Source organism: Crinia signifera, chromosome 11 (genome assembly GCF_055691185.1).
Source record: "Crinia signifera chromosome 11, ASM5569118v1, whole genome shotgun sequence".
In the NCBI taxonomy this organism is placed as follows: domain Eukaryota; kingdom Metazoa; phylum Chordata; class Amphibia; order Anura; family Myobatrachidae; genus Crinia; species Crinia signifera.
In genome coordinates, this window is record NC_139227.1 from 99,912,743 (window position 1) to 100,056,921 (window position 144,179).

General features: G+C 48.2%; 2 protein-coding genes and 1 long non-coding RNA gene across 3 annotated transcripts in view; 2 read left to right on the top strand and 1 right to left on the bottom strand.

The window, feature by feature from the left end:
• The first annotated feature begins 26,409 nt into the window (after positions 1-26,409).
• Positions 26,410-86,090, top strand: SLC67A1 (solute carrier family 67 member 1). Its single transcript, XM_083163922.1, has 10 exons — positions 26,410-26,647; positions 33,714-33,811; positions 38,583-38,728; positions 44,915-45,047; positions 60,575-60,690; positions 60,809-60,919; positions 61,043-61,143; positions 78,356-78,457; positions 83,082-83,202; positions 84,077-86,090. Exons 1-10 carry the CDS (start codon positions 26,411-26,413, stop codon positions 84,262-84,264), a joined length of 1,353 nt encoding a protein of 450 aa, XP_083020048.1. The 5' UTR covers position 26,410; the 3' UTR covers positions 84,265-86,090.
• A 5,864-nt stretch (positions 86,091-91,954) lies between these two features.
• On the bottom strand, positions 91,955-94,263 carry PHLDA2 (pleckstrin homology like domain family A member 2). The gene is made up of 2 exons (XM_083165217.1): positions 93,556-94,263; positions 91,955-92,332 (listed from the first exon to the last, which is right to left on the bottom strand). The coding sequence occupies exon 1, from the start codon at positions 93,957-93,959 to the stop codon at positions 93,579-93,581; it is 381 nt and encodes a 126-aa protein (XP_083021343.1). The 5' UTR covers positions 93,960-94,263; the 3' UTR covers positions 91,955-92,332; positions 93,556-93,578.
• Positions 94,264-143,047: 48,784 nt separating this feature from the next.
• Positions 143,048-144,179, top strand: part of LOC146045772 (uncharacterized) — a 6,994-nt gene continuing 5,862 nt past the window's right edge. Inside the window, exon 1 of the long non-coding RNA XR_014465595.1 lies at positions 143,048-143,137. This is a non-coding gene — a long non-coding RNA (uncharacterized LOC146045772). The remainder of the gene's footprint in view (positions 143,138-144,179) is intronic.

The following is a 144,179-nucleotide window of genomic DNA, read 5'->3' on the forward strand; positions in this document are numbered from 1 at the left end:
AAATAGCATCAAATGCCACTGGCAACAGGTCAGAGTATAAGTACCTATGCCTATACGGCCCTGTGGCACTAAGTACAAACACCGAGTGTAGTGGGTCTGGTGTGGTTGGTTTAGGCATTGGTGTGTGCATGGATTGGGCATAATGCCGGGCTTGGAGGTACATAAAAAATTCCTTGTGAGGCAGTGAGTATATTTCCTTCATGCCATTGGTGGCCACTGGGACAGTGGGAAGGGGGCGGAGCCATGGCGACAGGCACCAAGTAGCTAACACTTTAGTGGTGCAGCCCAGGCCCCTCCTTCCCCACACTCCATCCTAGGTCAGTTTTTTTCTTGGTGCCTAGGAGCACAGGCACATTTTTAAGTAGCTGCTGCAGTTTTCTGCAGCGTTTTTTAAAGAACATTTTTACAGATGACCCTGATGACCCTGACGAGGAGGCTACATCCCAGGACGAGGTTATGACTCAATCCAGGGTAGATGCGCTGGTGATGGCGGTCCGCTCTTGCTTAAACATACAAGAGCCAGACCAGCCCCCTGCGGAGGAGGCACCCTCTTTTAAGCGCAAGAAGAGGGATCCGGCTGTTTTCCCATCTTCGACGCAGCTGGAGGGAGACCTGGCAAAGGCCTGGTCTTCTCCTAATAAGAAATTTACGATTTCTAAAAGGATGGTTTCTTCTTATCCCTTTTCTCGGACGGGCGCACGAAATGGGAACGCCCGCCTCAGGTGGATTCCCACATAGCCCGGCTGGTAAAGGCTACTACCTTGCCTATTCCCACTGTGGCGGCTCTAAAGGACCCCACTGATAGAAAGATGGAACATGTCTTTAAGTCTATCTTTACTCATGCGGGTACGCTTACTAGGCCAGCTTTGGCCTCGGCCTGGGTGGCTAGGGCGGTAGGCAAATGGGCAGATATGCTGACGGAGAACATTACGTCAGGCATACGCAGGTCGGAGCTGCTTTCTCTGGTGGACCATATCAGAGAAGCCTCCATGTATTTGGGCGAGGCGGCCCTGGACACGGCTACGTTAGCCTCTAGGATCTCGGCGTCTTCGGTTGCAGCCAGAAGAGCCTTGTGGCTCCGCACTTGGAATGCGGATGCAGAGTCCAAAAAGGCCCTTCCTTTTGTGGGCGATATGCTTTTCGGTCCGGAGCTGGACAAGATTGTGACTACGGTAGCCACTTCCAAGACAGCCTTCCTCCCGTCGGCACCCTCTAAGCCGAAGCAGTCCTTTCGTTCCTTTCGGCCGCAGGGAAAGCCGAGGGGACAATCTTCAACAAGAAGCCGTCCTCCCAGGAGGGAGTCGTTTGGTAAGAACAGACAGTCCCAGTCTGGCAAACGTCAGCCTCCTAAGGCCCCTGAGAAGGCCTCCCAATGACTTGGGGACCCCTCAGGTCGACTCCCTGCCGGTAGGGGCTCGCCTCCTCCATTTTGCCAACAGGTGGAGGGAGACGACATCGGACAATTGGATTTTAAGTATAGTGTCGGAAGGATACTATCTCTCCTTCGACAGGCGTCCGCCGACCCGATTCTTTATCACGCCCCGTGATAAAGAATCGCCATGAGCAGGAGATCGGCATACCAGGCCCTGCATGGCCAGTTTGGGGCCACCAGGATTACCCTTACCCGTTCCCACTTGAGTCTTCTTAGGAACCGAGGAAGAAGAGCCACAGGCGGGAAGGCGTACGCCAGATCGAACGACCAAGGTGCCGACAGAGCGTCGACCAGAAATGCGCCTGGATCCCGAGTCCTGGACCCGTAGCAAGGCAACTTGTGATTCCACCGGGATGCCAGGAGGTCTATCTGAGGCCTTCCCCAACGAAGGGTTAGAGAGTGAAACACCTCCGGATGAAGAGACCATTCTCCGGAGTGGATCTCTTGGCGGCTCAGAAAGTCTGCTTCCCAGTTTTCGACGCCGGGAATGTACACTGCCGACAATGCCAAGAGGTGACGTTCTGCCCATCGAAGAATTGGCTGTACCTCCAGAAAGGCTGCTCTGCTCCGAGTTCCCCCCTGGTGATTGATGTACGCCACCGCCGTGGCGTTGTCTGTCTGTACCTTGACTGCACGAGAGCAAATCAGGGGGGCCGCCTGGAGAAGGGCTAAGTAGATCGCCCTGAGCTCTAGAATATTGATCGGCAACCGCGACTCCTGGTGGGACCAAACTCCCTGGTAGGATCGGTCCTCCACCACCGCTCCCCAGCCCCTGAGGCTGGCATCTGTCGTCAAGAGTACCCAGTCGGAGACTAGGAAGGGCCGTCCCATGGACAGGTGACATGGCTTGAGCCACCAGAGCAACGATAGTCGAACCTCTTGAGAGAGTACTACCTCCTGCCTCTTCAGAGCCTGTGGTGAACGGTTCCAATACTTGAGGATCTGGTGCTGCAACGGTCGAGAGTGAAATTGGGCAAATTCCACCATCTCGAAGCACGAGACCATCTTGCCCAAAATCTTCATACACAGATGAAGAGAGACTCTCCTGTGCTTGAGAAACCCTCGTAAGAGGGCCTGCAAAGCCAGCCGCTTCTTGTCTGGAAGATAGACCCTCTGGGCCTGGGAATCCAGACGCGCTCCCAGATGTATCATCTCCTGGGAGGGTTCCAGGCTGGACTTGCGCCAGTTCACTAGCCAACCGTGAGCCTGGAGCAGGTCCAGCGTAAGGCCTAGGTGTTGCAGCAGTAGTTCCCTGGACTGTCCCAGAATCAGAAGGTCGTCCAGATAAGGCAGAATCCGCACTCCTTGGAGGCGAAGGAAGGCTGCCATAACTCCCATCACCTTCGTAAAGACTCTTGGTGCTGTAGAGATTCCGAAGGGTAGAGCCCGAAATTGGACATGGAGATCCTTGGTTGCAAACCGGAGGTACTTGCGGTGATCCGGATGTATCGGAACATGCAGGTATGCATCTCTGATGTCCAGAGATACCATGAAATCCCCCGGCTCCATTGCTTGTAGAATGGACCGGAGGGACTCCATGCGAAACCGCGGAATGTTCAAGTAACCATTGAGGTCCTTGAGATTCAGGATTGGTCGGAATGAACCATCCGGCTTCCCGATCAGGAATAAATTGGAGTAATAGCCGCGGCCCCTCTGCTGAGGAGGAACCACTTCTATCACCTGAGACTGGAGAAGAGTCTGAACAGAGGCGCTGAGAGCCTCCGCCTTCAGAGGACAGGCTGGGCGCCCCGCCCAGCCTGTCCTCTGAAGGCGGAGGCTCTCAGCGCCTCTGTTCAGACTCTTCTCCAGTCTCAGGTGATAGAAGTGGTTCCTCCTCAGCAGAGGGGCCGCGGCTATTACTCCAATTTATTCCTGATCGGGAAGCCGGATGGTTCATTCCGACCAATCCTGAATCTCAAGGACCTCAATGGTTACTTGAACATTCCGCGGTTTCGCATGGAGTCCCTCCGGTCCATTCTACAAGCAATGGAGCCGGGGGATTTCATGGTATCTCTGGACATCAGAGATGCATACCTGCATGTTCCGATACATCCGGATCACCGCAAGTACCTCCGGTTTGCAACCAAGGATCTCCATGTCCAATTTCGGGCTCTACCCTTCGGAATCTCTACAGCACCAAGAGTCTTTACGAAGGTGATGGGAGTTATGGCAGCCTTCCTTCGCCTCCAAGGAGTGCGGATTCTGCCTTATCTGGACGACCTTCTGATTCTGGGACAGTCCAGGGAACTACTGCTGCAACACCTAGGCCTTACGCTGGACCTGCTCCAGGCTCACGGTTGGCTAGTGAACTGGCGCAAGTCCAGCCTGGAACCCTCCCAGGAGATGATACATCTGGGAGCGCGTCTGGATTCCCAGGCCCAGAGGGTCTATCTTCCAGACAAGAAGCGGCTGGCTTTGCAGGCCCTCTTACGAGGGTTTCTCAAGCACAGGAGAGTCTCTCTTCATCTGTGTATGAAGATTTTGGGCAAGATGGTCTCGTGCTTCGAGATGGTGGAATTTGCCCAATTTCACTCTCGACCGTTGCAGCACCAGATCCTCAAGTATTGGAACCGTTCACCACAGGCTCTGAAGAGGCAGGAGGTAGTACTCTCTCAAGAGGTTCGACTATCGTTGCTCTGGTGGCTCAAGCCATGTCACCTGTCCATGGGACGGCCCTTCCTAGTCTCCGACTGGGTACTCTTGACGACAGATGCCAGCCTCAGGGGCTGGGGAGCGGTGGTGGAGGACCGATCCTACCAGGGAGTTTGGTCCCACCAGGAGTCGCGGTTGCCGATCAATATTCTAGAGCTCAGGGCGATCTACTTAGCCCTTCTCCAGGCGGCCCCCCTGATTTGCTCTCGTGCAGTCAAGGTACAGACAGACAACGCCACGGCGGTGGCGTACATCAATCACCAGGGGGGAACTCGGAGCAGAGCAGCCTTTCTGGAGGTACAGCCAATTCTTCGATGGGCAGAACGTCACCTCTTGGCATTGTCGGCAGTGTACATTCCCGGCGTCGAAAACTGGGAAGCAGACTTTCTGAGCCGCCAAGAGATCCACTCCGGAGAATGGTCTCTTCATCCGGAGGTGTTTCACTCTCTAACCCTTCGTTGGGGAAGGCCTCAGATAGACCTCCTGGCATCCCGGTGGAATCACAAGTTGCCTTGCTACGGGTCCAGGACTCGGGATCCAGGCGCATTTCTGGTCGACGCTCTGTCGGCACCTTGGTCGTTCGATCTGGCGTACGCCTTCCCGCCTGTGGCTCTTCTTCCTCGGTTCCTAAGAAGACTCAAGTGGGAACGGGTAAGGGTAATCCTGGTGGCCCCAAACTGGCCATGCAGGGCCTGGTATGCCGATCTCCTGCTCATGGCGGAGGAACCTCAGTGGCGGTTACCTCTCCGGCCAGACCTTCTGTCTCAGGGACCCTGTCAACATCCCAACCTAGCTCGTCTCGGTTTGACGGCTTGGCTCTTGAGAGGGAGCTCTTAAGAGACAGGGGGTTCTCAGATTCTGTGATAAGAACCATGATAGCGGCCAGGAAGCCGTCTTCAGCAAGAGTCTACTACAGGATCTGGAGTTCTTTCTTTCGCTGGTGTGAAGAGCACGAGAAGAATCCAAGGAGGTTCTCGTTGCCCAAGGTTTTGGCCTTCTTGCAGTCGGGAGTGGATTTGGGCCTTCAACATTCCACTTTGAAGGTTCAGGTCTCGGCGCTCTCGGTTCTGTTTCAGAGGCGCATTGCGACAAGACCGGAGGTTCGCACTTTCCTCCAGGGGGTCATGCACGTGACACCTCCCTTTCGGAGTCCCTTAGTTCCGTGGGATCTACCTTTGGTTCTGAAAGCTCTTCAGGTGGCTCCGTTTGAGCCTCTGGAGTCAGTGGAGTTGCGTTGGCTTTCATGGAAGGTGTGTTTCCTTCTGGCAATTGCGTCAGCTAGGCGGGTCTCTGATTTGACCGCTCTATCTTGTAAGCCACCGTTTTTGGTTTTCCACCAAGATCGGGCAGTTCTCCGTACCAGGTTGGGTTACCTGCCAAAGGTGGTATCCAGGTTTCACGTAAACCAGGAAATCGTGGTTCCTTCTTTCCAGGATTCAAGAGGTGGAGAGGCTCTTGATGTGGTTCGGGCCCTTCGCATCTATGTGGATAGGACCAGGGAGATTAGAAGAACAGAAGCTTTGTTTGTTCTTTATGATCATCAGAAGCGGGGTTGGCCCGCATCCAAACAGTCCATTGCCAGGTGGTTGCGGCTTACGGTTCAGCAGGCATACCTCCTGGCGAATAGGCCGGCGCCAGCAAGGCTCACGGCCCATTCCACTCGCTCGGTAGGATCATTGTGGGCTGCGGCTTCCGGAGTCTCCGCAGAGCAGCTGTGCCGCGCAGCCACATGGTCTTCCATGCACACTTTTATACGCCACTACAGGTTTGATACTTTCACCGAGGTCGACTCTGCGTTCGGCCGTGGCGTTCTTTCTGCAGCTCGGGAGCGTTCCCTCCCGTGAGGGGACAGCGGTGGGACGTCCCACTGTCCCAGTGGCCACCAATGGCATGAAGGAAATAAGGGGATTTTTGTCCTTACCTGGAAAATCCTTATTTCTGAATCCTTTGGTGGACACTGGGCGCCCGCCCAGACGCCCCTGATCGGGTGATGGGTTGGTTTTAGGGAAAGCTCTTGTTCATGGTAATACAATATCTCTCTTTTTCTTTTCTTTCATTCTCTCCTTTCCTGTGCTCCTAAGTCCGGTGGTAGTCTAAACTGACCTAGGATGGAGTGTGGGGAAGGAGGGGCCTGGGCTGCACCACTAAAGTGTTAGCTACTTGGTGCCTGTCGCCATGGCTCCGCCCCCTTCCCACTGTCCCAGTGTCCACCAAAGGATTCAGAAATAAGGATTTTCCAGGTAAGGACAAAAATCCCCTTTTCTCTTTCCTCCACTAGGTGACACTGGAGAGTTACAGTGAGGAATAGAAGGCGACCACAGGGAGCTTGGGCACTTTAGAATAAATTAACAGTGACTAACTCCTCCCCTTCTACTTCCTCTCCTAGGCAGTCTTAGCATGTGCCCTGCGGGAGCTGGGTGCGTTCAAGGTTCACTCCTGAGCTTTATAGATTTTTAATGTAAATTGATGCTACAATCAGCAAGAGGACAGGCAGGTAGCTCCCTGTCCCTACCTGCCTGCGACGAGGGCGCTGTCGGCGGGTCCGGTCGCAGCTGCATGCAGCTTGCCTCAGGTACCCGGCTGCAGGATCCACAGATCCTAAAGTCCCGTCGCCGCTGCTTGCAGCACGCCTCGAGGACCAGTCAGCACGCCGCACCCGACAGCCAAGGCAGGGGTAAGTATAGCACTGATCCCCCGCTAGCGGGGGATTCAGTGTAAAAAGCCGCGGCAGCGCACTTTTTAAATACAGCGCCATTCTGAGGAGCGAGAGCGCGGCATGCTGGGCACTTCCGCTTCCTCCTTCTTTGTAGGAGCGGCAGCCATTGAAGCAGCAGCGTGATCCGCGGCTCCCTCGAGGCGTCTGTGAAGTGCCGGTGACCCTGGTTCAGTGAGTCACAGCGGGACATAGGAGGTCAGGGCGGCTTGGACTGTGTCCAAAAAGGTCCCTTAGCCGGCGCAAGTTATATTTATATACAGTGCACGTATCGGGCTTGTGGCAGACTCTACCTTTTTTCTATACCTCCTGTCCTGTCCAGTATTTCCATCTCTCTCTACCTTCTGTGTAAGATTGCTGAGTGTATGATGGCTGGTAAAAAGATTGCGTGCAAGAAGTGCAGCAATAAATTCGCGCCACAGACGGAGGGCGCCATTTTATGTCCCTCATGTGCTGCATCCCCAGCCCCCACTCCATCAACGTCGGGGCAGGATGTGCCTGTATGGGCTTCCCAGTTGTCTACAGTGATTTCTCAGCTAGCTTCTGAGTTATCTTCGGCCAGACAAGATAGGGATGCGGCCAGGGATCAGCAGGCAGAGTTAACCTCTGCTGTGGAGAGTCTGTCTAGAGCATTGCATGCAGACACCTCTACACCCCCTCCCCCTAGACTGGCTTCTGCTAATAGGATGTTTCCTCAGGTCCTTCTGTTAGATGATACAGATGATGACATGCCAGCTCTAGAGGAGGGTGAATTTCATGACCCTGATGCTCAGCCTAAGGATGAGCCTGATGCTCCGCTTATACAGGACACTGATGTCCCCTCTCAGGGTTTAGAGGACTTAATACAGGCAGTCAGGTTAACCCTCAATGTCACAGAGGAGGTGAGACCTGCTGCGCGTCCCTCAGTGTTTGCTAAAAAGCAGAAACAGTCTGCATATTTCCCAGCCTCAGAGGAGCTGGATGATCACTTGCAAAAGGCCTGGTTACATCCAGACAAAAAGTTTCAGGTGTCTCAGAGATTTTTCACTGCCTATCCTTTTTCTAAGGATGCTAGGAAGTCCTGTGAGACGCCACCTGCTGTTGATTCCTCGGTATCACGCTTGTCCAAAAAGACAGTGTTGCCCATCCCAGGAGCCTCTACCCTTAAGGATGTGTCTGATAGGCGGTTAGAGAGTACGCTGAAGAATATTTATTCAGCCGCTGGTCTTTTACAACGTCCAGCACAAGTGGGATGTTGGGTCAATAGGGCCATGGAGGTATGGGCATCCCAGGTGGCCTCCTCGCTAGACCCAGGGGCAAGTGATATGTTGCTCTTAGTGGAACACATACGGGAGGCTGCAGGTTATTTGGTAGAAGCCTCTTCAGATGTTTGTATGCTTGCGGCCCGTATCTCTGCCCTCTCAGTTTCTGCTCGCCGTACTCTTTGGTTGAGACAGTGGAATGCAGACGCCGACTCCAAGAAGGCGGTGGAAGCATTACCCTTTGCTGGTGAGGCCCTCTTTGGTCCAGAGCTGGACAAAATGATTTCACAGGTCACAGGGGGTAAGTCTCAGTTCCTGCCCACTGCAGCCCCTCCCCCACGTAGGTCATTTCCTACTACTGGAGGGCAGTCCTTTCGGTCATTTAGACCCACCCCCAGATTCAGGGGCAGGTCTAGGGGAGCGGCTACTAGCTCCAGAGGCTTCCGAGGAAGAGGCAGAGGTTCAGCCAGCGCTCCAATCCTGGATGCAAAGGTTACCTCAAAGCCCTCGGCATGACTCCCCCAGCCCCTGTCCAGAACACAGGGTGGGAGGCCGGCTGCTATTTTACCATCAGGTATGGGCCGGTTCATGCCAGGACGCATGGGTAAAGGACCTGGTAGCAGTAGGCTACAAGATAGATTTCTTGTTGCCTCCTCCTCAACGTTTTTTTCCCACAGGTTTGCCAGCTTCACGGGAAAAAGGCAGGGCCTTGCAGGCCGCCATTCAAAAACTCAGGGACCTAGGGGTGGTTATACCGGTCCCGGAACCGGAAAAGGCAAAGGGATTCTATTCCAGCCTTTTTCTGGTTCCCAAGCCGGACGGCTCAGTAAGACCCATCTTGAACTTGAAGCAGCTCAACCCCTTCTTGCGGTTTACTCGCTTCAAGATGGAGTCACTGCAGTCTGTCATTGCAGGCCTGGAACCAGGGGAGTTTCTTGTATCCATCGATATGATGCCTGCATATCCCCATCTGGCCTCCTCACCAGGCATACCTGCGGTTTGCTGTCCAGAACTGTCACCTGCAGTTCCGAGCCCTCCCGTTCGGCTTCTCCTCTGCGCCCCGGGTGTTTACCAAAGTGATGGCTGTCATGATGGAGATACTCAGGGGTCAAGGAGTTACAATTGTCCCTTACTTGGACGACCTTCTGTTGAAGGCTCCGTCCAGGGAGGTCCTTTTGCACAACATCCACCTGACGCGTCGGACTCTGGAGTCCCATGGCTGGATGCTCAACATCCAGAAGTCACAGCTGACCCCATCGCAGAGGATCCTGTTCCTAGGGATGATTCTGGACACGGTCCAGAGAAGGGTGTTCCTTCCCATGGACAAGATCTTGTCCCTCCAGGAAGCGGTTCGACTGGTGCTGCAGCATCGAACGGTCACAGTTCTCCTTTGCACAAGGCTGCTGGGAAGGATGGTGGCCACGTTCGAGGCGGTGCAGTACGGGCGGTTTCGATCGCGCCCCTTCCATCTGTGTCTGCTCCGCCAGTGGACAGGTTCACACCTGTTTCTACAGCAGCGGATCTCTCTCTCCCATCAGGCTCGGGCTTCACTGGCGTGGTGGCTCAACTCCAGCAACCTGCAGGAGGGGCGGAGGTTCGCCATACACAATTGGACGCTGGGCCTTCACTTCCAGGGACTGTGGACCCCGGAGGAAGCACAGATGTCCATCAATGTGCTGGAACTGCGAGCAGTGTATTATGCCCTGCTCCAGGCGGAAGTGCTTCTCCGGAACAAGGACATCAGGGTGCAGTCGGAAAATGCCACGGCTGTGGCTTACATAAACAAGCAGGGAGGCACCCGCAGCCGTGCAGCGATGAGAGAGGTGAAGAGGATTCTGTGCTGGGTGCAGGAGCACACAGGGGCCGTGTCGGCCATTTTCATTCCAGGCGTGGAAAACTGGGAGGCAGACTACCTCAGCCGCCGGGACGTCCACCACGGAGAGTGGTGTCTGAACCCTCTGGTCTTCCAGACCTTGACCCGTCGGTGGGGTTGTCCGCAGATAGACATGATGGCCTCCAGACACAACCACCAGTTGCCCCGGTACTGCGCTCGGACAAGAGATCCACAGGCGGTGGCAGTGGACGCTCTCACGGCACCCTGGACGGATCAGTTTCTTTACATCTTTCCTCCAGTGCCTCTCATCCCTCGGGTTCTGCAGAGAATCCGACGGGAGTCGGTGACAGTGCTGTTCATCGCCCCAGACTGGCCTCGCCGGTCGTGGTACACGGTCCTAACAGGCCTGTTAGTAGACGAGCCATGGCCTCTGCCTCTCTGCGACGACCTGCTAACACAGGGTCCGTTCACCTGTCCCAACTTACAGCATCTTCATTTGACGGCATGGCTGTTGAGAGGTCCATCCTGAGGAAGGCAGGGATCCTGCAGGCGGTGATTCCAACCATGATAGGAGCCAGAAAGCAGGTTACCTCGGTGCATTACCACCGCATCTGGAGGGCCTATGTGGCCTGGTGCGAATCCAGGGTCTCCTGTGAACTTCAAATTGGCCAGATTGCTGCTGTTCTTGCAGAAGGGCCTGTCCTCAGGACTCCGGCTGGGGTCCTTGAAGGTTCAAGTATCCGCCCTCTCCATTTTTTTCCAGAGGAAGCTAGCTCTTCTTCCTCAGGTGCAGACTTTCTTCCAGGGGGTGTTGCGGCTGCAACCTCCCTTCAGACCACCTACTGCTCCATGGGACCTGGATGTGGTACTGGCCTTTCTCCAGTCCTCTGTATTTGAGCCTATGGAGGAGGTGGAACTGAAATATGTCACTTGGAAGACTGTCCTACTGTTGGCCTTGGCTTCGGCTAGAAGGGTGTCGGAGCTCAGTGCTCTCTCTTGTAAGGCACCCTTCTTGCGCTTTCACGAGGATAGAGCGGAGCTGCGCACCTCTAGTGTTTTTCTCCCAAAGGTGGTCTCGGCATTCCACATTAACCAACCTATTGTGGTGCCGGCCTTTCGGGAGGACTGACAGGAGTCTAGGGCGTTGGACGTGGTCCGGGCCTTGCGTATTTACGTGGCCAGAACAGAGTCTGTACATAAGTCGGATGCCTTGTTTGTCCTCTATGACTCCTTGCGTCCTGGTTGGCCCGCCTCCAAGCAGGCCCTGGCCAGGTGGATCAGATTGACAATTCGTCAAGCTTATGCGGCCTCCTCTAGGGTGCCACCTTCTTCTATTTCCGCCCATTCTACAAGGTCGGTGGGTACCTCCTGGGCGGCTGCCCGTGGAGTTTCTATACAGGATCTATGTAGAGCGGCTACGTGGTCTGGTCAGAAGACCTTTGTCCGCTTTTACAAGTTTGACACTTTTGCGGCAGCTGCTTCGCGGTTTGGCCGTTCTGTGTTAAGGGGCTCTCAGCGTCATCCCACCCGTGTTGGGAGCTCTGGGACGTCCCCACTGTAACTCTCCAGTGTCACCTAGTGGAGGAAAGAGAAAAGGGGATTTTGTACTTACCGTTAAATCCTTTTCTCAGACTCCATAGGTGACACTGGACGCCCACCCGACGCTGTATCTCCTGGTTACTGTTTGCTTTCAGGTTGGGTTAATTACCTGCGGTTAACAGACTGTTATACTTAGTCTAAAGTTTTACCAAGTTTTCATGGATGAGTTCATTCGGTTATGAATGCTGTTCTTTGAACTATATATTTTCACTCTATGTGAGTGTGTGTGTGACTTGTTATGTTATGTTTGACCTCCTCGCGGAAGTGTGTTGTTTTCCTTTCTTCCAGCTCCCTCCGGGCACATACCTAGACTGCCTAGGAGAGGAAGTAGAAGGGGAGGAGTTAGTCACTGTTAATTTATTCTAAAGTGCCCAAGCTCCCTGTGGTCACCTTCTATTCCCCACTGTAACTCTCCAGTGTCACCTATGGAGTCTGAGAAAAGGATTTAACGGTAAGTACAAAATCCCCTTTTCTCTACTAAGTTCTGGAACGTGAGCAGGTTCCCCCCTGGGTCGAATATGTTTCGGATCGCCACTATACCTTTTTGTTTTCCATCTTACAAAGCCTGAATCGAGAATGCCTGGCTGGAATTTAGGGTTACCCCAGAATGGGGCATATTTCGTACTCCCATGATTCCGTCCCAGTTTCTTGTTGATAGCCTGCCATGAAAGATAGGTGTCTGTGAGCAATATATTCTCTAGCGCCCCTGCCGGTAGATCCGACCGTGGAGCATGCAACAGGGCCACGGGCGAGTAGGGGGCAAAGACATCTTCCTCCAGAGCCTGTGTGTAAGATTCCGTGCCCTGGAACCAGTCCAGAATATATCTCATGAAAACTGAGTGTGTAAACGCCTGTATGTTGGGTATTCCCAGTCCCCTCTCTGCCCTCCTGGAATAGAGTTTGTTTCTAGCAATTCTGGGTTTTTTCCCCTGCCATAAGAATTTAAAAAATCCTTTTGTAATTTTATCAATGTCTGATTTTGAGAGCCGTATAGGAAGCATTTGGATGCAATATGATAACTTTGGGAAAATAATGTACTGCAGTACAGCTGCCCTTCCCAGCAATGATAAGGGTAGGGTTTTCCATGCTTCAAGCTGCGTCATTACTTTGTCAATTATGGGAGTGAAATTAAACAAATATAATTTAGATAGGCTATATGGGATATAGACCCCTAAGTACTGTATTGATTGGGTTCTGACTTTAAATTGGCTCAATATTGGGGATATATTATGGGATAGTTGTCTCCCTGCTATCTGTAGTATTTCTGATTTTTGTACATTTACTTTGTACCCCGCAAAGGACCCAAATATGAATATCTTGTCCATTATGACTGGTAGGGACGATTGTAAATTTGCCACAAAAACCAGCATATCGTCCGCGAACAGACAGATTTTTAAAGTTGTAGAGCCTATTCTAATGCCTTGAAATGAATTTGTATTTCGCAACATTATAGCCAATGGTTCCAAGGCTAAGGCAAAGAGCAGGGGCGACAATGGGCACCCCTGCCTAGTGCCTTTCTGTATTATAAACGGGTCTGAAATGTGACCATTGCACGCCACCTGAGTCACTGGGCTCGCGTACAAACTCCTCACCAAAGCCACAAACGGCTCCGGGAAGCCGAACCGCCTAAGAGTCTTGAACAGGTGATCCCAGGTGACCAGGTCAAACGCCTTCTCGGCATCCATTGATATTCTACCATGGTCCCCTGGGTCACCCCGCTTCTCAAGGTGTTGTAGTGCTGCTAAGACCTTCCTGACGTTTATGACCGAATGTCTGCCATGGATGAAACCCGTCTGGTCGGGGTCAACTATTTTGGGTAATGCATATTTCATCCTATCCACTAAGATTTTTGTAAGCAGCTTATAGCCTACATTGAGAAGCGAGATGGGCCGATATGATCCCGGGTCTTCTGGATCCCGTCCCGTTTTGGGGAGGACCTTCACCACCGCTGAGTTAAAATGAGGGGGCAATCCTGAACCCATCAACAACTGGTTGAACATTGCTGTCAGCGTGTCACTTATTTTGTCAACCAATATTCCATAAAATTCCCCTGAATACCCATCAGGGCCCGGGGCTTTCAGTGGTTTAAGTTTTGATATAGCCTCCTCTACGTCTATAGGGGCCATTAAGCTGTCCACGGTGGAAGCCGGTAATTGGGGTAGGGCAACTTCAGACCAAAACTGGGTCTTGTTGGTTTCATCTAATTCCCCCTGTGTGTATAATTTATGATAGAAGTTTTGAAATAGATTTATAATATCCTTGCCCTTGCGTAACTTAGTCCCATCCGGGGCGTTCAGGACAGGGACAAAGGCCGAGGGGCGGGTTCCCCTAATCAGGTTAGATGGCAATTTGCCATTTTTATTACCATGACGGTAAAATTGGAAGTTGGTATTAGCAATATATTGGGTAGTTTGATTGTCTAGTAGGGAGTCGAAGTGTGTTTTTGCTTGCGTATAGGCAATTTTGTTATTGGGGGAGGGGGTGTTCTTATATTCAGCGTAAGCTGACGTCAAAGCAGATTGTGCCAAGAGAACATTGGCTGATCTATCTTTTTTTAGTTTTTTGACATAGGACATGATTTCCCCCCTCAACACAGCCTTCGCTGTCTGCCATAGCAGTACAGGATCTTGTTCATGACCCTTGTTGTCATAGGTGAATTCTGCCCATCTCGCTTCCAATGCCTGCCTAAATCTCTGGGACGCAGCCAAATAAGACGGGAACCTCCACTGTCTGTGTGGGACCCCACATCGACAGATGTCGACAAAGTACACCACACCATTGAGTGGTCAGAAATGCATATGGGCATTATCTGGGCATCAATTAATTTTGGGAATAGGTTTTCAGCCGGTAGGAGTTAATCTATATGGGAGAAGGTCCTGTGTGCTGCTGATAAGCAGGTATATTCCCTCTCAGTAGGATGCAGAACTCTCCAGCAATCAATAAGGCCTAGTTGGGATGTTATTTGGGGTATACCTAGACACGGTCTTGGTGGGGGTCTCTTGGGAACTGATGACCTATCCATTGAAGGTAGTGCCACAATATTAAAATCTCCTCCCATCAATAAACCTGAGGTAGAAAATGGGTAAAGTCACGTTAACAGTCTCCCTACGAATTTCTGGGAGTAATTATTAGGGGCATAAACATTACAAACAACATACGTTTCTTGAAGCACGGAAATTTTAGTGATAACAGATCTCCCTCCCGGGTCTGCATATATTTGATCCACTACCGGCGTCAGACTTTTCCTGACTAGTATTGCCACTCCCCTTGCCCTAGAATTGTATGAGGCAGACGCTGCCAACATATATCCCATCTGACCCAGTTTCGCATGCTCCACCTCGGTCAAATGTGTCTCCTGAAGGAGAGCTATGTCTGCATTTTGTTTCTTAAGGTACAGTAGGATTTTTTTGCGCTTAATGGGGGAATTAATCCCGCCCACGTTCCAAGAACAGATCTTAACCTGCGCCATTACTCAAGATAAAATGGCTACCAACATGTATAATGTCCCTGAGCTGACTTCCCTCCCCCCCCCCCGCTTCCCTCCCTCCCAACACCCCCCCAACACAAACATAACAATACAAAAGGAAGGTAAAACCTCCCTCAGAGGAACTACTCCTCCGAAGCAAATTATCGCTCACTCTAAAAACTTCCGTAGTATTAAACAGAACTGAATTCTAACCACTACCACATGTGAGCTCCTCAGGCAGAGTACTCAGGTCGGCACCCCTATAACAATAAGAACATATAAGTACATATCAAGAGCAGCAAGTAAGTAAGTAAACAGCCGTAACTTCATTTCAATATGAGAGTCTCTCCTGGCTTTCAATGACCCCAATCTGGAGGAATCATCAGTACTTGTGTTTAAAAGCAATATAGATGAGTTTCCCCGTGTCAGCGGACTTTCCATCAATAAATCCCCTCCTCCCCTCTCCCACCAAACCCAACCAGTGGTATTGGGCGAAAGAAGGAAAAAAAAAAAGGGGGGGGGGGGAGAAAAAGGCAACTCCGCGGGAAGTCCTCCTGTATAATAATCGGATATAATCATCCCATTTGAGAGTCTCGTCACAGTCAGTCACAATGCTTTAAACCTGCGCCCATTAAAACAATCGTAAGGCTCAAGACTGCCTTGGTGGTGATCCCAGGCTTTCCCGGAGATAGGCCTGTGTGTCTCCTGGGGTAGAGAAGTCTCTGACAGATTCACCCTCAAATAAGCGCAACCTAGCAGGATACATCAAGGCAAACTTTTTGTTGTCTGCAATCAGCTTGGCACAAATGGGGGAAAATTATTTTCTGGCTCTAGTGACCTCCGCTGAGTAATCTTGGAATATATGCAATCTGTGTGATTCCCACTGCAAGTTTTTAAGCTTCCTAGAAGCGTTCCATATCAGTTCTTTATGTAAGTAATTGAGGCATCTGAAAATGGTTACTCTGGGTCTTGCATTCTGGTCTTTGCGGTCTGGGCCTATGCGGTGGGCCCTCTCAACCACCATATCTGAACAGTCTCCTGTTATTTGTAAAAGTTTCGGCAGGGTATTTCTTATAAATTGGAGAAGAGCAGCACCCTTCACCTGCTCCGGCAGTCCCACCAGCCTCAAATTATTTCGTCTAGATCTGTTTTCGAGATCGTCTACTTTGTTAGTTAGCATATGGACTGATTTTTGCAACGCAGTATTTTCTGCCTGCAATTCACTGACATCATGAAATACAGCACCCACCCGGGATTCAGTCTGGGCCACCCTTGTATTGAGCTGAGAAAGATGGTCCTTCAGTTCATTAATTGAACTTTTAAAGGCGTTTGCCTGTTGCTGGAACAGCGGCTCCATAGTGTCTCTGATAGCCTGCACCATAACTTGGTATGAGACAGCGTCTTGTGAAGGCTGCGAAAAGCATGCCAGGGGGTCAGGCGGGCTGTCAGTGATTGGTGTACTAACCTCGCTGGTTCCCGGCTGGGGGGACTGGAGGGCACGCACAGAGACTGCCGGCAGGATGGGTGCGGTCGCCATCTTGGTTTTCAGCGGTGTTCTGGGCACAGTTCCCTGTCGCTTTGTCATGGAGAAATATTTCTCCATACATCGGCGGGGGACTCCGGAGGACCAGGGGGGGCTGCCCAGCGAGTTAGACCGCAGTGCGGTGAGTCTGGGGTGCCGCCCGATTCACCTGCCACGGAGCTCCTCTAACTCGCGTCCTCTCCCATGGAAGCCGGAACCGGAAGTCTCCAATATTATTTTTTATTTAGACCCCCAACTGGTCTGCAAATAAGTAGCATCTGATTTGTTGCCATGGGCAACATCTTACACTTCTGAAAACTCTCACCTTAGTAAATGTGGATATATAAGATGGTATAAGTCTGTTCAGGTGTGATTATGGAACTTTCCGTCCACTATCCGCCAATCTAGACATTACGGTATACCTTATGAGCTGGCGATTGTGAGTAGGAATAACTCTACCTTGCTGAGATGACATATTATTAGCAGGAATCCACTATAATAAATGGCTGATGCTGCTCCTCCACTCTATGGGGGGAATTCAGATATTACTCTGGCCGCACACAACTGCTGGTGCTGACATTACTGGTAGGCTGTTCCGTCAGTCTGATGGGCTGATAACTAGTGTTCTATAATCAATGTATCAGCCATATATACCATATGTATATAGCTGTGTATACACCCCTAGCTCTCAGTATACCTCTGTATAGACCGCTAGCTCTCGGTATACCTGTGTATACACCCCTAGCTCTCGGTATACCTCTGTATACACCCCTAGCTCTCGGTATACCTCTGTATACACCCCTAGCTCTCGGTATACCTCTGTATACACCCCTAGCTCTCGGTATACCTCTGTATACACCCCTAGCTCTCGGTATACCTCTGTATACACCCCTAGCTCTCGGTATACCTCTGTATACACCCCTAGCTCTCGGTATACCTCTGTATACACCCCTAGCTCTCGGCATACCTCTGTATACACCCCTAGCTCTCGGTATACCTCTGTATACACCCCTAGCTCTCGGTATACCTCTGTATACACCCCTAGCTCTCGGTATACCTCTGTATACACCCCTAGCTCTCGGCATACCTCTGTATACACCCCTAGCTCTCGGTATACCTCTGTATACACCCCTAGCTCTCGGTATACCTCTGTATACACCCCTAGCTCTATGTATACCTCTGTATACACCCCTAGCTCTCGGTATACCTGTGGATACACCCCTAGCTCTCGGTATACCTGTGTATACACCCCTGGCTCTCAGTATACACCCCTAGCTCTCGGTATACCTATGTATACACCCCTAGCTCTCGGTATACCTGTGTATACACCCCTAGCTCTCGGTATACTTCTCCATACACCCCTAGCTCTCGGTATACCTGTGTATACACCCCTAGCTCTCGGTATACTTCTGCATACACCCCTAGCTCTCTGTATACCTCTGTATACACCCCTAGCTCTCGGTATACCTCTGCATACACCCATAGCTCTCGGTATACCTCTGCATACACCCCTAGCTCTCGGTATACCTCTGCATACACCCCTAGCTCTCGGTATACCTCTGCATACACCCCTAGCTCTCGGTATACCTCTGCATACACCCCTAGCTCTCGGTATACCTCTGCATACACCCCTAGCTCTCGGTATACCTCTGTATACACCCCTAGCTCTCGGTATACCTCTGTATACACCCCTAGCTCTCGGTATACCTCTGTATACACCCCTAGCTCTCGGTATACCTGTGTATACACCCCTAGCTTTCTGTATACCTGTGTATACACCCCTGGGTCTCTGTATACACACCTAGCTCTCGGTATACCTGTGTATACACCCCTAGCTCTCGGTATACACCCCTGGCTCTCTAAATACACCCCTAGCTCTCGGTATACCTGTGTATACACCCCTAGCTCTCGGTATACCTGTGTATACACCCCTGGCTCTCGGTATACACCCCTAGCTCTCGGTATACCTATGTATACACCCCTAGCTCTCGGTATACCTATGTATACACCCCTAGCTCTCGGTATACCTGTGTATACACCCCTAGCTCTTGGTATACCTGTGTATACACCCCTAGCACTTGGTATACCTCTGTATACACCCCTAGCTCCCGGTATACCTGTGTATACACCCCTAGCTCTCGGTATACTTCTGCATACACCCCTAGCTCTCGGTATACCTGTGTATACACCCCTAGCTCTCGGTATACTTCTGCATACACCCCTAGCTCTCAGTATACCTCTGCATACACTCCTAGCTCTCGGTATACCTGTGTATACACCCCTAGCTCTCGGTATACCTGTGTATACACCCCTAGCTCTCGGTATACTTCTGCATACACCCCTAGCTCTCGGTATACCTCTGCATACACCCCTAGCTCTCTGTATACCTCTGCATACACCCCTAGCTCTCGGTGTACCTGTGCATACACCCCTAGCTCTCGGTGTACTTCTGCATACACCCCTAGTTCTCGGTTTTCCTGTGTATACACCCCTAGCTCTCGGTATACCTGTGTATACACCCCTAGCTCTCTGTATATCTGTGTATACACCCCTAGCTCTCGGTATACCTGTGTATACACCCCTAGCTCTCGGTATACCTCTGTATATACACCCCTAGCTCTCGGTATACCTGTATATACACCCCTAGCTCTCGGTATACCTGTGTATACACCCCTAGCTCTCGGAATACCTGTGTATACACCCCTAGCTCTCGGTATACCTCTGAATAAACTCCTAGCTCTCGGTATACCTCTGTATACACCCCTAGTTCTCGGTATACCTCTGTATACACCCCTAGCTCTCGGTATACCTCTGTATACACCCATAGCTCTCTGTATACCTGTGTATACACCCATAGCTCTCGGTATACTTGTGTATACACCCCTAGCTCTCGGTATACCCAGGGCCGCCGAGAGGCAGGGGGGGCGGGTACATTTTACCTGGGCCAGGGGAGCCCGGGTCCCGACACACACAAAAAAAAAAAAAAAACTTTTTTCTTTTAAAGGGGGCGTGGCCACGGGTCCGCGATTAGGCCACGCCCCCGAATTTGCCTAAGCCCGGTCAGTGATGGCTGTCCTGCTCCTGCTCCTGCTCCAAGTTCCTGGTTCAAAAGGTAATGCCGCCCGCAATGCATGGCTATGGACAGGGGGAACAGACAAAAAGCGTGTGTGTGTGTAACAGGCTGTGTATGTATGGATATATGTGTGTGTAACAGGCTATGCGTGTGTGTGTGTGTGTGTGTGTGTGTGTAACAGGCTTTGTATATATGTATATATATATGTGTGTGTGTGTGTGTAACAGGGTATGTGTGTGTGTAACAGGCTTTGTATATATGTGTGTGTGTGTGTGTGTGTGTGTGTGTGTGTGTGTGTGTAACAGGCTATGTATGTATGTCTATATGTGTGTGTGTGTAACAGGCTATGTATGTGTGTGTGTGTGTGTGTGTGTGTGTGTGTGTGTAACAGGCTTTGTATGTATGTGTGTGTGTAAAAGGCTATTTGTGTGTGTGTGTGTGTGTAGCAGGCTTTGTATGTATGTCAGGGTTGCCGACCCTCCCGGAATTTCCGGGAGTCTCCCGAAAATCGGGTACCCCCTCCCTGCCCCAGGAAGGGTGGGCAACCCTCCCGGATTCAGGGGGGATCCCCGCTGACCCCCGCATCGCGGCATTAAAATGCCGCAATCCTCGTGTCCCAGAGGAGGGGGCGGAGCTAAAACGGCACAATCGCGTCATTTTAGCCCCGCCCCCTCCATGGAGATACCTGAATTCGCTGCTTTTAACAGTATGGGGGTGGGGCTTAGTGATGTCACTCGTAAGCCCCGCCCCCTGAGCGGCTGCTAAAACTAGACTAAAAGTCGGCAACCCTGATGTATGTATATGTGTGTGTGTGACAGGCTGTGTATGTATATATATATATATGTGTGTAACAGGCTATGTGTGTGTGTGTGTAACAGGCTATGTATGTATGTATGTCTATATGTGTGTGTGTGTGTAACAGGCTATGTGTGTGTGTGTGTGTGTGTGTAACAGGCTTTGTATATATGTGTGTGTGTGTGTGTGTGTGTGTAACAGGCTATGTGTGTGTGTGTGTAACAGGCTATGTATGTATATGTGTTTGTGTAACAGGCTATGTATGTATATGTGTGTGTGTGTAACAGGCTTTGTATATATGTGTGTGTGTGTGTGTGTGTGTGTAACAGGCTATGTGTGTGTGTGTGTGTAACAGGCTTTGTATGTATGTATATATGTGTGTATGTGTGTAACAGGCTATGTATGTATATGTGTGTGTGACAGGCTATGTACTGTATGTGTGAAGGAACAGGCTATGGCCCTCATTCAGGTTGGTTCGCTCCCCCGCACATTCACACAGGGGAGCGATGTTGTGCATGTGCAGCAACTTTGTGTGAGCGGGCGCGGCAAACCGATTATTTGCCGCCCTGATCGCATGCAGCAGTGTGGACGGAAGCGTGGGGTGGTGGATATGGGTTGCGCCCATGGGAACTCCCATGACGTGGGTGCCGGGGGAGGGCAGCTGATGTCATCGGATGTCAGCTGCCCACCCTCTTCTCGTACAGGAGCGCCACAGATCTAAGACAGCAGAGACTGACTTAGATCTGCGAGCGATTGAGAAATCATTTGATGGTCGGCGACCGCACTGCCCTGCACACAAGCTGCAAATCGATGATGATGTAAAACATCCGTTCGCATGCGTGAAATCTGAGGTATTTAGATAACCCGCAAAGCTGCAAATTTTGCAGCTTTGTGGTCAATCAGAATGACCTCCAATGTGTGTGAAGGGAACAGGCTACATGGGGCCCATTTATGACGGATCATATATGGAATGCGATCTGGGTGGGACCATACTGCGCAGGATCACATGAGATTAAAGAGGTTTAATGGACACAATCCCCCCTCTCCCTCCAGGTGCACATACCGCTGGCCATCACAATGCATCTGCTCTTGGCGCCGGATCTGTAGCTTTGGGGGACACAGCAGATACCGGCAGCTCAGCTCGGCGATACTGCAAGTAGTGGCATCTGCTGCTTCTTGCCAGCAGGTTGAAAGAACTGTTGCCGCTTTCCCTGCTGCGTCGTGTGTGAGCTTGGGATCCTTATACTCCAGAGTCGGGATGATCGTGCCAGCCACAGATCTTGGAGAGAGGAGCCGTGGACTGGCCACCCCTGCTGTATGGCATAGGGGTCTGGGCAGCGCAGGGGGGCAGAGGGTCCCTGTGACGGATGGGCAGACAGCAATGGGGTCCTTGCGGAGGATGGGAGCTATTACCTAGTTCCCATCCTCCGCAGGGACCCTGCCGCTATTTGCCCATCCGTGTCCACGACCCCTTACTCCCAGGGGCGCAACCCATATCCACCACGCTTCTGTCCACACTGCTGCATACGAACGGGGCGGCAAGTAATCGATTTGAATTTTGTGTAGCATAATGTGTAAGGGGCAAGTATAAGGGGTCTACTATTGTGTTGCATAAAGGGTATATGGTGTGGTACACACCCCTATATCCTTTAATGGACACACCTCTTTTCTGTTGCTCGCCACTCCAGGGGGGCCCTGTGACGCTGTTGTACCGGGGCCCAGGATTTCTCTTGGCAGCCCTGGGTATACCTGTGTATACACCCCTAGCTCTCGGTATACCTGTGTATACACCCCTAGCTCTCGGTATATCTGTGAATACACCCCTAGCTCTTGGTATACCTATGTATACACCCCTAGCTCTCAGATAAAACACCTTTCATTCCAGGTTGGTCCCATATTAAAACTTTGTTTTATCACTTTTATGCATGTACATGTAAAACTTCCCATTTTAAGAATAATTGAAATCATGTTTAATCTAGTCTGGTTGTAACCACCTTCTGTGAATATCTGTAACAGATTGAACACAGGAAGTCTGGGATGCATTGGGGAAATTCCTTCCCCCAAACACATTTTTATCTTACTGTAGGTGTGGGCAAGTTCCTGACACTAAAGCCAGCCATACATCTACAGATCGATTGTCAGATTGGGCTGGTTGGAACAAAATCCTGGTAATGGATGAGAGAAAATGACAGTTGACCATTTGCTTTGAATTGATGGAAAACTGCCAAAAACTGTCAGATATTACCAGGTTTTAGTTCCAACCAGCCCAATCCCACCTTTACATTTGTTCAAGAATACAGATGTGTCCTCAATAAGCCACGTGACACACCATGTCTGGTTGAGCGTGAAAAGCACAGTTAAGAGCTGATTGGCTAAGCACCATTTATCATAAACAATGAGTTTTATCTCTAATTAATAAGTGAACGCACACGTGTCGCATATCGAAATGAATCGGTGCATTCTCAATGTGCTCATTTGCGAGAAAATTATGGTCTTAACCTGGCATTTTTGCCAGGTTAAGACCTGGTAAAGCTGGTTAATGATGGTCTTAACCTGGCTGCAGCCATAGGCCCTTATTCTGGTTCACTCGTAAAGGGAAATTCCTTCTAAAAAAAGCAAAACCATGTGCACTGCAGGTGGAGCAGATGTAACATGTGCAGAGAGAATTAGATTTGGGTGGGGTTTTACTTCAAAGTGAGATCTATATTGCAGTGTAAGAATAAACCAGTCAGTATTTACCCTGCACAGAAACAAAATAACTCACCCAAATCTAACTTGCTCTGTACATGTTACATCTGCCCCACCTGCAGTGCACATGATTTTGCCCTTTTGAGAAGGAATTTGCCTTTGCAAGTGAACCAGAATAAGGGCCTTAGTGTATGAGGTCACATCTGTATTACACATTTCTGTCCCACATATTCACTGATCTATGTTATGCTTCAGTTTTTATTATTTTGGTGACCTTATACAGGGGGTGCTGGGCTTTGTAGTGATCCCCGCCCTCGGGTACACCCGCCACAGAGCATGTGTGGCTTGTGTATAGCAGTCTGAGCCCTCTGCAATAGATCGGGAACTTTTTTAAAGTAAAGATAAAGTTTTTCTAATCTCTAGTGAACACAGAAAATCCGGACAATGGTGTAACCGGGGCGAAGTTACCAAAGTGCTGCTCTCTTCTGCCGGCGTCATGGTAACACTGTCTCAGAGGGGTTTATCAGTGCACATCCTTATCACTTGCGCCTTTGTGCAGCTTGTACGCTCTTGTTTCCTTCTGTCTCTGTATCTAGAAGCATGTATATTGAGGCATAGGCGCTCTGCCATCCAATGCAGATTCACTGTATCATATCCAAGGGTAGAATATCTATATGTATCATATCCAAGGGTAGCATGTACTTATATCACTGTATCATATCCAAGGGCAGCACATCGGTGGCAGATGATGAGCTTCGGAGATGGACACAGAAAGAAGCGAGGCAATGGAACCCAATCATAGTGTGCGTACATAAAGTAAGTTACCTGGAGGCGCAGCAGCTGTGGACAGGGCGGCTGTATGTATGGTAATATGCACGTGTATATATGCCCACACATGGATGTAGCCTGTAATACTGCTCTTCATTCTCAGGCCTGGTCATCATAAATAAACATGATTTGTTCACTCATTGTTGTATCAATTCAGAAGGTATTATCCGAAGTACGGAGCTGATGCTTTAACCCCGGTGCCCTCACATGTGGTGACAGATGTGGTCTCATCACCTGAACACAAAGGTGCCTTCCCCTTTTGCGGATGTGTACATAGGTGTCCTCCCCTATCACTGATGTGTACATAGGTGCCCTCCCCTATCACTGATGTGTACATAGGTGCCTTTCATTTACACTGATTTGTACATAGGTGCCTTCACTTTACACTGATGTGTACACAGGAGCCCTCCCCTATCACTGATGTGTACACAGGTGTCCTCCCCTATCACTGATGTGTACACAGGTGCCCTCCCCTATCACTGATGTGTACACAGGAGCCCTCCCCTATCACTGATGTGTACACAGGAGCCCTCCCCTATCACTGATGTGTACACATGTGCCCTCCCCTATCACTGATGTGTACACAGGTGCCCTCCCCTGTCACTGATGTGTACATAGGTGCCCTCCCCTCGCTGATGTGTACACAGGTGCCTTCACTTTACACTGATATGTACACAGGTGCCCTCCCCTATCACTGATGTGTACACAGGTGCCCTCCCCTATCACTGATGTGTACACAGGTGTCCTCCCCTATCACTGATGTGTACACAGGTGCCCTCCCCTATCACTGATGTGTACACAGGTGCCCTCCCCTATCACTGATGTGTACACAGGTGCCCTCCCCTATCACTGATGTGTACACAGGTGCCCTCCCCTATCACTGATGTGTACACAGGTGCCCTCCCCTATCACTGATGTGTACACAGGTGCCCTCCCCTATCACTGATGTGTACACAGGTGCCCTCCCCTATCACTGATGTGTACACAGGTGCCCTCCCCTATCACTGATGTGTACACAGGTGCCCTCGCCTATCACTGATGTGTACACAGGTGCCCTCCCCTATCACTGATGTGTACACAGGTGCCCTCCCCTATCACTGATGTGTACACAGGTGCCCTCCCCTATCACTGATGTGTACACAGGTGCCCTCGCCTATCACTGATGTGTACACAGGTGCCCTCCCCTATCACTGATGTGTACACAGGTGCCCTCCCCTATCACTGATGTGTACACAGGTGCCCTCCCCTATCACTGATGTGTACACAGGAGCCCTCCCCTATCACTGATGTGTACACGGGTGCCCTCCCCTATCACTGATGTGTACACGGGTGCCCTCCCCTATCACTGATGTGTACACGGGTGCCCTCCCCTATCACTGATGTGTACACGGGTGCCCTCCCCTATCACTGATGTGTACACGGGTGCCCTCGCCTATCACTGATGTGTACACAGGTGCCCTCCCCTATCACTGATGTGTACACGGGTGCCCTCCCCTATCACTGATGTGTACACGGGTGCCCTCCCCTATCACTGATGTGTACACGGGTGCCCTCCCCTATCACTGATGTGTACACGGGTGCCCTCCCCTATCACTGATGTGTACACGGGTGCCCTCCCCTATCACTGATGTGTACACGGGTGCCCTCCCCTATCACTGATGTGTACACGGGTGCCCTCGCCTATCACTGATGTGTACACAGGTGCCCTCCCCTATCACTGATGTGTACACAGGTGCCCTCCCCTATCACTGATGTGTACACAGGAGCCCTCCCCTATCACTGATGTGTACACAGGTGCCCTCCCCTATCACTGATGTGTACACAGGTGCCCTCCCCTATCACTGATGTGTACACAGGTGCCCTCCCCTATCACTGATGTGTACACAGGTGCCCTCCCCTATCACTGATGTGTACACGGGTGCCCTCCCCTATCACTGATGTGTACACGGGTGCCCTCCCCTATCACTGATGTGTACACAGGTGCCCTCGCCTATCACTGATGTGTACACAGGTGCCCTCCCCTATAACTGATGTGTACACAGGTGTCCTCCCCTATCACTGATGTGTACACAGGAGCCCTCCCCTATCACTGATGTGTACACAGGTGCCCTCCCCTATCACTGATGTGTACACAGGTGTCCTCCACTATCACTGTATTTCAACTACAGCTCTCTACCCCTTTCAGACAGAAAACGAAATTACCGGTTGAAGCAGTTCTACCCGGTAATTTCGTGAATAACACGGGTCCTTTTTCTGTGTGAAAGGTCACACCCGTGTCTCCGACCCTGGAATTGACCAGGGTCGAGGACACGGGATTTATGACCCGTGTTGACCCTTTCACGCAGAAGAAATACCCATGTTATTCACCAGGATTATAATGTAATACAGCGATGTCAGGATGCGTCCAACACGGAATCCTGCCCTAAGTGCACATAGTAGGTCAGGCGCATGTGGGTGAGTTTTAGGGACAGCTGGATGAGTGTGGTTCCAGCATTCTCCCTATAACCAGCAGCAGCCAGTAGCCCCGGGCCGTCCTGCAGTGGTTAATACACAGAGCAGAGTCTGACATGCCGGGGGTGGGATCTCCTCTGAACTTTACTCTGAACATACAGGAACTGGGTGCAAAGCAAATTCACAAATGTCATTTGTCTGAATCCGGAGCACAGGACACAAGCTGTGATCCAATTACCAGCATGGCTACAGATACGGGGAACCCCAGATCCAAACAGCAGGTCATCAGGATAACCTACCTGCTGACAACAGCAGATATCTCCTGCCTGTTCATGCAGTTTGCAGTCACGCCGGTAAGTAGCGTTATGTAAGGTGCACGGAGAGCTGAGGGGATCAGGGTGCTGCAGGCTGGCCATCACTATAGGTAACAGGGGCAAACCTTCTATAGAGGACACAGGAGGTGTTGCCAGGATTTCATGCACATTATTGTTGTACTAGTTACCAGCCCATCAACGTAACAGTAATATCAGCGATAGCCGCAGCGTGCACCTGATTGGAGCAACACTTGGATTGTGCCACCAAACGCCATCTGGTGGCTGCTTGCGTGCGCCTATAGTGGTGAGGAGCAGTGTTAAGGTGACCATACACTAGTAAGATTTATCTTTAGATTTGCCCGGTTGGAACAAAAACTTGGTTATGGATGAGTGACAGTTTGTCAGTTTTCCAGCATTTCCAAGCAAATGGTCAACTGTTATTCTCATCCATAACCAGGATTTTGTTCCAACCAGCCAGATCTGAAGATAAATCTGCGTGTGTATGGCCACCTTAAGCCTATTCTATAAGATGCTGTCCAGACACTCGGCAATATCGCTGCTGACACCCAGCTAATACCGCAGTTCCATAACTGACATCTGGCTAATACCTCAGTACCGTAACTGACATCTGGCTAATACCTCAGTTCCATAATTGATACCCAGCTATTACCTCAGTACCGTAACTGACATCCGGCTATTACCTCAGTTTCATAACTGACATCCGGCTAATACCTCAGGTACCATAACGGACATCCGGCTATTATCTCAGTACCGTAACTGACATCCTGCTATTACCTCAGTACCGAAACTGACACCCAATTATTACCTCAGTACCGTAACTGACATCCAGCTATTACCTCAGCACTGTAACTGGCATCTGGATTTGACCTTAGTACTGTGACTGGCAGCCGGCTATTACCTCAGTACCATTACTGACATCTGGCTATTACCTCAGTACCATTACTGACATCTGGCTATTACCTCAGTGCTGTAACTTGCATCCGGCTATTACCTCAGCACTGTAACTGGTATCTGGCTATTAACTCAGTACCGTGACTGACACCCGGCTATTACCTCAGCACTGTAACTGGTATCTGGCTATTAACTCAGTACCGTGACTGACACCCGGCTATTACCTCAGCACTGTAACTGGCACCTGGCTATTACTTCAGTACTGTAACTGAAATCCGGCTATTACCTCAGTACTGTAACTGTCATCCGGCTATTACCTCAGTACTATAACTGACATCTGGCTATTACCTCAGTACTGTAACTGGTACCCGGCTATTACCTCAGTACTGTAACTGATATCTGGCTATTTACCTCAGTACTGTAACTGATATCTGGCTATTTACCTCAGTACTGTAACTGGTACCAGGCTATTACTTCAGTACTGTAACCGGCATCTATCTATTACCTCAGTACTGTAACTGGTACCCGGCTATTACCTCAGTACTGTAACTGATATCTGGCTATTTACCTCAGTACTGTAACTGATATCTGGCTATTTACCTCAGTACTGTAACTGTTACCCGGCTATTACCTCAGTACTGTAACTGGCATCTGTCTATTACCTCAGTACTGTAACTGGCATCTGGCTATTACCTCAGTACTGGGACTGACATCTGGCTATTACCTCAGTACTGTAACTGGTACCTGGCTATTTACCTCAGTACTGTAACTGGTACCCGGCTATTATCTCAGTACTGTAACTGGCATCTGTCTATTACTTCAGTACTGTAACTGGTACCCGGCTATTACCTCAGTACTGTAACTGGCATCTGTCTATTACCTCAGTACTGTAACTGGCATCTGGCTATTTACCTCAGTACTGTAACCGGTACCCGGCTATTACCTCAGTACTGTAACTGGCATCTGTCTATTACCTCAGTACTGTAACTGGCATCTGGCTATTACCTCAGTACTGGGACTGACATCTGGCTATTACCTCAGTACTGTAACTGGTACCTGGCTATTACCTCAGTACTGTAACTGATATCTGGCTATTTACCTCAGTACTCTAACTGGTACCCGGCTATTACCTCAGTACTGTAACTGGCATCTGTCTATTACCTCAGTACTGTAACTGGTACCCGGCTATTACCTCAGTACTGTAACTGATATCTGGCTATTTACCTCAGTACTGTAACCGGTACCCGGCTATTACCTCAGTACTGTAACTGGCATCTGTCTATTACCTTAGTACTGTAACTGGCATCTGGCTATTACCTCAGTACTGGGACTGACATCTGGCTAAAACCTCAGTACTATAACTGGCATCCGGCTATTACCTCACTACTGTAACTGGTATCTGGCTATTAAAACAGGTAACAAGACCAGAAACTATTGTTGGACAATGATCGGGTAATATGAATCAGGTCCCAGGGAGATTATATATAGCACGGCAGTATAACAATGCAGAGCTGTAATACCGGTATGCCACATATTATACAGGTAGATACAGATAGCAGAATGCAGACAGTAACTGAAAGAATACAAGAAGGAATCTCAGCACAATGTACCCGTCAGTGGAGTCATGTGAAGATTGCAGACCTATTGGTTAACTCAGGGTTAATGTGCTAAGTAGGTACACAATGCCGAAATACAGGTCACACACACTCCGCACCTGGGGGGGGGGTAAGCTCTACAATGAGTCTGCAAGTGCTGCCAAGAGCAAAGATGGCAGTGGGTGCCTCAGTGACATCACATGACAGGCTGATTGGGGCAGATGTATTAACCCCAGTGAAGAAAAAAAGTGGCGATAAAGTGGAAGGAGATCACGCACCAGCCAATCGGCTCTCAACTGCCAGCTGATTGGCTGGTGCGTTATCTCCTTCCACTTTATCTCCAGTTTATCTCTTAACCAGGCTTAATACATCTGCCTTAAATTTGGCACTCCAGCTGTTGTTGAACTACACATCCCAGCATGCCTTGCTACAGTTTGCTATTTGTCCATTCTAAAACTGCCGCAGGGCATTCTGGGATGTGTAGTTCAACAGCAGCTGGAGTGACAAAGATTCCCCATCCCTGCAGTAGGGCATGGATTTTTAGATAGACAGTTAACCCCTTCCCGACATTTGACGTACATTTACGTCATGGCCGGGATGTACTTCCCGACACATGGCGTAAATGTACGTCATGACTTTAAAGTGCCACCGCGTCTAGAGACGCGGTGATAGAGGGACAGCAGACATCTTCCCTCATTGCCCAGGGGGGGCAGCGATACCCCCCCCCCCCCCCCCCGTTCGGCGATCGCTGTGATTGGCTGTTCAATTACAGCGTTTTCTGTGTACCGGCGAATAACGTTCGCCGGTGACACAGGGATCGGTGGTGATTGGTGCTGTAAAGTACAGCACCAATCACCACCGGGTGTAAGGGTGACACTGGTGTCACCCCACCTCACCCCACCTGGCCCCAAAAGGCTGTGATTGGTCCGTCGGACCGACGGACCAATCACAGCCATTTCACCTCAGATGAAATAACGGAGACAGCCCTGCAGCCGCCATTCCGGTCAGGAACAGCGTGCAGAGCGGTCTCCGTGCCCATCTGTGCCCTATACTGACCTGATCGTTGGTGGCATCCGTGCTGCCAGCTCCTGGTGTGACTTCCTTGTGACTTCCTTGTGTTGCTGCTCATTGTGGCAGAGATTTAAATTGTGTGCTATTATTTTGTGCTATAATTTTGTATCTGCTCCCCCCTGCTGCCCCCCTTTTGTGCTGATCACTATAAACTAAGTGATCAGCACCTTTTTTTGGGGTGCAGGTTTTTTTTTTTATATATATACCCTGTCAGGTTGCACCCACAGTTGTGTGCCTGCTGCCCCTCACTGCTAATCAGTGTTGCATCACTGATCAGCAGTTTTTTTTTTTGGAGAGTGCTGTGGGGTTTTGTTTTTACACCCACGGTGCTTTTGTGGGTGTCCTGTGGCTGCTGAGCGCTGATCAGTGACATACATCACTGATCAGCATTTTTGGCACAGGGTTGATCTAATTTTTTTTTTTTTTGATCAAATTTCTGTTGCCTTTGAGTCATCAGCAGTTTTTTTTTAATTTTTTTTTTTTTGGAGAGTGCTGTGGTTTTTTTTTTTTTATTGTTTTTACACCCACGTTGCTTTTGTGGGTGTCCTGTGGCCGCTGAGCGCTGATCAGTGACGTACATCACTGAACAGCATTTTTGGCACAGGGTTGATATAATTTTTTTTCAGCAGTTTTTTTTTATTGTTTTTTTTTTGGAGAGTGCTGTGGTTTTTTTTTTTTTAATTGTTTTTACACCCACGTTGCTTTTGTGGGTGTCCTGTGGCCGCTGAGCGCTGATCAGTGACGTACATCACTGAACAGCATTTTTGGCACAGGGTTGATATAATTTTTTTTCTGCAGTTTTTTTTAATTGTTTTTTTTTGGAGAGTGCTGTGGTTTTTTTTTTTTTTAAATTGTTTTTACACCCACGGTGCTTTTGTGGGTGTCCTGTGCCCGCTGAGCGCTGATCAGTGACGGACGTTACTGACCAACATCTGTGCTCAATTTTTGGCGCAGGAGCTTTTTTTTTTTTTCTTTTAAACTTACACGTGTTAAAGCACTACATACACACTACATACCCCCCGTGTTGAAATAAAGTTTGTACCCCCCCCCCCTACACTATACACGTGTTGAAACACTACACTTAAAAATAATAAAAATGTCCCAATCATCGCAAAGACTGTTTTCAGCGGAGGAGGCATATGCCCTTCTTGCCTCTGACACTGACACAGCCAGTGAAGTAAGCGATGAATTGGCATTTGTCTTAAGCTCCTCTTCCTCCTCTAGTGATGAGGGACCCCCTCAAAGACGCCCCCGTAGAGCAGCTGAGACCCCCCCCCCCCAATGATTGATCTCGTATGGACCCCACCACCAGACAATTTTGTGCCCCAGGTTCCTGAGTTTTTGGCCAACCCAGGAATCCAATTTGATAGTACAGGCCTCAAAGAAATTGACTTTTTCAAAGTCTTTTTCTCAGATGATTTTATAAATTTAATGGTGGACCAAAGTAATTTATATGCCCAGCAGTTTATTGCCCAAAACCCCACGTCATCATTTGCTAGGTGGACCCCTGTAGATGCAGTAGAGATGATGACGTTTTGGGGTCTGGTGTTACATATGGGCATAGTTAAAAAGCCAGAAATTAGGCAATATTGGAGTACAGATGTTCTGTACAGCACCCCACTTCATCGTATGGCCATGACCCGGTCTCGTTTTGAGACGATCCTTAAATTTTTGCATTACAACGAAAATGCACAGTGCCCACCCAGAGATGATCCCACCTTTGACCGGCTATTCAAAGTCAGGCCGGTCATTGATCATTTCAGCGCCAAATTTGCTGAGATGTACATCCCCCAAAAATTCATTTGTGTGGACGAGTCACTTATACATTTTAAAGGAAGGGTTAAATTCCGCCAGTACCTTCCCAATAAGAGGGCAAGGTATGGCATAAAAATGTATAAGCTGTGCGAAAGTACCTCAGGGTACACCCACAGGTTTAGGGTATATGAAGGGAAGGACACAAGAATTGAACCGCCAGAATGCCCCCCCTCCCTCGTAGGTGTTAGTGGAAAGATTGTCTGGGATTTAGTGCACCCCTTCCTGGATAAAGGTTATCACCTCTATGTGGATAACTTTTACACCAGCATCCCCCTGTTTAAGGCCCTTGGTTCAAGAGGTACAGCAGCTTACGGTACTGTGCGCAAGAACCAAAGAGGCCTCCCAAAAACGCACGTTGCCCAATTACTGAGAAAGGGTGAAAGCAGGGGAATATGCACCGAAAATATGTTGTTGGTCAAATATAAGGACAAGAGGGATGTCCTTATACTGACAACAATTCACGGAGACAGTACCACCTCCGTCCCTGTACGAGGTACCAGTACCCACACCTCAAAACCTATTTGTATCCTAGATTACAATAAGTACATGGGCGGAGTGGATCTTTCAGATCAGGTACTGAAGCCATACAGTGCCCTGCGGAAAACAAAAATATGGTACAAGAAGCTGGCCGTGTATATCATCCAGATGGCACTGTATAACGCTTACGTACTATTCCGTTCTACCAGCCAGACGGGGACATTTATGCACTTTCAAGAGGAAGTCATAAAGGGCCTAATATTTGGGAACCAGCAGGCAGAGGGCCCCAGTACTTCTAGTATCAGTGTTTGAAATTTTCTTGAAAATTTGAGAATTTGCTATTCATATTTTAAGCCTCCTAGTGTCCAAAAAAATTAAAAGGAGGTTGAAATAATGATGGAAACATAAAGTAGACATATGGTCTATGTTAGTTATTAACTATTTTGAGTGGTATGATTATTTGTCTCACAAGCAGAAAATTTAACATTTTGAAAATTGCTAAATTTTCAATTTTTTTACGACATTTTGGTATTTTTCACAAAAAAACACAGACTGTATCGACCAAAATTTACCACTAACTTGAAGTACAATGTGTCACGAGAAAACAATCTCAAAATCACTGGGATAAGTAAAAGCAAAAAAAAGTTATCCCCACTTACTGTAAGTGATACATGTCAGATTTGAAAAAAAGGGCTCGGTCAGGAAGGCAAAAACAGGCTGCGGCGGTAAGGGGTTAAAATCCCAAAGTCAAAATACTGTAATTTAAAATGTTGACAGGCCAAAGAGTAAACATGATTTTTTTTAACTTTTGTTTGGGTGTCTATGACGACATCGGTTGACATGGACACTATAAGTGTACCGCCTCCTTTCACATGGCTCGCTGTGATAGACACACTATTATATTCTCCCTCCACATCCGCTGGGATGGTAAGTATGAACAAGTTGGTTTAAAAAAAAAAAAATCAGGAAAAACTCATGTCAACTTTTTAATATGTCGACATTTTACATGTTAGTATGTTAACCGTGTCGGCATTTTGACTATGTCAACATAATGTATGTCTGTATTTTGACCGTCAGTCAATGGTGGTCGGTATTTTGACCGTCAGGATAGTGACTGTAGGTAAATTGACTGCATCCCGACTATTGACTGTGTATCATCAACCGGAACCACCAGCGCTATATGCTGTTATCTGGTCACAGGAGCTAACATTCCTCTATCATTTCTCATATTACAGTATCTGGCAAAGGATCTCGGATTGGACACTGTGGGGTTTGGCTACTTGCAGACGTTTTTCGGGATTCTTCAGCTCCTGGGTGGTCCCATTTTCGGCAGGTAAAGTAATCAGCCCTATTGTGCTGATGCAGAGCTTTTTTATGTCTGTTTGTATATCAGATCAGGTCTCCGAATTTGCTCCCCCAGCCGATGTTTGGGGTTTGCTCATGCGGGAATATGCACATGTGCAAACCCCCGGAGCAGGGCCGCCGACAGGGGGGTGCCGTGGATACAGCTGTCCCGGGCCCTGGCCTCTGGAGGGGCCTGGGCAGCTGCCCACAGTGGCACGGTACCACCCCCTGCACCCGCACAATGCATCCCCCACCAGGCGCCGTCGACCAGGCACACACAATACACAGTGCAGCCAGCAGAGCGCCGAACATAGGATACAGAGAGGCTCGGCGCTCTGCAGGCTGCACTGTGGAGTGAGTGCTCCGAGTCCCGACCGTTCATGAAGGAGGGAGAAGATGCCGCACCGTTGCTGCTGGAGGGAGATGTTGCGCCGCCGCTGCTGGTAAGCAATAGTAATTTGGGGGAGCGCACATGGCGGTGTGCCGAGCGGGCGTGCCGCGATGTATGCTGAGCGATCGTGCTTAAGCGTGTCACTCGGCAAGTGCACCGCTGTCTTCACCAGATGTGAATCTTGGTCCTCTTAGGACTAAATAGGTGATGGGGCAAGATCAGGACTATAGGGAGATGCTTTTACACCTCAAAACTAACAGTATAACAGCCAGATGTATCAAGCTTCAAAAAGTGCTAAAGCGAAGAGTATTAAACCACCAGCCAATCAGTGCCCAACTGTCATTTTTTCAAACCAGCCTGTAACATGGCAGATAGGAGCTGATTGGCTGGCTGTTTATCACTATCCCTTTTATCACTTTTTGAAGCTTGACCCATCTGGCCCTGAGCCTTGGATAGCAGTTCTCTGGGTTTTGTCTGTATTGTAATGAGCGCTGGTGATTGTTATACCTGTAATGAGCAATGGTATGTTCCAATACCGCCCTTGAGAATCCCGCAATACCATCAGCATCAATTTGTCAGCTGACTTTTGAACTTAGGTCAGTGATTGAGGATGTTTCCATTCCCTGCCGTTTACGCTCAGGCTTGTAGTGATGAATCTGTGTCTTGTCACCGGTAATGGTTCTTTATGAGAAACTTTGAAACTTTATAAGATTATCAGTCCACATTTTGTTTGCAGATGTCCAAACTCTTCTTTTTGTGTACTTCGGTGAGTTGTTTCGGTACCCATCTTGCACAAACTTTTTGAAACCCAAGTCTATGGTGGATTATGGCATAGGTAGCGCCATGGCTCATTTGCAACATAATCCACTGTCGCTCGTCTATACAACAGAATCAGTTCACACTCAATGCTCCCAATTCAGACCTGATCACTGCTGAGCAAACTTGCAGCGGCCGGTGATAGGGTAGACGCCTCCATCTGTAGTGTAACCCCGCCTTGTCAATGAATGCGCTTGCTATGCGTATAGCTGTGTACAGCTAACAAAGGATCTGCCGCTGAGATGCTCATCAGCCAATCATTTCCCCACTGGTCACCACTCATCGCAAAAGTCGGGTAGCCTCGGACTTACTTGGCTCTGCAATTAAATCAGCCTAATAAAGACCGGCAGGGCCGCCACTAGAACTGTTGGGGCCCGGGACTGACCTACAGTCCAGGCCCCCATCGGCACAGTGGTACAGCGCCATATCCCCCCACGCGCCCGCGCCTGCCAGCACCCCACCTCCCCCTCCCCATAACTTACCATCACCTGCGTTGCGGCATCGCCCTCCGGCTCCTTCAGCCTCCACGGTCAGGTCCAGAGCGCACACTGCACAGTGCAGCCTTCAGAGCGCCGAGACCCTCTGTGTCCTGGGCTCGGCGCTCTGAAGGCTGCACTGTGTATTGTGCGTGCCTGGTTTGGGGCCGCCGGCGCCGGGAGGGGGAGGTGGTGAGCGGGTGCCATGGGGGAGGTTGGCACCGCTGTAGGCAGCTGCCAGGCCCCTCCAGCTGTACCCAAGGCACCCCCCTGTTGGCGGTACTGGAGACCGGAGCTAATGGCGCAATGCTATGCAAAGCCATCCTTAAAGCCGCAGATGAGCGGCTTTCCCGGCGATGATGCAGGAGCGCGCATCACCGCCGCGCCTTACACACTGGGGGCTTTGCTGTTTTGAGTGGATTACAGCTCAAAGTCTCCCAGTGTGTATGGGCGCTAAGTGCATAGGTGTGTAGCTGCACCCTGTTGTAAAAACCAGACTCCTTCTACTGAAAACAGATGGCTGCAAAATATTGGGGCCCAACTACACCTCTTGTATCAGACCTGTGCCCCCAGATTGTCCTGGTTCTTTTTACCCAATCTGCAAGTATACCCCACAGGTGGAATCCCGGAGTACATTTACAGTAGAGCCGAGTGATGTCACTTTACAGTGGGAGAATTGTATGAGGTCAGTCACCTCTATCCTACAACAGTGTTATGTGTACGGTGTCACTGACCTCACCTTATTCCAGGGAGAAGCATCCTATAAACCACTTATAGTAACAAAATAGCATAATGAAAACCGCCTTCCACCTCGCCTTATGTTGTCACGGCACCGTCTGTGCCCCGGCGTGTTTTACACTTTCCTGTATGTATAGAATGCAGGTTTTAAATAGTTTCCACTGATTTTTATTTCTACAAGAGCCCTGCACATCAGTCCGTCGCGCCAGGTGACAGCTTCTGGTCTGGTGCATATTGTCTATTTCAGAGCTGCCTGACACTGACACAAATGGTTTAATAAGATAAAAAAATAAAAAAAAATCTAAGTTTACATATTCAAACAAAATTGTATTGATTGCATATACTGTAGATGCAGCTTACTAGAGGGGTAGGTTTATGATATATATATATATATATATATATATATATATATATATACACATACATATATATATACAGCACTTACCCAACCTTGCAGAAGGGAAGAAGACAGACCAGCACTCGTTTTAAAGAAGTATTTGTATTAAAGAGTATTTACAGCACGGCAAACATCAGACAGACCCGACAGTCTGTTTCAACTGGGCTCTAACCAGTTTTCCTCACTGGTTAGAGCACAGTTGAAACAGACTGTCGGGTCTGTGTGATGTTTGTAAAGATGTTTGCCGTGCTGTAAATACTCTTTAATACAAATACTTCTTTAAAACGAGTGCTGGTCTGTCTTCTTCCCTTCTGCAAGGTTGGGTAAGTGCTGTCTCTATCATTTGCTGTGTCTGGACCCTGCACCACCGTTGCTATATGACTTTTGAGTGCCGTTTTGAAAAACCTTGTTATATATATATATATATATATATATATATATATATATATATATATATATATATATATATATATATATATATATATATATATATATATATATATATATATATATATATATAGTGGAGCCACCTGCTGGTCAGCCTCTGTACTGATCTCTGAGCAGTGTGGGATCCAGCAAAGGACTCATAGGCCTATACCTATCCAATCAGAAGCATGGAAGGATTTCCAGTGTTGGATTCTCCAAGAACATTAAAGCAGATAACCAGTAGGGGTCGCTCCTGGGTGACAGTCTATAGCAGGGGTCCTCAAACTATTTTGCTATGGGACCCCATTAGACAATAAAAATAATGACAGGACCCCCAACAAGTTACTGCACATCACATGTGTAGTCAGCAGACAGCACATACATGGCAGCATTGCATACCTCCCAACTTTGTAGCTGCAGAAATAGGCGCGCGAGCGTCCAAAAAGGGGGTGTGGCGTATGTAAATGAGGGGCACAGCTTATGTAAATGAGGGGCACAGCTTATGCAAATGAGCCATGTCCCCGTTTTCGGCCGGGAATAGACGCTGTGCGCATGCGCACAGCGTCTATTCTGTTAAATTAGGGGGGCTCCCAACTGCCCCCCCCCCCCCCGCAGCGGGACACCTCTGGCCGCGGGTGGGACAGCGGGACAGGACCCGGTAATCGGGACTGTCCCGCTGAAATCGTGAGTGTTGGGAGGTATGGCATTGTGGAGGCACACAGTGATGGGTAGTCAGCAGACAGCACATACATGGCAGCACTGTGGGGGCACAGAGTAATGGGAGGAGTCTAATATACCATAACCCATCACATCACATGTGTAGTCAGCAGACAGCACATACATGGCAGCACTGTGGGGGCACAGAGTAATGGGAGGAGTCTAATATACCATAACCCATCACATCACATGTGTAGTCAGCAGACAGCACATACATGGCAGCAATGTGGAGGCACAAAGTGATGGGAGGAGTCTAAACTAACAGACAATTACACAGATTTTTAGACTCCTTCAATCACTGACAAAGATTAGAAAAGTCATCAGCCTGATTGTCAACAACACATACCTCCCAACAGTCCCGATTTTATCGGGACAGTCCCGATTGTCAGGGCCTGTCCCGCTGTCCCACCCACGTGCGGCAGTGTCCCGCGGTGTGGGGGGGCTGTTGGGAGTCCCCCCTGTCAGCTGCTAAGCATGCGCACAGCATCTATTCCCGCAGCCAGGGGGCTGGGGGCATGGCTAGAGGCTCACAGAGCCTTTGGGTCATGCCCCCATAGCGGCAAAATGGGGGCGTGGCCTCGCGGGAGAGCCGCGCGTATAGGCCATGCCCCCAAATTAGGTCACGCCCCCCCAAAATTTCGGCGCTCAGCAGCAGCGTCCCGCCTGCTGAGCTGCCAAAGTTGGGAGGTATGACAACATGGAGTTGTGACCCCATGTTTAGAAGGCCGGGACCCACAGTTTGAGAATCTCTGGTCTATAGGTTTTCTATATGTAACAATGTACTATTCTGTTCCCACAGGTTTTCCGATCATTATGGGACACGCGCCGCTCTCACGTTGTCCTTCCTGTCTGCTTCCTTCTACTACCTGATCCTCACATTTGCCACCAACATACCTCTCTTGTTCCTATCACGGGTTCCATCTGTCTTCATGCACGGCCTTCCAGGTATTGTATGCAGCAACTGTGGTTCATTACAGGGCTGAGCAAAAAGCATCTGGGTAACACCATGCTGTGCATGGGGCAGATGTAACTGTGCGTCTGGGTAACACCATGCTGTGCATGGGGCAGATGTAACTGTGCGTCTGGGTAACACCATGCTGTGCATGGGGCAGATGTAACTGTGCGTCTGGGTAACACCATGCTGCGCTACAGGTGGGCAGATGTAACTGTGCGCCTGGGTAACACCATGCTGTGCATGGGGCAGATGTAACTGTGCGCCTGGGTAACACCATGCTGTGCATGGGGCAGATGTAACTGTGCGCCTGGGTAACACCATGCTGTGCATGGGGCAGATGTAACTGTGCGTCAGGGTAACACCATGCTGTGCATGGGGCAGATGTAACTGTGCGCCTGGGTAACACCATGCTGTGCATGGGGCAGAAGTAACTGTGCACCTGGGTAACACCATGCTGTGCATGGGGCAGATGTAACTGTCCGTCTGGGTAACACCATGCTGCGCTACAGGTGGGCAGATGTAACTGTGCGCCTGGGTAACACCATGCTGTGCATGGGGCAGAGGTAACTGTGCGCCTGGGTAACACCATGCTGTGCATGGGGCAGATGTAACTGTGCGCCTGGGTAACACCATGCTGTGCATGGGGCAGATGTAACTGTGCGCCTGGGTAACACCATGCTGTGCATGGGGCAGATGTAACTGTGCGCCTGGGCAACACCATGCTGTGCATGGGGCAGATGTAACTGTGCGCCTGGGCAACACCATGCTGTGCATGGGGCAGATGTAACTGTGCGCCTGGGCAACACCATGCTGTGCATGGGGCAGATGTAAGTGTGCGCCTGGGCAACACCATGCTGTGCATGGGGCAGATGTAAGTGTGCGCCTGGGCAACACCATGCTGTGCATGGGGCAGAGGTAAGTGTGCGCCTGGGTAACACCATGCTGTGCATGGGGCAGAGGTAACTGTGCGCCTGGGTAACACCATGCTGTGCATGGGGCAGAGGTAACTGTGCGCCTGGGTAACACCATGCTGTGCATGGGGCAGAGGTAACTGTGCGCCTGGGTAACACCATGCTGTGCATGGGGCAGAGGTAACTGTGCGCCTGGGTAACACCATGCTGTGCATGGGGCAGATGTAACTGTGCGCCTGGGTAACACCATGCTGTGCATGGGGCAGATGTAACTGTGCGTCTGGGTAACACCATGCTGTGCATGGGGCAGATGTAACTGTGCGCCTGGGTAACATCATGCTGTGCATGGGGCAGATGTAACTGTGCGTCTGGGTAACACCATGCTGTGCATGGGGCAGATGTAACTGTGCGTCTGGGTAACACCATGCTGTGCATGGGGCAGATGTAACTGTGCGTCTGGGTAACACCATGCTGTGCATGGGGCAGATGTAACTGTGCGTCTGGGTAACGCCATGCTGTGCATGGGGCAGATGTAACTGTGCGCCTGGGTAACGCCATGCTGTGCATGGGGCAGATGTAACTGTGCGCCTGGGTAACACCATGCTGTGCATGGGGCAGATGTAACTGTGCGCCTGGGTAACACCATGCTGTGCATGGGGCAGATGTAAGTGTGCATCTGGGTAACACCATGCTGTGCATGGGGCAGATGTAACTGTGCGCCTGGGTAACACCATGCTGTGCATGGGGCAGATGTAAGTGTGCGCCTGGGTAACACCATGCTGTGCATGGGGCAGAGGTAACTGTGCGCCTGGGTAACACCATGCTGTGCATGGGGCAGATGTAACTGTACGTCTGGGCAACACCATGCTGTGCATGGGGCAGATGTAAGTGTGCACCTGGGCAACACCATGCTGTGCATGGGGCAGATGTAAGTGTGCGCCTGGGTAAAACCATGTAGCGCTACAGGGGGGGCAGATGTAACCTGTGTACCATCATGCTGCACTGCAGGGAGGGCAGATGTAACCTGTTCACCCAGGAAACACCATGCTGCACTGCAGGGGGGCAGATGTAGCCTGTGTACCTGGGTAACACCATGCTGCACTGCAGGGGGCAGATGTAACCTGTGTACATGGGTAACACCATGCTGCGCTGCTGGGGCAGATGTAACCTGTGTACCTGGGGAACACCATGCTGCACTGCAGGGGGCAGATGTAACCTGTGTATATGGGTAACACCATGCTGCGCTGCTGGGGGGGGGGGGGCAGATGTAGCCAGTGTACCCGGGTAACACCATGCTGCAATACCATGTCCATGTCTGCACTTGGCTGCCGCCATCTGCTACACATATGCTGCTACAAAACCCTTATCTCCTGTCCATCCGTGCACCCTAATGTCCAGGGACTGATACACACACCCACAACATCCGTAGACGTGGGAATACCATAACTTACTCCTCCTGCGGTACTGCTCCATCTCCACACTTTCTTATGAACAGTGACTAGCTGTAAGCACTCTAATTGGTGCTTCTTCCCTCCACCAACCAGCATGCTGACATCCATTCACTGTCTGGCTGTGGGCTGGGAGGCAGGCAGAGAATTGTAAACTCTGATTGGTGGATGGATTCAGCTATCCACCAATGGCATGCTGGCAGCTATTTACTGATTTTGTGTCCACCACACGCCCTTGCTCGATGGCCCCTAGAATTATGGGCCCCTAGGCAGATGCCCATTGTGTACCCTATATGTTAAGATGGCCAAGTACAGGAACACCCACTACATTTTCAGGAGTCTTCTCCCTGTGTATGTCAGAAATCGCAACTGCATATTTGTACGGACACAATAGGAACATGTGCGGTACAGAAACTTGCCGCGCTACGTCCGATCAGCAGTGCAAGCGAATGAGGAACAATGCATTGATACAGACCCAGCGACTGCCCAGACCTATCTGTGGCTCCTAGCACTAGGAGGGGCAGATCAGAGGTGTCCAGGTGCGAGTGCAGCCCAGCATCCAACCCCCAGGGCTGGTTAAGCCTTCGGAGGGACCAGGTCACTTTAGACAGGGGGCCACTCTCCCTCTTGTTAGTACTGGCCGCAAATTGCAAAGGAAAATATTACACTGTCACAACACAGAACAAATACAGTATAAGCTTACAGTCCATAGAGTCGCTAAAATAGCAGATTAAAGCAAATGGATTATTGGAGAGTTGTACCCATAATATATGTGGTCTTCAACTGGGGGTGGTCAGAAAGAATAGGGAAAAATGATGTGGGAGAGTACGTACAAACTTGCTGGTATTGGATGTCTTGTGGGATCTACAATGGCTGATAATCTGAAGCTCTAATGGAGAAGTGCCCATAAGGGGCTCAGGATAAAGGATCAATAGTCAATGGGTAACTGCAGGGGGGGATATATACACCACATGAAAAACCTGTTTTTGTCCCTCTGTACCTTGCTCTGTAGGAGACCTCACAGGCTCAGCACTGCCTCTGATTAAAACGCCTCCCATAACGAGGCTGCTGCTGTCCTCCTCTGACCTGAAAAGCATGTGATGAGCTCCACCAATCAAGATCAGTACAAGTCTCTCAGCCTCTGACTTCTTGTGCAAAGTCTGAAGGGACTTATTCAGCTCCCAGGAATACACTGCACACTAGGGCACTCAGTGTGCCTCAGCTCCCAATGCTCAGCACCATTAATTATTGTCACATCAGCAGATAGGTGAAGCTGCATCACTACCCCACTGCCATGCACAAAATCATGTCCCGGGACAGTGCTGTAAATTTCGGGGCGTAGTCTAATTTAGGGGGCGTGGCCTATACGCGCTGCTCTCCCGTGAGGCCACGCCCCCATTTTGTCGCTATGGGGGCATGACCCAGAGGCTCTGTGAGCCTCTAGCCATGCCCCCAGTCCCCTGGCTGCGGAGATAGACGCTGTGCGCATGCGCACAGCGTTTATTCCCCGCTGCTTAGCAGCCGACAGGGGGGACTCCCAACAGCCCCCCCTCACCGCGGGACACTGCCGCCCGCGGGTGGGACAGCGGGACAGGCCCATATAATCGGGACTGTCTCGCTAAAATAGGGACTGTTGGGAGGTATGCTGGAGAGGGTCATGTTGGGAGGTATGTAGATAAAGTGGGGCCCAGGGGTACTGAGCCCCCTCTTAATCCGGCCCTGACAACCCACGAGTGGCCCACGGAGCTGATTTCAGTGGCCCTCTGCCCACCGGCCAGCCATGCACAGGATTTTTTTTTTTTTAAGTAAAAGAAAACGCTGCCGAGGCAGGGTAATGGAGTCCCCCCGGGTGCCGCCTACCCGATTTTTCATTGGCTGCAGGCAGGGCAGAGGAGTGGATCCAGTGCGGCTGAGAGAGGAGGAGGCACGTCTGGTGGGAGCTGGGGAGTTGGGACCCGGCGAAGCTGCGGGAGGAGGCGACGCAGCTGGCGGGATCAGGGGACCTGGCGCAGGAACTGCAGGAGGAGGAGGCACAGCTGGCGGAGGGGACCCGGCAAAACTGCAGGAGGAGGCATGGATGGTGACCCGGCAAAGCTGCAGGATGAGGAGGTACAGCTGGCTGGAGCAGGGGACCTGGCAAAGCTGTAGGCATTACTGGGGGCATTGTGTGTGGGGCATTACTGGGGGCATTGTGTGTGAGGGGCACTGCTGGGGCATTGTGTGAGGGCACTGCTGGGGCATTGGGTGAGGGGCACTGCTGGGGCATCATATGTAAAAGCAGGAGTACTGCTGGCATTATGGTCTGTGGCATAATGGGCATCAGTGTGGGGCATAATTTTGTGTGGATTAATGTGTAATGGGCATCATGGTGTGCGGCATAATGTGTAATGGGCATTACGGTGTATGACATAATGTACAACAGGTATTACGGTGTGTGGCATAATGTCTAATGGACACTATGGTGTGATGCACAATGTGTAATGGGCATTACGGATAAACAGTGTAGCAGTTTATATTGATTTAAGTAGCCTTTCATTGTTTGGGCTTGATCTGTGAGGCATACTAGTTCACTGTGTTGGGCCTCCATGCTTATATGTCACTGTGCAGCCTTCAGTCAACTTAAGCGTGTGAGGACAACGACCATTCCTGCGGTAACCAATGTCTGGTCATGCAGGTTGCAAAAGAGGTGTCATGTAATTGTTTTCCTACTAGTTCACACTCTTTAAAATTAGACCACGCCCTTATAATTAGGCCACACCCCTTTTTGGGAGCGCGCCTGCGGCACGTGCAATTTATTCAATATCAAATTATATATGGGGGGCCCACATATTTCACTGTTTGCACTGGATCCCAAATTGGCTGCTGAAGACTATTGGGGTGTGTGTGTGTGTGGGGGGGGGGGGTTTGTGCTGAGTATGGGCGGCTGTGCCAACTATCTATGAAGGACTGTGCTGATGTTATAGGGGAGCTGTGATTCTATGGGGCTGTCCGAAATACCGCAGTAGAGTTTAGTGGCCCTCGGGCTTCACTGGATTTTTTTAGGTGGCCCACGTTGTCTTAAAGGTTGAAGACCCCTGGATTAGGATGATGAATTCTGAAATGTTAGTGTGTGGTGCGGCGGGGGGGACCCGGGGGGAGCCCCGTTGTAAGGGGACGTGCGCGCGTCTCATGTTTGTGCGTCCCCTTTTGGTGACTAGCGGGGGCTGGCGCATGGCGAATCCACCACCAGCCCCTGCAAAGATGAAAGATGCTACATCTGTACCATTCATATTTGTCATCCCATAGTGTGTAATACCAGTACCGTCCACAAGAGGGAGACATACTACCACTACAATATGGTATTCATCACGGGCTTGTAACACTGTAAACCAGGGGTGGCCAAACCGGTCCTCCGGTTCTAGCAACAGTCCATGTTTTCCAAATCACCTAGCTGGTGCACAGGTGTAGTCATTACTAACTGTCACATTGTCAAACCTGCTGCATTCATTCCTTCTAAAGATTCACAGGTTGCCTGACAAACATGAACTGTTGGTATGTAGTAATGCTAGGTTCAGCTGTCGCCATCCGCAAGCCCTGAGACACCCATTTCTGTGCCCTTGCACGCCGTAGCAGCGATGGTGGGTGTTTTTGTGCTCCCTTCAGGCCGCCTCCCCGGTACCGGTCAGTAGCACCCATCACTTTGCCTCTCCAGGTACCAGGCCTCCTGTATGCGCTAGTGCACTGAGCCCGCTTCATATTGCGTATATGTAACACATTCCCGCCGCTGCGCTCAGGCTCTACGAATCTGGTGACGGACTTCTCTCGTCCTGTGTATTAGGTGCCCAGATGGTGGTAACCGACCTGACAACGGCCCAGGACCGGGCGGGCGCACTAGGAAAACTCGGGCTCTGCTTCGGATTCGGGATCATCATCGGATCTTCCCTCGGAGGGTTTCTTGCTACGAAATTTGGGTGAGACTGAAATATGGCATATTACAGTACTGGGGATATACTGTCATCGGGACTCATCGAATGTTATAACAGCTAGTAATGCATCCATGTTACATATACATACGTGTAACTATTACACACAATATAGTATCACGTCTTCTAGTGCCAATTGACACTCTGCGCTATAAATGCATTTGTATTCACTATAAATGGTGACGTGATGACATCACTAGAGCATCAATTATGTGTGATGTCACCACTCATATATACTATACTTTGTGTTATACTGCAGGCCACGGTAATGCACTATAATGGTGGGTATGATGTGTAAGGGCCCATACAGCAGAGATGAGTGTGATTGGGGAATAGGGTGTTTATACCTCATTTCCCTGGTCCCCTAGGAGATTGCCAATCATGGCTGGCTGGCAGTCGGCAGAACCGGTTGGCGTATCAGCCAATCAGGGAATTCGGCTATATTTGAGTCAACATGACAAAATATTGACATGGCAATGATCGACACACGAAACTGTCAAATCATGGCGAGCGGAGTGAGCCACGCAAGGCTACACTGAATGGGGGGTGCATGTCCTCAGGTGTTGACATTTGCACAAAAAATTGAGAAAACTCATGTCGACTTTTCCATGTGTCGAACTTTTGTCAGTGACGACTTTGGTCCAAACCCCTGTGCGCCTAGGTACCGCCACATTGCACTGCAGGTGGAGCAAGTGTTCAATGTATGGTTATGGTATAGTGGGTTGACAATGACTTGGTTGACATGCCCTAGGTTGACACTGACAGAAGGTCGACACAAGCAAATGGTCAACATTGAAAATGTCTCCATGCTTCGGGCATGGTGCCTCGGTGCGTTTGGCACACTGTTATATACTCACTCAATGACAACTTGGATGGTGAAGTATGAACTAAGTCGGCCTAAAAAACATGAAAAACTTTTGGAGCTTTTTTCAGTGTTGACCATTCTCAGTGTCAACCTTCTGTCAATCTAGGGTATGTTGACCATCTATAGTTGTTGACCTAGACATTGTTGACCCAGGGACCGGATATGGATATCCAATGTACAGATAGCGTTATATTTGGGTGGGGTGTGTCTAAACTGAAGTCTAAGTTGTATTATAATAATAATAATAAAAAAAGCAATTACTGATTTTTATAGGCTACCTGCAAAAGCAGACGGTATTTATTCTGCATACAAATATAATACATGTAATTGCCCCTATAGTGTCCTCAGGCAGGAGAGAGGTTGGGGGGACACTTTGCAATGTGCAGCTGTGATTGCATGACAACCGCACTGTTCTCAGCGAGGCTGGGGTCCCGGAGCTTTGTTGCACAAGAGGTGTGCAGGAAAAATAGGGAAGATTGCCTCTTGTTACAGGCGGTAATGTGCGCAGTCAGGAGTCGTGGGGATCTCTCCGGGACATTTGTTACCTACCTGGCTGCTGCAACGGCCAGTGGTGTCGCTGATGGCTGCCTAGGCGCTGTGCAGCTCGGCGGGTAGGTGTTCCCTGTGTGATAACTGTACTGCCCCTGCTTATCTTGTTATCTGCCTGACTGTATTAGCGACCTGGCCAATAAAGCTGATTCTGATTGGTCTGAGTTACCCAGTGTGGTCCTGGAGCAGCCCCTGGTGGTCAGATACAAGCTTGCCTACCCTCCCAGAATGGCCGGGAGCCTCCTGAAAATCGGGAAGGTGGGCAAGTCTCCCGTTTTGTGTTAATAGCACCCACTCCCCCCATGCCCGCTGGTTTAAATACCGCAAATCATGGGTCTGCAGAGAGGGGGCGGGGCTAAAATGCAGTGATAGAGTAATTTCGCGTCATTTAAGCCCCCTCTCCGCAGCCTGCGAATCACAACGTTTTCCGGCATGGGGGGGGGGGGTGTCAGCCTTAACACTGCCCCAGTGAAGTGTTGCCTCTACAGGCTTCTCCCGGAGAGGTGATATTGAAAGTAGGCAAGTATGCTATAAACCAATTTCATATATTGCCCCTATAGACATAGGTTCTGTTCTCCTGCGTCCTCTCTATAACAAAGTAGTAAGTCCTGTAATAATATGGCAGTGTGGGGATCAGTGTAATAGTTGTGTAGTGCTGGAGTGGGCGAGAGACAGGAGGCGTCCGCTGGGAAGACTTTCCTACACACCCTATAAAGGTGACACGACATATACATCAGCGTTATTGGTAGTTAGGAGAGGAAGCCGTCATAAAACCACACTTATCAATTCATATATGTCTCCTGATGGTGGGAACTGCTGTAATTAAGGAAGAGTCACGGGCATTAATGAAAGGGGATATAATGGTAATTACAGATGAGTGATTGTCCCGCATCTGTTCTCTAATTGGTTCCAGCCATTGTCACAGTATTATCCGCATGTCATTCACATACCATTGAATGAGAACTCTGATTCCATACTTCACTGTTTATGAATCTGTCCCAAAGCAAGCAGAGACGGTATATTTTAGGACATTCATAATGTCGATATGAGAATTTCAACATGGTTGTATTGTCAACATGTAAAGCATGTTGACATTATAACCATGTCGAAATTCTCAACATGCTTTACTTCATCATCCACATATACTGTATATAGCATGTCTGCAATGCTCATACTTGCATGCTCCCACTTCTGCATGTAGGCCTGAACTCACTGACACATCCCTCATCTCCTGATATACTCTGTGCTGCTGGGGACCCTGCTCCTCCCACTATATAACTCGCAGTCTGTGGCTTCCTGCTGCCTCCATTCCCCTCCTCACATCATGTCACTGCCCCTGTCACATGCAGCCCTGTCCTCACTGACACATCACTCATCTCCTGATATACTCTGTTCTGCTGGGGACCCTGCTCCTACCATTATATAACTCTCAGTCTGTGGCTTCCTGCTGCCCCCATTCCCCTCCTCACATCATGTCACTGCCCCTGTCACATGCAGCCCTGTCCTCACTGACACATCACTCATCTCCTGATATACTCTGTTCTGCTGGGGACCCTGCTCCTACCATTATATATAACTCTCAGTCTGTGACTTCCTGCTGCCCCCATTCCCCTCCTCACATCATGTCACTGCCCCTGTCACATGCAGCCCTGTCCTCACTGACACATCACTCATCTCCTGATATACTCTGTTCTGCTGGGGACCCTGCTCCTCCCACTATATAACTCACAGTCTGTGGCTTCCTGCTGCCTCCATTCCCCTCCTCACATCATGTCACTGCCCCTGTCACATGCAGTCCTGTCCTCACTGACACATCACTCATCTCCTGACATACTCTGTGCTGCTGGGGATCCTGCTCCTCCCACTATATAACTCACAGTCTGTGGCTTCCTGCTGCCTCCATTCCCCTCCTCACATCATGTCACTGCCCCTGTCACATGCAGCAGGCCTGTCATCACTGACACATCACTCACCTCCTGATATACTCTGTGCTGCTGGGGACCCTGCTCCTCCCACTATATAACGCTCAGTCTGTGGCTTCCTGCTGCCTCCATTCCCCTCCTCACATCATGTCACTGCCCCTGTCACATGCAGCCCTGTCCTGACACATCACTCATCTCCTGATATACTCTGTGCTGCTGGGGACCCTGCTCCTCCCACTATATATCTCTCAGTCTGTGGCATCCTGATGCCTCCATTCCCCTTCTCACATCATGTCACTGCCCCTGTCACATGCAGCCCTGTCCTCACTGACACATCACTCATCTCCTAATATACTCTGTGCTGCTGGGGACCCTGCTCCTCCCACTATATAACTCTCAGTCTGTAGCTTCCTGCTGCCCCCTTTCCCCTCCACACATCATGTCACTGCTCCTGTCACATGCAGCCCTGTCCTCACTGACACATCACTCATCTCCTGATATACTTTGTGCTGCTGGGGACCCTGCTCCTCCCACTATATATCTCTCAGTCTGTAGCTTCCTGCTGCCCCCTTTCCCCTCCACACATCATGTCACTGCTCCTGTCACATGCAGCCCTGTCCTCACTGACACATCTCTCATCTCCTGATATACTCTGTGCTGCTGGTGATCCTGCTCCTCCCACTATATAACTCTCAGTCTGTAGCTTCCTGCTGCCCCCTTTCCCCTCCTAACATCATGTCACTGCCCCTGTCACATGCAGCCCTGTCCTCACTGACATGTCACTCATCATAGTAGCAGTAAGAAATAATAATGTTGCCTGAAGTTGGAATCCCTTTTGGTAGAAGTTCTTGACCCTGTACATATGTATGTGTGACTGTTCCCGGCAGCTCCTCTCGCCTTGTTCTATAGGGTACCAGATGTTTCTGTGAATATTGTGACCTACATGGCGCAGGGCGTTGTTGTTATATGTTAATCTATGTTCTACCTTCTGGATTATCCCTATCGCTGGAACGCCCAGTTTGTATTCTGGAATCTCTATTTATTATGGATTGGGAATTCCTCACTACACTGGCACGTGCCCGTGCAGTTCTGCCTCTCCCTCCTTATTGGTTGTGCCAGGAGACCTTGCTCCTATGCTGCCCTATGGTGGGCAACCTGGAGATGTAGTTAAAGATTCCTTGCATTGCCCCTAGCCTGGGGTTTCTCCCCTAATCCCTACCCCCAGCGGGTGTGGTATAGGGTTCCGACAGTCGGGATCCCGACAGTCATTAGCCAGACTGACATGCGAATACATCCATTCGCATGCCGTGAGAACATATGCACCCTGCGAATGGTGGACCGGCGTACCACCATTTGCAAGGCAGGGAGACTCGCAGAATGGGAAGAGAATGAAGGACACGTAACCGGTCCCCTGAATCTCATCTGAGCCAACATCACTGACGCCTCTTCTGTGTGCCGCAGTAGATACACACCAGCGGAACCGCTAGCACAAGGAACCACCCGATCCATTTTGCCGAGTGGTAGTTTGCTGGTAAGGCGCGTCGCGTCTCTGCTGCGCATATCAGTTGTCTTACTGACTGATACAGCGTCCGGCATGTCTGGGGATGGTTTCATTTGGCACTGCCGGGAGATGGCATTAGGCTGCTGCCAGCAGTGAGCCCTTCTCTTCTGGCGAAGAATAGAAATCTGTTATTTCCTGATGTCATGCAAGAAAAATGTGATTCCACTCGTCTACCCACGCTGCATTATATCCCAGAGCTGTGTGCGCTGGTGGCGAGATCGCGCATTCAGACTCTTGTTCACTGCAACTGGCATCTGAACATCTGTTGTTTAAAGAGCTGCCATAGTCAGTGTGTGTGTGTGTGTGTGTGTGTGTGTGTTTGTATTGGACAAGGTTGATATAATTATAAACAAACGGTTGACTCGGATTGGGAGCGGTATAGTGTTCTCCAGTCCTGAAGCAATGCGATTTGAGCCATGCCAGCATAGGCGCTACACATATTGCTCCTGGTTGGGGGCAGCTGCAGCCGCCATTTACAAAAATGAAGGTGTGACACCTCCGCTGCGGGGAAGGGATGAGGTCAGGATCTCCGTCAGAAGACGTATTGTTGGATCTACGCGCGGCCGCATGGGGTAAAAAATAGAAAATACGCTACGTATATTTTAATGTAATATGATCCTACACGTCCTTATGGCCCAGTAATTAGGAGCATATTCATTAGCATAGCCAGACAGTCTGTTACATCACAACGGGGTATTTCCTAATACATAAGTGGGGGGCTAGGAGCGGGGGCTAGCCTGACCCTGTCACTCATCCATGAGGGGCCTTTTTGTTCTGGAAGTGGCTTCCTTGTGCGCTGCCTGTGATGTCATGTTGTAGGAAGCTACCTACCCTGCAGCAGATATTACAGATACAGGCATATGGGTGGGCCAAGGCGAGACTCCCACCCCCCTGCAGCACAACAATACATACTGCCGTCACTTGTTATGTGTACAGTGCTGGGCACCTTGTGGCCAGGAGGCTCATGTACGGTGTAAGGTGACAGGATTACATAACTATGATCGCCTAGTGCAGGAATGCTGCGCGGTCAGTTACTGCATCCCTGGCGCTTCTCAGAACAGTTTGCACCTTACACGGACACAGTTACATTTTCCTGTCTTTGTGTTTTCTTAACTCTTTTGATGCAGATTTAACCCTTTGAGTGCCAACATCTCTGTAAGAGATGTGTAAAAATATCCTCGGAAATTGCCGGCGTCTCTCACATTTGTTATATAAATTCAAATAAAAAATGTTGTGTAAAAAAAGATGATATATTACAAGATTGTATTCCCTATATAAGGCAACATTACAGGTCACTATGATGAATAAAAATGTTTGCTTGGCAATTTTCACACCTATTTTGACAAATCCGCTTGGCACTTAAAGGGCTAAGGCACAGGTCTTCAACCTGTGGCCCTCCAGATGTTGTGGAACTACATGTCCCAGCATGCCCTGAGGTTTTTTGGCATGCTCTTATAGGAAAAAATGTGGCAATGCATGTTGGAACATGTAGTTTCACAACATCTGGAGGGCCACAGGTTGAAGACCCATGGGCTAAGGCATAGGGGTCCGGCGTCTCAGCCGTAGAAGACTGACAGCGGATTCTGTGCTGCGTGGTGGCAGTGACCCTGGAAATGTTTTCCTTGCCCTGGCCAGGGGCATGCGGTCACGCTGGGCTTGCTCATCTTAGGATGGTCGGTATTATATTGCAGAAATAAGGAACCACAGTGTATCACCGGCCACCACAAGGACAGCGAGCACTGCAGCACGCAGCCGGTCTCCTATGACCGGCAGAGACACTTGGGCGCCCCCCGCAACAGTTTGTTTGCCGTGGCCACATTCAACCTGCATCTGCACATGCGCAGATGAAAAACGTCAGCCATGTGCGAACGAAGGGGCTGGTGCGAACGGACAAGAATAAGGTCCTTGGTAAGTTGTCACCAGATCAGACATCTAATAGGAGATGTTGGGCGCTGAACTCCTGTAGGTTATGTAATATATAGGATGCTATAAGACTCTGGGGTAAATTTTCCAATATCATATGTGACTATCAGGTTCTGTACCCAATACTAGCAAATTGTTTCCGTGTATATCATTCCTTCCTCACTTACCTGAGCTTAAGCGCTCAATCGCCTCATTTCACTAGTCATGTAGATGAACTGATCAATGCTAAAATCTGATTGGTTGATATTAGATAGCGGCCATCTTTGCTATATAATCATTTTATTATAGTGGAGCTGTTACATTGGAAGCTGCTGTTTCATGGCAGTAGCCAAATTCAACGAATCACCTCACTGGGAACTAGTGACCTCACTGCAGTATCCGTGATGTCATTGGTTCTTAGTGACTGGATACAGTAGGTTGCTTCCTCACACAGTTAATGTCCCAACAAGATCTGAGACAGGCCCAAGGGGGGGAGACTTGGATAAGGCATATAGGGAGAGTTTAGACATTGTGTGAAAAGGTAGACACCAGTTTATGTTCGACAAAGACATGGTCGACACGAAAAAGGTCGACACATTTTTTTCACATAAAAAAAAAGGTGGTTTTTCATACTTTATTATCCAAGTGGGCACAGAGTGGGAATATACTGTAATAGTGTGTCGAGTGCGGTGAGCCATGGGAGGGAACGCATTACACTTATAGGATGTCCATGTCGATATGTGAAAAAACTCATGTTTTGTGTTGACCTCTTGTCAATGTCGACTTTGGGTTTGTTGACCATTTCAAGGTGTCAACCTAGTCACTGTTGGCCATTAGTGGTCGACCTAGTTACCTGCTGTGACCCTGATTCAGCCGCCCCCCCCCCCCCCCCCCCACTACCACCACACGCACACACACACCGCATTTTCCTTTTTCCTCCAGCCTTTGTTGGAATTTGGGGCAAAGGTCGGTACCTCATGGCTGTCGACTGAGGACGTCAGTGAGATTGTATCCGCACGCCAGGTCGTTGCCCTGCTCTGCCCTCACCATCTGTCCTATCGCCCCACCATCTCGGATGGCAGCCCAGCCCATACACAGAGGCCTCGGTTCCTCTCGTTACAAGCCTCGTAGTGTAAATATTGCGGCAGAGCTTTCAGAGTATGAAATTTCACAGACCCCCGAATTATATATGGCTTTATCTTCCCTTTACAATGCAAGGCTTATTCCTTCAGGAAGCAAAGCCAGGGGGTGAACAAAGTCCTCTTTCTGTCTTCAATAATCAAAGCTTATGTACTGTATGGCTGCGGCAAATGTCTGCAACAAGTGTTCCTTTGTCCCCTGCTGAATAGTTGGTGGGGTGAGGCCGCAGTCATTGCCAAGATACCAGTGTCTCCCGGCGGGGAGGCTGCAGTGATGGGGAAGCCCTGTGCCGGATTCATTACTGATACTCTTGGGAGAGTGGCAGTCATTGCAACACTGAAATAGATCACTTCCGCCTGTGCAGCGAGAAAGGCCCAAGGGCCCCACGTCCTGGATGTGCTGACGGCACGACAGATTATCATTGTGTGCACTGCATAAGGGACAGGGATATTTCCTAATTTCTCTTTCCGGTTACCCCCGTCCTACTGTACTTATCTCTGCCAATCCTGTCTTGTACTTGGAACATCTTAGTTGGCCATGTGGTATAAGAATCCACCAATTAAACAAGATATATCGGGCACGTAGTTTAGTGTGTACCTACTATGTGGCTGATGATGAGAGACGATGCGGGTCGTCAGTAACATCCTCCATCGGCACTACGTGCAGGGCTGATGGAGGATATTATCAGTGAGTACCATCGCTGCCCGCATCAGCAAGTAGGCGCTTGCTGATGCCAGGCCCCATCACTGCTGAATTGAGTTGGGTACACATCGTACAGTGTGTATCCGGCTTTAGAAACAGGGCTGGCAACAGACAAACACAGAGTACAAGATAGGTACAGTGCTGGCAGGAGACAGACACATGGTACAAGCAGAGTACAGGGCTGACAGGAATCAAACACAGAGTGCAAGCTAGGTACAGGGCTAACAGGAGACAGACACATGGTACAAGCTGGGTACAGGGTTGGCAGCAGACAAACACAGGGTAAAAGCAAAGTTCAGGGCTGGCAGCAGTCAAACACAGGGTACAAGCAGAGTACAGGGCTGGCAGCAGACAAACACAGGGTACAAGCAGAGTTCAGGGCTGGCAGCAGTCAAACACATGGTACAAGCAGAGTACAGGGCTGGCAGCAGCAAAACACAGGGTACAAGCAGAATACAGGGCTGGCAGCAGACAAACACAGGGTACAAGCAGAGTACAGGGCTGGCAGCAGACAAACACAGGGTACAAGCAGAGTACAGGGCTGGCAGCAGACAAACACAGGGTACAAGCAGAGTTCAGGGCTGGCAGCAGTCAAACACATGGTACAAGCAGAGTACAGGGCTGGCAGCAGCAAAACACAGGGTACAAGCAGAATACAGGGCTGGCAGCAGACAAACACAGGGTACAAGCAGAATACAGGGCTGGCAGCAGACAAACACAGGGTACAAGCAGAGTACAGGGCTGGCAGCAGACAAACACAGGGTACAAGCAGAGTTCAGGGCTGGCAGCAGTCAAACACATGGTACAAGCAGAGTACAGGGCAGGCAGCAGCAAAACACAGGGTACAAGCAGAATACAGGGCTGGCAGCAGACAAACACAGAGTACAAGCAGAGTACAGGGCTGGAAGCAGACAAACACAGAGTACAAGCAGAGTACAGGGCTGGAAGCAATCAAACACAGGGTACAAGCAGAGTACAGGGCTGGCAGCAGACAAACACAGAGTACAAGCAGAGTGCAGGGCTGGAAGCAGACAGACACAGAGTACAAGCAGAGTACAGGGCTGGCAGCAGACAGACACAGAGTACAAGCAGAGTTCAGGGCAGGCAGCAGACAAACACAGGGTACAAGCAGAGTACAGGGCAGGCAGCAGTCAAACACAGGGTACAAGCAGAGTACAGGGCTGGCAGCAGACAAACACAGGGTGCAAGCAGAGTACAGGGCTGGCAGCAGACAAACACAGGGTACAAGCAGAGTACAGGGCTGGCCGCAGTCAAACACATGGTACAAGCAGAGTACAGGGCTGGCAGCAGCAAAACACAGGGTACAAGCAGAATACAGGGCTGGCAGCAGACAAACACAGAGTACAAGCAGAGTACAGGGCTGGAAGCAGACAAACACAGAGTACAAGCAGAGTACAGGGCTGGAAGCAATCAAACACAGGGTACAAGCAGAGTACAGGGCTGGCAGCAGACAAACACAGAGTACAAGCAGAGTACAGGGCTGGAAGCAGACAGACACAGAGTACAAGCAGAGTACAGGGCTGGCAGCAGACAGACACAGAGTACAAGCAGAGTTCAGGGCAGGCAGCAGACAAACACAGGGTACAAGCAGAGTACAGGGCAGGCAGCAGTCAAACACAGAGTACAAGCAGAATACAGGGCTGGCAGCAGACAAACACAGGGTACAAGCAGAGTACAGGGCTGGCCGCAGACAAACACAGGGTTCAAGCAGAGTACAGGGCTGGCAGCAGCAAAACACAGGGTTCAAGCAGAGTACAGGGCTGGCAGCAGACAAACACAGAGTACAAGCAGAGTACAGGGCTGGCAGCAGTCAAACACAGAGTACAAGCAGAGTACAGGGCTGGCAGCAGTCAAACGGAGGGTACAAGCAGAGTACAGGGCTGGCAGCAGACAAACACAGGGTGCAAGCAGAGTACAGGGCTGGCAGCAGACAAACACAGGGTACAAGCAGAATACAGGGCTGGCAGCAGACAAACACAGGGTACAAGCAGAATACAGGGCTGGCAGCAGACAAACGCAGGGTACAAGCAGAGTACAGGGCTGGCAGCAGCAAAACACAGGGTACAAGCAGAATACAGGGCTGGCAGCAGCAAAACACAGGGTACAAGCAGAATACAGGGCTGGCAGCAGACAAACACAGGGTACAAGCAGAATACAGGGCTGGCAGCAGTCAAACGCAGGGTACAAGCAGAGTACAGGGCTGGAAGCAGACAAACACAGAGTACAAGCAGAGTACAGGGCTGGAAGCAATCAAACACAGGGTACAAGCAGAGTACAGGGCTGGCAGCAGACAAACACAGAGTACAAGCAGAGTACAGGGCTGGAAGCAGACAGACACAGAGTACAAGCAGAGTACAGGGCTGGCAGCAGACAGACACAGAGTACAAGCAGAGTTCAGGGCAGGCAGCAGACAAACACAGGGTACAAGCAGAGTACAGGGCAGGCAGCAGTCAAACACAGAGTACAAGCAGAATACAGGGCTGGCAGCAGACAAACACAGGGTACAAGCAGAGTACAGGGCTGGCCGCAGACAAACACAGGGTTCAAGCAGAGTACAGGGCTGGCAGCAGCAAAACACAGGGTTCAAGCAGAATACAGGGCTGGCAGCAGACAAACACAGGGTACAAGCAGCGTTCAGGGCTGGCAGCAGACAAACACAGGGTACAAGCAGAGTACAGGGCTGGCAGCAGACAAACACAGGGTGCAAGCAGAGTACAGGGCTGGCAGCAGACAAACACAGAGTACAAGCAGAGTACAGGGCTGGCAGCAGTCAAACACAGAGTACAAGCAGAGTACAGGGCTGGCAGCAGACAAACGCAGGGTGCAAGCAGAGTACAGGGCTGGCAGCAGACAAACACAGGGTTCAAGCAGAGTACAGGGCTGGCAGCAGCAAAACACAGGGTTCAAGCAGAATACAGGGCTGGCAGCAGACAAACACAGGGTACAAGCAGCGTTCAGGGCTGGCAGCAGACAAACACAGGGTACAAGCAGAGTACAGGGCTGGCAGCAGACAAACACAGAGTACAAGCAGAGTACAGGGCTGGCAGCAGTCAAACACAGAGTACAAGCAGAGTACAGGGCTGGCAGCAGACAAACACAGGGTGCAAGCAGAGTACAGGGCTGGCAGCAGACAAACACAGGGTACAAGCAGAATACAGGGCTGGCAGCAGACAAACACAGGGTACAAGCAGAATACAGGGCTGGCAGCAGACAAACGCAGGGTACAAGCAGAGTACAGGGCTGGCAGCAGCAAAACACAGGGTACAAGCAGAATACAGGGCTGGCAGCAGCAAAACACAGGGTACAAGCAGAATACAGGGCTGGCAGCAGTCAAACGCAGGGTACAAGCAGAGTACAGGGCTGGCAGCAGACAAACACAGGGTGCAAGCAGAGTACAGGGCTGGCAGCAGACAAACACAGGGTACAAGCAGAATACAGGGCTGGCAGCAGACAAACACAGGGTACAAGTAGAATACAGGGCTGGCAGCAGACAAACGCAGGGTACAAGCAGAGTACAGGGCTGGCAGCAGCAAAACACAGGGTACAAGCAGAGTACAGGGCTGGCAGCAGACAAACACAGGGTACAAGCAGAATACAGGGCTGGCAGCAGACAAACACAGGGTACAAGCAGAATACAGGGCTGGCAGCAGACAAACACGGTACAAGCAGAGTTCAGGGCTGGCAGCAGACAAACACAGAGTACAAGCAGAATACAGGGCTGGCAGCAGACAAACACAGGGTACAAGCAGAATACAGGGCTGGCAGCAGACAAACACGGTACAAGCAGAGTTCAGGGCTGGCAGCAGACAAACACAGAGTACAAGCAGAATACAGGGCTGGCAGCAGACAAACACAGGGTACAAGCAGAGTTCAGAGCTGACAGCAGAGACATACAGGGTACAAACAAAGTACAGGGCTGGCAGCAGACAAACACAGGGTACAAGCAGAGTTCAGTGTTGGCAGCGGTACTTGTGTATTATCTGGACGCCCGATTTTTTCATCTTGTCATTGTACAACCAAAAATCGATCGCATGCGATGCGAGGCGATTGGACCCAATTTTTAATTGTACAGGCACCCAGATGCCTGATTCCTATGTTAAATTCCCACTCCAGACCCGATTTTTGATTGTACACCCACCCTGATGGGTAATGCCTATGTCAAATGCCCCAACCCCCCCCCCCCCCCCCATTGTTATCGCCACCCCACGATCAATGCCAACCTGAAGCGTGGCGAGCACGGCGAGCCCGCGAGGGGTGGCGGTACGCGTCCTCCGACCATTTCATACCCCCATAATCCACGTCAGTGTGGAGTTGAATTTATATAGTGTGGCGTGGCGAGCGGACGCGCATAACTTAAAGTACAATTGTAATGGCATGCGATGCGACCAATTTTTACATTGTACAAGGAACATCCAAAAACCCCGAAAATAGGGTCTCATCGCATGCCTTAAGTACTGGCATGGGATGAAAAAATCGGGCGCCCAGATATTACACAAGTACCCTGGCAGCAGACAAACACAGCATACAAGCAGAGTACAGGGCTGGAAGCAATCAAACACAGGGTGCAAGCAGAGTACTGGGCTGGCAGCAGACAAACACAGGGTACAAGCAGAGTACAGGGCTGGAAGCAATCAAACACAGGGTGCAAGCAGAATACAGGGCTGGCAGCAGACAAACACAGGGTACAAGCAGAGTACAGGGCTGAAAGCAATCAAACACAGGGTACAAGCAGAGTACAGGGCTGGCAGCAGACAAACACAGAGTACAAGCAGAGTACAGGGTTGGAAGCAGACAAACATAGAGTACAAGCAGAGTACAGGGCTGGCAGCAGACAGACACAGGGTACAAGCAGAGTACAGGGCAGGCAGCAGACAAACACAGGGTACAAGCAGAGTACAGGGCTGGCAGCAGTCAAACACAGGGTACAAGCAGAGTACAGGGCTGGAAGCAGACAGACACAGAGTACAAGCAGAGTTCAGGGCAGGCAGCAGAGACACACAGGGTACAAAGTACAGGGCTGGAAGCAATCAAACACAGGGTGCAAGCAGAATACAGGGCTGGCAGCAGTCAAACACAGGGTACAAGCAGAGTACAGGGCTGGAAGCAGACAGACACAGAGTACAAGCAGAGTTCAGGGCAGGCAGCAGACAAACACAGGGTACAAGCAGAGTACAGGGCAGGCAGCAGTCAAACACAGGGTACAAGCAGAGTACAGGGCTGGCAGCAGTCAAACACAGGGTACAAGCAGAGTACAGGGCTGACAGCAGAGACACACAGGGTACAAAGTACAGGGTTGGCAGCAGACAAACACAAGTTAATAGCAGAGTTCAGGGCAGGCAGCAGACAAACACAGGATACAAGCAGAGTACAGGGCTGACAGCAGAGACACACAGGGTACAAAGTACAGGGTTGGCAGCAGACAAACACAAGTTAATAGCAGAGTTCAGGGCAGGCAGCAGACAAACACAGGATACAAGCAGAGTACAGGGCAGGCAGCAGACAAACACAGGATACAAGCAGAGTACAGGGCTGGCAGCAGAGACACACAGGGTACAAAGTACAGGGTTGGCAGCAGACAAACACAAGTTAATAGCAGAGTACAGGGCAGGCAGCAGACAAACACAGGATACAAGCAGAGTACAGGGCTGGCAGCAGACAAGCTATTTTATTTATAAAGACTAAGGACAGGGCTGGGGCCAATGAATGATGTCAGTAATATAGTCTGAGGTCCAGCTGGAGATCAGACAAATTATATTGGTTATGCAGTCCAAGGCCAGGGCTGGACTTTGACAAATTATATAAATTGCACAATCTGGGGTCAGGGTGGCAGCAGACAAACTAATGATGATGGTATTGGGTCAGTAGTGGTAGCTCATAATCCAGAAACAGAAAAACATCAGGGAGGAGGAGAGGGAAACAAGGTACCAAAGACAAGCTGAGTCAGCACAACAAGGGAACAGCACATGGTAATGGAGGACCAGCTATTAATTAAACTGAATTAATCACAGGGGTACATTCTTATAAGCGCCAGTCGCTAGTGTGCTGCAAACAGGGGAAGCTTTTGACAGGTGTGAGGCAGGAGGGTGCGTGATCTGACTTCAGGCACAAATGCCACCAGAGTCTTCTAAATATAAAATTTAATAAAGCTACAGGGAGGGAACTAAAGGGGGGTCCCCCAACCTGTGCGTTCCCCTTGCTCTATACATGCCATGCTGTCTGGACTTAATACCTGCCACCTTGCCAACAGAGGTAGGGTGTAGCTTGGCACAATCCAGGTGTGGCTAGGGTGGATCAGGCATGGACTGAATTGTTCCAGTTTTCCAGTTGGGATAGTTATCAAAAAGAACAAACCCAGACACTTTTGGGAGGTAACTTGGCCTTTACCAATAGATTATATTCACAATACGCAGGCGGCTTACTTGTGACAGACATTCTAGGAAACAATAGGTCTGCTCTAAGGACCGATAGTGCCACCGATGTGCATCCGATGGTTTGTACGCAAGCAGCAGCTCTGATAAGCAATGGGTGAAATAACCTTCAGTTGGCCTTTTACCCTTTGAGTGCCAACAAAATATCCGCTAAAAAATGCCAGTGTCGCTCACATTTGTTATATAAATCCAAAAAAATAATAATTTAAGAAATGATTATATTTCCTATATAAGGTAACAGTACCGGTCATTATGAGGAATACAAATATTTGCTTGGCAATTTTCAAACATTTTAACAAATTCACTTAAAGGGTTAATAAGCCTGTTCTGTGCTGTTTGCTGTAGATGTGCAATGTTACATGATGTATGAGTTATTTCTAATAATATTATGGCTTCTTGCTGATGCACGTTCCTTCTGTTTGCAGTCTGTACACGCCCACACTAATTGCGCTGGCTGCCAGCCTCGTTAGCTGCGCCGTTGTGATGATTTACATACCAGCACAAACCAAAACAAAGCTAGATGAACCGGCCCCCAAAGACGGTAAGTCTGGGTTTCTACACGCCAATAGCTGCAGGCCCGAATGTTTAGCGCTGGGAGTTACACCCATGCCAACTGTAATTGTCCCAACATGACCGAAATAAACGGCTTTATTCTGCAGGTAACCCCCGCTCCTCCGGCATGTTCAACATCAAGGAGATTACTCGGCTGTTAAACTTTCCGGGCGTGATGCCGATTTTCACCGTCAAAGTTCTCGCCGGATTTCCAATTGGTAATGAGTGTTACGCGCTTTGCTCCTGAATATTGCACTGGTGCGGCATATATAGCGTGGGTAATGTATGGTTCTATGGGTTTTACACCAGGATAACTGGCACTGTCCATTGTGTCTTCCCAGGCCTCTTCATGCTTATGTTTCCTGTCGTTTCTGTCGACTTCTTTGGGCTAAACGCGGCGACGTCTGGATACTTAATGTCCTATTTCGGGATTCTGCAATTGGTAAGGAAATATTCCGGTGTATTCCAGAGCTGCAGCTTCCGGAAACATTCGTGCATCGCCCTGGGCCCTGCGCATCCGTCCCCTTCTGTTTATGTTATTGCCGCACAGATAGTGAATGGGGAAATATCTGTGTACACTTTCAACTGTGCTGTGTTTACACAGATAACAGAACGCTGTGAGGAGCGGAAGTGCACAAACATGCTGCTCGCCCGCAAAGACGCAACACTAGATGTTTCTGGGGATAAGCTTCCACCATACTGTTAGTTATAAAGGAGAGACGTGTTTTTTTTTTTTTTCTATTTTCCAAAACATGTTCTGAGAATCTACAAAAGGCGCCTTCGGCTGCCGGACCTGGGACTGGCGCCTGCTGTCGCTGGGGGTCATTTGCTAATCTATTACACATGGGCAGTAACCTATAGGCCCCAATCACTTTTACTGCCTTATTCGCGCAATGGCTAATAATTAGTCGCTGGCGGTTACTATGATCTCGTTCTCTGTTAGCGAACAACGGTGTTAATTCTGCTACATACGCTGAAGTCCAGGAATTGCTATACGCCAATTTTGGAACACCTGCGCATGTGCGCACGTGTCGGCGCCGATGTGCAAGCACTTAAACAGTGGTTGCATTCTTGAAAATGTAACTGCGGTCTAAGGGCTGGCGAGGGGGCGGCGACGTGGCTTTTTTGGGGTGTCGACATGGGGTTGAGGGGCGGGTCACGGTGGCTGTATGACATCACACAACCCCCACATGCTAGCATAAGGAGTTTCCATTGGACATGCAGGAAATACAGTGCAGTGATATTAGGCATGTCATATAGGGGGTTATTCTAGTTCATTCTTTCTGACAAAATCCTTCTTAGATGGACAAAACCATGTGCACTGCGGGTGGGGCAGATGTAAATTATGCAGAGAAAATTAGATTTGGGTGGGGTTTTTCTTCAAAGTGAGATCTATATTGCAGTGTAAAATCATGCAGTCAGTATTTTCCCTGCACAGAAACAAAAAAACTCACCCAAATCTAATTCTCTATGCACATGTTACATCTGCCCCACCTGCAGTGCACATGGTTTTGCCCATCTAAGAAGGATTTTGTCAGAAAGAATGAACTAGAATAAACCCCATAGTTATCCGTGCACTGAGTAACATTCATTGCCCAACGCTTTATTTACATCTGTCGGATGCTGGTTTTAAACTACTGCACCTAGTAGATATTAGTAGATAATAGATCGATTCTGATTGGTTGCTATGGGCAACATCTTATCTTCAAAAGATCTCCTTACCTAAGGTACATTTACCCCGAAACCAGTCCCCACAGTGGAATGAGCCAGGAGGCCCCGGTAATGTTATGTGGGTGTCCTGTGGGTCCTGCTCTGAAAGGACTGCCTTTTGGCTAAGATCAAGTGTAGTATCTGTTCTTATCAGTTGGGTATGGACTGGCCCCCTGGCAGAGAATAGAGAAAGGCTGGTCTGAGTAGCTGCTCTGATGGGCGGAGGGTGTGGGACCCCTCTGTTTTTTCCTGGGAGCAGTGAAAGGGCTAGCTGAGTACCTTCACCTCTGCCAGTGGTAGGAGGTGTTGTTTCCGTAAACCCACTGGTAAGAGGGGGGGAGAAACACTGGGCCTAGTAGTTTGACTCTCTTGACGGGGTTCGTAGCCCCCGAAGGATGAGACAGCGAAAGGCTCAGTCTAGTATCCATTCCCAGGGAGCGGAGAAAAGCTGAGACCGAGTAGATTGGTCCAGGTTGGGAAGGATCCAGCCTGGGCACAGCGAAAAGCTCAGCCTAGTATCTTAACCCTGGGAGCGGAGAAACACTGGGACTGAGTAGATTGCTCTTCCGAGGGGGGTGCAGCCCCTAAGGGAGTCTTTCGAAAAGCCCAGTGGAGTACCCATTCCCATGCCAGGGGCTGGAAAGTACCTGCTGGTGAGACGGAGAAACACTTGGTCGGACGCTGACTGGTCGGCTGCCTAGAGCCCGAGGCTGCACTGTGCCCCCGGGGTAACTCGGGGGTGCCTGATTTGCACTGGTGATGTCCAGCACCATGCACTGAATGGCACCTGCACCGCGCACTTCCCTCTAGGTTAGGCTACACGTCCTTACCTCGTCCTTTTGGATGGGGTAGGACAATTTTTTTACACCCCCCACCCCGGCCTTCTGGCTAGGGCCTCTTTTTATTTCTTTCTTTGATTTGCACTTTTGAGCACTTCACGTTTTTCGTTAGTTTGTCACATTTTTTTGATTTGGGTAGTGCGGCTGTCCCTAACGGGCCTTCCGTTCCCCAAACGTGACTGGGACTCTTCACCTTTTGGGGAGAGTCCCGGTCCCCTCGAGGGCAACCCCGAGCCGCAAGGCGGAGGGAAGCCTATGCGGGTCTCTCCAAACCTTCGGGTGCGGAGGACCCACCGTCCAAAACCCTTCCGGGGGTGGAGGAAACGCGGGTCTCTCTGAGCTTCGCCGAAGAGGACCCACCGATCCCTTTTTTCCCTTCCTCGGCCTTATGGTTGAGGGGGGTTAGGGGAACCATGGGGCCTTGCTCCTTTGGGAGAGGGTCCACACGTTCGTACGGCTGCCCCCTTTGCACGTGTTTAGGCACAGCACTGGTGGTGGTGGGAGCACACCTCGGGCTCCCTGAGTTTCTTCAAACTCAAACTCTGAAAGGACTGTGTGTACTCAGTCCTGCCCCCGGCATGTACACAGATATGGGTGGCTGTCGGCTCACGTGAAAACCGTTTCCTTCCTCCTTTGTTTATAGCAAATTATGTTCTTTGTTCTCGTCTTCAAAGACTTAGAGACTGACAGAGTTCAGCGATCGGAGACCCGGAGACCATGTGATCCCATTACACAGTGCTGGAGGCCTGCAGGGGATGTCCCCCTCTCCTTATAGCCATATGGACATCCGTCCACCCCACAGAGACAACATATGTATCTCATAATGACTATATTGCCTTACGCTAATTGCCACATCCTGAAGACGCAACCCTATAACCCTATACAGTAATGCTCCGCCTACTGCGTTGTGTTGCTTATAGTTACTGCAAATTGGCTCAATCCCCAATCTTGAAATGGGGCAATGGGGAACACCTGTGAGGGTTTGCAGGATCTGCATAGGCTGGAACTCCCCATGTGACCGCTCTGTTATACTGTATGCCCAGCATACACAGATATCATATTTTATAGAATCATACCCCATGTCCAGCATACACAGATATCATATTTTATAGAATCATGCCCCATGTCCAGCATACACAGATATCATATTCTATAGAATCATACCCCATGTCCAGCATACACAGATATCATATTCTATAGAATCATGCCCCATGTCCAGCATACACAGATATCATATTCTATAGAATCATGCCCCATGTCCAGCATACACAGAGTATCATATTCTATAGAATCATGCCCCATGTCCAGCATACACAGATATCATATTCTATAGAATCATGCCCCATGTCCAGCATACACAGAATATCATATTCTATAGAATCATGCCCCATGTCCAGCATACACAGATATCATATTCTATAGAATCATGCCCCATGTCCAGCATACACAGATATCATATTCTATAGAATCATGCCCCATGTCCAGCATACACATAATATCATATTCTATAGAATCATGCCCCATGCCCAGCATACACAGATATCATATTTTATAGAATCATACCCACATGTCCAGCATACACAGATATCATATTCTATAGGATCATGCCCCATGTCCAGCATACACAGATATCATATTCTATAGAGTCATGCCCCATGTCCAGCATACACAGATATCATATTCTATAGAGTCATGCCCCATGTCCAGTTTACACAGAATATCATATTCTATAGAATCATGCCCCATGTCCAGCATACACAGATATCATATTCTATAGAATCATACCCCATGTCCAGCATACACATATCATATTCTATAGAATCATGCCCCATGTCCAGCATACACATAATATCATATTCTATAGAATCATGCCCCCATGTCCAGCATACACAGAATATCATATTCTATAGAATCATGCCCCATGTCCAGCATACACAGATATCATATTTTATAGAATCATACCCCATGTCCAGCATACACAGATATCATATTCTATAGCATAATGCCCCATGTCCAGCATACAAAAAAATCATATTCTATAGAATCATGCCCCATGTCCAGCATACACAGATATCATATTCTATAGAATCATGCCCCATGTCCAGCATACACATATATCATATTCTATAGAATCATGCCCCATGTCCAGCATACACAGATATCATATTCTATAGAATCATGCCCCATGTTCAGCATACACATAATATCATATTCTATAGAATCATGCCCCATGTCCAGCATACACGGAATATCATATTCTATAGTCATGCCCCATGTCCAGCATACACATATATCATATTATATAGAATCATGCCCCATGTCCAGCATACACATATATCATATTCTATAGAATCATGCCCCATGTCCAGCATACACAGATATAATATTCTATAGAATCATGCCCCATGTCCAGCATACACAGATATAATATTCTATAGAATCATGCCCCATGTCCAGCATACACAGATATCATATTCTATAGAGTCATGCCCCATGTCCAGCATACACAGATATCATATTCTATAGAATCATGCCCCATGTCCAGCATACACAGATATCATATTCTATAGAATCATGCCCCATGTTCAGCATACACAGATATAATATTCTATAGAATCATGCCCCATGTTCAGAATACACAGAATATTATATTCTATAGAATCATGCCCCATGTCCAGCATACACAGATATCATATTCTATAGAATCATGCCCCATGTCCAGCATACACATATATCATATTCTATAGAATCATGCCCCATGTCCAGTTTACACAGAATATTATATTCTATAGAATCATGCCCCATGTCCAGCATACACAGATATCATATTCTATAGAATCATGCCCCATGTCCAGCATACACATATATCATATTCTATAGTCATGCCCCATGTCCAGCATACACATATATCATATTCTATAGAATCATACCTCATGTCCAGCATACACATAATATCATATTCTATAGAATCATGCCCCATGTCCAGCATACACATAATATCATATTCTATAGAATCATGCCCCATGTCCAGCATACACATATATCATATTCTATAGAATCATGCCCCATGTCCAGCATACACAGATATCATATTCTATAGAATCATGCCCCATGTCCAGCATACACAGATATCATATTCTATAGTCATGCCCCATGTCCAGCATACACATATATCATATTCTATAGAATCATACCCCATGTCCAGCATACACATAATATCATATTCTATAGAATCATGCCCCATGTCCAGCATACACATAATATTATATTCTATAGAATCATGCCCCATGTCCAGCATACACATATATCATATTCTATAGAATCATGCCCCATGTTCAGAATACACAGAATATCATATTCTATAGAATCATGTCCCATGTCCAGCATACACAGATATCATATTCTATAGAATCATGTCCCATGTCCAGCATACACATATATCATATTCTATAGAATCATGCCCCATGTCCAGCATACACGGAATATCATATTCTATAGTCATGCCCCATGTCCAGCATACACATATATCATATTATATAGAATCATGCCCCATGTCCAGCATACACATATATAATATTCTATAGAATCATGCCCCATGTCCAGCATACACAGATATAATATTCTATAGAATCATGCCCCATGTCCAGCATACACAGATATCATATTCTATAGAATCATGCCCCATGTCCAGCATACACAGATATAATATTCTATAGAATCATGCCCCATGTCCAGCATACACAGATATCATATTCTATAGAATCATGCCCCATGTCCAGCATACACAGATATAATATTATATAGAATCATGCCCCATGTCCAGCATACACATAATATCATATTCTATAGAATCATGCCCCATGTCCAGCATACACGGAATATCATATTCTATAGTCATGCCCCATGTCCAGCATACACATATATCATATTCTATAGAATCATGCCCCATGTCCAGCATACACATATATCATATTCTATAGAATCATGCCCCATGTCCAGCATACACAGATATAATATTCTATAGAATCATGCCCCATGTCCAGCACACACAGATATAATATTCTATAGAATCATGCCCCATGTCCAGCATACACAGATATCATATTCTATAGAATCATGCCCCATGTCCAGCATACACAGATATAATATTCTATAGAATCATGCCCCATGTCCAGCATACACATATATCATATTCTATAGAATCATGCCCCATGTCCAGCATACACAGATATAATATTCTATAGAATCATGCCCCATGTCCAGCACACACAGATATAATATTCTATAGAATCATGCCCCATGTCCAGCATACACAGATATCATATTCTATAGAGTCATGCCCCATGTCCAGTTTACACAGAATATCATATTCTATAGAATCATGCCCCATGTCCAGCATACACAGATATCATATTCTATAGAATCATGCCCCATGTCCAGCATACACAGATATAATATTCTATAGAATCATGCCCCATGTTCAGAATACACAGAATATCATATTCTATAGAATCATGCCCCATGTCCAGCATACACATAATATCATATTCTATAGAATCATGCCCCATGTCCAGCATACACAGAATATCATATTCTATAGAATCATGCCCCATGTCCAGCATACACAGATATCATATTCTATAGAATCATGCCCCATGTCCAGCATACACATATATCATATTCTATAGAATCATGCCCCATGTCCAGTTTACACAGAATATTATATTCTATAGAATCATGCCCCATGTCCAGCATACACAGATATCATATTCTATAGAATCATGCCCCATGTCCAGCATACACATATATCATATTCTATAGTCATGCCCCATGTCCAGCATACACATATATCATATTCTATAGAATCATACCCCATGTCCAGCATACACATAATATCATATTCTATAGAATCATGCCCCATGTCCAGTTTACACAGAATATTAGGTACTTGTTTCCTAGAACGGCCACAATCGTGAGTGATCGTGGCTCTTAATTAAGGGACACGATCCTCACGATGTGGCCGATTTTTTACAATTTTTTCACTTTGATTGACAGAAATCGGGTCAATCGGTCGGTCGCGACCAATTAAAATCGGCCGCGATGCGACCGACCGATTGACCCGATTTTTCCATAGACTTCAATGTTAAAAAATCTTTTAACATTGAAATCGGTCGGTCTTGTGCCATTATAATGGCACAAGATGAGATGGACTTGATTAAGTCCATCTCACATAGGGAAAAATGATAAAAAAGGTGAAATGGGCCAATATGACCCATTTCACATTTTTTATGTGCCCGCCATGACCCCACGATAGACGTGAACCCGAAGCGTGGCGAGCGCAGCGAGCCCGCGAGGGGCGGCGGTGCGCGTCCTCCGACCTTTTCATTCCCCTACTATCCACTAGGGCGTGGAGTGAGAATATAATAGTGTGGCGAGCGCAGCGAGCCACCGAGCCCGAAGCGTGGCGAGCGGACGCGTATACCTGTGAAGTTAGACGCGTCCCCTCGCGGGGCTCGCCACGCTTCGGGCTCGGTGGCTCGCTGCGCTCGCCACACTATTATATTCTCACTCCACGCCCTAGTGGATAGTAGGGGAATGAAAAGGTCGGAGGACGCGCACCCCCGCCCCTCGCGGGCTCGCTGCGCTCGCCACGCTTCGGGTTCACGTCTATCGTGGGGTCTAGCACACTTATTAACATTTGGGGGGGCAATTTAAACAAATCTGGTGGAAAAAAAAAAAAAATCGGGTGAAAAATCGGTCGATCGGATCGGTCGCATCGTATGCGACCAAATCGCATGCGATGCGATCGATCCGATTTTTTATCTTACGACCACAACGATCTAAATCGTTGTGGCCGTTCTAGGAAACAAGTACCGAATATTATATTCTATAGAATCATGCCCCATGTCCAGCATACACAGATATCATATTCTATAGAATCATGCCCCATGTCCAGCATACACATATATCATATTCTATAGTCATGCCCCATGTTCAGAATACACAGAATATCATATTCTATAGAATCATGCCCCATGTCCAGCATACACAGATATAATATTCTATAGAATCATGCCCCATGTCCAGCATACACAGATATAATATTCTATAGAATCATGCCCCATGTCCAGCATACACAGATATCATATTCTATAGAGTCATGCCCCATGTCCAGTTTACACAGAATATCATATTCTATAGAATCATGCCCCATGTCCAGCATACACAGATATCATATTCTATAGAATCATGCCCCATGTCCAGCATACACAGATATAATATTCTATAGAATCATGCCCCATGTTCAGAATACACAGAATATTATATTCTATAGAATCATGCCCCATGTCCAGCATACACATAATATCATATTCTATAGAATCATGCCCCATGTCCAGCATACACAGATATCATATTCTATAGAATCATGCCCCATGTCCAGCATACACAGAGTATCATATTCTATAGAATCATGCCCCATGTCCAGCATACACATATATCATATTCTATAGAATCATGCCCCATGTCCAGCATACACAGATATCATATTCTATAGAATCATGCCCCATGTCCAGCATACACATATATCATATTCTATAGAATCATGCCCCATGTCCAGTTTACACAGAATATTATATTCTATAGAATCATGCCCCATGTCCAGCATACACAGATATCATATTCTATAGAATCATGCCCCATGTCCAGCATACACATATATCATATTCTATAGTCATGCCCCATGTCCAGCATACACATATATCATATTCTATAGAATCATACCCCATGTCCAGCATACACATAATATCATATTCTATAGAATCATGCCCCATGTCCAGCATACACATAATATCATATTCTATAGAATCATGCCCCATGTCCAGCATACACATATATCATATTCTATAGAATCATGCCCCATGTTCAGAATACACAGAATATCATATTCTATAGAATCATGTCCCATGTCCAGCATACACAGATATCATATTCTATAGTCATGCCCCATGTCCAGTTTACACATATATCATATTCTATAGAATCATGCCCCATGTCCAGCATACACAGATATCATATTCTATAGAATCATGCCCCATGTCCAGCATACACAGATATAATATTCTATAGAATCATGCCCCATGTCCAGCATACACAGATATCATATTCTATAGAATCATGCCCCATGTTCAGCATACACATAATATCATATTCTATAGAATCATGCCCCATGTCCAGCATACACGGAATATCATATTCTATAGTCATGCCCCATGTCCAGCATACACATATATCATATTATATAGAATCATGCCCCATGTCCAGCATACACATATATCATATTCTATAGAATCATGCCCCATGTCCAGCATACACAGATATAATATTCTATAGAATCATGCCCCATGTCCAGCATACACAGATATAATATTCTATAGAATCATGCCCCATGTCCAGCATACACAGATATCATATTCTATAGAATCATGCCCCATGTCCAGTTTACACAGAATATTATATTCTATAGAATCATGCCCCATGTCCAGCATACACAGATATCATATTCTATAGAATCATGCCCCATGTCCAGCATACACATATATCATATTCTATAGTCATGCCCCATGTCCAGCATACACATATATCATATTCTATAGAATCATACCCCATGTCCAGCATACACATAATATCATATTCTATAGAATCATGCCCCATGTCCAGCATACACATAATATCATATTCTATAGAATCATGCCCCATGTCCAGCATACACATATATCATATTCTATAGAATCATGCCCCATGTTCAGAATACACAGAATATCATATTCTATAGAATCATGTCCCATGTCCAGCATACACAGATATCATATTCTATAGTCATGCCCCATGTCCAGTTTACACATATATCATATTCTATAGAATCATGCCCCATGTCCAGCATACACAGATATCATATTCTATAGAATCATGCCCCATGTCCAGCATACACAGATATAATATTCTATAGAATCATGCCCCATGTCCAGCATACACAGATATCATATTCTATAGAATCATGCCCCATGTCCAGCATACACGGAATATCATATTCTATAGTCATGCCCCATGTCCAGCATACACATATATCATATTATATAGAATCATGCCCCATGTCCAGCATACACATATATCATATTCTATAGAATCATGCCCCATGTCCAGCATACACAGATATAATATTCTATAGAATCATGCCCCATGTCCAGCATACACAGATATAATATTCTATAGAATCATGCCCCATGTCCAGCATACACAGATATCATATTCTATAGAATCATGCCCCATGTCCAGTTTACACAGAATATCATATTCTATAGAATCATGCCCCATGTCCAGCATACACATATATCATATTCTATAGTTATGCCCCATGTCCAGCATACACATATATCATATTCTATAGAATCATACCCCATGTCCAGCATACACATAATATCATATTCTATAGAATCATGCCCCATGTCCAGCATACACATAATATCATATTCTATAGAATCATGCCCCATGTCCAGCATACACATATATCATATTCTATAGAATCATGCCGCATGTCCAGCATACACAGATATCATATTCTATAGAATCATGCCCCATGTCCAGCATACACAGATATCATATTCTATAGTCATGCCCCATGTCCAGCATACACATATATCATATTCTATAGAATCATACCCCATGTCCAGCATACACATAATATCATATTCTATAGAATCATGCCCCATGTCCAGCATACACATAATATTATATTCTATAGAATCATGCCCCATGTCCAGCATACACATATATCATATTCTATAGAATCATGCCCCATGTTCAGAATACACAGAATATCATATTCTATAGAATCATGTCCCATGTCCAGCATACACAGATATCATATTCTATAGTCATGCCCCATGTCCAGCATACACATATATCATATTCTATAGAATCATGCCCCATGTCCAGCATACACGGAATATCATATTCTATAGTCATGCCCCATGTCCAGCATACACATATATCATATTCTATAGAATCATGCCCCATGTCCAGCATACACAGATATAATATTCTATAGAATCATGCCCCATGTCCAGCATACACAGATATAATATTCTATAGAATCATGCCCCATGTCCAGCATACACAGATATCATATTCTATAGAATCATGCCCCATGTCCAGTTTACACAGAATATCATATTCTATAGAATCATGCCCCATGTCCAGCATACACATATATCATATTCTATAGTTATGCCCCATGTCCAGCATACACATATATCATATTCTATAGAATCATACCCCATGTCCAGCATACACATAATATCATATTCTATAGAATCATGCCCCATGTCCAGCATACACATAATATCATATTCTATAGAATCATGCCCCATGTCCAGCATACACATATATCATATTCTATAGAATCATGCCGCATGTCCAGCATACACAGATATCATATTCTATAGAATCATGCCCCATGTCCAGCATACACAGATATCATATTCTATAGTCATGCCCCATGTCCAGCATACACATATATCATATTCTATAGAATCATACCCCATGTCCAGCATACACATAATATCATATTCTATAGAATCATGCCCCATGTCCAGCATACACATAATATTATATTCTATAGAATCATGCCCCATGTCCAGCATACACATATATCATATTCTATAGAATCATGCCCCATGTTCAGAATACACAGAATATCATATTCTATAGAATCATGTCCCATGTCCAGCATACACAGATATCATATTCTATAGTCATGCCCCATGTCCAGCATACACATATATCATATTCTATAGAATCATGCCCCATGTCCAGCATACACGGAATATCATATTCTATAGTCATGCCCCATGTCCAGCATACACATATATCATATTATATAGAATCATGCCCCATGTCCAGCATACACATATATAATATTCTATAGAATCATGCCCCATGTCCAGCATACACAGATATAATATTCTATAGAATCATGCCCCATGTCCAGCATACACAGATATCATATTCTATAGAATCATGCCCCATGTCCAGCATACACAGATATAATATTCTATAGAATCATGCCCCATGTCCAGCATACACAGATATCATATTCTATAGAATCATGCCCCATGTCCAGCATACACAGATATAATATTATATAGAATCATGCCCCATGTCCAGAATACACATAATATCATATTCTATAGAATCATGCCCCATGTCCAGCATACACGGAATATCATATTCTATAGTCATGCCCCATGTCCAGCATACACATATATCATATTCTATAGAATCATGCCCCATGTCCAGCATACACATATATCATATTCTATAGAATCATGCCCCATGTCCAGCATACACAGATATAATATTCTATAGAATCATGCCCCATGTCCAGCATACACAGATATCATATTCTATAGAATCATACCCCATGTCCAGCATACACATAATATCATATTCTATAGAATCATGCCCCATGTCCAGCATACACATAATATTATATTCTATAGAATCATGCCCCATGTCCAGCATACACATATATCATATTCTATAGAATCATGCCCCATGTTCAGAATACACAGAATATCATATTCTATAGAATCATGTCCCATGTCCAGCATACACAGATATCATATTCTATAGTCATGCCCCATGTCCAGCATACACATATATCATATTCTATAGAATCATGCCCCATGTCCAGCATACACGGAATATCATATTCTATAGTCATGCCCCATGTCCAGCATACACATATATCATATTATATAGAATCATGCCCCATGTCCAGCATACACATATATAATATTCTATAGAATCATGCCCCATGTCCAGCATACACAGATATAATATTCTATAGAATCATGCCCCATGTCCAGCATACACAGATATCATATTCTATAGAATCATGCCCCATGTCCAGCATACACAGATATAATATTCTATAGAATCATGCCCCATGTCCAGCATACACAGATATCATATTCTATAGAATCATGCCCCATGTCCAGCATACACAGATATAATATTATATAGAATCATGCCCCATGTCCAGCATACACATAATATCATATTCTATAGAATCATGCCCCATGTCCAGCATACACGGAATATCATATTCTATAGTCATGCCCCATGTCCAGCATACACATATATCATATTCTATAGAATCATGCCCCATGTCCAGCATACACATATATCATATTCTATAGAATCATGCCCCATGTCCAGCATACACAGATATAATATTCTATAGAATCATGCCCCATGTCCAGCATACACAGATATCATATTCTATAGAGTCATGCCCCATGTCCAGTTTACACAGAATATCATATTCTATAGAATCATGCCCCATGTCCAGCATACACAGATATCATATTCTATAGAATCATGCCCCATGTCCAGCATACACAGATATAATATTCTATAGAATCATGCCCCATGTTCAGAATACACAGAATATCATATTCTATAGAATCATGCCCCATGTCCAGCATACACATAATATCATATTCTATAGAATCATGCCCCATGTCCAGCATACACAGAATATCATATTCTATAGAATCATGCCCCATGTCCAGCATACACAGATATCATATTCTATAGAATCATGCCCCATGTCCAGCATACACATATATCATATTCTATAGAATCATGCCCCATGTCCAGTTTACACAGAATATTATATTCTATAGAATCATGCCCCATGTCCAGCATACACAGATATCATATTCTATAGAATCATGCCCCATGTCCAGCATACACATATATCATATTCTATAGTCATGCCCCATGTCCAGCATACACATATATCATATTCTATAGAATCATACCCCATGTCCAGCATACACATAATATCATATTCTATAGAATCATGCCCCATGTCCAGTTTACACAGAATATTATATTCTATAGAATCATGCCCCATGTCCAGCATACACAGATATCATATTCTATAGAATCATGCCCCATGTCCAGCATACACATATATCATATTCTATAGTCATGCCCCATGTTCAGAATACACAGAATATCATATTCTATAGAATCATGCCCCATGTCCAGCATACACATAATATCATATTCTATAGAATCATGCCCCATGTCCAGCATACACATATATCATATTCTATAGTCATGCCCCATGTTCAGAATACACAGAATATCATATTCTATAGAATCATGCCCCATGTCCAGCATACACAGAATATCATATTCTATAGTCATGCCCCATGTCCAGTTTACACAGAATATCATATTCTATAGTCATGCCCCATGTCCAGCATACACAGATATCATATACTTTAGAGTCATGCCCCATGTTTAACATATGCATTTTACCCTTTTCTATAGCCCCATGCCCAGCATACACAGATATCATATTCTATAGCCACTTATCCAGAATAACTATCTTATCATAAATTGTATCCTCATGCCCAAAATACCATAGACCCATGTCCAGCATACACACAAACAATATCGCTTACTTTGCTCCTTCTGAGAAATATAGTTTGTAACATCTCTTAAGGCCCTCATACACTAGTCCGATTTGGGCCAATTTGACCCGATTCCGACGGATCGGGCTGAGAAAAATTGTATGTGTTTGACATCAGATCCGATCGGTCCCGTGCAATCAGGTCGGACCTCTTACCCGGACCCCTCCCGGGGTCGCATGCGATACATTGGCTCAAGGGGGGTCGGGTGGCTGAACGGTGCTGCGATACATCGCAGTAGTGTATGGGCAGCTATAGCGCATGCGTTTAATATCATTAAATGATGCGCGCGGGGCATTAATGATGTCCTCCGACGTCTGTAAATACAGCTCAGTTTTAGCTATGTCATTGACAACTGCACGTATGTAGCAGGGGCAGGATGACGTCATTAAGCGATATCGTTAATGGTATCGTTCAGTCTGTAAGCACTATATCGTTTCCCTGCTAGTCCTGCAGAAATCGTTAATGATATCGTCCTTGGAGCGAATAGTCTAGTGCATAGGTGTCAATCACAAGGCCCGCGGGCCAAATCCGGCCCGCCAGACCTGCTAATGTGGCCCGCACAGCCGCCGCCAGCCTTTGGGGAGCTGGAGGGCTTGCACTAAGTGCTGCAAGAGAGGCGGTACGGCGTACCACTAAAACATAGGGTGCCGGTACCCCGTACCTCCATAAGAAATTACCCCCCCCAGGAACATTGTGCGCATGCGCGCATATGTAAGTGGCGGGGGGCGCGGCCTGTACAGGTCCACTGCCCCCTGCCACAGCAGATTTCCTATGGAGGGGAGGGGTGGGGAGCGCATCTCGCGTCTCTCCTTCCTCTCCCTCCCCTCCCTCAGCAGCAGCAGCGGCGCGGAGTTGGCGGCACGGAGATGGCGGCGGGCGGAAGCAGCGGCTGGAGCGGGAGAGAGTGAGACCAGGCTGCAGCAACCAACGGTGAGTTGTGCTGTTCTGCAGCTGGCACTGTGGGGGCATATTTGGCACTGTGGGGGCATATCTGGCACTGGGGGCATATCTGGCACTGTGGGGGCATATATGGATCTGGATGGCACTGTGGGGGCATATGGCTGGCACTGGGTGCATGTGTGGCACTGTGTGGGCATATCTGACACTGGGGGCATATCTGGCACTGTGGGGGCATATATGGATCTGTCTGGCACTGTGGGGGCATATGGCTGGCACTGGGGGCATATGTGTGGCACTGTGTGGGCATATCTGACACTGGGGGCATATCTGGCACTGTGGGGGCATATTTGGCACTGTGGGGGGCATTTCTGGCACTGGGCATATGTGTGGCACTGTGGGGGCATATCTGGCACTGTGGGGGCATACCTAGCACCGTGGGGGCATATCTGGCACTGTGGGGGCATATCTGGTTCTGTCTGGCACTGTGGGGGCATATGGCTGGCACTGGGGGCATATGTGTGGGCATATCTGACACTGGGGGCATATCTGGCACTGTGGTGGGCATATCTGGCATTGTGTGGGCATACCTAGCACTGTGGGGGCATATCTGGCACTGGGGGCATATGTGTTGCACTGTGGGGCATATGATATCTGGCACAGGGGGCATATGTGTGGCACTGTGGGGGCATATGATATATGGCACTGGGAGCATATTTGTTACACTGTGGGGCATATGACATCTGGCAAAGATACAACCGGCCCTTTGAGGGTGACCAAACTGCCGATGCGGCCCCCGATGAATTTGAGTTTGACACCCCTGGTCTAGTGTGTGCTAGAACCGAATTATCAGATGCAATAATGCAAAGTATCTGCCACCTTAACGACTGACGGGTATTAATGAAAAGTAACCAGCGAGGCCGCCTTGAGCGCAGTCCCCTGTGTGTGACCCCTGCATGGCATTGCAGGCCAGAGACTTCTGAGCAGGAATGCGGTCCTGCATTGCACACTCATTCCTGGCCTTATTGCCTTTGTACTGCTGCAGGGCTTCCACTCAGCGCTTTGTCTCGCAGGAGCGGCCCTTTGTCATTAGATATAATTCCCCCGAGCCGGCGACCTGGCTCCTCTGCACCGCACAGCGTCACTATATGTGCTGCTACTTGTCATTGAGGTGGGGTTACCCGGCTGGGTTGGTGTTTGCTCTGTTCGAGCCTGTTCCAGGCTCATTATCTCACTTACACATTGGGAGATGCTGGGAAACGGATAACATATCACAGTATTATGGAAGGGACAACCTGATAGCTGCTGTGACATAGCAGTGCTGCGCTGCGGGCTGCGCCGCGGGTGAGGAAAGTATGTACTGTGAGCCCGGATTTATTTACAAGGGCCGAGATCAACTTTCTCTCCAGCTCAGGCAAAGCCATTCCTCTGAAATGTCACATTTCTATAGACGTGCACATTGGGCCTAATTCAGAATCGCACATGATAAACGACTCGGGTCGGTATTCTCACTGCGGGCATCCCCTCCTCTAATCGCCAGTATGTATTCGGGGGTACAGGACATATCTGCCACCAGAGCTATTATACATTGCATTGTTTAGGGTATTTTTGGTTTATTATTTCTATTAATACGCAGTTTCTCCCCGTCGTTTCCTAGGTCGTCCAGGGCATCATGCTGGGTCAGCTGACTAAACGATATTCAGACGATACCTTGCTCTTACTAAGTGTGGCGGTTTCTGTGGCACTCGGACTGGGCCTGGTAAGAATCTGTTTCCTTCATAAGTCTCCTGCCCCTGACCTGACAGTTACCCCTTTCACACCGCACAAATAATCCGGGTCCAGCAACCCGGCATTCCAACCCGGGGGGAAAAAAGAATTTTATCCAGGTCAGACCCGGGTTGCTGGGCAGTGTAAATGGGTTGCGCGACCTGGTCCTTTTCACAATATAGGGAGGAGACCGCAGAGTCATCTCCAAGCACAGCCTCCTCCCTCCAGGGACGTGCAGTCAGGGGAGGCAGTGCCTCCCCTGTTATTAATGATAAAGATAATAAAATACAAAGAAAATACTTATGACACATTATGTGTCATAAGTATATGCTTTATATAATCCTATTCATTTTTACACCATAATTTTTGTTTAAAGTTCGTATCGGAGGCATTGGGAGCCGTGCCTCCGGCTATCAATGTCAGGATCCAGAAACAGGGGGTGGGGAGGGGGCGGTGCCAAGCAGCAGGCTGCAAAATCCCATTAAAAAAACCTGTACAGGCGGCACCTATAGCGGTGCCTCAGTGACAGGGGGTGCTTGTCCTGTCACTGAGGCAGCTATGATTGGTCTCAATGCTGCCTGTCAGCGTATCAGAAGCAACCCATCTGCATCTGCACCCTCCGCACCGCCCCCCCCCCCCTCCCTCCCCACACTGTGGGTGCAAGAACCTCCGCACCAACCCCCCTCCCTCCCTTCCCTGCTCGGCGGCTGCACGGACCCGAATACTTTCACCTACCAGGAGAGGGGAGCGTAAAAGCCCTCCTTCCACACCCGGATCTCTGCACCGCAGCCCCCCTCCCTGCATGTCCCGCATATAGACGGCTCCCAACCCCGTGAGCGCCTCTGCGATGCTTCTGAGCACATGGCCGCCGGCGCTGTCAGCATGGAAGGGGACACGTCCAGCCAGAGAATCCAGGAGCCCTGCCTGGAGCCTGAGGGTAAGTGGTAGCCCCAGGGCAGGGACTGTGCAGAGGGGAAAAAGCCATAGGCGGGAGGACAGTAGCAGGGGGAAATGCAGGTGCCGGGGGCCACCTGTCTGGAAGCTGGATACCGTCGGCCACTGAGTGAGAGCCGGGGAGCAGACAGTTGGAATATGTGTAAGGTGCGTTATCTGTGTAAGAGTATTTTTACTAATGTGATGCATATGTAAAGACCATTATGTGTATATGGGAATTTAATAATGTGGGTGTATAGGACATTATGTGTCATTATTTGTAAAGGTCATAAGTAATGTGGGGCATATGTGTACAGGGCTTTATGTGTATATGGGCATTCGTCATGTGGGGTATATGTGTAAGGTGTACGGGGCCAATGTGGGCTGGAGTGATGGGGGCCAATGTGGGCTGGTGTCATGGGGGACAGTGTGGGGCTAGTGTCATGGGGATAGTGGTGTGATGGGGATAGTGGTGTGATTGGACAGTGCGGGGCTGGTGTGAAGGAGGACAGTGTGGGGCTGGTGTGATGGGGACAGTGTGGGGCTGGCTGGTGTGAAGGACAGTGTGGGGCTGGTGTCATGTGGGACAGTGTGGAGCTGGTGTGATGGGGATAATGGTGTGAAGGAGGACAGTGTGGGGCTGGTGTGAAGGAGGACAGTGTGGGGCTGGTGTTAAGGGGCAGTGTGTGGCTGGTGTGATGGACAGTGTGGGGCTAATGTGAAGGGGGACAGTGTGGGGCTGGTGTGATGGGGGATAGTGGTGTGAGCATGTAGGTAAGCAGAACTTATGTAGCATAATTTGAAATAGGCAATACTGCATGTGGCTTAATGTGTAACGGGTATTATGGTGCATATGTTTGGCGCGCCTTCGGCACGTAATGTCCCTTTTTATATGGAGCATGTTGTGAATTTTAGCTTAATCCGTGTAGCATTATGTGAATTTTGGCTCAATTTGTGTAGCGTTATGTGAATTTTGGTTCAATCCGTGTAGTGTTATGTGAATTTTGGTTCAATCCATGTAGCGTTATGTAAACTTTGGCTCAATCCATGTGGCATTATGTAAACTTTGGCTCAATCCGTGTGGCATTATGTGAAAGGGGCAAGTATAACGGGGTCTACTATTTTGTTGAATAATTTGTAGAAGTGGATTATGGTGTGCTACACCTCACTCAAGACCACACACCCTTTTGAGTGGCCACACCCTCTTTTCCGGCACGCGCACAATTACAATATTCACTATTTACGCCAAGGTGGGCATGTGTACTTTAAGGGCCAGGGACTATTTTTAATCCCGTTCCCACCCTTTCTCGGCTCTCCTCCTCTCTCTCCGCTCTCTGAGCGTGCACACTGGCACAACTACCCCCCCCCCCCCCCCCCTCCGCCTATCTTGGTGCCCCCCCATGTCATTTTTTCCTGGATCTGCCCTTGTATGTATATACAGTGTATTGCTGTTGCATACTGTGTATAAGGGTACCACTGTGGAGGTTGAGCGCAGTGGCATAACCACAACAGGTGCAGTATATGCGGTTGCTCTTTGATGTTTTTAGGACCTGCCGTTCCCCTGCACCGTCATGCTGCTGCTAGTGCCTCACCAACCACTGACCTCACCGCACGTCACTGCCTCCCTCCCTTTCAATAACCCCGTGCTGCTCCGCCCCGCTCCTATGTGATGTCAGCGACCCGGCTTCTAGCCGGATCACTGAGGGGAGCAAATGCCGGGTCCCTCCCAGGTGCGACACGCTTTGAATAGACAGCATTATACCCCTGTCAGATATGATCCCGTACTTGTAGGAGGCTCCCAAATGAAGCGGGCGGGTTGGAGAGATGATAACCGGCATTCACGTACTCAATGGGTGGGGCTAAAATGCTGTGAATTATTTTGGTTCCGCCTCTCCCTCTGGCCAATGAATTGCAGCCTATGTGTGGGCGGGGCTTGATGATGTGAGAGCCCGTTTACCGAAGTTCCCTGCGGCGTCTCCTCTTTGGGCTTCTCCCGGAGAGGAGAAAAGAGAAGTCTGTGGGGGAAACCAATCAGATACTATCTATTATCTTCTAGAAGGTACTACAAAAAATGAGAAGTAGTTTTCTGAATGGTTGCCCATAGCAACGACGCATATGAAATACAACTCACATCTTGGAGTGGAGATCATCTCTAAGCGCCCAGTGAATGCTGGAAGACCATCCTTGCCTACTGCAATGGTTGAGAGGCTCCCAAAAATCAGGTCACCACCGAAACACACTCCCACCCAGAAATGTGGGCAAGTGCCATACAAGTTCTATACTATAAGCTGTATATACTGTATAGAAACCAACATTGAGTCAGGCCTGAGCGCTCCTTGTGATGTGCACACAGACAATAGTGTCCGGCTGGTGTAGCTGCGCGGAGGAGACCTACCTGTTGCTGTTACTAATTATATCACAATAACACGGAATACACTGCCTCAGAGATAACATCCTGGCAGAATCCTATTGATGTCACATAGCGTAACTGTAACAACAAGACGCAGCCTCATAGAAGATCTGTCGCTTGTAATCCAGACAGAACAAATACAGTTTTTATTTAACCTTTCCCCAATGCTTTTGTGCTAGTAAGTGTCCTCTTATTATTGTTGGATGGATGTTCTCACACACACTGTGCATTACAATTCTGCACAATACACTGACATGCCATGACAAATAACTCTGTATACACATCAGACACAACGTGCTAAGTACTGGCTAACGAGTTCCAGCCAATGAAAGATGCTTAGCCATGTATCTGTCTGTAAGGAACTAGTGCTATCACTGTCTGTAAGTACCTAGTGATAACTATCTGTAAGGAACTAGTGCTATCACTGTCTGTAAGGAACTAGTGCTATCACTGTCTGTAAAAAACTAGTGCTATCACTATCTGTAAGGAACTAGTGCTATCACTGTCTGTAAGGAACTAGTGCTATCACTATCTGTAAGGAACTAGTGCTATCACTGTCTGTAAGGACATAGTGCTATCACTGTCTGTAAGGAACTAGTGCTATCACTATCTGTAAGGAACTAGTGCTATCACTGTCTGTAAGGAGCTAGTGCTATCACTATCTGTAAGGAACTAGTGCTATCACTATCTGTAAGGACCTAGTGCTATCACTATCTGTAAGTACCTAGTGCTATCACTATCTGTAAGGAACTAGTGCTATCACTGTCTGTAAGGAGCTAGTGATATCACTGTCTGTAAGGAGCTAGTGCTATCACTGTCTGTTAGGACCTAGTGCTGTCACTATCTGTAAGGAACTAGTGCTATCACTGTGTAAGGACCTAGTGCTGTCACTATCTGTAAGGAACTAGTGCTATCACTGTCTGTAAGGAGCTAGTGCTATCACTGTCTGTAAGGAGCTAGTGCTATCACTGTGTAAGGACCTAGTGCTGTCACTGTGTAAGGAACTAGTGCTATCGCTATCTGTAAGGAACTAGTGCTATCACTGTCTGTAAGGAACTAGTGCTATCACTGTCTGTAAGGACCTAGTGCTATCACTGTGTAAGGACCTAGTGCTGTCACTATCTGTAAGGAACTAGTGCTATCACTGCTAGTGCTATCACTATTTTATAATTACCAATTGATGGTAGCGTGCGAGAGAGAACCAGCTTTGTTCCCCATGTGCTTCCGGTAACTGCTCTAGACTAACACAACGTTCCTTTTCTTCCCTATCCAGGTATTGATGACGAACGTCTTTCACTTCTGCATTATCGCACTTCCGATGATATTCACGCTGAGCGTTTCAGGAGTGATCAGCGACAGCATTCTTACCAAAGCTGTCCCCCCCTCGGAGACCGGTACGTGGCGCAGCGCATTTGTGGAAGTGTTTCTATATTACTTTCTTGTGCCACCCAATCTCCGCTTCCAACTCAGGATCATCCAATATCTGCTGTCAATATCTTGGCCATACACTATGGGCCTTATTCTAGTTCACTCTTTCTGACAAAATCCTTCTTAGATGGACAAAACCATGTGCACTGCAGGTGGGGCAGCTGTAAAATGTTCAGAGAGAATTAGATTTGGGTGGGGTATTATTTCGAAGTGAGATCTATATTGCAGTGTAAAAATAAAGCAGCCAGTATTTACCCTGCACAGAAACAAAATAACTCACCCAAATCTAATTCTCTCTGCACATTTTACAGCTGCCCCCCTGCAGTGCACATGGTTTTGTCCATCTAAGAAGGATTTTTTTCAGAAAGAGTGAACTAGAATAAGGCCCTATATCTCAAGGCAACACGGTTGGTGTAATGGTAAGCATTCCTGACATATCCTAGCGCGTAAAGTTTGTACACTCTCCCCGTGCTTGCGTGGGTTTCCTCTGGGTGCTCCAGTTTTCTACCACACTCCAAAATTAGGTTGTCTCAAGACTAGATGGGCCATGTGGTCTGCCATCACATTCTCTCACAAGAATGGCGGAGGTAATAGCGAGTTCCCCCCGATGTGTGGGATACCGGACGGACTAACTCTGACGTTTTTTGTTTTTTTTTAAAGCGGCAAAACCATGTCTCGTTAACGATTGCCCCTTTAAAGAAACTCTAGTTCTTCCGGCATCCTGCACAGCCTCCGGATTCGCACCACATTACATCCGACCGTTAAAGTCACCGAATGGAGCTCTAGCGCTGCGCCCCGTAATCTGCAACTGTCCTGAATCCTGTGCATCTTATCTCCTAGGTGCAATGCTGGGGATCTGCGCGTCGGTCCAGCCTCTCACACGGACCATCGGACCGACCATCGGAGGATATCTATATAAGCACTACGGTATCCCATCATTCGGTCTCCTAAACATTATAATTAGTCTCTTACTTTTATTCTACCTGGTAAATACCCGAACAAATCGTCTTGCCGGGAAGAGTAAATAAGATAACGAGTGAAGGGACTCTTACGTTTTAATTATGTTATATTCTATTGTAAATGAAGAAAGTGGTGCCAGGTGGCTCGGTGGTTAGCATTGCTGCATTGGCGCCATGGGCATCCCATCTGAGTGGAGTTTGTATATTATCCCGGTGCCAGAGTGTGGCGGAGAGATTCGCCAACAGACCACATTATACCGATGGCGGAATCATCTGCGGAACCTCTGCTAATGGATTCTGTGCACAGCCACAATACAGTATTCATCATTGGTACAGTCAGATGGAATCTAGTTTCCCAGCATGCATCAGGGGCGGGTTACAAGTGGAGAGGGCCTGTGTGTAGGCTCAGTGAGGGCCTCATCCTCTGTCAGGCTGCGCTGAACTATGCGTGGCGAGAATTCCATGGACGGTCAGGTGCTGAGGGGTAGGAGGGGGCACCTCAAAGTCACATTTGAACTTTTAAACATACCTCTAAATATCTTTTTACCTCCGTGGCACAAATAGGTCCGTGGCACACAGAGGCACACGTTTACTGTGCGGAGTCTGCTTCCGAGCGCGGTAACTTTCATGTGCGGTGGATGATTGTGCCACAGTTGTGTAAAGCCCAGGTATCAGATGTCCTTGTCAATGGCCTCTACTGTATTTACCTCCCTTATCCACATTTCTATTCTAACCGTAATCGTATACAAATGGTGAGACATTATCACAGCCACTACCGGCTCTCTTATTACATAACATTCCAATAGATATGATCTGTCATTGGTGGTGACTGGTGGGGACAGGGCCTGGCAGAGAGAGGCAGAATTCAGCTACAGGGCTACATAAAGCCAGGGCACAGTGAGAGGGGCACACTGCAGAGAGGGCGATAAGCCTACAGCTAGTGCAGATGTGTGGGGTACAGTGATTGTGGGGTACGGAGGTGAGGTGGAGGCTCCTCCTGCTGCCCAGGTTCCAGCTCCGCTCTGCACAAGAACCCCCCAATTTGGGCTTTCGCCAGGCTATGTAACTCCTCACTGTCACCTACAGATCCCCCCAGCTCCTATTATCTCCATATCTCCCTGTAGAATGTAAGCTCTCAAAACCAGGATTCTTTCCACCTGTCTCACGTCAGCCCCCACCCATCCTCTACCTTAGGCATGTCCAAACCGTGGCCTAGAAGCTGTTGTGAAACTACACATCCCAGCATGCTTTGCCATAGTTTTAGCATTCCCTATTAGCAAAACAGTAGCAAGGCATGATGGGACTTGTAGTTTCACAACAGCTGGGGGGCCACAGTTTGGACATGCCTGCGTCTGTGCAAGATTTTATTTTGTTATGTTGAAGCATTTTACCAATAAAACATGGCTGTGATGAATCTAATCTACGTCTGTCCTTTCCTAAATCCCTAATCTATTGACGAAACGAGATTGTCACACCAATATCCATTATTACACTGATGTCTTAATCGGAAACTAAGTAACTCATTAAGTTGTTATTATCTCCATATATAAATACAGTTTCAGAGACTCATTGAAGTGTTTCTTTTAAGTGTGACGATTCAAGAAATATCTCGCAGTGTGTTGCTTATAGATATCAATAGATATCCAATCAAATTTTTGTGCCAAATTCAGAAGAATAAGTATGCATATTGAATTTTTGTGCATGCTCCAAGAAGTGTCTTATACATAATTATTCTTACTGAAATGATTAACCAAGTATAAGTACCCCTATAGGGTTACACACGTCTAATTTATGTTGTTTTTCATGTTAGATCTATGTCAATGTGTGTCGATTTTATTCTTGAATATATGTTGAATATAATAAAAGTTAAGTTTTAGAAAAACTTTTTTTCATAAGCAGTGCCCCCAAAAAAGAGAGTACTCTTTCTTTCTCTATACCTTTCCTAAATCCCGTTTGTACAATCTGACGACGGACCTCTGCCAAACGCCACATTTATATATAGCCCTAATGGGATCGTTACACCTGAGGAAATGCCAGGGTTATTAAATGAATGGGCTTCTTCATTATTAAAAGTCTAACTGGGCCGCTGAGGGCCCAGCAAGCTCAGGCAACAGGAAGTCTCATGGGCAGGGGTTCTCAAACTCTGTCCCACACCGTTCATGTTTTCCAGGTCACCAGGCAGGTGCACAAGTGCGCTCTTTACTTAAAACATTTAAAAAGATCCACAGGTGGAGCTAATTATTTCACTTGGGATTCTGTGAGGAGACCTGTGTGGGGCCCTGAGGGCCGAGTTTGAGAACCTGTGCTCCAACTTGGTCCTTAGGACCACACACAGTGCACGTTCCCCAGGTCTCCTCACAGAATCACCAGTGAAATAATAAGCTTCACCTGTGGATCTTTTAAAATGTGTCTGTGAGTAATGAGTGCACCTGTGCACATGATGGGTGACCTGGAAAACGCAAACCGTCCGGGGTCCTGAGGACCGAGTTTGACAACCATTGGTCCAGAGGTAGCCTGCAGTATCTTACTCCAGACATTGGGCCTAATTCAGACCTGATTGTATGCTGAGAATTAGCAGGCTGGGTGATTATCGATAGACTGCGCATGTGTACAGCCCGTAATTCGCATGTGCGAAGCTGTTCTGCAATAAAATCCTGCTACTTTTTCATCGCTGGCAGTACTCAAGTTGATTGACAGGAAGCCAGCGTTTGTGAGGGGAAACTCCGTTTTATGGGAGTGTCAGGGAAAATGCAGGCGTGACCAGGCATGTGACATCAGCTCCGCCCCCAATCAGCATGATATAGCAGTCAGGGCAGGCGACAGGGGGGTCAAGGGGGACAAGTGTGACGGGCCCCAGAGATCTGAAGGGCCCCAGAGCTTCCATGCCCCGGCACGGCACTGCCTGCACTAGCTGGCCTGTCAGTGACCCTTGCATCCCAGCCATCTACTGTGCACCATCTATTTTTGGCTGAGTCTTACTGACTCACTCTGTGCCACTGCCATCTACTGTGTGTGCGCCCTGACACTCGGCCCGCAGAGCCATCTACACTGTGAGTGCGCATGTCCTGGTGCTGCAGGTGCACAAACTTACCCGCCGCTGGTTCTGTGGCCTCAGTCTCTGGCTCCTGTACTTTTACTGCGTGGGTCCTCTGTTCCACACTCTGCAAAAGACCTGCACTGCCTGCACGTAGTGCTCAGCATTCTTTTGTGAAAGTGACAGGCCAGCAGGAAGCAGCAGCCAGGAGCCAAAACAGCAGGACTGAGAACAAGAAAAGTCTGCACCTGAAAGCAGGATCTGGAGCAGCGAAAGGTTAAATGAGGCTCATGCAGAAGAGCATTGTGTGGATTTGGGATTAGCTGGGGGGGCCCCAGAAATATTATTGTACAGGGCCCCAAGATTTCTGTTGCCGGCCCTGATCGTAGTTGCCAAGTAAGTCCTGGGCTACGCACAGACCGCGCACACTGGGGAATCATTACATGGTGCGCAGTTTGCCAATGGATTTGCAGTTAATCACAGGCTTACACGGTGCGAGATCACAGTACCCCCAAAATTAGAAGCCCAGCAAACAGGTGTGAATTAGGCATATTGTTTCCCGGAGCCCCGCTCTTTCCTATACAGTCAGATCACCGGGTTGCAAAGACAGAACCAACTAGATCTCTCCACCGAACTCTGCACTGTGTGCCCTACAGCCGTCTCCATGCATGCCCTCTGGGCAGGGGGTCAGTATCCACCGACAATCAGATGTTCCCTCACCTGACCAATGTCCTGTACAGTGGCGTAACTACCGAGGGTGCAGCTGCTATGGGGCCTACAGCATACAGTAACTTTTTTCTTAAAACACACCCCTTTTACCACATGCTACATTTCGTTTGTCTGCTGCACGGCAAATATGGGACATGTGTATGCTCAGTAGCATAACTCTGCAACTGCTGTGGGGCCTGGCCGATAGGGGGACCAAGGGCCCAGCAGATGGTAGAGAAAGTGATTATTATCCGTCTCCCGTCCTCTAGTTTCCATCCTAGAATTATGAATGGACTCTCTCCTCAGTGGTAAGGAATGTTTATGATGTGATAAATGTTTTATATGATTGTAAAAGCTGCATGCTGCTCATCCCCAATAAAATGGCCGCCGTCCGCTCCTTAGTTGGCAAACACTGCACACACTGTAATAGACATACTGTATATCACCTGGACGTTCTGCCAACACATAATGGTCGCAGTAACACACTTGTGCTTACATCACAGGATAATGGCTGACATATAGGCAGCTGCTGATTTGGCACCCCACAAGATTAGGTTTTTGGCACTGCGTGAGGGGCAGAGAGAACAGGATTGAGGGCAAGGTCTCCCATCCTGATTTATCAGTTAACCATCTGGTAATGCTTGTCGATGGTAAAAGTATTCACCATCGGGTATGGACCAACAATACATTTTCTAAACATCGATGGTCAATGCCTTTTTTTTTTCATGATTGCGATTATACTCAGTATATATAAGTATATAGGTCTGTGGTAACGGCGTTGACCACTAACTGTAAAATTATTGCTGCACCAGACCCGGAGTGACACCTATTCCTTCCCATTCTTGTACTCGTAAATAAATAGTTCTGTGCTCTTCATCCTGGTTAACGTAGTTCATCTTTAGGTTATAATATTTAGGTCATGCCACGTGAAATCAGCTGCCCCCCGTAACTTTTATTGTTATATTTTTCTGTGGCAGAGATATGTGCCCCCCCCCCCCCTTAATACGGCAATCATCTACACTGTAAAATCAAACTGGTTTTGCAGTGTAAATGATTGCCGCTTTAAAAATACTGGAGATTTCTTACCAAGTCTCTCACTTTCTGAATCTCTCATCCTATTACATTTCACCCAATGTATATCCCAATTTCAAATTTTCAATGAGATACTAAAAGCCCAAATAGTTTTGTGGGTGTATTTGGAAGAGCAGAGCGCCCCCTAGAACCCATGTGACAAGTCTATTTTACATTTTATTTTTGCCACCATTAGAAATGGGGTGTGGCCATGGAGTGTGAGCATGGATGTGTCGCACTAGGACTTTTGGGGTATCCATTCACAGACCGGAAAGAAAACATTGGCATTGGTTTATTTACCCCAATCACTGATCCTGTTGCTAATAACGCTGGACTGACAGACACTGAGCTTACCCAGCCATCACCTGCAGCGACTTGGGAGTCTATGTACTAAACCTTTGAGAGAGTGATAAAGTAGACTGAGATAAAGTACCAGCCAACAAGGCTCCTAATTGGCATGTTACAGGCCGAAAAGTGACAATTAGGAGCTGATTGGTTGGTTCTTTGGGGGTATAGTTACTAAGCCTTGGATGGAGATAAAGTTGTCTCTTTACTAACCTTTGACTGGACATAAAGTGAAGAGAGATACAGTATCCATCAGCTTGCCTTTTTTTTACCACCCATGTAACATGGCAGTGAGGAGCAGATGTTTTAAGCCTTAAAAGGAGATAAATGTGAGAAAGAGTGATACATGTCCAGCCAATCAGTCCCTAACTGTCTTTATAGGCTGTGGTTCAAAAATGACAGTTAGGAACCAATTGGCTGGGCGTTTATCACCCTCGCAGTTTATCTCTGTTTAAGGCTTAATCCATCTGCCCCTCTATTTATCTATCACTGTTCTAGGCTTAGTACATAGTGGAATAGTTGCGGATAAGGAGGAACTTGGAGATTTATTACAGCAATATACATGAGATGTGGCCTTTATACCCTGTACTTCTCATACAACATGATCAGTGAAGTGTATAATTATAGCGTGACAAAGCAATCAAGGAATTTCCCTGCCTGCAACCTTTGTGACAAGCCTGCATGGTGACATCATGCTGATTCTTATCTTCCTGACACACCTGCGGCACCCCAGCCCCAGCGCTGCCATTTATTGCCCCCCACCCCAACACCTTGAAATTATTTCACTTGTGAATCAACTGGTGAAAGCTCAGAGACACCATTTGCTTTGTGTGTGTGTGGGGGGGGGGTTGTAGAATGCATCCGTTTGTTTCTTTTCCGCTTTTAGTTGAAAAAAAAACACAAGGTTGACACAAGGAAAAGTCCGACATGTGAATGTTGACACTTGGGTACGTGGAGATCCAATTAGTGTACAGTGTCCCCTTACTGGGCTAGCCTAGGGGGCCGCGATTTAGTCTGCGCCCCTGCACTGAACCCCAGACATGGAGGGGCGGCAGCTGGCCACTTCTTACCCATTCCTGCTAAGCAGCTTTTGTGGGACTACAAGTCCCATCCCGTCTTACCTGCAGGAGCCACGTTGACCTTTCCTGTTGTTTAGACAGCAGAATGAATGAGGGATAGGAAATACATGTTCATATGATCAAAGTGCGCCAGGAAAGTGCACGTGAAGGGCAGAGGTCACAGGGTAGCAGGAAATCCTGGAGTAGTGGATTAATGGAACGACCTTCCAGCTATGGGCCCACAGTGCAGAGGAATCAGCTGACCTCAGCAGTATGCAGCACTTTCCATGGTTCAAAGATCCTAAGGCCCACTTAAGGTGCCCATACACTAGTTAGATTTATCTTCAGATCTGGCTGGTTGGAACAAAAACCTGGTTATGGATGAGTGACAGTTTGTCATTTTTCCAGCATTTCCAAGAAAATGGTCAACTGTCATTTTCTCTCATCCATAACCAGGATTTTGTTCCAACCAGACAGATCTGCAGATAAATCTGCGTGTGTATGGCTACCTTTTCACTTATGATTTGGGCACTTTTTACCTGATCCCGGCGCATCGGGCCAAGAAATCGGATAAAAAGTGTCCAAATCGTATGTGTCTAACCTCCCATTCCGAAATGCGGTCCCGTATACATTGGATCAGAGCCTGATATCACAAGGGCTGCATGTAGGATGTTGGATCCTGAAGCCCTGGCTGGGATCGCATATGATAAATGGTATCATAACGGAGCCCATACAATGTATCATAAGCAATCCTGCCGAGTGGCGGCTCCCAACGAGCAGTAAGCGGGGCATCGCATGCGAGGGAGGCAAGGCTGGTATTACACTATCCTGCGAATTGAGCCTCCCACATAACACACTTCCCTTTGTGTGCACAAAATCCTTCTCATTCAATTTACTAAAAATAAAAAATAAACGCTGCTACTTAAAGCCGAATTGAAAACAATAAAACACTCTAATACCCTATATAAAAATAAAATCCCACCAATTAAAATGATTTGAGATTTACTTTGCAATTAACAGATAATTGTATTAATGCCTTCGGCTAGTGATGTAAGGCAGAAATATGGTAGCATGCACTGAATAACCCCTAACTAATTGTTAATATAAGAAAATATCACATTCACATTTTCAGGTTTATGCCACTTAATTACGGAACAACATAACAGTAATGTCAGCACCGGCGGCTGTGCGCCCGAACGGAGCATCACTTCAATCGCATCTAATAGCGACTGGTGCGCAAACACTTGAGTCCCCCCCATAGGATGAGGAGCAGCGTTAACCTTTTATTCTATAGGATGGAACGAAACCTGTTTCATTTTCAACAAAACTTAATACTAACTAATGACAGTTCTGCTCTCACGTCTTCTAATGCAAATCGAATCAAAGCAGAGATCTGATTGGGGAATCCTTTCATGACCTTTGGACCCCAATTTTGTTTCAACTCCCCCTTAACAAACCTCAGTATTGTTGTCTCGGTCTTATAAGGAATAAAAAAGAAAATGTTCTATATATAAATAAAAAAAAAAACATTTTAATACATAAGTTAGCATTCAAATGACATTTATTCACAAATTACTGGTCTCGAAATGAACATAATAAAAATATATATATATTAAGAGAGAAAGCTGTTGAAATAAATAGAAACATGTAGACAAGTACTAAATATATATATATAATAAATTATCCGGTTGCATCCGGCTGATATTACATAAGGCTTTTCCGCGGATAAATAAATAACACTAGGCAAATAGTGAGGATCTTCCATCGTCGTCGATCAATCGTCAGTTCCTCTGGTTAGGCTCCAGCAAGCGAAGCTCAAACAAATCTTGTTTAACTTGCTTTGTCCTTGTTAGGGAGCGCGTCCGGTTCCCCTGAGCCACCACCTGCCGGCTTCTTCCATTTGGTCCATAATTAATGGGTGCTGGAAGAGAACATGGCGAGATAATGAATATATATAATGTGGTTAAATCAGCAGAGTTGTACAGTGCAGGGTTTAATTCTGTATAGACCCACATTGTGCTTCCTGCATGTGTCAGGCTCATGTATCAGCCTGGGATTATAGCATTCATTTACTGTTCCTGTCTATGCAATAATTCATTCCCAGCTTTTGGATTTGGCCTGAAAAGCCGGCGGTTGGGATCCCGGCGTTCAAAATCCTGACGCCTGAATCCCGAACGCCGAAATCCCGACAAGGGGGGGACGTGGATCGCCCGCCCTTGCGGGCTCGCTGCGCTCGCCACGAAGCAGGCCCGGTGCCTCGCTACGCTCCGCACGCTAATTTATTCTCCCTCCGAGGGTGTCGGGGACACCCACGGGGGGAGAAAGTGTCGGGATTTCGGCGTTCGGGATTCCAGCGTCGGGATTCTGAACGCCGGTATCCCGACCGCCGGGATTTAAACTGCATCCCCCAGCTTTTGTGCGAGAACAGGCGAGCAGGAGCTAGTATACATAAGGACTCCATACATGGGATTACTACAAATCATTTTAGCAAATCACATACAATAGAATTATTATTATTTTCATATAAATACACAAAACAAGACAGCAATTCTGCTCCACTGAAAATCCCCGGTGATCTAAGCCACCGGTTCTCCATAGGCGACATCCGCATGGTAGGGACAGCCACATGGCAGCGATATCCGCATGGCAGCGATATCCACATGGCAGCGACATCTGTGTGGCAGAGACACCCGCATGGCAGCAATATCTGCAAGGCAGTGGCAGCCCCGTGGCGGTTACACCGACGAAGGACAGTTTCCCTTCTCAATAGCTAAATTGCATTTCATTCCGCGTTTACGACGAAGCAGCGCAGGTCGTGACCTGTCACATTGTCACTTTATATGTTTCTATATAAAACTGGGAGGAAACCCTTAATAGGGATAATAAATGGGAATTAAGAGGCTCTTTACCACAAGAACCCCTGGGGTGGGCAGCTACATATTACAATACATGGAATCTGAGGGACGGGTAAATTTGTGGAACTACAAATGCCAGCATGCTATACGATGCCAGGTGTCAGTCGCATGATATAGGAGGTCTATGTCCCCCTAGCTGTTGTGAAACTACAAGTCCCAGCATGCTCTGACAAGCATTAGAACAGTCATCTGTGCCCGGCTGTTGAGTGTGAGGGTCACCTGTGCTCACCTGTGCTGTGGCTTCTGCTGGGGTCACACACATGGGGCCACCCTTCGCTCACTGTTCTGGCGAGACCTGAAGTGCTGGATGGCCGTCCTGTTCTGGAAGTCTATGAGGGCCATGGTGATGGCTGCATTCCAACAGCTATCGTCGGGGCAGCGGAAATCTATCTCCTTGTTGTCCGTGGTGACAATGGTGAAGTAGATGTATTTCCCCGTCCTCTCCACACAGTCCAACTTCTTGATGGACTGGAACTTCAGCTCCTTGCGCTTGGTCTTCTTCTGGCCATCAGCAAACATGTTGAGACTGTCCTTGGTCAGGACACAGAGCTTCTTCCTCCAGAACTGTAGAAGGTTGTCACTCCTCTTCTCCAGCTCACCTTCCATGATCACATCTGAGACCTGCATCTTCATTCTCTGCTGGTGGGCCACAGATCCTGGCTGCTGGACCACGGCTGGTGGGACCTGGGCCACTGGGGAATGGGTGCTGTGCCTGCTTCTGGACCACTGGTGGTGGAAGTTGGACCACTAGAGATAGTTCTGGTTGGGCAGGTACTGAGTGCTGTGCCTGGGGCTTCTGGTGGGCCACTGGAGCTTAGTGGCTGCTGGTGGACCACTGGTGGTTGGAGCTGGGCCGCTGGAGATTGTCCTGGGAGCTGAGGAGCTTGGTTCTGTGCTGCTCCTTAGGTGTGTGACTGTGAATGAGAAGAATGGGGAGATATGTTAGAATTTATGTCACTGCTCACCACTCCCTCTCACCCCTCCAGTGACGGGCACTGGAATGCAGATCCGCCCAGTGCTTAGTCACTGGTCTGTTCCAGTGTCTGGTATTGAACTCAGGCGCACCCTCAGGCTGCTGCTAACCACAAGCTGCTGCTTCATTCATAAGAACTGCTCTCAGCAGCCATGCACAGTCCTCCTCTCCCAAAGCCCGTAGAGCTAGCATGCGGCTTTCCAGCTGCTGTGGAACTACAAGGTGCAGACTGGCCGGGCAAGATGGGACTTGTAGTTCTACAACAGCTGTGCATGGCTTGCCAAGGGCTGGGACTACATCTGCTGCAGTTGTTTGGCTGTGATAGGTTGGCAGGGCATGTCTGGACTAGTCCCACATTACCCGGAGGGCCAATAGGGTATGCTGAGACTTGTGGTTCTACAACTGCTAAAGAGAGAAAGGTTGCCGCGGAAATGCTTAGGGAAATAGGAGATCGTATAAATATCAGCTCTATTAAGAGGTTCTGCAGCAGCCACCTTCTGCCCTACGCCGGGCCACAATGATGCATTGCAGTTTATTATAATTGTTCTGATTAGCACTGTTCCTAGATGTGCGTTATCTATATTTTTCTGTGTGGTACTACAAGTCTCAGCATGGTAGCACCTTCTATTATGTATAGAATTAGGGGGTGCAGTCCCCCCCTCCCCCCCCCATGCTTCCTGTCTGCCGCTGCGCCATTGCCAGGTTCTCAGCAGGTTCCTCCGGATTTTCTTTAACAACGGAAGCTTTGCTGAATGCGGGTCACATGACGGCTCACACAGAGTGAATGGGGAGAGTGTCCCTGTTGCTGTTAGTGATTCTAGTTGTGCTGGTGTCTATTTAAACAGCCTTATAACACATTCCCGATGACATACCTCTACTTCAATTACCATACGTTTGATAATTAAGTCGGGTTCATTGAGTCGACATGCAGACGGTGGGTGTGGGAAAAGGTTGACATAAAAATCGTCGACATAGGAAGCGGTCGACGTAAGTTTTTTTGGGGTGCCAATTTGTTATCTATGGACCCCCAATTAGTGCTCCGCTACTGCTGCTGCGCTCCCTATTGTAGTCCATGTAGTCCATGTGAAGTATGGCAGTGACAGCGAGGAAAGATGGCGTTACATGTGGAGCAGATGCGCTAAGCCTCAGAGAGAGAGAGCTAAAGTGGAGAGAAATACAGTAATGTGCTATCAGCTCCTAACTGTCATGTTACAGGAGGGGTTTGAATAAATGACAGGAGCTGGTTCGCTGCTACTTTATCTCCACATTATCTCTCTCTTTGTGTGGATGGAGATGACAGTGTAGAAATGTCAAAAGGGGCTCGGGCATGCGCTACTTGTGTTGCTTTAAGCAGGACTGCACCAACATTGCCCAGTGTGCGCCTCACCCAAACAGAGGTCTTATAAAAGAAATGTGATATCAGATATGAATGGAGAAAAGAGACAGTCCATGTATGGTGGACAGCAACACTGCTGTGCCCTACCTTGTAACCTCTACCACTGTGCACTGTAATTACCTCGACCGCTGTGCCCTACAATGTTACCCCTGCTGCTGTGCCCTGTAATGTTACCCCTGCCACTGTGCCCTGTAATGTTACCCCTACTGCTGTGCCCTGTAATGTTACCCCTACCACTGTGCCCTATAATGTTACCCCTGCCGCTGTGCCCTGTAATGTTACTCCCACCACTGTGCCCTGTAATGTTACCCCTATCACTGTTCCCTGTAATGTTACCCCTGCTGCTGTGCCCTATAATGTTACTCCCACCACTGTGCCCTGTAATGTTACCCTTGCCGCTGTGTCCTGTAATGTTATTACCACCACTGTGCCCTGTAATGTTACCCTTGCCGCTGTGCCCTGTAATGTTACTTCCACCACTGTGCCCTGTAATGTTACCCCTGACGCTGTGCCCTGTAATGTTACCCTTGCCGCTGTGCCCTGTAATGTTACTCCCACCACTGTGCCCTGTAATGTTACCCCTGCCGCTGTGCCCTATAATGTTACCCCTGCCGCTGTGCCCTGTAATGTTACCCCTGACGCTGTGCCCTGTAATGTTACCCTTGCCGCTGTGCCCTGTAATGTTACTCCCACCACTGTGCCCTGTAATGTTACCCCTGACGCTGTGCCCTGTAATGTTACCCTTGCCGCTGTGCCCTGTAATGTTACTCCCACCACTGTGCCCTGTAATGTTACCCTTGCCGCTGTGCCTGGCCCCTGTAATGTTACCCCTACCACTGTGCCCTGGAATGTTACCGCTGCCTCTGTGCCCTGTAATGTTACCCCTGCCTCTGTGCCCTGTAATGTTACCCCTACTGCTGTGCTCTGTAATTTTACCCCTATCACTGTGCCCTGTAATGTTACACCTATCCCTGTGCCCTGTAATGTTACCCCTGCCACTGTCTGTGCCCTGTAATGTTACCCCTACCGCTGGTACTCCTACCACTGTGCCCTGCAATGTTACCCCTACTGCTGTGCTCTGTAATGTTACCCCGATCACTGTGCCCTGTAATGTTACTCCCGCACTGTGCCCTGTAAGGTTACCCCTGCCGCTGTGCCCTGTAATGTTACCCCTACTGCTGTGCTCTTTAATGTTACCCCTGCCGCTGTGCCTGTAATGTTACCCCTACTGCTGTGCTCTGTAATGTTACCCCTATCACTGTGCCCTGTAATGTTACCCCTGCTGCTGTGCCTTGTAATGTTACCCCTACCGCTGATACCCCTACCATTGTTCCCTGCAATGTTACCCCTAATGCTGTGCTCTGTAATGTTACCCCGATCACTGTGCCCTGTAAGGTTACCCCTGCCGCTGTGCCCTGTAATGTTACCCCTACTGCTGTGCTCTTTAATGTTACCCCTATCACTGTGCCCTGTAATGTTACCCCTGCCACTATGCCCTGTAATGTTACTCCCACCACTGTGCCCTGTAATGTTACCCCTGCCGCTGTGCCCTGTAATGTTACTCCCCCTCTGTGCCCTGTAATGTTACCCCTTCCACTGTGCCCTGTAATGTTACCCCTGCCGCTGTGCCCTGTAATGTTACTCCCCCTCTGTGCCCTGTAATGTTACCCCTACCACTGTGCCCTGTAATGTTACCCCAACCACTGTGCCCTGTAATGTTACTCCCACCACTGTGCCCTGTAATGTTACCCCTGCCGTTGTTCCCTGCAATGTTACCCCTGCCGCTGTGCCCTGTAATGTTACCTCTGCCGCTGTACCCTGTAATGTTACCCCTGCTGCTGTGCCCTGTAATGTTACCCCTGCCGCTGTGCCCTGTAATGTTACCTCTGCCGCTGTACCCTGTAATGTTACCCCTGCCGCTGTGCCCTGTAATGTTACTCCCCCTCTGTGCCCTGTAATGTTACCCCTACCACTGTGCCCTGTAATGTTACCCCAACCACTGTGCCCTGTAATGTTACTCCCACCACTGTGCCCTGTAATGTTACCCCTGCCGCTGTTCCCTGCAATGTTACCCCTACTGCTGTGCTCTGTAATGTTACCCCTGCCGCTGTGCCCTGTAATGTTACCCCTGCCGCTGTGCCCTGTAATGTTACCTCTGCTGCTGTACCCTGTAATGTTACCCCTATCACTGTGCCCTGTAATGTTACCCCTACCGCTGTGCCCTGTAATATTACCCCTGCTGCTGTGCCCTGTAATGTTACCCCTACCGCTGTGCCCTGTAATATTACCTCTGCCGCTAGGCCCTGTAATGTTACCCCTGCCAATGTGCCCTGTAACGTTACCCCTGCCCTGTAATGTTACCCATGCCGCTGTGTCCTCCTGTGATTTATGGACCGTTGCTGCATGGGCCCAGTAACCTGACCCCTAGTTACCTGGAATTTGCAGGACAGGTTATATCCATTGCTCACAGTTTGAGTACCACTTACTGTATCTCATGTGAGTCCTTTCATCTTCTTGTCTGTTTGTATCTATGAAGTTTTACCTAGGGTTATGTGTCGGTTCTGGCTGAGTTATTGTGTTATAATAGTGTCAGGTGCCCCTCTAGTGCACAACGCACAATGCCATATATGTATGTGTGACATGCACACGTACTACAGACACCGACTAGTGCAGTGGTAGCAGACAGCAAAGTGCTTGCATCATGGGATGCTCCCCAGAACAGCTGCCAACACAATCAGACCTGAGGGTGGTTGCACAGGCACAGCAGCGCCCATCCACCAGTCCACAATCAGGGCACAGCTTGTCAATGCTCATGTATTGTTAGGGGTAACCCAGACGATGTCACAGGGGCATCTGGCATTTTTTAAAGGTCCAAATGGGTCAGATTTAACAATATTCTTGTTATCGCTCGTTACCAATGATAAACAGTGTTTTAACCAATCAGCTCCTGTCATGTGTTTGAAAAACGACAGTTGGTATCTGATTGACTGGAGCAGCATTCGAATGATAACAAGAATATCATCGGTTGTTAAATCTTCCCCGATGTTCCACTGCAATTTATCGCTGTATTCCCGCTTTTGTCCAATCTTCCCGTTTATCGCATGCGCAGTCCCCTACAGTAATGGCCCCTGATTTATAAATGGGGCCATTTCGCGGTCCCCACACCAGAACATGGTGATACAGCGCTAGTGAAAAACCCAGGAACCGCGGGAGAAATCAGTAATATCTCAGAGCATAAAGTGAGGTTTTTACCTCCACCCGATAAATAAACGCTTCCCAATATTGTGGCAAATGATATGAAAATGTTCATACAGGACAATGTATTGCTTTTGGTAGCACGCAGAGAACATTTACTTCTACGGTACATGAATAAAGTGTGTATTATATTGTATTAGGAAGACACTCGGCACAGCTGGAAGCACACTGCAAGGCTGACGGGAAGCGCTACACAAATCCAAGGGGTTTCCCATCAGGGGGATAATAACATGACATCGGTGTGGGAGCCGCAGAATGTGCACAAGGCAGCTGCCTCCCACAGCCACTATAATTGGGGACCTGGGAGGCCGCATTTGTACAATGACACAAATACTTCAAATATTTCTAAGAAGGTAAGAAAAAAATGTGGCACATATTTGTGTGTGACTTTCTCTGTCAGTTGGTCACCCGTGGTGAGGAACGCTGTAGGTGTGCCTCGTCCTATCAGGAGCCTGCGCACAGGATTCTCCTCCTCTTCATTCGATGCTCCCAGTTACGGGGAGGGATAGCAGCAATAGTGTCCCCACCAATGTAGCATGGCTGGCATAGTGGTTGGCATTGCTGCCTGAGATCAGGAGCTTATTTTCTGACCGAGTCACCATCCGTGTGGAGTTTGTATGGTCTTCCCCTCCTATAACATTTATTTTGCGCTACCATCAGCGGCTTCCAGCATATAGCAGCACTGAGCATATGGCGATGGTGTCTACTGAGGTTGACAGCATGGTTGGTGTCGTGGTTGGCATTGCTGTCTAAGCCCTGAGATCTGGAGCTCTATTTCTGACCAGGTCACTGTCTGTGTGGAGTTTGTATGTTCTTATCTATTTTTCACTGTGGAATATGGGTCTGATTCATTCACCATCCAATGATTTCTCTCCCTTTGGCCGCATGTAAGGGGACGTGTTTGCATAAAGTACATCCCTTTGCATGTTACCGAGGGGATTCGGCGGTGGGGGGCAGAAATGAGACGGGCGGCACTTCGGGGGCGGCTCGCTAAGCAGCGAACAACCGCTATGTGTGAGTTATATAAATAACGATTAAGAGATAGTAAACTGGAGTAAAGATCCCCAAAATCATGGAACCATTCCATTAAGGAAAGAGTAAAAGGGTCTAGTTCCTAATAGTGACGTAAAAAGTTTGGCGTAAGCTACAATAACACAATATAACAAGCAGTTTACAGTATATACAATATAAATAGTGAGGCCACGATTCCGAGCAATGTTTGGCCAAATTCTTTCATCTTTCTATGAAATGTATTTATATTGGCTCAATGACATCATCATCTATGTCACTTTCCGAGTCTCTTATGTCACTTTCCGAGTCATGTCTGCGGCGTTTAGCAAACTGCTCCTAAATGTGCCCAGCCGGTTACACAATGGGGGCCTGTGACGCCCCTTCTATAGGGGATACTGGGCTCTGTACATGTAAGGACATGTCCCAGCGCTGGAATTTGTTTGACTTCTGTAAATAAATGTTACTCCCACGCTTTGCTCTGGTCCCAGATGAAATCTGATCTCTGCTGTAAACCTAAAAGACGCCCAGAAGATTTCATTCTCAATTTTCTGGGCGTTCACAGGAAAAAAGAGAGGAAAAAAAACCCATATCATTGAGTCCGGACCGGCTCGTCGCCTGCACCCTTTATCTCCCACACTGACGTTCAGACGGGGAATGCCGAAGAGGAACAAGTTAAAATAGATGACAATGTATAAAAATGACCTGAGAACAGGCGCCAGGTGATGGGAGACTGAAAATAAAATAATTATTGGTGATATTAATAATAATGCAGCATTATTATTTAAGACCCACTGGGACACTGGCCGCAGGGTCACCAGGCTCTGCGCATCGGTATTAAGGTGCCCACACACTAGAAAGATCTGTGATCATAAGATGCAGTAGCGCACGCAGGGGGGGTTTCTGAGTACCCAGAAACCCCCCCAGGAGTCTAGGGGCCCTAGCCTCAAAGCTGAGGGTCCCCTCTTTCCATCTGTACAAGAATTTTAAAAATCGGCCCTTGGGAACTGGAGATATCTGACTTCAAAGCAGTGGTCCCATCCAAGCCTGTTAATTGCTCTTCCCAGTCAGATATTTCAGGTTCTGTCCGACTTACAGTTTTTCTGAGGGCATATTCCTAAAGCTGGGACTCTCCCCCTTTGAGGAACACTCGTGGCTTTTCTCTACTTTTCCCAGAACCAGAGATATCAGCCTTCCAGCAGTTGGTTACTGCTCCAGCTCCACACACCTGGTATGTAGTTTTATATCCTCGTTGGCAGATTGCTCTGCCTGCTGAACTCTCATCCCCTAGTCCCCAATACCATATGGTAGGTGGGATTCTCCAGTTTTTAATTCCATTAAAATCTAAGAAATCTATTTCTGGAAACTGGAGATATCTGCAGTCAAGCAAGCTGTCCTCCCACCAGAAAATTATGAATAATAAGCCCACTCCACTATACACCCCTCCTCTGCATATTAAACATCCTCTACCACCCTGGAAGTTATGTATCAGGGCCCCCTTCATTCAGCCCAATGCCCCCTTCTCCCACCCCATCTCCCACCATCTGTGCAGTAAAGGGGTAATTAGTGGAAATTACGGATCCAGGCCCTACATGCTGAGCGGTTGATATAATACCCCCTACCACCCTGGGGACATCAAAGCTTCCCCCACCCCTACCGCTCGAGGATCGGTATGTGCCCCAATACATTGCTAGCCCAGGGGTCTACACTGCTGTTGACACCCCTGTATGTGTGTATATATATATATGTGTGTGTGTGTGTGTGTGTATTTATATATATATATATATATTATTATCATTATTTCAGGGTTGCCGACCCTCCCGGAATTCCCGGGAGTCTACCGAAAATCGGGTCCTCCTCCCGGCCCCCCGGAAGGGTGGGCAACCCTCCCGGAATCTGGTGGACCCCTCTGAGCCCCCCGAATCGCTGCATTTAAATGCCGCAATCCGCGGGTCTCAGAGGAGGGGGAGGGGCTAAAATGGCACAATCGCGTCATTTTAGCCCCGCCCCCTCCATAGAGATCAGTCATTTTGCCTGTTTCTCGTAATGGGGGCGGAGCTTAATGACGTCACAGTCAAGCCCCGCCCCCCGATCGGGTAAGGAAAGTCTCCTCTCCGGGCTTCTCCCGGAGAGGAGCATTTATAAGTCGGCAACCCTGCATTATTTATGTACATTTGGTCTATCTATAATACTTTAACTGACCCGGCATATACTGGGTCACCTAAGTGTCCATCTCCGTGCTTTGCCCCTCTGGAAACCCCCTTCTGAAAATCCTGCGTTTGCCACTGAGATGTGCCCATAAATTAGCCTTAAAATACTTTGTCCGTCCTGGACAAAAGATATCAGGCCAGCGCACATCTTTACCAAAGATTTTTCTTAAGATCCCGTGTGCGTTCCTATGGATCTTTGACTAAATCTTCTGATCTTTCATGCAACACGTAAGATCAGAATATTTAGCTAAAGATCCACGGGGCCGCGCACCGGACCGATATCGTCCGATTTTTGACCGATTATCTGCCGATATATCGGCCGATTTATCAGAAATCGGCCAATCTGCCAAAAAATCGTTCTAGTGTGTGGGCACCTTTTAGTCATTGTAACGCCAAGATAGGTGGCACCCGAGATTCAGATGCCAACCAGATCCATGCCATAATTTTGGTGGGGTTTGTTCAAACTCACATTTAATAGCAGTATTACGATATATACACAACAACGAAATGTCTGACCCCGAAGTTGGATGCAATTTCCCTTAAACTCCCCCTGGACCTTCCCGGGAGCGATTCCATCAGATTTTGTACTTTGGTGTCATTTTTGCATAAGATATTTCTCATGCAATTGATCAAGCCAAGATAAACCGCATGCAATATATCTTACTGTATACAATTGTACCATACAGAATATATCTAATCGGCTGGATTAGGCGCTAGAGGGGCTGGAAACGTCACTCAAACTTCCTGCGATATATATCGCATGTGCAAAAAGAATTCCATTTTCCATCCGATTCCATGCGATTCCGATAAATCACTGGTGCAGTACGAGCGATCGAGGGGCTCCTATCCGACACTCACGAACTGCACATAGGATTGGATGGAAAACACAAAAGATTTGAGACTTTACAAACGATATATCGTCCCGAAAGGTTGGAATCGTATGAAATTATGCAAAATCCTTGTAGTAAGAATAAAGCAGCCAGTATTTACCCTGCACAGAAACAGTATATATCCCCCAAATCTAACTCTCTCTGCACATGTTACATCTGCCCCACCTGCAGTGCAGCTTGGTTTTGTCCATCTGCAAAAATTGCACCCTTGTTACCAGGTGTGAATCAGGCCCTATGTACTTAGTAATGCTACAACAGATCTGTCACCATCCCCCCGCTGCTACCGAGTGCGCGCAGGTGAATGACCTTATCTCCGGCAGATGGATGGTGACTCACCTGTGAGCAGCCCTAGATAAGGACGGGAAAGTTCTCTTTAGGTGACCTTGGAAACATCTGGGAAATATGCTGAACAGTATGTAAATGCAGGGAGGCTATTTTTACCCTGTGTGTTGCAAGTAATAACCCTCCACCTGCGTGTATAGGTATCCTACTGTATATTGTAATATATTTCACAGAGTTGTATCTGCCCACATTTGCTTTTGTGAACATTATATGACGGTTGCGTCTCGAAAGGTCGGATCATGTAGTATTGATTTTTTTGCACATAAAGGTGATTGTTAAAGACCTTGGAGTGCCTCTGAATCTGTTGGGACATTATATATATATATATATATATATATATATATATATATATATATATATAGTGGAAGGGGAAGAATCTTTACACGTGAAAGTAATGTGGCAGATCCATTGCAAGTTTTAGAACAGCAGCAGCAAGAAAACTGATGTGATCAGATGTTGGGCTGATTAGCAGCACCTGTGCTCTCCTGATATAAGTGTTTCCAGGGCAGAGGGTCATTGCTCATGGCTGCCGTTACTACCGCCAACTCTAAAGAACCCTCAATTCCACATTATTAAAACCCATTATTCCCCACCTCTATTGCACAATGGAAGCACCGCGCACACTCTGCAGTCACGTCGGCTGCCGTCGGAATTAAAGTAGAATCACAGAACTATATTTACTTTGTTTCTTTCTGTGTCCCAGATTATAAATCAGAATAATATTCTAGAACATTACAGCCATATATAGAATGTATATAAAATACTGCAACGAGTTACACAAGTTTATCACATAATCTACATACAAACCGGGTCACGTGATTCAGGGAAACCAGTCACAGCCTGCATTTATAAGCATCAAATAATGGAACATTTACAGAATGGAGGCCAGCAAGCGAGCAGGGCCCTCCGGCTTCTTGGTCTCTTTACCTTGTCTTGTTTCATTACTATTTAGTGTATTTAGTATATTATGAATATGGTGCTATATAAATAATTGTCAATAATTATTATTATCTGTTATTTATATGATTGCGTTATCTTGGCCCCACCCCACCCCACCATACACTACCCTAAAACTGCCATTGTATAGCAGGGGTGGAGCTACAATGACGCAATTCTGCGCAAATGGCATCATCTGGCAGGGCCGCTGACAGGGGGGGTGCTGTGGGTACAGCTGTCCTGGGCCCGGCCTCTGGAGGGCTGCCCACAGCGACACCACCCACCCCCGCACACCGCCTCCCCTCCCCCAGCCAGGCATGCACGATACACAGTGCAGCCTGTAGAGTGCCGAGCCTAGGACACAGAGGGGCTCGGCACTCTGCAGGCTGCACTGTGCACTCCTGAGGAGACGTGGGATGCCGCAGCGAGGTAGGTAATGGTGTGAATGAAGGTCAGGGGTGGGGGGTGCGGGGGGGGATGGGGCCCGGACTGAAGGCCCCAAAATTATTAGTGGCGGCCCTGTCATCTGGTACCCCTTGGACTCTGTCCACTCTGTGCTCGTAAGTAAGCAGCTGGGGGTGTACGGGGTTGCATTGGGTGTGGGATAAGGATAGCCATCATTGCCATTGATAGTGGCATACTATGCAATGGATGACCATCAATGTTTTTACCTATCGATGGTCATCCAATTTGGTCATTTTTCAAAATATGGAGGCGGGGCTTCATTGGTGTCAGGGGCGGAGATATGCTCCATGTCCTGGCCCCTTGGGGATAAAAAGATTTAAAAAACTATTTGTTTTGCTTGACATCGATGGAGGGAAACCATCTGTCTCTCCTCCATCTATAGTTAAACTATTCTACATTGACTATATGCCATCGATGATTTCAAATCATCGATGGTTGATTGCCATCACTAGTGCGGGAGACCCAGCAGGGTGTGGGAGAGTTTCCCTTCTTTCCGTGGGGCTAACCAGATTTTCGGGTGACTCCGGGAGGGTAGTGGGCTGAGGGCCTTATTCTAGTTCACTCTTTCTGACAAAATCCTTCTTAGATGGACAAAACCATGTGCACTGCAGGGGGGCAGATGTAAAATGTGCAGAGAGAATTAGATTTGGGTAAGGTATTTTGTTTCTGTGCAGGGTAAATACTGACTGCTTTATTTTTGCACTGCAATATAGATCTCACTTTGAAGTAAACCCCCACCCAAATCTAATTCTCTCTGCACAAGTAACATCTGCCCCACCTGCAGTGCACATGGTTTTGTCCATCTAAGAAGATTTTGTCAGAAAGAGTGAACTAGAATAAGGCCCTAAGTCCAATTAGAGGAGTGACTGGATGTTCTCTATAACACTTGAGAAATGACCCCAATATCGGAATGCAGCATGTATATTGTATGGCATTAGTGTATCCATAGCCTTGGTCAGTAGGTAATAATTACAGCAATCAGTCAGAGTTCCATCGGCTGCCGACCGGCTTCTTGAACGTTAATAAACCTGTAAGTTGTTTTATTTGACAATTTCCCAGGAGCAGCCTATCCCAGCGAAGGCTCAGCCGCCCCAAGCGTCTCGCTGCAGTTCCCACACACGGGTAAGTCTGGCTGGATTTCCCAGGGATCCTCCCTACTGTAATCATGCTGTTAGCAGTAACACGAGGCTGCATTGTGTCCTGCATTGTGCTTTGTGTAGTTGTGTGTAATATTCCAGCATTATATACTGTACATACATAATAACCCCATAAGGGGGACACAGCGGCTGCTCTTTCTGAGATAATAACATGGAAATACAGTCAGTTTCTAATAATCCTAGCAGCAAAAACTATTATTATTATTATTATTATTATTATTATTATTACAATCAATCATCTTCTTTGTTACTTAAATAGGAGCACTGCTAAAGGGCCTAATTCAGACTGATCACTGCTCTGCGGAGCCCTGCGGTCAGATATCCGCCACCCCACCAGAGTCCAAATCGCTCTGTGCAAGTCCGGAATTGACTTGCCAAAATATCGCAGCCCTGATCCATTCACAACTCACTCACCATGGAATGATGTTTGCAGTCCGCGCGCAGGGCCGTCTTAACAATATAATGGGCCCCTGGGCAAAATAATTTGAGGCCCCCCTCCCCGCACAACCCCCCTTCACCCACCTATGTGCAGCAGCGGCAGGTGGTGGGGATCCGGGCAGTGGCTGGTGGAGAGGTCCGTCCATGAAGCAGGGATTCAGACCTTGATGTAGTGCTGTTTGCCGCCGGGCGGGATGCTGCCCGGATCCCTGCCACACGCCGCTGCCCGGATCCCATCCACATGCCACTGCGCTCCTCCACACGCCACTGCTCAGGTCCCCGCCACATACCGCCCGCTGCCTTACCCCAGGACAGTGCCGTCTTCCCCATTGGGGTGGGCCCCTACTATCCTTGGGCCCCTGGGCAACTGCCCATTAAGCCCAAAGGGAAAGACGGCCCTGTCTGCGCGTGGCCCAGGACTTACTCGCTGACCGGGGCCAGAGCTGACATCACACAACTTCCTGGGCACACCGGCGCTATTCCTGACACTCCCAGATAACGTCAGGTAACCACGCACAAACGTCGGCTTCATGTCAGTCCAACAGAGGCTGTCTTACAGTTTTAAAAAAATCGGTTATTTTTTTTATCGCTGTTTGGGGTTGCATATGCGTACTGTGATCCGTACACATGCGCTGTTAATCGATAACCATACAGCTTGTGAATTCATACAACAGTGATCAGGTCTGAATGACCCCTAAAGTTACAGCTCCCCTGTTCTGTAAGCAAATGAAAGGATGTAGAGCCAGGGCTGGATTAAGGGCAAGGCGACAGGGGAGGACACTATGGGGCCCCCACAGGCAGGGGCCCCAAACACAGAGTCGGTCTGATACTGCAGTTGCCAAGAACAGCAGTTCCTCCTGGACATGGTCTGCCAAGGTTATGGTATAAAGGGTGGAGAACTCAGGGTGGGGGCGTTTACTGTAGGGGGCAAAATGTAGCCAACTCCAAAACGGAATCGCGCCATTTGCATACAACGCGCCCACTCAGGGGATCCCGCGAAACGTCCTAATGTATCTGACAAGTGACAGATCCTGTGTTTTTCTGAGAAGAACATCCTGTTTTACTCATGAAATAGGTGCAGGGTTACTTTGTGCGTGCTGATTAATGGCGCCAAATGTAATTAGGCGCAATATTTAGAGATGTGCGATTTTTTGGGGACAAACGTCCAAAGTCGCACATTTACTGTAGTAGTGGATATTTTGCCATACATATCACACGTTTTGCCTGTATCCAAAAAATCACACTTCAAACATTGCTTCCAGGGGTGGCGAGGACATTCCTGGCCTTCAGCCCTGGACGTGTGAAGCCTGGGGGGGGATCCCAAATCTCCAGAGACCCCGCCCAGGATTGATCAGATAGGGAAGGGGATGTTTTGACAGGGGGAGCTTGTATAATAAGTCTCCCATGGCTGTGGCATTCCAATGCTGGCTGTTGGAGCCCAGCGTTGGTTCCACAATATGGGGAAGCCCTATTCTTTGACGCTCTCGTATTTTTGGAACTAGTACTGGTCCAAGAGCCCGAGGCTGGTTATGCTAGGGGGTGGGGAGTACCCCACAACTATTTTTTTAATGTACCAAAACACTGCAAATTCCCATCACTAAAAAATCAGCAGAGATCGCAAGTAATTCTGGCTTGGTCGAAAAATTGGCTCCTATTACATGTGTGATATGGTGCAATATGGTGCGATATGGTGCAATATGGTGTGATATGGTGCAATATGGTGTGATATGGTGCAATATGGTGCGATATGGTGAGATATGGTGTGATATGGTGCAATATGGTGCGATATGGTGCGATATGGTGTGATATGGTGCAATATGGTGTGATATGGTGCGATATGGTGTGATATGGTGTGATATGGTGCAATATGGTGCAATATGGTGTGATATGGTGCGATATGGTGTGATATGGTGCGATATGGTGCGATATGGTGTGATATGGTGTGATATGGTGCAATATGGTGTAATATGGTGCGATATGGTGCGATATGGTGAGATATGGTGTGATATGGTGCGATATGGTGCAATATGGTGCGATATGGTGAGATATGGTGCGATATCTTAGCTGCAGCAATGCATTATTCAAGTTTTTGTGCCTTTCTGGGGGTTTCCTTAGTCACCATTGGATAAGGTAATTACTCATTTTCCCCTCACAAATAATTATGTGTGTTACCCAGCACCTGTGAAGGATACAGCATCTGTGTGGTATACAGCACCTGTGTGTTACCCAGCACCCGAGTGATATACAGTGCCCGTGTGTTACACAGCACCCATGGGGTATACAGTGCCCATGTGTTACACAACAGCAGTGTGGCATACAGACGTGTGTGATATACAGCCCCTGTGTGATATACAGCACCAGTGTGGTATACAGTGCCTGTAAAGCCCCTGTGTTATATACAGCACCAGTGTTATATACAGCACCAGTGTGTTATACATCACCAGTGTGGTATACAGTGCCTGTAAAGCCCCTGTGTGGTACACAGCACCAGTGAAAGATACAGTTCCTGTGTTATATACAGCACCAGTGTGATATACATCACCTGTGTGGTATACAGTGCCTGTAAAGCCCCTGTGTGGTATGCAGCACCAGTGAAAGATACAGTTCCTGTGTTATATACAGCACCAGTGTGATATACATCACCTGTGTGGTATACAGTGCCTGTAAAGCCCCTGTGTGGTATGCAGCACCAGTGAAGGATACAGCGCCCCTGAGGTTTATGAATGTAATCTGTGCTGTACCTGATTGTGAGCGAGATTCGGTACCATGCAGCGGAAATAAGGTTTCAGTGTCCCCCACTTAGATTATAGTAAGGTTATGATAACATTAGGCGGCCCATGTAAATCAATGAAACATGTCGTTATCTTGTGGCGCTGCCTGCAGTTGTTTATACAGAAATAATGTGAGCGTCCTGCTCTGCGCTTATCTGCGGCCTATTCATGTTTCTGTATTTGCTCTGCCATTTGGAAGCTTAATGTACATTGTGAATGGATGATTTACTGGCTGAGTTATAAATGGTGTATTCACACTTTAATAATAACTCTACGTGTGCATAAAGGACAGATAAGCAAATCGTTGTATTATACTGTAGGTCACTCAGGGGTAGCAGCCACATCTGTGCGGTGGCAGCCACTTCTGCGGGGTGGCAGCCACATGTCAGCAGGGTAGATACTGACTGCTTTCGCATGTAGCCAAGAGATTTAAAATTTCAGTTTGAATACACCCCACCTATATGTAACTCTCTCTGTACATGTCACATCTGCCCCACCTGCAGCGCAGCATGTTTTTGCCTATTTGCATGTGCATTTGCTTTGCTAACAAAGCTGAATGGGGCCCATTAGCAGTTTTGAAGCCTAGAAAATCGCAATAGCATCTGTGCACAGACATGAATAAGGCCCCACGGGGGTTTATTCTGGTTTACTCTTTCTGGCAAATTCCTTCTTAGATGGACAAAACCATGTGACCTGCAGGTGGGGCAGATGTTACTTGTGCAGAGAGAGGGGCCCATTTATTAAGTAAGATTTGCGGCTAAACCCCCGAAAACACCCGTTTTCGGGGGTTAACCGCAAATATTATGTATCCCTGAAATGTATTAAAGGGGACCGCAGCAGGAATCTCCGATCCCTGCTGCGATCCCCCCCCCCCCCCTGCAGCGCCGCCAGCCGCATCCCCCATAGGTTTCTATGGGGGGATGCAAAGCTGCCCGATGTATCAACATCGGGCAGCCCGGCATCACACCCCTGGGCTATCTCCATTCTAATGTGGCGATAGCCCATTGTAGCCTATGGCTACACTTCGCACTGCCTGAGCAGGGCAGTGCGGTAAGAGGGGTCGGCGGGGGTCAGCGCATAACCGCGCATGCGCTGACTCCCCGGCTTCCGGGTTAGGGCTTCGCAGGGAAGGGCTCCTATCGGAGCCCTGTCCCTGCACCCCCAGAATGATAAATTCCTGCGGTATCAGATGATACCACAATGCGATGCCCGGCGTTGTCATCACGCCGGGATCGCTATAGAATGATAAATGCGCCCCAGAGTTAGATTTGGGTGGGGTTTTTACTTCAAAGAGAGATCTATAGCTCACCCAAATCGAATTTTCTCTGCACATTTTACATCTGCCCCCCTGCAGTGCACATGGTTTTTTTCATCTAAGAAGCAATTTGGGTACTTATGTAGTATCTGGGCGCCCGATTTTAAAATCGGGTCGGAAAAATCGCATCGAATCGCATCGAATCGCATCCGATCTGATGCGATTTTCCATAGGATTCAATGTTAACATTGTCCTGTTCATTTCCCCACTATCCAAGTGGGCATAGAGTTGATTTTACAAAGCGTGGCGAGCGGCCGTGGATTACGTAAAATGTAAGGTAAGGCATACAATCAGAAAATCGGCAGCCCAGATACTACATAAGTACCGCAATTTGCCAGAAGGAGTGAACCAGAATAACCCCATGTCCCACAGACACTGAACTCTGCAACTAAAAGAAGTGCAGCCATTCTGCCACGGAATCATGTGTAATAGATATGGGCGATATCTCCCTGGCTGTAATGTATCCCGGTATAAGGTGCGGCCGGAGATGTAGCCACAAGTTACACAAAAGTATAAATTCCTCTGTGGTCAAATATCATAGTAGAACCTTCTACAATTGCCCATGTCAGATTCTCGGTAATCCTATATCTGCTTATTGTGGTCAATGTTGTCACATCGAAATTCCACAGATGCCACAGTGACAGAAATGTGAACAGTCCTTTATTAGGATCTAGGGGCGATGGCTCAGTGTTGAGGCGAAGATTGTTGAGGTGTAATTCTTAAATGCCTGACTGTGTACACACTACATTTGTGGCACAATGTCGGCAATGGGCGACTGTGTGTACGCTGTGCAGTAATCAGACCGGGCAGCTGGGAATCTGCACACCCTGCATAAGACCAGCCTGTGCCCTTTCCTCTGCCAACTCATTGTTCAGTTAATATCCCTGGAAGCTTAAACCATTACTGTCACCAAATGACTGAGATTATGCCAGGCACCCACGGAATCCTCCTGGCAGGAGAGTAGGAGGCTTCCCACCGCCGTACGTCTGATGGTTCATGTTTCTTCTTTGCTTCATGTATACAATTCATTCACTGCATTTAGATCAGTTACATTGTTTTGTTTTTCAAATTCTATACCACTGCCACACTTGGAAACCAGTGCATGCTCCTGCCATGCCTTCCACTCCATTCTTGGACCTCTCGCCATGCCTTGCACTCCTTGCCTTGGACCCTCACCATGCCTTGCACTCCTTGCCTTGGACCCCATGGCATTCCTTGCACTCCATGCCTTGGACCCCTCGCCAAGCCTTGCACTCCTTGCCTTGGACCCTTCACCATGCCTTGCGCTCCTTGCCTTGGACCCCTCGTCATGCCTTGCACTCCTTGCCATGTACCCCTCATCATGCCTTGCACTCCTTGCCTTGGACCCCTCGCCATGCCTTGCACTCCTTGCCTTGGACCCTCACCATGCCTTGCACTCCTTGCCTTGGACCCCATGGCATTCCTTGCACTCCATGCCTTGGACCCCTCGCCAAGCCTTGCACTCCTTGCCTTGGACCCTTCACCATGCCTTGCGCTCCTTGCCTTGGACCCCTCGTCATGCCTTGCACTCCTTGCCATGTACCCCTCATCATGCCTTGCACTCCTTGCCTTGGACCCCTCGCCATGCCTTGCGCTCCTTGCCTTGTACCCCTCGCCATGCCTTGCACTCCTTGCCTTGGACCCCTCGCCATTCCTTGCACTCCTTGCCTTGGACCCCTCGCCAAGCCTTGCACTCCTTGCCTTGGACCCTTCACCATGCCTTGCGCTCCTTGCCTTGGACCCCTCGTCATGCCTTGCGGTCCTTGCCATGTACCCCTCATCATGCCTTGCACTCCTTGCCTTGGACCCCTCGCCATGCCTTGTGCTCCTTGCCTTGTACCCCTCGCCATGCCTTGCACTCCTTGCCTTGGACTCCTCACCATGCCTTGTGCTCCTTGCCTTGGACCCCTCGCCATGCCTTGCGCTCCTTGCCTTGGACCCCTCGCCATGCCTTTCACTTCTTGCCTTGGACCCCTCGCCATGCCTTGGTTTCCTTGCCTTGGACCCCTCACCATGCCTTGCACTCCTTGCCTTGGACCCCCCGCCATGCCTTGCACTCCTTCTCTTGGACCCCTCGCCATGCCTTGCACTCCTTGCCTTGGATACTCGCCATGCCTTGCACTCCTTCTCTTGGACCCCTCACCATGCCTTGTGCTCCTTCTCTTGGACCCCTCACCATGCCTTGCACTCCTTGCCTTGGACCCCTCACCATGCCTTGCACTCCTTCTCTTGGACCCCTCACCATGCCTTGCTCTCCTTCTCTTGGACCCCTTGCGATGCCTTGCACCCCTCGCCATGCCTTGCACTACTTGCCTTGGACCCCTCGCCATGCCTTGCACTCCTTGCCTTGGACCCCTCGCCATGCCTTGCACTACTTGCCTTGGATCCCTCGTCATGCCTTGCACTCCTTGCCTTGGACCCCCCGCCATGCCTTGCACTCCTTGCCTTGGGCCCGTCACCATGCCTTGCACTCCTTGCTTTGTACCCATCCGCATGCCTTGCACTCCTTGCCTTGGACCCCTCACCATGCCTTGTATCCATCCCCATGTCTTGCACTACTTGTCTTGGACCCCTCGCCATGCCTTAGACCCTTTTTCATCGCTTAGTTCTCTTGCCATGCCTTGAAATCCTTTCCATGCCTAGGACCCCTTGCTATGCCTTAGACGTCTTACCATTCCTTGGACTACTTTACATGCCTTGGACCTCTTTTCATGTTTTGGACTACTTTCTAGGCCTAGGGCTTCTTGCCATGTTTTGAAATCCTTTGCCTAGGACTTTTTTCTTGGACCTCTTTTCAGAAATTGGATTTCTTATTATGCCTCACACTTCATGCCATGTCTTGAACTCTGTCTCATCGGATCCATCTGCAACTCCATCAGCGGGCTGTGTGACCCACGGGGTCATGCAAACTGCTCCTGTAGCTACAACAAAGACGCCAGGATATTTCCGTCCTCAGACAGAGATCCTGGCCCTATTCTTCCCACCCTATTGATGCTCCCCTAATGGCATCAGACCGGTTTCACAGCCCCACACTGCACATGCGCCGTACGGGTCAAATGCTAATTACAGAACATTGGTATTTTGTGGTATGCGCTGCAACAGCAATGGGACCTGCATCTGCCCCTATAAGCATAGATGGCTCTGCATCAAGAAATACACAATGTCTACTAATGATAGGACAAGGGCAAGTCAGACACAACAGCCACAGATAAAAGTTACAAGAAAAAAAAAAAGGGGTACGGATACCCACAAAAAAGGCGCTAATGTATGAGTGGATTGGCTAAGTGAAGCAGCAGTCTGGAAAAAAGGGGAAGTCAACCCCAATACAGTGGAAAACAGAAAAAGGGGGTGGTTGACTGCGCTAGATGAAAAAGCTGCTGAGAGCGGCGAAACGCGTAGGTGCGCCCCTGGATGACCTGATCACCCCTCAGACTTGATACCAACGGTCTTTATTTACTATTGGACTCCACACCTTCCATCGGGAAAGTTTACTCCCAGAGAATTTTCCCACCACTTTTTCATCTCAGCGAGTGGAACACTTGGGATACCCATATCCCCACCCGAGGCTTCGGTTCATCTGGAGGCACGCCACCCCCTTAATAAGCCCGGGTGGGTCCATAGAGGTCCAGTGTTCCCCCAAGTACCATATTACCACCTTTGGGTACCATCTACCACGGTTTACAAAATCGGTATCCAAAGTGAACTGGCCCCTCACTTTGCTACAATCCCACAGGAAAAATCGACATCTCCAGGTGTGGACTCACTCATCCAATCTCCACAACAATTTCTGAAAATTTAAGACCATCCAATTGGACTGAACTGTTCCTAATCATCTGAGGGTGACTATCATGATCAGTGTCATTTTTTACTAATTTTTATTGTTGTTTTACTCTGCTTTATTTTTATTCTTACGTGAAAAGTTACAATAAATTGTCAAATCTTTTTTACCACACACCTGACCATGTTTATGCATTTCTCCAATTCACCTATTGTAATTATTCAGCTCTATATCATCTAGCGCAGTCAACCACCCCCTTTTTCTGTTTTCCACAGATAAAAGTTACGTCTTAAAGTCTACTCAGTAGGAACACCATGTCCTTGGTACTTCACTAAGGAGTTCTGTGCAACCTTTGGACCCCTGACTGACAAATTTGTTGAAGCAGGAAAGCTAACCGGTCACCGGCCTCTACATTGGTTTTACTCAGTTTCCTCTACAATTATACATGACAGACAGAAGTTGTTAAACATCAAACAGCCGCAGGAATAACATTAACTGAGAACATTGCACCATCTCACTCTTCAATTGGATCTAGATAGGAATTAGCTGAAGTACAGTCTGAGTTTCATGTATTTAAATCAGCTAAGGAAAAACTCTGGTTTAGAGTGTAAGCGTCGCACAGCGGAGGTAGCCATATTGTATGCTGAAACCATAAGTACAGTATGATACAGAGGAAAATGTGCCTCCATGATGTCCTTTACTCCCAGTACCTGGAAAGGCTGCACTATCAGTGATGTCACTGGTTCCTAGTGACTGGATAGGCTGCACTCTCAGTGATGTCACTGGCTCCTAGTGACTGGATAGGCTGCACGCTCAGTGATGTCACTGGCTCCTAGTGACTGTATAGGCTGCACTCTCAGTGATGTCACTGGTTCCTAGTGACTGTATAGGCTGCACTCTCAGTGATGTCACTGGTTCCTAGTGACTGGATAGGCAGCATTCTCAGTGATGTAACTGGTTCCTAGTGCCTGGATAGGCTGCACTCTCAGTGATGTCATTGATTCCTAGTGACTGGATAGGCAGCATTCTCGGTGATGTCACTGGTTCCTAGTGACTGGATAGGCTGCACTCTCAGTGATGTCACTGGCTCCTAGTGACTGTATAGGCAGCACTCTCAGTGATGTCACTGGTTCCTAGTGACTGGATAGGCTGCACTCTCAGTGATGTCACTGGCTCCTAGTAACTGGATAGGCTGCACTCTCAGTGATGTCACTGGTTCCTAGTGACTGGATAGGCAGAATTCTCAGTGATGTCACTGGCTCCTAGTGACTGGATAGGCTGCGCTCTCAGTGATATCACTGACTTCTAGTGACTGGATAGGCAGCACTCTCAGTGATGTGACTGGTTCCTAATGACTGGATAGACTGCACTCTCAGTGATGTCACTGGCTCCTAGTAACTGGATAGGCTACACACTCAGTGATGTCATTGGCTCCTAGTGTCTGGAAAGGTTGGCAGCCTACCCACTCACTGAGAGTACAACCTTTTCAGACACTAGGAGCCAATGACATCACTGAGTGTGTAGCCTATCCAGTTACTAGGAGCCAGTGACATCACTGAGAGTGCAACCTTTCCAGACACTAGGAGGTGAGAGGACGCGGTACACTTATACATTGTCCATTTGTCATCATTAATACCAGGAACTACAGTAATGGCTTGCACGATCTGGATTACTCTGGCTCCCAGTCCTGTTGTATCTGCGCAGCATTAATTTGGGTCCCCTTATTGTAACTACTAATCCAAGCTTTCAATAGCACCCCCCCCCCCCTCCATCTGACCCTCTGTAATGATTGTTCTCAAAATATGTTTTCCAAATATTAATTCCTCCAACACTGTCCCTAGACTGCTGCCTGTAATTACTGTTGTGGGGGGGGGGGGGGGGGGTGCTTGACAACCTATCTGTGAATCACTCACATTATAGCGTTCCGCCCACAAAGTTTACGGGCGCACTGTGGGGAGGGCGGCCCCCAACAACCGCGGGTTGTAGTTTTGCAAATCCTCTCCATACTACAACCCGCACTGAATTAGGCCCAGCGTGTACATAACTACGCCTGACGCAGATGTCACTCTTGTACATAAAGCGTAGAAGGAGACGACTTCTGTGCGTCGGCTGATGCAGGAGGATGTACGAGCAGCATTTCAAGAATGAAAAGAAGAAAAGCTTTGAAGTCAGAATTACCTCGGTGACCTGTTACCTCATTGATAAGATCACATCCGGAAAATTCTTCCTCAAGCAGAATCTATTGATCGGTCAATGATTGACTATGAAGTATGAGCTGGAGCTGCGACTTGTGATTAGGACACATAACTAGGCAGTAATCAGAGATAAGACAATGATTCACAGCCGGGAGAATGGTCATAGAGGCGGCCTGTGCACCTTTCATCACCCGCCATCTGGGTGCAGCACTGTGACTGCCATCGCGCCTATGTAATGTATCACTGCAATATGGCCAATGTTTACCTGGTGACGCTGTTACCAGGCAGGTGTCCCGGCTTTATGGTCACTTGTCGCTGCCCTGGTTTTCACCAGTCGGTTCCAGATATTGACACTTGACATATTTAAAGGGTTTTATCTATACATAAAAATACTATGTATTGGGTAAGTGGTGCATTATTGCGTTTCACGTTATTCCATAGCGCTGGTCATAAACCCCGGGACTACGTAAAAACCGGACCCGGACAAGAACCCGGAACGCCAGACATCAAACTCTGCATTCTGGAGCTTGTAGTGTTTGGTCCGGGGGTGTCCCGTCCGGGGGGTGTCTTGTAGGGGGGGTGTCTTGCCCGGGGGGGGGGGGGGGGGTGGGGGGGTGTTGCCTGTGATACCTTTCACCAGGGATATGGGGAAGGGGAGGTGCGATCCGGACTGTTCCAGTTTTTGCTACATGCCCGGACCATACAGGGAGGCTGTATTCTCCCCCTCCTCCTCTCCCTGGTGACAGGTGTCACAGCAGCCCCCTGTACAGGACACTCCCGGACAGGACACCTCACGAACCAGACACTACAAGCTCCGGAATGCAGAGTTTGATGTCCAGTCCGGCATTCCGGGGTCTTGTGCTATTTGTATTCGGAAGAGGTTTATCCATACTATTATGGGGGAGATGTACCAACACATGGAGAGAGATCTCTCTAATTAGTACAAAACCTCTTTATCTCTCCAAGCATTGGTAAATATCCCCCATGATAAAAAAAAAAAAAAAAGAACAGAGCTGGAGTAACAGCCGGGCGGGGTCTGTGAACATAGCTACATAGCCAGCCTGGGGCGAACTGTGTAATAATATGAACTGTACTATGAGTGTGGCATAATGTAAACTGGGGGCACTACAGTGATGCAGGGTTGCTCACCCTCCTGGATGGGGGGTCCACTGGGACCAGATAACACATACCACAATATCGTGACCACGTCTCCCCCCTGTGCAATGCCTGTAATACAGGCATTACACAGTGAGGGGAGTAGCCATAGTGATGCAATTACAGTGACCACGTCCCACTCATGGGTCTGCGGGTAGCTGCGACCTGGCCCCGCCCCATTTTCTTACACTGGGATTGGTTAGAGATGGGCAAAACGGATCATTAAGCTTAGCCGGGATCCGCCGGATCTCTCGGTGAAAAAAAATACAGATCTTTTAGATGGGTCCTCGGTTTACTTAAAAAAAAAAGGGGAATATACATGACCGAGTAAAAACACTGATCGATGGCTGGGTGCAGAATCACCATCGATGGCAACCATCGATGGCGTCTGCACCGATGGCCATCCCTGGCAGCAGCAGCTAATCTTTCTATCACTTGTAGACACAGCACTGTACTCAGTCTACAGAGGTAGTACATCTCAGCTGCCACAGGTGGCAGCATTGAGATCAGGAAAATGCATTGTAAACTGAACCGGATCACCTTTTTTTGGGATCGGCGACTCATTCGTTCATGGGCAGGGTACATTCAAAAGATCCGGTTCGTTCGCGAACGACCCATCTCTAGGATTGGTTGCTATTGGCCACCTTAAGATACCAAAGGTTGACATGCAGATGACAGAAACCCTCGCTAACGATCCTTGCCTACACACTGGACGAAAGTTTGAATGAAGTGCCAGAATGAGTGATTGTTCATAATATCTCCCAGTGTGTGCGCACCTTTAGAGTCCACCTGGCAGCTCATCAGACATCTCTTTAATTGTCCGATTCCATTGCATGTGGCAGGTTTATGGCCGCTGCCTTTATAACGTAGATTATAGGAAATGCAGGTGATAACGGCCGATGTCCCGGTCACCCAAGGAACATCGTACATGTGAGAGCTTCTGGAAGAAATGTGCGCTAGCGTTTTGTGTAGAACTTTAGCGTAAGTGTGTGAGCGCAAACCTGTACTATACATACATTTAAAAAAAGACAAATCTCGTTGTGTTGATTGAGTTTATCTCATGATGGCGGAAAGTGTTGTTATATCATCGTTTCTTGCGTTGGTAGTAAAAATCCGGCAACGTCGCCATTGTCCAGTAAAGTATCTCGGGCCAGATGTACTAAGCTTCAAAAGTGATAAAATGGAGAGTGATAAACAACCAGCCAATCAGCTCCTACCTGCCATGTGACTGTACCAAGACTGTGTTTGAAAAATGTCAGGCAGGAGCTGATTGGCTGGCTGTTTATCACTCTCCATTTTATCACTTTTGAAACTTAGTGCATCTGGCCCCTCTCATCACTTATTGTATTACCAGTATCTGTGGCCCCCTCATCAACGTCCCACCGTATCATCCCCGCCCTACGTCAGAACGTAAACTGCGATCGCAGTATAAGTGTTCTGCATGCGCAGATCTCCAAAAATCGATTTTCATAGATCTGCGTCTCGGACTAAATTAGTTTTATAATCCATGCTATTGGCGTGTGAAGTGTCAGTGCAAGTGTCACGCAGACATTGCAGTCCTGCCCCCAAACTGTCCATTGTCTGGACTACGCCCCAATAATGCTGCGCCGCCCCCACAACAGTGCATCTCCGCGTGCACAGTTTCCCAAAAAAAGCGGTCTGTAATTTTATGGTGAAACTGCGGGGCTTGTTGAATTAGCCCCATAGGCTCAGATATAGATGGAGATCTCTGTCCCTATACACGTTCCCGGAACAATTACTTTGCAGGTTCCCAGATCATGTTCTGTAACTTGTCCTTTTATTGTGGCAGGAATGTTTCTTGTGTAAATCACCTTAAAGTTAGTCATTTCTTCTATGAAGTTTATTCATTGAAAACCTGAATTTGATATATTCTATAATTATGTGTCTTTAATTCATTATTAGAGGTCTGCTTCTACCCACCAGTCTCTCCCACGGACGCCCCTATAAATGCTGAAGGTGACTCACGGGAAGGACACCTTAGGAGGAATCGTCCCAACACGTTGCTGCTTTGTGATTCAGGAGGTGAACACCTCTAGACAAATGATCTCTCCCATAATAAAGGTGCTTAGAACCCTTTCATCTTCGCCAACCCCTCGTGCAGACACTGACAGATACTTTAGGGCTCTGTAGCTTTGATCTTACATGACGGTATCCGGGCCTTTCCCTGTACCTGGGCCCAGCTGCTCATTATGGGTCCTGCTGGCACAGGAGACTTAGGTCTGGACATTGACCTGCTGAAAAGTGTTACTGAGGAACAAAGAATCTAGGAGAGGAAATGTCTAGACAGGAGTGTGTGGGTGAGATAAGGAATTGTTCCATCGATCTATAGACCCTAGTGTCAGTGTGCCATTGTTCTATAGCCCCACGTGTCAGTACGCCATTGTTCTATAGCCCCTAGTGTCAGTGTGCCATTGCTCTACAGCCCCTAGTGTCAGTGCGCCATTATTCTATAGCCCCTAGTGTCAGTGCACCATTGTTCTATAGCCCCTAGTGTCAGTGTGCCATTGTTCTATTGCCCTTAGTGTCAGTGTGCCATTGCTCTACAGCCCCTAGTGTCAGTGCGCCATTATTCTATAGCCCCTAGTGTCAGTGCACCATTGTTCTATAGCCCCTAGTGTCAGTGTGTCATTGTTCTATAACCTCAAGTGTCAGTGTGCCATTGTTCTATAGCCTGTAGTGTCAGTATGCCATTGTTCTATTGCCCCTAGTGTCAGTGTGCCATTGTTCTATAGCCCCTAGGGTCAGTGTGTCATTGTTCTATAACCCGGTAAGTGTCAGTGTGCCATTGTTCTATAGCCCGTAGTGTCAGTGCGCCATTGTTCTATAGCCCCTGTGTCAGTACACCATTGTTCTATAGCCCCTAGTGTCAGTGCGTCATTGTTCTATAGCCCGTAGTGTCAGTGCACCATTGTTCTATAGCCCCTAGTGTCAGTGAGCCATTGTTCTATAGCCCCTAGTGTCAGTGCATCATTGTTCTATAGCCCCTAGTGTCAGTGTGCCATTGTTCTATAGCCCATAGTGTCAGTGCGCCATTGTTCTATTGCCCCTAGTGTCAGTGTGCCAATGTTCTATAGCCCCAAGTGTCAGTGCGCCATTGTTCTATAGCCCCTAGTGTCAGTGTGTCATTGTTCTATAACCCCTAGTGTCAGTGTGCCATTGCTCTACAGCCCCTAGTGTCAGTGCGCCATTGTTCTATAGCCCCTAGTGTCAGTGTGCCATTGTTCTATAACCCCAAGTGTCAGTGTGCCATTGCTCTACAGCCCCTAGTGTCAGTGCGCCATTGTTCTATAGCCCGTAGTGTCAGTGCACCATTGTTCTATAGCCCCTAGTGTCAGTGTGCCATTGCTCTACAGCCCCTAGTGTCAGTGCGCCATTGTTCTATAGCCCCTAGTGTCAGTGTGCCATTGTTCTATAACCCCAAGTGTCAGTACGCCATTGTTTTATAGCCCCTAGTGTCAGTGCGCCATTGTTCTATAGCCCCTAGTGTCAGTGCGTCATTGTTCTATAGCCCCAAGTGTCAGTACGCCATTGTTTTATAGCCCCTAGTGTCAGTGCGCCATTGTTCTATAGCCCCTAGTGTCAGTGCGTCATTGTTCTATAGCCCCTAGTGTCAGTGCACCATTGTTCTATAGCCCATAGTGTCAGTGTGTCATTGTTCTATAGCCCCTAGTGTCAGTGCACCATTGTTCTATAGCCCCTAGTGTCAGTGTGCCATCGTTCTATAGCCCCTAGTGTCACTGTGCCATTGTTCTATAGCCCCTAGTGTCAGTGTGCCATTGTTCTATAACCCCAAGTGTCAGTGTGCCATTGTTCTATAACCCAAGTGTCAGTGTGCCATTGCTCTACAGCCCCTAGTGTCAGTGCGCCATTGTTCTATAGCCCCTAGTGTCAGTGTGCCATTGTTCTATAACCCCAAGTGTCAGTGCGCCATTGTTCTATAGCCCCTATTGTCAGTGCGTCATTGTTCTATAGCCCCTAGTGTCAGTGTGCCATTGTTATATAGCCCATAGTGTCAGTGTGCCATTGTTCTATAGTCCCTAGTGTCAGTGTGCCATTGTTCTATAGCCCCTAGTGTCAGTGTGCCATTGTTCTATAGCCCCTAGTGTCAGTGCGTCATTGTTCTATGGCCCCTAGTGTCAGTGTGCTATTGTTCTATAGCCCAAAGTGTCAGTGTGCCATTGTTCTATAACTCCAAGTGTCAGTGTGCCATTGTTCTATAACCCCAAGTGTCAGTGCGCCATTGTTCTATAGCCCCTAGTGTCAGTGCGTCATTCTTCTATAGCCCCTAGTGTCAGTGTGCTATTGTTCTATAGCCCCAAGTATCAGTTCACCATTGTTCTATAGCCCCAAGTGTCAGTATGAAATTGTTCTATAACCCCTAGTGTCAGTGTGCCATTGTTCTATAACCCCTAGTGTCAGTGTGCCATTGTTCTATAACCCCTAGTGTCAGTGTGCCATTGTTCTATAACCCCTAGTGTCAGTGTGCCATTGTTCTATAGCCCATAGTGTCAGTGTGCCATTGTTCTATAACCCCAAGTATCAGTGCGCCATTGTTCTATAACCCCAAGTGTCAGTGCGCCATTGTTCTATAGCCCCTAGTGTCAGTGTGCCATTGTTCTATAACTCCAAGTGTCAGTGTGCCATTGTTCTATAACCCCAAGTGTCAGTGCGCCATTGTTCTATAGCCCCTAGTGTCAGTGCGTCATTCTTCTATAGCCCCTAGTGTCAGTGTGCTATTGTTCTATAGCCCCAAGTATCAGTTCACCATTGTTCTATAGCCCCAAGTGTCAGTATGCCATTGTTCTATAGCCCATAGTGTCAGTGTGCCATTGTTCTATAACCCCTAGTGTCAGTGTGCCATTGTTCTATAACCCCTAGTGTCAGTGTGCCATTGTTCTATAACCCCTAGTGTCAGTGTGCCATTGTTCTATAGCCCATAGTGTCAGTGTGCCATTGTTCTATAACCCCAAGTATCAGTGCGCCATTGTTCTATAACCCCAAGTGTCAGTGCGCCATTGTTCTATAGCCCCTAGTGTCAGTGTGCCATTGTTCTATAACCCCAAGTGTCAGTGCGCCATTGTTCTATAGCCCCTAGTGTCAGTGTGCCATTGTTCTATAACCCCAAGTGTCAGTGTGCTATTGTTCCATAGCCCCAAGCGTCAGTGCGCCATTGTTCTATAGCCCCTAGTGTCCGTGTGCCATTGTTCTATAACCCCAAGTGTCAGTGTGCTATTGTTCTATAGCCCCTAGTGTCAGTGTGCCATTGTTCTATAGCGCCTAGTGTCAGTGTGCCATTGTTCTATAACCCCTAGTGTCAGTGTGCCATTTTTCTATAACCCCTAGTGTCAGTGTGCCATTGTTCTATAGCCCCTAGTGTCAGTGCGTCATTGTTCTATAGCCCCTAGTGTCAGTGCGTCATTGTTCTATAGCCCCTAGTGTCAGTGTGCTATTGTTCTATAGCCCAAAGTTTCAGTGTGCCATTGTTCTATAACTCCAAGTGTCAGTGTGCCATTGTTCTATAACCCCTAGTGTCAGTGTGCCATTGTTCTATAACCCCAAGTGTCAGTGCGCCATTGTTCTATAGCCCCTAGTGTCAGTGCTTCATTGTTCTATAGCCCCTAGTGTCAGTGTGCTATTGTTCTATAGCCCCAAGTATCAGTTCACCATTGTTCTATAGCCCCAAGTGTCAGTGTGCCATTGTTCTATAACCCCTAGTGTCAGTGTGCCATTGTTCTATAGCCCATAGTGTCAGTGTGCCATTGTTCTATAGCCCATAGTGTCAGTGTGCCTTTGTTCTATAACCCCTAGTGTCAGTGTGCCATTGTTCTATAACCCCAAGTACCAGTGTGCCATTGTTCTATAGCCCCTAGGGTCTGTGTGTCATTGTTCTATAACCCCAAATGTCAGTGTGCCATTGTTCTATTGCCCCTAGTGTCAGTGCGTCATTGTTCTATGGCCCCTAGTGTCAGTGTGCTATTGTTCTATAGCCCAAAGTGTCAGTGTGCCATTGTTCTATAACTCCAAGTGTCAGTGTGCCATTGTTCTATAACCCCAAGTGTCAGTGCGCCATTGTTCTATAGCCCCTAGTGTCAGTGCGTCATTCTTCTATAGCCCCTAGTGTCAGTGTGCTATTTTTCTATAGCCCCAAGTATCAGTTCACCATTGTTCTATAGCCCCAAGGGTCAGTATGCCATTGTTCTATAGCCCATAGTGTCAGTGTGCCATTGTTCTATAACCCCTAGTGTCAGTGTGCCATTGTTCTATAACCCCTAGTGTCAGTGTGCCATTGTTCTATAACCCCTAGTGTCAGTGTGCCATTGTTCTATAGCCCATAGTGTCAGTGTGCCATTGTTCTATAACCCCAAGTATCAGTGCGCCATTGTTCTATAACCCCAAGTGTCAGTGCGCCATTGTTCTATAGCCCCTAGTGTCAGTGTGCCATTGTTCTATAACCCCAAGTGTCAGTGCGCCATTGTTCTATAGCCCCTAGTGTCAGTGTGCCATTGTTCTATAACCCCAAGTGTCAGTGTGCTATTGTTCCATAGCCCCAAGCGTCAGTGCGCCATTGTTCTATAGCCCCTAGTGTCCGTGTGCCATTGTTCTATAACCCCAAGTGTCAGTGTGCTATTGTTCTATAGCCCCTAGTGTCAGTGTGCCATTGTTCTATAGCGCCTAGTGTCAGTGTGCCATTGTTCTATAACCCCTAGTGTCAGTGTGCCATTTTTCTATAACCCCTAGTGTCAGTGTGCCATTGTTCTATAGCCCCTAGTGTCAGTGCGTCATTGTTCTATAGCCCCTAGTGTCAGTGCGTCATTGTTCTATAGCCCCTAGTGTCAGTGTGCTATTGTTCTATAGCCCAAAGTTTCAGTGTGCCATTGTTCTATAACTCCAAGTGTCAGTGTGCCATTGTTCTATAACCCCTAGTGTCAGTGTGCCATTGTTCTATAACCCCAAGTGTCAGTGCGCCATTGTTCTTTTTTTTTTTCATATTCAATTTTTATTGAGAAACACAAATGTCCCCAGAGGGACCATCTCCATTGTTTTTATAAGAACGGGGGGGAGGGAGGGGGGAACAGAAAAGAAAATAGGGAGGGAGACCGGGGGCGGGGAGGATGTCGCTTACATTTGCCATATGATTACAGTTGACAATCACTGTTGTTTACAATGCTAATATAGTAAAAAGAGAAGACAGGAATCAATACATCAGTAACATGCCCAAAGTGACAAATAAGTGGGAGCGTCAGCCTAAATCTGTAACATCTAGTAGCTCCGATGTTAAATTAGATCTGCCATAATCGTCGCAGAAGAGGGACCAGTTAAACCATTTAATATGGATAGAGTTAGGGGAGCTCGAGTATTTGGCCCCCGTGGTCTCGAATGTAAAGTGCTTGTGGACCTTTTTAAGGATAGCATCCATGGTAGGGGTTATATCGGATTTCCAAAGTTTCGCTATCGCTGCTTTTGTGGCCACAAAGATATGGCCCGCTACGTATCTATCGGCTGCGGTCCAAGTGCATGGAAATACGTGTAGAAGAGCCACTGCGGCGTCTGGTACTATATTGTGTTTAACAATGCTACTCAGGATCCGAAATACCCTCTCCCAGAGTGGCTGGACAGCGGGGCAGCTCCAAAACACATGGTAGATATTGCCCACCTGTCCGCACTTCCTCCAGCAAAGGTTTGAGACCGAGGGCCAAATCTTGTGGAGCCTCTCCGGGGTGAAGTATGCTCTATGTATGAGCTTAAAAAACATCTCTGCGTGGTGTAGGCACCTGGAGAGCTTAAAGCAAGTTTTAAAAATACTGTCCCATTCCTCCTCACCGAGGGATCTGGCCAGGTCGGTTTCCCAGCTGGTTTGGAAGGGTGCTTTATGTCTAATTTGGGTAGAGAGGAGATAGGAGTACCACTTGGAGATCCCTCCTTTGTGGGAGGGGGATTTAATTATTAATTCAATATCAGGGGGGAGCTTAGTTGCTAATCTGGGGGCCTGGGAATGAGTCTGGAGCCAACTTCTCAGCTGCAGATAGATGAAGAAATCCTGTCTCGGAATGTTGAAGTTGTCCGGTAAATCCCTAAAGCTTCTTAAATGCCCATCTTTAAACAGTCCCTCTAGAGTTGCTATCCCCCTGTCTATCCATCTATTAAGGTAAGGGACCGGAATCATTGCACCGAGGGATTTAAGGGAGAGGAACGGGGCTGGGAGTGGCGGATTATCTAGCCTGCTTAAATGTCTGTGCCATACCTCCAGGGACACTTGGATAGATTTGCAATTAGACCCGTGTTTGCGTGCAATCCCCTTGGGGAGCCAGATCATATCCGACAACTGGGCCGGTGTGGTATAAGAGCTTTCTATTTGCACCCAGGGTTTTTGGTTTGAATCGGAGAGCCAGTCTCTCAGTTGATTCAGGACACACGAATCTGCATAGAGTTCCAGGTCTGGGTAAGCCACCCCACCGCTCCCCTTGGGCAAAATCAACCATTTTTTAGCAATTTTGGGTTTGGACCCTCTCCAAATATATTTAGATAGGATTTGATTGAATTTTTGTAGGGTGGCCTTGGGGGGGAGTCTAGGAATCGCTCGGAAGAGATACATTAATTTTGGCAGAAGGACCATCTTAGCGGCCGCTATCCTGCCCAGCCAGGAGACATCTTGTAACATCCACTCATTGGTTAGGTCTGAGAAGGCTTTAAGTAATGGTTTATAATTAGCTTCAACTAGGTGAGTTCCTGACGCAAGCTGTATGCCAAGATATTTTATAGATGAAGTCTGCCAAGCGTACTTGTAGGTTTCCTTCAATTTGATGACCGTTTCTGGGGCAATATTTATGGGCAGGGCTTCTGTTTTACTGGTATTAAGCTTATAGTAGGAGACTTTTGAGTATTCAGAGAGGACTTTGTGTAGGGCCGGAAGGGAATTGATTGGGTCTAGAATGCACAGTAGAACATCATCAGCAAATAGATTAATTTTATGAGATATGTTACCTATTGTTGGGCCTATAATGAGATTGTCCCTTCTGATGCACTCTGCTAGGGGTTCTATAGCCAGGGCATAAATCAGGGGGGAGAGGGGGCACCCCTGGCGTGTGCCATTAGATATCTTAAAACTGGAAGAGGTGCATCCGTTCGTGAAGACTCTAGCAGAGGGGTGAGAGTACAAGGCAAGAATGGAGTCGAGGATCCAACCGTTAAATCCAAATTTCTCTAGGGTCATTCGCATAAAGCCCCAGTGGAGCCTATCAAAGGCCTTCTCCGCATCTAAGGAGAGGACTAAGAGAGGGGTCTTTTCTGCAGAACAAAATTCGATGATATCAATGACTCTTCTGGTATTATCAGGGGCCTGTCTATTTAGGACGAAGCCTACCTGGTCGTTCTTTATCAAAGAGGGGAGCAAGGGGCCTATCCTATTAGCTACCAGCTTGGCATATAACTTTAAATCGGTGTTAAGTAAAGCTATGGGCCTGTAGTTTTGTGTTGAAGAAGGCGATTTGCCAGGCTTGGCAATCGTCACTATGCGGGACTCTAGCATTTCGGGGGGGAATTGTTTAGCTTTCGAGGCTTCATCAAAAACTCTAATCAGTACAGGAGCTAATTGGTCCCTAAATGTCTTGTAGAAGTTTGAGGGGAACCCATCAGGGCCTGGGGCCTTATCGGCTGGGAGGGCGTCAATTGCACTCTGGACTTCTGTCAAGGTCCAGGGGGCGTTTAGGGACGTGCAAACCTCGGGGGACAGGGAAGGCAGTAGGATGTCGTCTAGGAACCTCCCAATACCTTCAAGGGTCGGCTGGGGGGTCTCGGCGTCGTCACCTAGGTTGTATAGTTTAGAATAGTATGATGAAAAGACATCCGCTATTTCTTTCGGGTCGAACACCTTTGCACCTTTATCAGAGTGAATCATGCGGATCTTTTCCTTCGCCCGTCTACCCCTCAGCCTCCTCGCTAGCATTTTCCCAGCCCTGTTGCCTAAGAGATAATATTTCTGGTTGAGCCTAGCGATATTGCGGTGGACTATATCTAGGTAATGGCTATTAACTCTATCTCTTGCCTCCTTCAGGGATTTCAAAGTAGCGCTATCAGCGGGGTCCGCTTTGTGAGCTGCCTCTAATACCGCTAGGTTCGCCTCTGCGCTTGCTTGCGTCTGTCTGCTCTCCCTTTTGATTTTGGAGGCAATTTTATTGCCGACCCCCGCACAACTGCTTTTAGGGCGCACCAATGAGTGAATGTAGATGTGTCCTCCGGGGAATTGAGAGACAAATACTGGGAAAGGGACTTATGTATCTCCTGTCGGGACTCCAAGATAGTTAAGCTATGGGACCCCAATCTCCAGGGGCCTGGGCAGGTGACTCTCTCGTTAATGGCCCACCTCAAGAAAAGTGGGGAGTGGTCCGACCAAGACCTGGGGAGGATCTTTACCTCACTGAAGGTGCCAATGGACCATTTGTCTGAAAGTGCTAGGTCAATTCTGGAGTACGATCTGTGCGGGTTGGAATAGAACGTGTAGTCCCTAGTCGTCGGATTTTTAATCCTCCACAGATCGTACACGTCATATTCCGCCAATACGGCCTGTAGGCCTTTAGTTGGGGGGGGGGGGGCGAGACCTGACAAGGGGATGCGGGTTTGAGTTATCTAAGGAGGGATCTGGCGTGAGGTTGAAATCCCCCAAGATTATTAAGGCCCCCTTTCCTAGCTGATGGACTTTGTCTAGCAGTTTTCTACAGAAAGAGATCTGCTTGCTATTTGGAGCATATGACGAAACTATTGTGACTTCCCTGTTGTCTAATAGGCCGGTCAGGATAAGGAACCTGCCCTCTGGGTCTGCATATTGAGAGGTGAGAGAGAAGTCACAATTCTGGGAGAAAAGAATCGCCACCCCCGCTTTCTTGGTGGGGCCGTTGGCCGTATAGCAGGCCGGGAAGAATCTATCATGAAAGAGAGGCGGGGCTGAGGACATGAAATGCGTTTCCTGAACTGCAACTATATGGGCCTTGTGTTTTCGGAAAAAGTTCAGGGCTATTTTCCTTTTGTTGGGGGAGTTGAGGCCATTAGCATTTATAGATAATATGTTAACCATATTTGTCTAAAGAGAGATACGCTTGGCGTGATAGTTGATGTAAAGTATGTGGGTTGAGAGGGCAAACATTATTGCGACAAGGTGATAGGTTAAAAAGGGGGACGGAAAAAAACAAAAGAGGGGAAGGGGAGTACGAACCCCCTGCCAGGGGGGGAATAGGGTGCCAAACCATGGCACACCTTGGTTGCACAAGGGGGGTAGTGGTCTAATGGGCGGAGAGACCACAGAGACAGATATATAACAATTTGAGACAATCTACTATCAACGCTAGCTTGACTAAACCTAGAGCAATTAAACAAACAAGCACCTGACAAAGAATGTTAGGCTAGAGAACAATTACATTTGACAATATACATCGTATAAATGAACTCGCCAGTGGCGCAAGGTCCCAGGCTAGTACCCAAGGGGATCACTCCCCGGGAGGTGCGCACGGTGGCCGAGTATCCTGTAGGGGTCGGGCCCATGGAGATCCAACTTGCTGCATAAATATAGCCCCAAAGGACACCCGGTCACCAATAAAAAGGAACAAAGAGAAGAGAAAACTAGCATTAGAGTCCAACAAGGAACCATGAGTGCGTCAGTCCATTAGGGCTCTCTGCGGAAGTATACCCGAGGGCGCACTCGGCCACTAATGGGAGAGAGTCTAGTTTTAGCAGTAGTCACTTTAGGCATCTAATACCCAAAATTTAGAGTACCTTGTCTCGCCTCCAGAGGGCGCTGAGACGTAGAGCCCGCGCGCCAGTAGAGGGAGGGTAGATCATTGGACCCCGTCTGGGGCAGACCAGACCCGCTGGAGCCCACCCTCGGAACGGGGAGATGAAGTGGCGTTGCTTTGCTGAATGTTGGAGAGGAAGCGCCTCCCTTCTTCCACTGTAGAAAGGACCACCGTTGAGCCGCCTCTGTTGAGTAGAAGCTTTGTAGGGAAGCCCCATCTATAGGGAATGCCTTCCTTGCGAAGAGCCGCTGTCACGGGGTAGAAGGAGCGTCTTTTGGCTAGTGTAGCTTGGGAGAAATCTCCGAATAGCTGCAGAGACCCCAGCGTGTTAGCTGAATCCTCGGAGGGCCTTGCGGCTTTTAAAATTGCCTCTTTTATATGATAAAAGTGGACCCTCATAAGCACGTCTCGGGAGGCCTCAGCTGGGGCTCCTTTTCCTTTAGGGAGCCTGTGGATCCGATCTAGTAGTAAGTCCGCTCTAGAGCAGTTTGGGAGGAGCTTTTGGAAGACCTCGGTGACATAATCGTTCAGGCTGCTGTTTGACACAGAATCTGGAATACCGCGGACTCTGATATTATTACGGCGGGATCTGTCCTCCATATCGGCAATTTTATCGCGTAGGGCGGAGACTTCTGCCTGGAGAGCTTCATGAGAAGAGATCAGGTCATTATGAGAAATAGCAAATTCCCCCATTTTGGATTCGATGTGGTCAGTACGGTCGCCTAGGTCGTCTATAGATCTCTGGCATGCCTGTAGGGAGACCTCTTTTTTAAATTGAGTGAGGAGGAGTTTCATAGACCCAACCGTAAGGGCTTGACCATTATCCAGAGCCGCTACATCTGATGAGTGATGCTCATGTGGGGGGAGTGCCTGGGGAGGTTGGGGCGAGACTGCAGGGGATAGAGTGGGGGGGGGGGTCCCCGGCATCCTTATGCTTCTTAGCACTCACAGGGGGGAGTTTAAAGAAGTCAACTTGTGATACAGACTTAGGCGCCTTATTCTTTTTGTTAGGCATATTAGGGGTAGAGCGGGAACTCTTGGTGATAAATTTACAAGATCGGGCTCCAACAAGCTTTGTCACGTAAAAGGGAGGAAAACAGGTGGTGGTTCACATATCTCGTACAGTTAACTCTGAGTCAGGGCCTCTCCGCCAGTGTAAAGGTCTCTAGACCAGCATGTTGTGATAGGGTACCGCAGTACACCCACTAGGTCCTGAGGCAACGCTTCCTGAGGATCGCCCAGAGGGGAGAGGGGCAGAGTTTACGGGCTAAAAGGCCCAGGACCAGGGCTTCACGAGGGGCGTTAGATGCAGGATATTGGTGCTGGTGAGGAGGTAGTTCCCAGAAGTGGACGGGTAGTTGTGATATGGGGCAATATGAGAGTAGCCCAGTCTTATTATGTTGTAGATCCAGGGGTGAGGGACGTCAGCTCAGAGCCGGTCTCTCGTCTTAGCGGGATGTGGGCGAAGAGCAAGATTCTCCAGCCGGGTGGGGGGCCGGTGTGGGCAGCCCAGGTGCAGCTGAGTTCAGAGTGGGCCTCAAGGGGGGGTCACACCAGGGCTCTATTCCCGGGTGGTCCCGATAACTCTACCACGGCACTATTCAGCAGGTAGCAGCTCTCTGGTGGGCTGCAGCTACATATATGCCTGAGCCAGCAGTGCCAATATTCCTATCCACAAAAGGGAGTCGACCTAGAAGGGACTTGCACCCTGAGTTTTGTCTGGCAGACAGGTTAATCCGGCTGTGCAGTGTCACAGACTGGTGCACAGCCTGCCGTCCGCAGCCCTGAGGGGGGGGGTATAGTGTGTGTAGGCAGTGGGGCACACTTTTATCTGGGGTGGGCAGGGGTGTAAGGGTTAACCCCCCCGCCAGCCGTCCTACTCACAGGCCGCGGCGGCAGTATGCGCAGCAGCGTCCCGAGGCAGCCTGATCCAAGATGGCCGCCGTCACATCCAGGGCTGGGGGGCGCCCGCTGTTCCCGGCTTCCCCCCCGGCCACCGGGTCCCCCTGGTAAGTCAGCTGAGGTGGGAGAGGTAGGGGCACTCCTCCGCTGTCTCCCCCGCAATTATCCGCCCCTCCTTCTGCCTCCGACTGTCGCTTTCGGCCGCGGCGATGTCCTGGAGCTCCGTCGCGGGCGCGGTGAGGTACTCGAGGCCGCGGCTTCAGAGCTGGCGAGGGCCGCAATCCGCAGGATGGGATTTCTCCCCTCCCCGACTCCGCGGCGCCCACGTCTCCGAGCCGGGTAGTAGCCGGGGGTCTGCTGGGCTCTTTCAGTCGGGCTGGTGCCGGTGATTCAAGGTTTAATAGGGCTTTTTAGGGCTAACTGCGGGAGCGCTCACAGTAACACGTCTCGCTCCCTGTAGCGCCAGGCCACGCCCCCAGTGCGCCATTGTTCTATAGCCCCTAGTGTCAGTGCTTCATTGTTCTATAGCCCCTAGTGTCAGTGTGCTATTGTTCTATAGCCCCAAGTATCAGTTCACCATTGTTCTATAGCCCCAAGTGTCAGTGTGCCATTGTTCTATAACCCCTAGTGTCAGTGTGCCATTGTTCTATAGCCCATAGTGTCAGTGTGCCATTGTTCTATAGCCCATAGTGTCAGTGTGCCTTTGTTCTATAACCCCTAGTGTCAGTGTGCCATTGTTCTATAACTCCAAGTACCAGTGTGCCATTGTTCTATAGCCCCTAGGGTCTGTGTGTCATTGTTCTATAACCCCAAATGTCAGTGTGCCATTGTTCTATTGCCCCTAGCGTCAGTGTGCCATTGTTCTATAGCCTGTAGTGTCAGTGTGCCATTGTTGTATAACCCCTAGTGTCAGTGTGCCATTGTTCTATTGCCCCTAGTGTCAGTGTGTCATTGTTATATAACCCATAGTGTCAGTGTCATTGTTCTATAGCCCCTAGTGTCAGTGCGCCATTGTTCTATAGCCCCAAGTGGCAGTGTGCTATTGTTCTAAAACCCCTAGTGGCAGTACGCCATTGTTCTATAGCCCATAGTGTCAGTGTGCCATTGTTCTGTAACCCCAAGTGTCAGTGTGTAATTGTTATATAACCCCTAGTGTCAGTGTGCTATTGTTCTGTAACCCTGTGTCAGTATGCCATTGTTCTATAGCCCCTAGTGTCAGTGTGCCATTGTTCTGTAGGGCCGTGTCAGTGTGCCATTGTTTTATAGCCCCTAGTGTCAGTGTGCCATTGTTCTATAACCCCTAGTGTCAGTGTGCCATTTTTCTATAACCCCTAGTGTCAGTGTGCCATTGTTCTATAACCCCTAGTGTCAGTGTGCCATTGTTTTATAGGCCCTAGTGTCAGTGTGCCATTGTTCTGTAACCCCAAGTGTCAGTGTGCCATTGTTCTATAGCCCCAAGTGTCAGTGTCCCATTGTTCTGTAACCCCAAGTGTCAGCGCGCCATTGTTCAGTAACCCCAAGTGTCAGTTGTCATTGTTCTATAGCCCCAAGTGTCAGTGCACCATTGTTCTGTAGCCCCAAGTGTCAGTTGCCATTGTTCTATAGCCCCAAGTGTCAGTTGCCATTGTTCTATAACCCCAAGTGTCAGTAGGCCATTGTTCTATAGCCCCTAGTGTCAGTGCGCCATTGTTCTATAGCCCCTAGTGTCAGTGCGCCATTATTCTATAACCCCAAGTGTCAGTGCGCCATTGTTCTATAACCCCAAGTGTCAGTGTGCCATTGTTCTATAGCCCCAAGTGTCAGTGCGCCATTGTTCTATAGCCCCAAGTGTCAGTGCGCCATTGTTCTATAGCCCCAAGTGTCAGTGCGCCATTGTTCTACAGTATAACCCCTAGTGTCAGTGTGCCATTGTTCTATAGCCCCAAGTGTCAGTGTGCCATTGTTCTATAACCCCTAGTGTCAGTGTGCCATTGTTCTATAGCCCCAAGTGTTAGTGCTCCATTGTTCTATAGCCCCAAGTGTCGGTGTGCCATTGTTCTATAACCCCTAGTGTCAGTGCGCCATTGTTCTATAACCCCTAGTGTCAGTGTGCCATTGTTCTATAATCCCTAGTGTCAGTGTGCCATTGTTCTATATCCCCAAGTGTCAGTGCGCCGGTGTTCTATAGCCCATAGTGTCAGTGCGCCATTGTTCTATAGCCCCTAGTGTCAGTGTGCCATTGTTCTAAAGCCCGTAGTGTCAGTGCGCCATTGTTCTATAGCCCCAAATGTCAGTGCGCCATTGTTCTAAAGCCCGTAGTGTCAGTGCGCCATTGTTCTACAGCCCGTAGTGTCAGTGTGCCATTGTTCTATTGCCCCTAGTGTCAGTGTGCCATTGTTTTATTTCCCCTAGTGTCAGTGTGTCATTGTTATATAACCCATAGTGTCAGTGTCAATGTTCTATAGCCCCTAGTGTCAGTGCGCCATTGTTCTATAGCCCCTAGTGGCACTGTGCTATTGTTCTATAACCCCTAGTGGCAGTACGCCATTGTTCTATAGCCCATAGTGTCAGTGTGCCATTGTTCTGTAACCCCAAGTGTCAGTGTGCCATTGTTCTATAGCCCCAAGTGTCAGTGTCCCATTGTTCTGTAACCCCAAGTGTCAGTGCGCCATTGTTCAGTAACCCCAAGTGTCAGTTGTCATTGTTCTATAGCCCCAACTGTCAGTGCACCATTGTTCTGTAGCCCCAAGTGTCAGTTGCCATTGTTCTATATCCCCAAGTGTCAGTGCGCCGGTGTTCTATAGCCCATAGTGTCAGTGCGCCATTGTTCTATAGCCCCTAGTGTCAGTGTGCCATTGTTCTAAAGCCCGTAGTGTCAGTGCGCCATTGTTCTATAGCCCCAAATGTCAGTGCGCCATTGTTCTAAAGCCCGTAGTGTCAGTGCGCCATTGTTCTACAGCCCGTAGCGTCAGTGTGCCATTGTTCTATTGCCCCTAGTGTCAGTGTGCCATTGTTTTATTGCCCCTAGTGTCAGTGTGTCATTGTTATATAACCCATAGTGTCAGTGTCAATGTTCTATAGCCCCTAGTGTCAGTGCGCCATTGTTCTATAGCCCCTAGTGGCACTGTGCTATTGTTCTATAACCCCTAGTGGCAGTACGCCATTGTTCTATAGCCCATAGTGTCAGTGTGCCATTGTTCTGTAACCCCAAGTGTCAGTGTGCCATTGTTCTATAGCCCCAAGTGTCAGTGTCCCATTGTTCTGTAACCCCAAGTGTCAGTGCGCCATTGTTCAGTAACCCCAAGTGTCAGTTGTCATTGTTCTATAGCCCCAACTGTCAGTGCACCATTGTTCTGTAGCCCCAAGTGTCAGTTGCCATTGTTCTATAGCCCCTAGTGTCAGTGCGTCATTGTTCTGTAACCACAAATGTCAGTGCGCCATTGTTCTATAGCCCCTAGTGTCAGTGCGCCATTGTTCTATAACCCCAAGTGTCAGTACGCCATTGTTCTATAACCTCAAGTGTCAGTGCACCATTGTTCTATAGCCCCAACTGTCAGTGCGCCATTGTTCTATAGCCCCAAGTGTCAGTGCCCAATTGTTCTATAACCCCTAGTGTCAGTGTGCCATTGTTCTATAACCCCTAGTGTCAGTGCGCCATTGTTATATAGCCCCTAGTGTCAGTGCGCTATTGTTCTATAACCCCAAGTGTCAGTGTGCCATTGCTCTACAGCCCCTAGTGTCAGTGCGACATTGTTCTATAGCCCCAAGTGTCAGTCTGCCATTGTTCTATAACCCCAACTATCAGTGCGCCATTGTTCTATAGCCCCAAGTGTCAGTGCGCCATTGTTCTTTTTTTTTCCAAAATATGTTTTATTGATCCTCACATATTGCAGTTGTTACAAACAGTAGTGATAACAGACGTAAAGGTATTAAGTGAGGAGCAATCCTCCATTTTCTAATTTTCCACAAACATATACGAATAATGACCATAGAATGTCCATGAAATAAAAGGAAACTTAACATGGCAACTCCAGTTAAAGTATAGTGATGGTTAAGCATTGATATGCGATCAGCAGCACTGTACATAAGATGTAGGCAGTATTGGCCATTTCGAGACTGGGAGTTACCAAAAATAATCAGTAATATTAAAGACTGGTCAAAAAAAAAAAAAAAAAAAAAAATTTAACATTAAGCAATAGTAAACAAGTAAACAACTAACTAATAGCCCGCTCCGAGTTCCAAGCCATCGACCCATCCATGGACCGATCCAGCCGTCCAGCAAGAGATAGAAAGGAGAGAGAATAAGGTGTGTGGGATGTAGAGGAGAGGAGTATAGATAGGAAGGGTACGTGGATTGTGACACCTTAATAGCGACAGGGGTTTTATTTTGGAGAAGCTGTAAATTATACCATGAGGTAGACTGGAAACATGCCTGGATTGCCGTTTTTGTTCTAAGAGGTAGGCTCTGGATGTACTTATCCCAACATTGAAATAGGCCTGAAGTCATGGATTCTTTGTGGAAAGATGCCTCCAGCCAGTCCATAGTGAATAAGAAGAGTAGTCTAGATGTTGCCATCTCCAGGGAGGGGGCTGAAGCATGTATCCATTGCTGCAGAATGGCTTTCCTGCCAACAGCTGACAGGATTACCAGAAGTTTTTTATCATATTTTAGAGTAGAGGTCTGGTCCGCGACATACCCAAAGAGCGCCCAAGATTCATTACAATGGAAGGTTAGTTTTAGTGAGGAGGTAGCGAAGTTGTGTAGGGCGTTCCAAAAAGTTTGGATATGGGGGCATGACCATAGACAATGGTATAAGTCAGCTTCATGAGAGTAGCATTTGGGGCAATCAGAGGAGTCAGCAGTACCCATCAGATAACAACGTTTAGGGGAAAAGTAGGCTCTATGTAGAATTTTATAGGACATCTCCTGATAGGAGCTAGCAGAGATGAGTTTGAGATTGAGGAGAAACGTGTCTAGAATTGTTTCAGGGTTGAGCGTCGTGGTCTGCGCGGCCCATTTATGAAGTCCTGAAAGGTCTGAATCAATGTCGAGTTCAAGGCGTATACGTGCATATATCGTAGATATGGAGTGTGTACAAGTACGGATGACAGAGTCAAAAGGGTTTGTGATATCTTGGGGTTGTAGCTTTAGGAGTACAGATTGTAGGTAATGTGTAGCTTGGAGGTAAGCAAATTTATGTTGTGGTAGCAAATGGAAACGTGACACGGCTTCGTCAAAAGTCAGCGGTGTATGTGAGGTGTTTAGTAGATGTCGCAGAGATAGAATGCCAGAAGAGCGCCAGATAGAAAAGGGGGACATGGCTTTGCCGTTCTGGAATTCTAGATTGCCGACAAGGGGGAGCGATAGGGAGTAGTAACACTGTAAGTGCAAAGATTTCCTGACGCGTCTCCATGCGTATATAGTAGAGGATAGGAGAGGATTGTCAAATTGGCTGGATTTTAATTGAGAGGGTTTAGCGTGTAAAAGGAAACTGAGAGAGAGGGGGTAGCAGAGTTGGGAGTCTAAGCGGGTGTCTGTAAAGATGTTGGATTCGGTAATCCAGTCCACCGCAAAGCGGAGGATACATGCCAAGTTGTAGTACAGGTATTTAATATTAGGTAGGTTAATTCCTCCCCTCTGAGTAGATTGTGTTAGTTTGTAAAGACTGATCCTGGGTTTTTTGGAGTTCCAAATAAATTTGGAAATCATGGCATTAAGGGATGACAAATCAAATTTGGTGAGAAGGACAGGGGTCATTTGTAGAGCGTATAATAATTTGGGAAAGCTAGCCATTTTAAAAAGATTACAGCGACCTAGAAAGTTGAGAGGTAGATTTTGCCACAGAGCAAGTTCTGCCTTGATTTTTTGAATAACCGGAGTAACGTTACATGTGTATATATTATGGGGGTGTGTTGGAAGAGTAATACCCAGATATGTGATATGGGAGGGGGCCCATTTAAAGGGGAAAGGAGTGGACCATCCTGTATGTGCCTGTCCAAAAATGGCAAGAGCCTCAGATTTATGGAAATTAATTGAAAACCCAGCAAAAGATGAAAAACGATTAATTGTATCGATAAGGTAAGGGACGGAGTATTTGGGATTGGATAGGAAAAGAAGAACATCATCTGCAAACGCCACCACGCGTAGCTCCCTAGTGCCTACAGATATACCCTGAAAGTGGGGGGATGATGAAATATATCAGAGGAGTGGTTCGAGTGCAATATTAAAAAGCAAGGGGGAGAGGGGGCATCCCTGGCGGGTCCCTCTTTCAAGAGAAAAAGGGGGGGAGGTAACGTTGTTGACCATTACTTGGGCCCTAGGGTCAGTATATAAGGATTTAATAAGAGCGCGAAAGGATTCGCCAAATAATTGATGTGCTAGTATCCTATGAAGATAAGGCCAAGCAATTTGGTCAAAAGCCTTTTCGGCATCTAAATTAAGTAGGATGTTGTCATGAGTTTGATGGAGACGAGTATGGGTTATTGCAGCAATAGCTGCACGAATGCCCACCACGGACTGCCTACCTTTCACAAAGCCTAACTGGGCAGGTGAAATTAGCCGTGGTAGACATTCCTGCAGGCGGTTGGCCATTAGTTTCGTTAAGATTTTAAAGTCCTGGTTCAGGAGGAAGATGAGGCGATAGGAGCCAACCAGGGAGGGGTCTTTTCCCGGTTTTGGTATAACTATAATTTTGGCTTCGTTAAAGTTAAGTGGCAATGTTTTAGAGGACAAAATATGGTTAAAAAGGAGAGCTAAAGTCGGGGAGATTTCCGAGCGGAGTAGTTTGTAAAATTCAGCGCCAAAGCCATCCGGGCCTGGACTTTTACCATTAGGGAGAGATTTAATAGTAGTACAGATTTCTTCCTCCGTAATGGGTCTGTCTAGCATATCGCTTTCTTCCTGTGAAAGTGTGGGTAAGTTAGTGGCCTTCAAAAAGGATTCACTCTCAGCTGTATCATCAGGGCCTACTGAGTATAGGGACTTATAAAAGCTCATAAATTCGGCACATATGTCGTTGGGGTCTGTAAGAAATGTTCCTGATTGTTTAATCGTGTTAACCCATGTGCGGGAGTGTGGCCCTTTAATTAAGTTAGCCAGGAGTTTGACAGATTTGTTTCCAAATCTATGCAGCTTGTTTCTGAAATGATTGTGTTTGGTCTAGGCCTGTTCTGTAAGGAAAGTATCGTAGAGCAATTTAGAAGAAAGGTATGCTTCTTTGTTAGCAGGAGTGTCAGACCTCTTATAAGTTCTATAGGTGTCAGTAAGGGTCCTACTCAATTCTTTTAGACGTAGAGTGAATCGTTTGCGTGTAGAGTGGACGTAGGACATAATGTGGCCTCTGAGTACTGCCTTAGAGGAGTTCCAAAATAATGGGGGGGTCATCTGTGTGTGCGGAATTATCTGTGGTGTAGTTAAGCCAAGATTGTTTTAGGTGCAGTAGAAAATCATTAGAATGGAAAAGATGAGATGGAAACCGCCAGCATCTATTAAAGGATTGGGGCAAAGATAACCGAATGGATAGCAAAATAGGGGCATGGTCGGAAATAATAATGTCATGTATGGAGGTGTGTGTCACCTTGGGAAGGAGATGGTCTGAGATAAATAGATAATCTATTCTAGAATGTGTCGAGTGGGGGTGGGAGAAGAATGAGTAATCTCTCTGTAATGGGTGAAAGATGCGCCAAGGGTCAATCAGGGTGAGCTGAGAACATAGAGGAGAGAGAAGATTTGAGAGAGCTGGAGGTCTGTTTGCACTTACCCCGGATCTGTCCATAGATGGGTCCATGACCGCATTGAGTTCTCCTCCAAAAATGAGATTGGTAGAGCCCCAGGAGAGTAGTTTGTGCAAAAGTAAAGCAAAGTAGGAGTCATTGGTGTTAGTGGGGGCGTAGGCATTAAACAGAGTGTAAGTGACATTGTCAATGAGTACATCTAACAAGATAAATCGGCCATCCGGATCTATACATTTTCTGACTACGGAGTACTGTAAATTGTTGCTAAATAAAATAGCTACACCCCTAGTTTTATTGGTGAAAGAAGCAGAAATGCACTCTCCAAGCCAGGGGGCCCTGAGCAATGGCTGTGAACCCTCCACCCAGTGGGTCTCTTGTAAAAAGACTATATATGTGGGGACATACGCTGTAAATGTGAGACAACTTTCCGACGTTTAACTGGGTGGTTTAGGCCCTCTACATTCCATGATATGATGTTGAATGAGAGAAGAGGGACATCTCTCCTAGAGGACGTAGATGAGGGAGTTTGGTCAGTTATGCTAACCAACTCCTGTAGGCGGGATCATATGGTGGGATATATATGGTAAGGGAAGCCCCCCTTCGTCCCAGTGAGCAAAGGGGGGGAATCCCATAGAGGGAATAGGCCTGGGGTCAGAGCGGGCAGAAAACACAAACAACATATAAACTATTATATAGAACATTAGTGACAGATCCTAAACAGACCCAACGGTCACCTAACCAACGGATATTTGGACTATTCACACATCATAGCCAGCAGTAATTGAATGTAAAATAGAGCAAAACAATGGTGTTTACAACATATCAGGTATTGACATGGAAAGGGGGAAAAGAAGAAATCTCCCTTCCCACCCCTCCCCCTGATTTCAGAGAGAAGAAGAGAAAACCCCCATGAGGGAGGTGGGGCAAGCCTCAGGTATCAGGAATGGAGAAGTGGGCCTTTGCCTCCTCCAAAGCGTCAAAAAAGAGTGGTTTCCCATCCACAAACACCCGCAGCCGTGCCGGGTAGAGCAGGGAGAATTTGATGTTAGAGTCAATCAGGTGCTTGCAGACAGGTGTGAATTCCTTGCGTTTGGCCACCACCAAAGCGGAAAAGTCTTGAAAGATAAGTAAACGTTCACCATTGTAAGCAAGGTTAGCAGTTTTGCGGTAGTGTTCCAGGACTCTGATTTTATCTGCGTAATTAAGAATTCTCATTATGACAGGACGTGGTCGCCCCCCACGATTCGGTCGTTCTGGACCGATGCGGTGCGCCCGCTATATAGCAAGTGGGATTCCCTTCAGATCAAGGGCTAGTTGCTCCGGGAGACAGGTAGACAGGAGGTGTACGAGCTCATGGCCCTTCAGGGACTCTGGAATGCCCACCACTCTCAGGTTGTTTCGACAGCTCCTGTTTTCCAGGTCGTCAATTTTCTCCTGGAGTCCCGCGATATCCCGAGATTGGGAGTCGACAGTTCGCTGAGCTACAGTGAGATCATCTTCTATGGACGAAACCCTCTGCTCAACCGTGTCCAGACGCTGGGCGTGGTGGGTCAACTGAGTGAGAGTGGAATCGATAGCCTCCTTAAGCCCAGACAGTTTTTCATCTAGCAGGGGGCCAAGGACCGCAGCTATATCAGTGGGTTTCATCTTAGATTTTTTGGGTTTGGTAGTGGATTTACGTTTTTTCTTTGAGACAGATTTGGTAGAGGACCGATCCGAGTCGGTAGAATGCCCACACGTGGTAGCCTCAGAAGGTTCTAAAGCTGGGTCCACAGAGGACATTGAAATGGGTACCAGGAACCTTTTCATAAACAGAAGTCTCACTGCTGTGCTGGTAGTAGATAAGGAATGCAGGCGGTAGTATGAAGGCTATTTGTGTGAAGCTAAGATATCACATTTTGCATGCCGATTATCACATCATTAGACAGAGTGAAGCATAGTGGTATCAGGCCCGTTGGGGTCTGAGAAGTGAAGTCAGATTACATTGCAATGTAACAGAAAGCCATAGTTCATGTGTGAGATAGTATTCAAATCACAAGAGTGCAGAAGTTGAATACAGATAAGTGCAGGGCACAATATGTGCATGTACACAGCAGTACTCCTCAGGAAAGGGAGACAGGTGGTTTAGACAGGCCGTGTACAACGAGGGGGGGCAGCCATGAAGTGGTGTGGCAGGGAGTCTACGAGGTGTGGGGAAGGGGTCCGTTCCCAGATAGAGTGTAGTAAGCACAGATAGAGTATACCAGCATCCAGATGTATCTGGTAGTATTAGGACACTGGTAATAACAGGCACAGGGTGTCTTGGTCAGATGAATGTGGAGGCAGCAGCACAGGCAAGGTGTGAACCCAGTCCCCACTGGCCTCAGCCTGTATGCTCAGCACCTGCAGAAATCAAGGCCCTGGTGTCATTTGGGTGATAGGCCACAATTGTCCTGTGTAATATGGGGTCTCACTGGTGCTTACTGGGTGCCTCCTCGGAAGCATAGGACATAGGAGAGGAGTATTGGGGCACAGGGCTGTCTAGGCAGGGTCAGCTGCGGGGGTGTGCAGGGCCTATTGTGTGGGTACCTGTAGCCACGGCCCGACCGGCGGTGGCAGCGCGTTCCGGGTAGGGGACAGGGCAGCAGGGGGGAGAGTCCACCGCCACTTGCACCCCAGAGAGATTGCTGGGCTGGGCGGGCGTCCAATCGCGGGTGTGCGCCGCCCCTGGCGCGGCAGAAATCGAGGTCCCGGCTTCGTTTGGCGGGCTAGGCCTCAGTCCGCAGGAGGATAATCCAGCACTCTCCGGCTCCGTAGCCCGTGCCGCCCGGGTCCCGTCAGCGGCGGCTCTTCAAACGGGGGTGCAGTGTGGTGGTTAGTCGCGGCGAAAATCGAGGTCCCGGCTCCGTTCGGCGAGCTAGGCCGCAACCCGCAGGAGGGTTATTAAGCCCTCCCCGGCTCCGCAGCCTGCGTCGCTTGGGTCCCGGCAGCGATGACTCTCCAGCCGGAGGGCAGCGGGGTCCGGCGGCGTGGATTAAGGGTAGGATTCGGGCAGGTGAGGCAGGAGCTTAGGAAGGGTGCTGCCGATCGGTATGGCCGCCAAGCCACGCCCCCAGTGCGCCATTGTTCTATAGCCCCAAGTGTCAGTGTGCCATTGTTCTATAACCCCTAGTGTCAGTGTGCCATTGTTCTATAACCCCTAGTGTCAGTGTGCCATTGTTCTATAGTTACTAGTGTCAGTGCGCCATTGTTCTATAAACCCTAGTGTCAGTGTGCCATTGTTCTATAACCCCAAGTGTCAGTGTGCCAGTGTTCTAAAGCCCCTAGTGTCAGTGCGCCATTGTTCTATAACCCCAAGTGTCAGTGCGCCATTGTTCTATAACCCCAAGTGTCAGTGCGCCATTGTTCTATAACCCCAAGTGTCAGTGCGCCAATGTTCTATAGCCCCAACTGTCAGTGCGCCATTGTTCTATAGCCCCAAGTGTCAGTGCGCCATTGTTCTATAGCCCCAACTGTCAGTGCGCCATTGTTCTATAGCCCCAAGTGTCAGTGCGCCATTGTTCTATAGCCCCAAGTGTCAGTGCACCATTGTTCTATAACCCCTAGTGTCAGTGTGCCATTGTTCTATAACCCCTAGTGTCAGTGTGCCATTGTTCTATAGCCCCCTAGTGTCAGTGTGCCATTGTTCTATAACCCCTAGTGTCAGTGTGCCATTGTTCTATAACCCCAAGTGTCAGTGTGCCATTGCTCTACAGCCCCAAGTGTCAGTGCGCCATTGTTCTATAGCCCCAAGTGTCAGTGCGCCATTGTTCTATAACCCCAAGTGTCAGTGTGCCATTGTTCTATAACCCCAAGTGTCAGTGCGCCATTGTTCTATAGCCCCAAGTGTCAGTGTGCCATTGTTGTATAACCCCAAAACATCTCTTTTAGAAAACGGATGCAAAATTATAAGGCGTTCAGTTCACTAAACTTTCACTCACTGAACCTGCCCCATATAGACCTTTGTACGGGGCAAAGATCCAGACTCGCTCTCAGGCTGCTGGTATCTGGTGTAAGAATGTGGCCACGTCTGGCTGGCGGACATCCACGGGGGCTCAGCATTACACTGGTATGAGAACTGAGCTGCTAATTGTTTTCCGTAGGTGTACAGGCAAATGCTGAGAAATGTTTGTCCAGGATGTGGGATACGTCTCTTCCTGGAGCTCAGTGATTGTGCACTTTGCTGGTTACGGTGACAGCACAGAGCGCGATCTGTCTGCTATGGAGAGATCACATGATGCACAAACCACAAAGGACATTTCTGTGGTATCGGAACATTGCTTCTCCCTCTATTTATCTTCGCAGCCTACAGCCAATGTGCCGGGCTCATACATGAAGAATGCAACCGCCGCCCACCGCGAGGAATACATAATGAGAATCCGCCATTTATTTGTTTAATGTTCCCAGATTCTACAAAGAAACAACAAAAATATAGAATAAATAAATATAAAATAATAAAATTACACAAAAGCCCGACCTACAGGCAAATACACCATGGTGGTCTGACACAGGTAAAGCTTGGACCTTGTCCTTGCTTGTTGCTAGGGGTTGCATGCTGGCTGCAAGGGGTTTCTTGCACGTTGCCCAGCGCTTACCATGCTCAATACCAGGGGTTACATTCTTGTTGCCAGGGGCTTACCACGCTCATTGCCAGGGGTTACACATTCTCATTGCAAGGGGTTGCATTCCTGTTGCCAGGGGTTACAGTCTCATTGTCAGGGGTTTCATGCTCATTGCCAAGGGTTACATTCTAGTTGTCAGGGGTTACAGGCTCATTGCCCCGGGTTACATTCTTGTTGCCAGGGGTTTCTTGCTTGTTGCCAGGGGGTTACATGCTCATTCCCAGGGGTTACATTCTTGTTTACAGGAGTTTCTTGCTTGTTGCCAGGGGGTTACATGCTCATTTCCAGGGGTTACATTCTTGTTGCCAGAAGTTTCTTGCTTGTTGCAAGGGGGTTACATGCTCATTCCCAGGGGTTACATTCTTGTTGCCAGGGGTTTCTTGCTTGTTGCCAGGGGGTTACATGCTCATTTCCAGGGGTTACATTCTTGTTGCCAAGGGTTTCTTGCTTGTTGTCAGGGGTTTGATGCTTGCAGATGTGCAAGCCTTC

Coding starts and splice junctions, on each gene's coding strand:
- SLC67A1 (XM_083163922.1), top strand. CDS start 26,411: ATGCCGGGGGTGGGATCTCCTCTGAACTTTACTCTGAACATACAGGAA. Junction 33,812..38,582: donor GGTGGTCCCATTTTCGGCAG/GTAAAGTAATCA, acceptor CTGTTCCCACAG/GTTTTCCGATCATTATGGGA. Junction 61,144..78,355: donor ATTTCGGGATTCTGCAATTG/GTAAGGAAATAT, acceptor GTCGTTTCCTAG/GTCGTCCAGGGCATCATGCT.
- PHLDA2 (XM_083165217.1), bottom strand. CDS start 93,959: ATGAAGATGCAGGTCTCAGATGTGATCATGGAAGGTGAGCTGGAGAAG.